At 40.5% G+C, this 144,179-nt stretch overlaps 6 protein-coding genes across 10 annotated transcripts; 1 reads left to right on the top strand and 5 right to left on the bottom strand.

Moving 5' to 3' along the window:
• Positions 1-72,117: 72,117 nt before the first annotated feature.
• Positions 72,118-73,816, bottom strand: gadd45ga (growth arrest and DNA-damage-inducible, gamma a). Its single transcript, XM_051422573.1, has 4 exons — positions 73,648-73,816; positions 73,435-73,536; positions 73,107-73,317; positions 72,118-72,945 (listed from the first exon to the last, which is right to left on the bottom strand). The coding sequence occupies exons 1-4, from the start codon at positions 73,698-73,700 to the stop codon at positions 72,832-72,834; spliced, it is 480 nt and encodes a 159-aa protein (XP_051278533.1). The 5' UTR covers positions 73,701-73,816; the 3' UTR covers positions 72,118-72,831.
• Positions 73,817-76,413: 2,597 nt separating this feature from the next.
• On the bottom strand, positions 76,414-82,258 carry creb3l3l (cAMP responsive element binding protein 3-like 3 like). The gene is made up of 10 exons (XM_051422557.1): positions 82,118-82,258; positions 80,682-80,822; positions 80,038-80,431; positions 79,722-79,834; positions 79,430-79,522; positions 78,940-79,046; positions 78,621-78,689; positions 78,425-78,509; positions 78,214-78,307; positions 76,414-78,039 (listed from the first exon to the last, which is right to left on the bottom strand). The coding sequence occupies exons 2-10, from the start codon at positions 80,820-80,822 to the stop codon at positions 77,645-77,647; spliced, it is 1,491 nt and encodes a 496-aa protein (XP_051278517.1). The 5' UTR covers positions 82,118-82,258; the 3' UTR covers positions 76,414-77,644.
• Positions 82,259-83,011: 753 nt separating this feature from the next.
• Positions 83,012-95,817, bottom strand: nim1ka (NIM1 serine/threonine protein kinase a). Of its 2 annotated transcripts, none has more exons than XM_051422558.1 (7): positions 95,669-95,817; positions 88,381-88,940; positions 87,534-87,895; positions 87,260-87,372; positions 85,663-85,784; positions 85,417-85,563; positions 83,012-84,661 (listed from the first exon to the last, which is right to left on the bottom strand). In XM_051422558.1, the coding sequence occupies exons 3-7, from the start codon at positions 87,842-87,844 to the stop codon at positions 83,903-83,905; spliced, it is 1,452 nt and encodes a 483-aa protein (XP_051278518.1). In that variant the 5' UTR covers positions 87,845-87,895; positions 88,381-88,940; positions 95,669-95,817; the 3' UTR covers positions 83,012-83,902. The 2 variants fall into 2 exon arrangements, with proteins under 2 accessions (XP_051278518.1, XP_051278519.1); XM_051422559.1 differs by having other exon boundaries at positions 95,681-95,817.
• Positions 95,818-97,027: 1,210 nt separating this feature from the next.
• znf131 (zinc finger protein 131) lies at positions 97,028-102,567 on the bottom strand. Of its 2 annotated transcripts, none has more exons than XM_051422554.1 (9): positions 102,428-102,567; positions 100,925-101,066; positions 100,731-100,832; positions 100,438-100,582; positions 100,145-100,253; positions 99,859-100,050; positions 99,340-99,715; positions 99,107-99,237; positions 97,028-98,335 (listed from the first exon to the last, which is right to left on the bottom strand). In XM_051422554.1, the coding sequence occupies exons 2-9, from the start codon at positions 101,046-101,048 to the stop codon at positions 97,814-97,816; spliced, it is 1,701 nt and encodes a 566-aa protein (XP_051278514.1). In that variant the 5' UTR covers positions 101,049-101,066; positions 102,428-102,567; the 3' UTR covers positions 97,028-97,813. The 2 variants fall into 2 exon arrangements, with proteins under 2 accessions (XP_051278514.1, XP_051278515.1); XM_051422555.1 differs by lacking the exon at positions 102,428-102,567 and adding an exon at positions 102,195-102,354.
• A 2,618-nt stretch (positions 102,568-105,185) lies between these two features.
• selenop (selenoprotein P) lies at positions 105,186-108,827 on the top strand. Of its 3 annotated transcripts, none has more exons than XM_051422564.1 (5): positions 105,186-105,341; positions 105,980-106,210; positions 106,550-106,762; positions 106,856-106,973; positions 107,056-108,827. In XM_051422564.1, the coding sequence occupies exons 2-5, from the start codon at positions 106,008-106,010 to the stop codon at positions 107,734-107,736; spliced, it is 1,215 nt and encodes a 404-aa protein (XP_051278524.1). In that variant the 5' UTR covers positions 105,186-105,341; positions 105,980-106,007; the 3' UTR covers positions 107,737-108,827. The 3 variants fall into 3 exon arrangements, with proteins under 3 accessions (XP_051278524.1, XP_051278526.1, XP_051278525.1); XM_051422566.1 differs by having other exon boundaries at positions 107,056-107,803; XM_051422565.1 differs by having other exon boundaries at positions 105,188-105,341; positions 105,977-106,210.
• A 2,307-nt stretch (positions 108,828-111,134) lies between these two features.
• Positions 111,135-142,293, bottom strand: ghra (growth hormone receptor a). The gene is made up of 10 exons (XM_051422553.1): positions 141,952-142,293; positions 133,090-133,211; positions 121,371-121,500; positions 121,079-121,248; positions 119,637-119,815; positions 118,747-118,900; positions 118,490-118,580; positions 118,198-118,267; positions 116,583-116,818; positions 111,135-116,496 (listed from the first exon to the last, which is right to left on the bottom strand). Exons 2-10 carry the CDS (start codon positions 133,205-133,207, stop codon positions 115,737-115,739), a joined length of 1,908 nt encoding a protein of 635 aa, XP_051278513.1. The 5' UTR covers positions 133,208-133,211; positions 141,952-142,293; the 3' UTR covers positions 111,135-115,736.
• Between the last annotated feature and the right edge of the window lie 1,886 nt (positions 142,294-144,179).

The raw sequence follows: 144,179 nt of genomic DNA, 5'->3' as shown, positions 1-144,179 counted from the left end.
CTCCCACATGAATGTAATTACAGTTTCTTAATTACAGTGCTTCAGCTTATATATTGCTTTTTTCTGATGTGACTATCCAAACCTTGTGAAGAAATTATCACGCAGGGTTTCTGGAAAGTGACATCTTCATTTTCACATTTACACAACCACCTTCATGTCTGGCAAATCAGTCTACCAAAATAGTCCCGCTCATTTGGTTTGATTATTCTGCAGCTCTCATAAAAAATAACCATCTGTCCTTGGTTTCCAGAGGAAGCGCTTTTTAAAATCCCTACGCTTTCATTCATCACCATGATGTCACATCTATCACCGTGGCGATGGGAATACAAATGAGGTGGATGCGCACTCAGTGGCCCGCTGTAAATAATTTACTGTTTTGTTTTATTGGAAACAGAGACACAACATTATTTTCTGCTAGGATTCCCCTTGGCCAAGGTCTGCAGACACATTCATTCAGGATACACCATATAGAGAAAGTTAAATCTCATTTTTATGTGTCTTTATTATGCATTATCACTCTAACCATTAAGGAGGGCTCTCTCATGGCCTGGACACACACTGGAGCGTTGTTAGTGAGATGGCTTGATGCATCACGGCAAAGCCATATGGTGCAAACCTGGATATATTATGATGTATGAGTTGTGTTTTTAGAAGCCACATTTGGACATGTTCTGTTCTCTCTTTTGTTGTAATGATGAATTACATGTTATCTTGAAGGCACAGGAACACTGGCACAAGGATATACTCAAAAACACATATATACATATATGGTTATGCACCGACACATCTAGGCAAACGCCCAGCTTCCACCCTCTCCATCGCCCTTCATCACCCTCCCCAGTCCCCTATACTATAAGTCACTCCAGATTCAAGCTGAATTTAAAAACATTCCTTGGCAGAGCATGCATCCAGCAATTTAAAGTGCAACTCTGAACGTTAATCCTAGTGCACCAGTTCACTGACAGTGCTGATTATAAAAGCTTTAATTGCTAGCTTTAATTACCCAAGCATCGCCACTGGAGTGACAGTTTTAGAACTCTCCACTTTCTGCACCTTTAAACTTGCCAGCCAGTCGTAATCCTGTTGGGAGGGTGACATAGTGGAATTGGCTGTAGCCATGCTCCACAGTTACTTTTCAATAGTGCACAAACCATCTAATCAAACCTTATGAACTAAAGCACACCCCAATCTATCTGACTGCCATTCTACTCCCTGTAGGTACAATATTTTCTCATTTTCACAGTCTTTAAAGCTGCACTAATCAATATCAATTTTATATAAAGAATTACTCAAACAACTAAATGTAATGTGAAAGGTGTAACTCCTAGGGATAAAGACACAAAGAATTATCACCCAAACCTGAATTTCCTCAATGGTAAGCAACATTTTAGCAAATTTCTCCTCATTGTTTTTCTTTACAGTAACATGAATTCAAATGATTTATAATGTTGCTTCATGTCTGCTGAGACAAGTGTTTGCTAACAATTTTGACACAACTAATTTATTCTAAGGTGATAAAATGGTAGTTTATTGTTTCAGTATGTTGTCCTGTCCCCAAGTGGCCAATAAAATCCATTACTGCAGGTTTCAGAAAACGGTCTGTCTGCATTGTGTAGAATTTGCAAACTAGCAATTTAAGCAAATGCAAAATCTAAAAGCTTTTGGTGTTAACTCAGGATTCTACAGCCAAGGCCTCACACAGAGAGGCTTCAGTTCTTCAGTGTTGTTCCTCCATTTCCTCTTGTTTCTTGGCCACATTTGGCCAAGTGCTTCTGACATATCGCTCGTTCCTTCTCTTGCCCAAAGCAGCCACTATACCAGAACTATCCACCCGAAGAAAATCAATTTGTCTACCTCTGACGCGTGTTGCACATCCGTCACTTCAAGCCCTGGCTCACTTGTTCATTTACACAGAAGACTTCAGCTGGCCTCAAGTGTGTGGAGGAAGTGGACCGTTGTCAGCAAGCTAAAGAGCAATTTAAGAAAAAATGACCAGTGCAAACCTCAGCTGACAGGCAACACAAGTGCCACAACAATCATAGATTTTAAGTGTTTCTGTGCGTTCCGAAAATATAACATATGGGTAAAGTTCTATGCAAGTGGTATACCTGTCTGACACCTTGTAATATAAAAACTTAACTCCAGGCTTTTCAAAGTAGACTTTATTTTCTTCCATCATGTTGATCTGTAGAAATACACCCATCAAAAAGTGCTACTGTGCAGTTTAATTGAAAAGGGTCAGAACATTCAACAAGTAGAAACCATAAAGCAATTAAAAAATGTGTTTTTTGGGCAATCACACTTACGCTGCAGTTACACGTCTTTTAAAAGCTGTGACTGAACAACTGGTATGTCACCTAATACATTGATCGCGTTTGTCATTACTCACACCCTTCTGTTTACTCTGCTTGAAGTGGAATAAAGTGCCACTTTCAAAATTGACTTCATATTTAATTTCTTACTAAAATGTGTTTCTCTAATCACTCAGTTTAGAAACAGTGTCGTGATGAATGTTTTCTATCTCAAAGATTCTTAGTGTGTTTACATACACATTAGCATCCTGGTTTTTAGAAGTATGCTGGTTTTGATTTTATTTGGGATATGTTTTCATTGACCATGAGAATCCTGGTTATTAATTTCCCTGCATACACGATTCTAACAGTATCCAGTTTTCTGATCATCTGTGTGTAGTTGTCTTGATGTCTTACCATCTCAGTCACTATCATTGTGTTAGTATCCTCGTTTTGAGTGTTATCCTGCTTTTGATCATATTTGGGATCCATTCAGATTCATATCACTTTAAATGCGTGATCATAACAGTATCTAGGTGCCTAATTGTCTGCCTGCAGGTGTGTTTTGAGGTCTCACCATCTGTACCACAAAAGAATGTTCAGAAACAAGGATAAGGTGTTTACACGCCACAGTACCCTATTTTCTATTTTAGTTCTCCAGGTAGCATTTTCTCAAAACCAGGATTTGATACTCTGATAATGTGTTGCTCATGTAAAAAAAAAAACGAGGTTTGACAGGTGAGCTGGTGCAAAGTTATGATACTTGTGCGATACATTTTAAAATTAGCTCCAACTGTCTACAGTATTCTTTAAGAATTTAGTTCCAACTCTAAGGTCGTACAGCTGGCACTTTTTCTAAATGTTGTCAATACTTGTCAAACACGCTACAACATAAAAGAAAAGTCTTCATTATTGTGACTACCAGCATTGGTGTGACAGTGCAACACAGATACTTCCAGTAATCAGTCATGGCAAGCCCTTTAATAACCTTGTGATATTAAGTCTAATGGCTTAATACCTTGGATTTGTAGCCATTAATTGAGACACATAATTAAAGTTAATTGCAAATGGGTAGACACATTTGAAATGACACTCAACACTTCAGACTGAAGTGACAAATGAATGTCCCTCTGGCTCATTATTATCACAAGTTTGTAATTTGAGATGGAGCATTATTAATTAATTTAGAGTGTCATTAAAATGTTTCTTTATTGTACAACTGTGCATTCAGTCACTGTTGACATTTTGTGTACGTATTGTTTAAAATTACCATAGTGGTAAACACACTGTCACTTCAAGTAAGCTTTTTATGAATGACAGTTGTTTTGTGCAAAGTAGTCTGTGCATTTTTCAAGTCCTATTAGTGCAACAAAACAGTGTTTATGTTTACTCAGTGACATTTTTAAAATGACACAATAAAGCAGACTTGTTGTGTAATGTTAAAGTAGACAGCAGGGATAACAATGAATCATTCAAATCAATTATTTGTTCAGGTCCAATCAATGGTGTCAAATATATTATGTATTAAAGACTGGAAAGGACCAGGACAACTGAACTGACTGACTGCACCTGGACTTCTACCTGAATTACAGGCACCCTGTCTCTCTGTTTTTACAACAGATCTCATGCAGCCCTATATTAAGAGCATTATGTACTGTTTAATAGTGTTCATAATCCTGAGCCACAGAAGCAACATTCATGGGGTGGATGATGATGATTATAATGTGGCTGTTTATAGGCAGCATTATTACTAACTGACATGTGGAGAATGATGAAAGCTTTGCTTGATACCTCTTTCTCTCTCAAACCTCTTTATGACAATCTACAGCTATTGTTGTTAACGATGATGAGAAGTGTAATGGGAGAAAAGTGACTCGGAGTCATGCAAGGATGTGATATGTGCTTGACTTAATTTGAATGTGCTCAGGCCTTTTTACAGTGATACAAAATTATATCTTCTTGTCGGTGGGAACAGTGCACTCTTCAATTGCCTCTGTCACTCACCAATATTAATGACAATTCTAGATGTTTTAAGGAGGGATTCTTGATATAAGTTGCACCAGCTGCATGTAGAAGTGGGGATCATCAAATCAGTGTTGTAGTTGCAAGTGGTCTTGGGTAATTCGACGAAGGCATGCAGCATTACAGCTATGAAAAAGCAGATAAAATCCTATTTGACAAATGGAGCATAGCAGGCACAATGTGACATTGGCATCACCACAGTTAAGACATCGTCTCACAGCTAAGCCATGCTCTAAATATGAAGTCTTAACTAAATCTCTCAGCTTATCTGATAGCACACACTTCAGGGAAAGTGCTGTGGCTATGAGTTTTCATCCCCACTGTCACTGATTTGTTAGGGCCACCTTCGCTGCTGACACTGATACTCTCCTCTCCTTTTCTCTCCTCTCCTCTACTCCTTAGAGTTGTCTGTCTCTTCCCCTCCCTCCTCCCACAGCTTCTCCTTCTTTCCTTCTCTCCATCCATATTACCATGGTCTGCTGCTCCCCATCTCCTGCGGGGATTAGCAGGCTAAACACAGGGAGAGGCTCAGTAGCATATGGGAGACGGTTCCTCCTCGGATCGTAAATTCGTCCATGATTGAGGGGAGTAACGCCAGGCCCCTACTGGGCAAGCAGGAGTTCCAAGGCACCATACCAGGCAAAATGACCTCAAACTGACATTAAAGCGACCTTGAGTGGGACTTAGTGTGTCAGTGCTCTTGCTGGAACATGATGATAAGGCTCCAGATTAACAGTTGAGACTGGGGGGGGGGGATGAAGCCAACTTTCGGTGATACAGGAGATTAAGAAAGAGGAGATGCAAGATGCACACGTGCTCATGGACACATTCACATGCATGGTAAAGATGAAGACGTTTGGTCAGCAGCAGTCACAGCACCTGTGTTCTTGTGATTAAGTTGGGGTTATAGTATATTCTATTTATCATTGGCAGGCCATTTAAGCCCGGTGAAGAATGAGGATAGAATTGAAAGAAAGATGGTTTAATCGGCCTAATGCAAAAACACCATTAAAGCCTTCCCTCAACATGTCACTTGAGGCCAGAAGTTTAACTTTATATTTCTCTCATTAACAGGATGTGGGAGATCATCAAAGTCGTGCTCTGCTGCTGTTATATAAAAAAAAGACATATAAGAGGAAATTTATATTATAATTAAATAAATCTTTTTAAATTAGTTGTTCCCAGCCTTTTATGTCTGTGACCTCTTGCTATAAAGCGATATCTACTTAGGACCCCTTGTCATTGAGTTGTGTGTAGCTCAATTGACCAATTTTCTACTGTCAGATTGACTGACTTTTAATAAAGCCACGAGGGGGCAAAACATTACTTATTTCCCAAGGAAAAAAGCAAAGATTAGAAAAACATCTCCCACTTGTTTCCTGTGCTGGTTATGCTGTGAACCACTGCCTTTGGATGCCATGATATCTACAGGCTTTTAGGCTCCGAACCTACCAGCTTACAGTGTGAAGTGATGCCAGACACTGTACAAACAAAAAGTTTTAAAATTCTGACATGAATCGTGTTCTCTGCTCTCTTCCCGTCTCTCTCATGCTAAATTGACCCCATTTCATTGTCCTCCTGCTTTCTTTGTTTTTCTCAACCCAGTGGCGGTGAACCAGCTCCCTATCAGTCCTGCAGCTCTGATGGAGATGTCAACAGAAACACATAGATGTTTCATGTTCTGCATGAGAATAATACCAGCTGACTGTTAAAGGAAGCTCTGTGGCTTAATCAATAGTATAATTGCGCTTACGGAAAATATTATGTCATGCGTGGCAATGATTGGACTCTGGTGTATTGCAATCAGTGAAAATGGAGCTCAGTGACTCCTCTGGCTAAGGCGGTGGATAGGGCTACAGTGAAAGAAAAAGACATAGATGATCTCATAAAGCAGACATGATGTTTATATTTAGGCTATGGATTAAATTAATACAGGCATAGTTTACCAATTCTATATTAAACTTTCCTAGTTTCAGCCCCCACACAAAGTGTATTTCTTGGTGTTTCATTTATCTCATATTCAGAATATTGAATACCCAATATCACATATCTGTCTATTCTCCTTTTATCCAATTCTGGACTCAGCAGTGTCTCTCGTGTTTCCCCAATCAATGAAACCCTCTGAGTTACAGCCTTTGTCTAAATGAAGCTATTGTCTCAAAACTGACCTGCTGACCAGATGCTTGTTGTTTTTATTTGCTTTTATTGAAGATTAAACCCGTCCATGATAGAAGTGATGCAATAGGTATGAGGCTCAGCTGAGGGCTGTCAGCAGCATCCCTCTACGTGCTTTCGGGTGTGAGGACATTCTTTACAGCAGTGGTTAGCAAACACGGGGTGAACTACAGCATTTTATTTACTATCTCTGTAGATCTAATTTCATTTGAGGCAATGACAGTGTTTCAGTATGTAGTAACTTAGGGGGATAAGAATGAAAACGGAAAGGTTTAAACTCCCCAGTACTGGCATCTGTGTCGGAGTCAATTATCAATAAAGTGGTGCACTGTAAGGGAGCAAAAATACAAAGAGAGCATTCCTTGGGCAAAGTTGAAGGAAAACATTATGTATTCAATGGACACATTTATTTTTGAAAGGTGGAGAAAAAATCTACACGCAGATCTCCTCTCAAGCTGTGCGCTCAATTTTATTTTATTTCAACTCTGCTTACAAGCAAGGCTACTGGGCAACAGTTACTGGTTCTCATTAAAGATTGTTCCTTTTCACGTTACATTTGTCTTGTGTTGCTGTAGCCAAGCTGAAAACATGCCCACTGGAGTTCTCATCACTCACATACTAGCTGTGGCAGGACTGGCAAGCGGCAGCTCCTTCAAGGGTACTCAACAACAAAACATTTTTATACCATGTTTTCCTCTGTAAATACAAAGGAGTTCCTCTTCACCTGTCAACATGATTATTCAGTCCCAATGTTTCTCGCTGAATGTAGACTGGTGGTCTTACTTTCCCACATGGAGCTGTGGGAAGTCTTGAGATGTGGGACAAAGGAGGCCTACAATCCTGCCTGGATTACCTCATGCCTTTGGTCCCTGAAGTGGCCAGTCAGTCTCTCTCTACCCCCTCTCAAAAAGCAAGCAAGGAGTTTGAGTAAGTAAGGAAGGAAAGGCGAAAGCATCCGAAAGAGAGGAAGAGCTGAGTGTTGAGTGGGTAAGAGCATAAAAGGTGCTGGTAAGGAAACAGATTGAATGTGTAAGCTAAATAGAGAAAGAGCAAGAAGGGGGGAAAAATAGAAAGGGAGGGGTCTAAATGTTTAGTATTCATCCATGTTTGTATGATTAGGCCAAGTAGGGCAATTAGTCCAGATGGAGAATAGAGATTTGAGTCTAAGCACAGGACTACTGATTCACTGATTCACACAAGAGTTTCCTCTGGGACACAGTTCACCTGGTGTGAACCTCCAATGCAATGCTTTAGGGCATCTGACCTTGCACAGTACTCAGCATGGTAACTCAGTCATATTTATGACGAAGTTCCCACCTACTACCAATACATATAAGCCTCCGGCCATTGACCCTGTCTGTTTACCAGAGTGTGTCACCAAAGGACGTTCTGCCGTCTGATTTGTTTCATCATTTTGTGGTGCACACTACATTAAATTCTGGTTATATCATGTCCTCACAGGATATTTCCACTTTGAAATCACTTTGCTGAATTAAACTGGCCTGTAATGGTAAATATCCTGGACTGCTGCTGGTAGACATCTGTACTGTATGTTAAAGCAGCACTTATCAGTTGGTTTTGTTGGGTTTTTTCATTTTTTAGCTTTACATAATGGTAATAATTGTGTTTCTGGTGACCTGGTGTCCCTCTAGATTAGGTTTGGTCTTCACCGGCTCTTGAGAAAAATATCTGGCTCTTCCTCTGCTAAATAACCCACAATTTTCACCAGCTGGCATACAATGGATTTATCAGCGCTGTCTGCTGCTGCTGAAATGAGAGCAGTGAGAATGAATCAAAGCATTAAGCTGCTACACCTGTACTTTCCTATAGTAAGGTGCAAGGTGAACAGTTATACCACCGGAGGTCAGCAAAAACAAGCTGTTCAGGGTGTTACTATTTAAAGATGCTAAAAGTCTATGTCTATGAGCAAAGTGGAACTGGCAATGTGGGTGATAATTCTCTGTGGGTTGACTTCTTCCATATTACACATAGGCTAGTCGTGTTAAAAAATATTCATTAAAATGCAGCAGTTGACAAGGGATATTTTTCAAATATTATGAAATAAAAAAAAAAACTATTCTCTTTGCAGTAACCACTTTTATCATTGCAGGAACTCTGAATAAGATTTAGATCTTTATTGTCCCCGTGGCCCAATTTGTCTGCAGCGGAGTTTAAAGGTGGAAGATGGAAACAAGTTGGGGCAAAAATGTAAATTATATGATGATAAGTTTAAATAAACCCCACTGAGTTCACAGAATTAAACACACTGTGCAGTTACTGTTTCATTCACTATGTAGTACACACAACAAGATGATAAGTAAAAGACATGTTTCAACTACACTGATTATTTCTATGAAGCAATGCTGTGGTTGGTGCCTATTGCATCAACATTTTTGCCCTATTCACTGTATTGTTACTGTAAATGTTATTTGATTATTAAGAGCCATAAGCAACTACTTATTTACTATTTGACTACAGATACAGCTGGTTAAACAGCACATCTCATTTTACTCCTAGAAAAACTCCCCAGATTTGATTTACAATTTTTGGAACAAGTTGATTTATATCACAGCTGGTGCCTTTGTATAAACATTTTGCCTGGATTTACTTAGTGTTAACACAGTTGTTGTACTCAAGTTGAATACATATCAGTTTAAAAAAGCCCCGATTAAATTAACATCTCAGTTGAACAAAAAGCCAAACTTCAGAGATTCCAAGTAAAGAATATGTGATGAAATCTATGAGGTAAAAATGCAAGCTGTGGCAACTATCACCTCAATATCTTTGAGTATCAAGCTGTCTCGGGGCATCAAGTGTTTCAAATCATAAATGAATTGGAAAAACAGCTAATATCTCACCGGACTGAGCCCCATTGATTTTACCCTCAGACCATGGAAAAAAGAGAAAATCACTTTCCAAGCAGCATGAAGTCAGAGTCTGTGGGCTTAGTAACTTAACCTTGAGGTGCTGAATAATTTTTCTGTCATTTGATGTGATCCGTAATGCCTTAGCTAAGGACTGAAGACCACATATAAACCTATCTGGTAGTATCAAGCAGGTGATTAAGGGGAAATAGTAAAGTCAGAATGACCTATAATGAAAACAGTATAGAATAAAATGTAATTGTTGAATTAACTGAAATGAAAATGAAGCGGTGGTCACTTTTTTACTGTCAAGCTCAATGTCCATTTGGTTTAGAATATGGACTGAAATCTTCACTATTATTAGGTTTTTTGTGAAAGAAACCCCTCTGTGGGAAAATATATTCTTTTTACAAGGCTAATGGAACAGAGGCAATCTTGAAAAAGGAGTGAAATTTTAGAGATACTTAGAAATACTAATGTCCATTGTAGTTGTATAAACCTTTAATAGTAATAATTTGAAAATACATCCCATCATTTCTACAGTATCTAATGCAAACAAGAAAGGGCAGATCATTCATTTTGAGAGCTATACATGGGTCTTTCAAAATATACATGAGGCTACCTCTCAGGCTAGCCTACACACTTTACTAGTCTGTTTTGGCCAGTACAGCTCTGTATTTCAGTGCAGTTCTATTATATTTTCTGCTACTTTCTACTTGGGCAGTATTTCACCACATTTGAAAGGGAATATATTTTATTACACTAAATTTGTCAGACCATTCTAGTTACTTTTCAGATTAAATATTTACATACAAAACTGTATACAAGACTACCTATATACCTATACACTATATATAGTTCAAATTGGCTCCACCTAATAGTACAAAGTAATAGTTATCGAACAACAATATCATATAATAATACAATACTGGGCCAATTCTGCATTATGACTACTTTTTTTTTTACTTAAAGTACATTTCTTTGTTCTTATTTACTTTTAATTAGTAAGGTTTTGAATGTAAGACTTTTATTTGTTAAAAAAAAAGTATTTTCACATTTTAATATTACTGCTTTTGTATAAGAAAATGATCAAGTACTTCCACCACAGGTGTCAATTCACTGATCTGAGACACTCTGATTGTAAAGATAAATGAAGATGTGCATAACAACTCCATCAGGCAATACTTGCCATGGCTCTTATGATGAGCTCATACTGTTCCAGTGCACCTTCAACCTCAACTCATCCTTCTATGATGTTGTCAGAGGGCTGTACAATATCACATGACACAACTGACTGAGCTACAGGCATTTAGGGTGTTGCCTCAAAACTATCCAGGATAAGCTTTTTGCAAGCTTGTACTTTGTAATATTATGTCAGCTTCTGTTCTGCACATATTTCTTTATATTTCTATGCATTCACCATGTGTCACCATATGAATATCTGAACACATTTCTACAAATATGGCATATGCATTAATAAATATTTTCTTCTTAATGAAAAAAACAGAACAATTTGCCCTTGGAAATTTGACATTTTTTCAAATGTTACAGTTATCACTGCTGCTGAATGTATTTAATGAGATTAATACATTAATTTAATGTTGTTTATTCATATGTTTATGCATGCATTAATGCATTCATTTATGGCACATCTCCATTTTAACACCATAGCACATTTTAGATTCTATTTCTATTTGTATTTGTATTATACGTGACATAAAATGTAAGTTCTGTTTATACTTTTATGTTGTACATACAGTATTTTTGTGCTGCATAGCTTCATAAGTCCATCTCATCTTCATTCCCACATTTTGTTTTGTTATATCCATATTTATTTCTACTGACACAGGCATACTATTCCCTGTCAGCATGTGTCTCCACTTTACTCAGAAGCTCACTGAAGCTGGGTCCATCTTCGGTGACATCTGCCATCAGCAGTGCATGACTGTGGAGAAATCTGTTTAAATCTACAGGGCACTGTACTGAATGGTTCCCATTGATCTACATTTGCCTGACACTGTGACTGACAGAGCCAATCAGCCTATCATGGCCCTGGAGACGGACAGACACTCATTTACAGGTGAGATGGGGTGGGATGAGTTTGATTGATTGACAGACTGTCACTGAGCCACTGGGGCATTACAAAACCATCTCTGCACAGCAGAAGAGCAATATTATGAGTGTGTGTGTGTATTGATGCTTTTGCTTGAGTGTGTATGTATGCATGTGTTTGTGAGTGTGGGTGGTCAGCCTTATACAGATTACCCATTGCACCTTGAGTGTGGTGACAGGTAAAGAATCAGGCTGTCAAGTTGGTCCTGCCCACATCTTCAAAGACTGGCAGAATTAAATAACGTATCAGACAGAGACTCTGCTAGGACAGAATCATATACACGGTACGCATAGCCATGGACCCATGCATTATGATATCCACACCCCCAAGGTGTTTCTCTCCTCTGCCCATGTATTCATACAGTCTCTCACTAACACCAGTGCTCCTTCTGTTAAGGTCCCTCAATCTCCCATTTCCCCCTGCCTTCGCTTTCTCTCTTTCTCTGTCTTTTTTTCCCTCCCTCTCTCTATTCTGTGGTTCAGTGTGGGATTCAGCAGTGCCATTACTCAAACACAGCCTGTCAGTACAGATAACAGTTGTTTGTTGTTTAACACTGTACAGAGAGCTGCATGGCAAGCCAAATCTGGAAGCCTTTTTTTATTCCCACTATTTCTTTGCATGATTTTACATTCAGCATTTTCAAAGCTGGTTCAAACTGGTTTGAAGCTGCAGAAGTGAGGATTGGGGATTATTCTTCAATGTACAGTCATATCATATCTCAAAAATCATAATTAATCGAGAGGAAATTTCTTTTATGTAAAAAATGTCTGGTCAGCATATTTAGATATCCATCAAAGAAGAGAAGAAAACTTTTCTAAATAGCTCCATTTTTTTCAGCTATTAACTACCTGTTACACAGCTTCAGTCTATATTTGTTATACAGTATTTTGTCAGTTTGGCACAATGGATTTTTTGTTCTGGTGGGATTTCAGTGTGACAAGGTTTTAAATGACCTTGTTATCCCTAGAACATCTACTGCCCTCATGTGGCCAATATATGCATGTTTGAACAGAAACAACCATACTTCTAAAGCGATATAGACAAGTCACTCTGTATGTAGTGTACAGTACTGTAAGCCTATGTGTTGCTGGCCACCACAGTGCAGTATATGCCACTTAAAGCTGCTATAATATATTTTTTTTTTTTAACAAATAATTTTATGTGAGAGGTTTTGCTCATAGTGAGAAACTTGAGAACATTTTCACCCAACTCCCCCCCCAATTGTTCCTCTCAGCCTCTATGAAGCTTTATAGTGTCTTTCAGCAAACTTTACAACTGTTTTGATTAACTTTCAGTTCTCTCTTGACATCAGTTTGGCCACAGTAGACAGCTATTGTGAGTTGAAATTCTCTTAAGTGCTCTACAAACTAAAGAACCAGATACATTCCCCAGGAATCAGTGGAGGAAAAACAGACCTAGAAAAAACTGCTAACAAGTTCACCATATCAGCTTGTATGTCAACTTGTTTCCACTGGCGAGTTATTTTTAGTTGGAAAAAAAATTGGATTTGATGCTATCACATAATTGTTTCTTCGGTTATATATAAGAGGGAAAAAAAGCAAAAAATAAACAAACACTACGCCAATATACAGAAGACTAAAATGTCTGACTTCACACCACCTGATGAATGTAACAAATGCTACTTGGGTGGTTAAGGTACAGCATGTGTCTTACAGCATCTCCAACATAAATAATGCACAGCTCAAATTTACACTGTTATCACTAACTGTGTGATAAGGACACTGGAACGTGCATCATGGGATCACAGACCAGATTCCACTGAAGAATAGTCTCTGTGCAGTAACACACTTTATAAACTAGCGTCTGTTTGCAGCGTCTCTCACTGGGTGGTCTGGTTCAGCGACATGGTTTCGTGGGAGAGGAAGCATGTGGTATTACAGTTTCCTGTCTGTGGACCTGACGGTGTGGTTTGGTGTGTGAGGGTGTGTGTTATTGATGTGCTGTTGATATGTTTCTGTGAGGGCAGTCACGCTCCAGTGGAACCTGTTCCTGCAACACACCTGTTGCTGACACTGGCAAAAGATAGTGTCTTCTCCATCCAGAAAACAGCAGGGATTACAGTGGAATAAAAGACGACAGTTTTAGTGAGTCTATTTATTTACATACCTTCAACCCCTCCTCTTCCCTTTTCTCTTCCTCTTCTATCATCTCCTTGCATTTTCTGCTTCTGTGTGTCTTTTTAACGCTGAGAAACGCTGAGCAAGTCAACCTGGGACACGACTGAATAGTTGTGAAAAGAAGAGAACACGCCAACAATTCAAATAATATTAGGACCATTAGCCAACATGTCTACTGACACATTCTGCCAGCACATATATTCTCACTCTCATGTTATTCCTCATGTCCAGGCATCTGCAGGCCAGTCCTTGTGCGTTTAGATGATTTTGGAGCCCAAGATGTTTTACCAAGTGCACTAGTCCCCGAATGAGCTTCCCACCTTGGGTTTGGCAAACAACATTTCACGTGAACTCCCCGTGATAATAACCTCAGCACCAGGAGATTTTTAACATAATAAATGGACAGTTAGACAGAGGGAGAAAAAAAAAAAAACAGGCGGAGAGAGAGAGGAAAGTATGTAAGGAAACTGCTTAGCCGCCCCAAATTTTCAAATTGGGTCTTTTGTCACACGTGCACAGATCTATATTTAATTTCTGTCAACAAGACAAATCCATTGTATAAACAAGCTGATGTATAAAAACAGTGTCAACTTAAAACCAGTAGATGGCAGTAATATACCACTGAGACAATATTACTTGAGCGACGTGCTACCATTTATATGCAAATGTTAACACTTGCAACAGAGATGACAAGGCGAGTTAAGTTTGAGTCTACATTCTACATTGTTATAACATTTAAAAGATGTATGCATTGTGATTTGAGTGTTTGAATGGAGACAATGGCTTCAATCTGTCGGCAATTTTATCTTATGAAGTTAATTAACATAGCAAAAAGCTTTGCGTAGGCCTACCCTCTTTGCATACTGTATCATTATCAATTAGCACACATGAATCCAAGTGCCCACCAGACATTTTTACTACCACTGACAGACCGACAATAATTCCTCCTATTGCTTTTGGCCAAACATTCTCTTCCAATTACTTATCTTTGCTTCATTTGCAGAGTGGTAAATTGGAGGATTAAAGGGAAAAAAATATATTTTGAACAGATGATATGACCCTTTCACAGTTTGTTGCTTCAAGATGACTAGTGCTATTACCTTTCAAGAAAACACAGTACATCACTTTTAAAAGAAAGCTACAGTAAGAGAGGTTGTAGGTTAAAGCAACATGTGATGTTTTCAGCCATGCTAGCGCCAATGCTCCAGGGAAGGCAAAGTCAGTCTGACTGCAATATCTCAACTATAGGATAGAGTGACAGTGAATGTCTGAAATTTTGTTCAGACATTATTGGTTCCCACAGGATGAAGCCTACTGACTTATCATCTAGTGCCACATGTCATATCCACATGTCTGGTTTTGAGTGAAATGTCTCAACAACCACTGGAGAGATAACTATTTAATTTGGTACAGATGACGTCCCCCTCGGGATGAATTATAAACACTTTGGTAAACTCTTTACTTTTCCTCTAGCAAAATGATCAGGTCAAAATTACAATCTGTCCAATGTTTTGGCATAATTGCAAACATATCAGTATCCCCATCAGCCTCAGCTATACTTTGTATTTTGCGCTAATTAGAAAATGTTAGCATAGGAACAAACTAAACTAAGATGGTGAACATGGTAAACATTATACTCTCTTAGCATCAGAATGTTAGCGTTGCTATTGTGAGTATTAGCAAAGTCATGTTTGCATTTTGCTCTGAGCACCACTGTGCCTACAGGCCTTATAGAGCTGCTGGCATGGCTGTAGACTCTTGTTTTAGTCAGAGAAAGAGGTGGGAGATTTGGCTGAAAAGTATTTAGAATTAGAATTACTGATATGTTGAGTCATGAATAGCACTTTAGTTGTTCCCTTTGAGCTTACAGACTAAACTAAATAAACAGATAATGATTACAAATACACTTTACAACCCACTGGAACATACGAATTATTGATTAATAACACATAAGAGGTGGGCACATTGTCATCCAAGCATCTTCCCTCAATGTTGTACCATAAGCGATCTCACAGGAATTAGAGTACAAGAAAAACTGTCTGAAATGAAGGAAGATTCTTAGGCTCCTCAGCATTGTTTGTGGTTGTGTGTAGACAGCAAAGTCTTACTAATGTATTTCAGGGGAAATTATCACAAAGCTTTCATTTTACTAGAAAGTGTTCTGTACTCAATCACTTTCAAAACGAAACGATGACAAGAAGTGGAGCTATTAAATCTATTAAATTATAGCCTACAGACATTGACAAATAAATTCCGTATATGATGTTGAAATATAACCTAAGAATTTCTGTCTGACTGAGTAAGAGCTTATCAGCAAAGCGTCCGTTTCCAGATTAAATCTACACTCCTTTCCAATAATGCAGAGGGGAGGAGGGAGTGCAGGAAATATCCGCCGATGGAGAGGAAGATGCTTTGCTGTTCTGCAATTGGCTGCTTGGAAATCGACAGCCTGCCATAACTCAACACTTAACATTCAGGAAGCTGGAGGATTCTGGGAAAGTGTGTGACAACAAGAGCCAGCATAACAGCTTAAATAATCACTCCTAGTTTTGCTGTGGATATCATTACTAGAACTGCTGGCCGGACCCCATCACAACAAGATGCATAATCATGCTTCCAGGAAGAGAGCTTAGCAAGACGACTTCTGACAGTGGTTGGTTGGATGTCATAAGACCAATTTCCACCTAAATGATAGTTGCATTATTACCTTATATGGTTCTTGAGAACACTGTAATTCTCCTAGATTGTTATTTAACTCTAACAGTATAAAAGTCCTTGATGAAAATTACTAGAATGAAGTGGTGAACTTATAACCACAAGTTTAAACATACATTTGAAATGTATTCAGCTAATCAACTTGCAAATGTACAACTCAAAATATGTTGCTTCCAAATGTTTTGGGTGTGTGTCTTTATGACCACTGGAGAATTACTCTACTTTGACCAGCAGAGGTCAGCAGATACTTGGTAATCAGATGAATTGCATGAAATCTAAAGCCAAATCAGTGCCTTCTGGAACAATGACTGCGCTTTCACCATTTTCTGGGATCTGGGAAAACTGATATCATTTATATACCTTACATCATGCTATTCCTGCTAATATCACTGCTGCTGATAGCACTGAACTGCAGAGGGCTATGTTTCTGTCTTCAAGAAGTTTGCAATGGTTTTTAAGTCTGGTTTAATGGGCTAATTATGGATCAGCCCCTAATGGGTTTCCCATCTCTGCTTCTCCCATCAAGTGATATACAATACTTTCCTGGCTAACAACAACTCCATGTTTTTCTATAGATGTTTATCTGAAACTGATACAGATGAATCATGCAAAGTATCAAAACATGATCTATTACAGCATGGTCAAGGTACTGCACTCATGTTACAAGACTGATTGCACATTTTGACATGTCTTGCATTTAAAATTGTGCAGCCCATCACAACAGCCCTCATTCCAGATTTAGTTTGATCAAGTTCTCTGCAGCACATGACATATAAGAGAATGGAAAACTGTCTTGTCACATGTTGTCGCCTGACTATGAAGGACAAGTGGGAGAACACAGGATGCTATGGGTGTGTGATCTTTAGTTGTGTTCTTTAGAGCTGAATCTCCTGTGCCTTATTGGTCCAGGGCTCATGCGGTGTTGGTATGCAGTGGAACACCAGCCCTGTCCAGCTCTGGAGCTATGGCATGCCTTGCAGTGACATCACTGGCCTGCTGACTGCTTGGCTGCCGAAGAGGCTCGCCTATGTTTGGAACTGTTGGCATTAGCTGCCTCTGAAACCTAGTAAGGATGCAAGAAATTGCACAACAGTTTGCCCTAATTAAAAGTGAACAATAAGGACAAACTGTAGGTTTCTAACCAGCATGAATTATAACTTGTCTGGGTACAACATTCAAATCCCAACAGGGTGGGGGGGGGGGGGATCTTATTATATAATAGTTCATGTAACCTGACGTTCAGCACAGTATCACTTCTCCTGTCTGAAGGGTAACTTCTTGTACAGGGCATTCTGAAAAGACCCCCTTCCCTTTACTAGCATCGTCCCCTTCTTCACCTGTTTTACTACTTCACCTTTCTTGCCTTAGTGTTATGCCAACAGACCAAAGTTAATTCTCATGCATATCCTACCACTGACACTATGGTGCTCTTCTTTCTTTCTGACCAAGGGCTGTCCGTAGCCTGCAGGTACAAATGATATGATACTTATTTTTCCCCTTTTCATAACACGTCAGTTAACCAAAGTTCTGTAATTTATTGTTGACTTTGCACGTTCAGGAACAGCTCTCACCAGGAGGTTAACTCTAACCTTTAAAAGGTCATTGTGAAACATTGCTTACAACCGGAGCTCAGTTCTCCTCAGGGCACAATTCAAATATGGCTTGGCTTTTATCTATCAAACACTTATGGTTAGTATTTAGTTGACTGGCAGTAACTGAGCAGATATAGGTCATGAAACCCCATAGATGCCTTTCTATATATCTGAGTAGCACTGAGGGGCAGAGGGGGAGAACTGGCGTGAGAGCTTATAGATTCTTCCCATTTCATCTGCTCTGTGTAACGCAGTCAGATGCAAACCACCTGTTTACAGTATGTGCATGCAAACCAGAAATCTGGGGAGACATGCTGTACACTGCAGAGAATTCAGCCTTACAGAAACAACAAATAACGGCGTCCAACTTCAGTCCATCAAGGTAGTCAGTGTATTGTCTGACTGTGCTTTATTGTGTGTCAGAAATAATACTCAGAGCATTTACCTTCACTGCTTTTCAAAGCTCTCATTTTTCTGGCAGACCACTGAAAAACAAGTGTCACATGCACCCTCAAAATGCACAAAGCAGTTATGGATTGCAGACGTTAAACATCTGCAATAAGGGGTGCTTTTCTGAGGGTACCTTTACTTGGAATAGAGACTAAAGTAATGAATATTCTGATCTTGACTTTCAATCTTTACTCAGTCCCCAGTGACTTTTTCATGCTATATGGCTCCTCTTTACAGTAAAGCAGCACTTTTTTAGCTTGCATGCCCTTTGATATTTTATTGATACAAATGTCCCTTTAGGTCCCATGAGGATAGGAGCTGTGCACCCTTTTACTGTGATACTGTGTTCAAAAACCCCCATGTCATGTACCAATTACTTTCACCTCCCCCATACAAAGAGTGGGAAGTGTTTACTGACTCAGAGTCAACATAAGTGGGCTTTCATTTCTGTTTGCAGCGTGCATAGATGCTTTTTAATCAGTAGTGAGAGACAAGAACCCCCATACACAGATACACATGCACCACATTTAAAAACATGCTAAGCCCACAAACAGTACATCCAGGCTCAGTTTGGTTTACATGTGCAAAGATTTCTCAATTAGAGAGAGTGAGAGAAGTAGAGGAAGGTGAACAGAGGTGGAGGGAGGAGAGGAGGTAAATAAATGGAACAAAAAAAAATGGTGCAGGACATTCTGACCCAGAGTGAAGAGAGTGGAACACAAGGCTAGAGTAACACTGTATGTCTGCTTTGGCTCTTATAATGGTGCCCCATGCCAAGACTGTCAAAAGATCACAGGGACACACACATACACACATACACATTTTCCCATGCACACACACACACACACACACACACACACACACACACACACACACACACACACATACAGGGCAATTACACCCATGCAAACACACTAGAATAATCATGCACATGCGCGCGAGTGCGCACACACACACACACACACAGCTAATGATGTTCTCCAAAGACAGCAGGAAAGGAGATCAATAGCTATTAGAAAGCACTGTGAGCTTGTATTTCTCTCTCTTCCCTTTAATGTGTGGCATGATTTGTTACAGTAAAAGCGCACAGCCATTTCTTTTCATCTGGTCACTTGCTATTACGGTAACAACTAAATATTACCAGCAGCACATTGCCTATTCGTCTGTGCCAAAGAAGCTATATTTGTTTCATATCCCTAAGTGATGACAAGAAAGACTGAAGACTATATTTAGACATTTTAACAGCAAAACCCATAAACATGGTTACTATTTTCCCATGGCAATAGTTTGAGTGGTGTTTGCAGTGATATAAGATTACACACAGTTGGAAAGTTTTTTCAAGTTGGATAAACTAGAGAAGATACTACTTGTCCCTTTGAGTCCACATGACTTTTTTATAACTGATTTACAGAGAGGGACTCTCAAAATAGCCACCTAGTGGAACAGGCTGTCTTGGTGAGACATGTGCCTAACACATGTTCAAAACAGGACGTAATTAAGAAGCCATGTTGCTTCAACAAAAGGCACAGCGAATTGGATTTGGGGTCAGAGTACATTGTGACTTTTTCTCACTCTCAAGATGGGCAATTCTTTTATAATACTACCTGCAGCTGACTTCCTCTATTTTGCCAGTCTGTCATTTAGGATGTAGAAGAGAAGCATATTTAAAGGGTCACTGTAAGCCATGCTCGAACTTTATGCGTGTGTGCCTTTGGAATAGTAATGTACCTTTCTGATTGCCTAAGATGTTATTTGGATTCTTTGAAGTCATGATTTCCGGCGCAGTCACCATATATGTCCCAGTATTTGCTGCATGATGACTAACTGCTGAAAGGAATTGCTATAAAAAATGTAGGACTTTCAGGTTTGTTTGCAAGTCCAGTCAGGAGAAAGTGACCAGTGCTACAAAACTGAAAAAATATGTGTAGTGGAAGTGCATAAAGTACATAAAATGCACGCTGTGTTAGGTGTACTCACTTCCATGTACCATAATGCATTAGTACATTTTACAACATCATAGTAAATAATGAACGTGGTCATAATGCAGCGTAATTAGGCAATAGGTTCTAAATACTGCAATCCCTGCACTGTTTGCTTTGAGTCAGTGCTCCTACCCACGATGCCATGTGTACTGTTCTCTCCCCGTATGGACATGCCAACCCTGTTTCCATAAATCTGGGGATAAACTTCACACATTCTTTCCAGCTCATCCCACATACACTGCAGAATCTCCCATCACATAGTCAGAATCTGTTCACTATATTAGAAATCAGCAAACCAGATAGCTAGAGGGGAAAGGTGGCTCAGTGGTTTGTGCTTTTTAACGTCACAGAGTGTGATACTCTCCACATGGTGGTGTGGGTTTGTCTGTAGTGTGCTGGTTTCCCCCCACATTCGGAAGAAAGTCTTATCAGTTGAAGTAGAAAATGCGAGAAACTAGTTTCAATAGTTGTCAACAACTCCTAGAGATGTTGCTGTGACTTTAAACAAAGAAAAATGCTTCCCAGTTGCATAACATCTACTTATTAGTCCCGTGTCTGGAGTATGGAGTATTCCCCACTCTGATAAATTGACACAAATGAAGTATCATATACTAAAATAAATACATATTCGATCACTACTACATTCAGTTTTTGCAGATGAGATTTTGTGATGTGATTATTTAAAAGTGAAATGCATATCAGATATAGAGGAGCTAATCCAAAAAAAAGGTGAAAAATAGCAGAAACAGCTCTAGCAACAACACAAATAAATTAATAAATCCCTGAAAATACAGTTTTACCAGTTATTTATCACTATGTTGAAATCTACTGACAGTCATTGCTGCCTTACCTGTTGGAACGAAACTTTTGTATCGGTGTATTATCAGTATTAGTGCAGACAGAAAGTCTCCCCCACCTCATTCTTCCCCTATTAAAAAGCCACACGCTGGACTGTCAATAGGAGGTGGAAGGTCAATCAGTAGCAGGCTGAGGGGTCATCGGGTCAGAGGTAGGTCTATGTGTCGTAATTGTGCTGTCCCCTGGGCTGTGTAAGAGGGACTAGACAGCTGTCCTGCCCCATAAAGATACATTAACCCTGCCCTGGCTAAGTGCAAACTGGATGTATTCTCTGCGAATGGCTCGGTAATGGCTGGAGCAGGAGTGGCCTGGTGGTCAGATAAAACATAAATAGTGATCAGACAGCTGTAGCAATGGGGTAACATTTGGTTTACAGAAACATATACATATCAAGTTGTTCTGCGGCATGCATATACCACCTATCCCTTTACTCCCTTATGAGGCATCATAAACAAGAGTTTTGGGCATTGTGTGTCCGTTAAGGGGTGGTGCTCTGTATCTGGTGCAGCTGTTGTATATCCCCAAGGGCAAGAGGAGGACAAAAGGGACAGAGAAGAGGGTCTCTGCCCTGTACTGTTTGCATCGTGCTGCTGCTGCTGCTACTGCTCCTCTTTCTCTGCCCACTTCTCAGGTTTCACAGCCCACACGCCTGAATCACACAGCCACCCATGAAATACACATGTGCGTGAACTTGCACGCACGCACACTATTTCATACCCCCAGGAATGATTCATAGTTACCCCCCCTCCCCCCCATTTCCCTGGGGAGCAGTGACTCAGGGTGAGAGGAGCAAAAGAAGAAAAGGACAGAACATAATACAGTGAAGTGATAAGTGAAGACAACAGAGAGCACAGTCAAGTGGTGTAACGATGAGCAGTCTGGCCTTCAGTGCTTTGAGGAGGCAGCAGGCGCTCTGTGCAACAGAACTTTTGCTGAACATGAGCTTCATGATGCACAGTGCTGGTCTTAGTCACCACGGCAACTGTTCTATGGAGCTCAATAGAGGGACATTTTTTGAGAGTGACAGTCAATTATGTTTCAGCAAGTATATGTTTCACCTCCCTTTATGTGCCTTATATTGTTACCTAGATGTAATATTGAACAGCTACCGATGGAGAAAGTGTTTAACTCAACCTCCCAGGAATTAATATCATGATTAAAGTATTGCCAAACTTTGAAATGTTGGAAATCTTCATGCTGATAGTTTTTTTTTACTATTATTATATTACAAATGCTCTTCAATTTAGTCAATCTGTGAAATGTACAAAGTAACATTTTCTCTGGAGGAGTCTAATCTAACATACACATATAATATATAAAATATCTTAAAAGATACCTTCCTCAAACATGCAAGAAACTGCTTCATGCATGTAGATGTGTTGATGCTGTTAATAATATATACAAATCAAAAGCAGCAATTGAATGTGTAGTCTGAAATAAACAGTACCCACAGAAGTACCCTTGCATCAAGTGACTGTAACTGGAAGAAAATCTGATCTTCTTCTGCATCATGTCAGTGTCATATTCTTGTGTCATCTGTGTCCTATGCAATCATTTTGAAAGGTCAAATGAATGTTAGTATTTAGGAGTAGATCATGATACAAACATTATAATCTTGCAATGAAAAGTTATCATTGATCAATTAGGAGCATAGGATAAGAGAACATTGTTAAAAAATGCCCTCTTTTTGGTATGTTAACCAGACTTTTGATTTAGATTTTCAGGAATACAGCAAATAATGATCATAATCATTATCATAAGATTATGCTTGCATTGTCTTTTGGAGATCAAGTGTAGGTACACATGCGAAATCTTTTGTGGCACATTGTGGTGAGTAACAGAAGAGCAAAAGCAGCTGCATAAAGCTCAAAAGCCCTGCCATAGTTGCAGAGTTCAAATCACAACATCTACTTGTGCAACTATGTGCTAACGTGCAGGTCACACAAACAAAAAAAGTAGGCCATGAATGATAATATGTTTCTGTATTGCTGCTGAAAGATAAGTGAAGGGCATCAGAATTACTGTAAGGAAAATACCCAGCTTTCCTGGTCAAACCCAAACTGAGCGAGGAGTATTTCTCTGACCAAACACCAAAGCACTGTGTCAGAAAAAGGGGTGACCTTTTGATTTCTTCGTATCTAAGGTGGGGAAAGGATCTTCATATCTCTTTTTCTCTCTTTCCTACATGTTACAGTAATTACTACAGGTCTGTGCATTTATGAGAGAAACTACTACAGTTTCTGGCCAAGGGGTCCTAATTGGTGCAGTTATGAGTTGTCAGTGTGACCTTTTCAGACAGAGAAGCAGGGTGAGTCAGAGTGTGTAAAGTGCAGCATCTTAAAAGACCACATGGCTTAGAGTGGTGAGAGAGGGACAGAACCTTGCAGCAGTTAGGCATATGACTCACGGCTCTTTCTCTCTGGGATGCTTTCAGCCCTAAGTGGGTGTGCGTATGTGGGATTGTCAGCATGCGTGGTAGCATGTGGTGAGCCATTTGGTGTGAGGAACTGCACCATCTAATTTCACTTATTTTCATGCAAAAACAATTTTTATAAAACAATTTTGCTCTCAATGGATTTTAATAATTGGCTGTGGAAGTTTACAATTTTCCAATTTTAAATGACATGTAGGATAGAAATCTTATTTACTGAAATGAAAACAACCTCGGTTTTTGAACCCATGATGTTGTTGTGAAGAGAATGCCAAGCAAAGTGGAGTTTCCTTCAGCGGAGGAATCCCCCCATGCAGCGACCTGGTTTCTGTTTTTCTCACACATCTCACTCAAACACACACACCCACGCATACAGTACTGCTTACAGTGCAGCTGTTCAGACTCACTGATGCATGTAGTAATATTTAATTTATTTAGCTTGTTTTATGCAGCTTATGATGTCATTGTATTAAACTGCATCTTTTTACCCTCTTTCTTCTCTGCTGTTCACTTCTCTGCAGTCTTATATTACTGATTGCAGTTGTAAAGGCACTATATCTATGACTCACTTTCTGATCCTGACTCATAATAGCTAAATGTTTTGCAAAGTAAATGCCAAACCTAGTCTCAAACTACCTAGATCTCACTTACATATTGGTGCCTATGTAGCGGCAGAGGGCTAAAGAGACAAGAGGTCATCATTGGCTTGACCCCTCTAATGGAGTATGATGATCTCTGACCTGTCTGCTCACACCAGTCATGGCCCTTAGTGACTCAGATTAAGAGTCAGCTCACACATCAACCCTGAAGAAAAAGTGAAAACTGCCCCTGGGTCAGCATCTGTGAAAGTGTTAGCCTCTGCAGTCAGTGTGGCTACCAGGGTGGAGGAAGTGAGTGCGATGTCTGATGATTATCTGACTGACAGGAAACCCTTTTGTCTGCGGGGTTATCTGGTTGCCTGCAGAGGAGGTGACGTAAGCACTGGAGGACAGAAAGGCCATTCCACTGGCACTGTGTACAACTGTTGCTTGTTTCCAATAGATGCACCCACAAGCAAATAAAGATCACTTCAAAGTTACTTTTAATCCTGCAGCTCAAACTGAAACATAATTTACCCAAAACAGCATGCATCATGAGTCTGGGTGCTGGGTCTGTGTGCCAGACAGTCCCTCATCTCTCTGGCTTTCTGCCTCTTCCATCTCCCCTCCAGTATACTTTCTGTTTTTTACCTCCCACTCCTTTGTCTCCCTCCAGTCCCTCTTTGTCCTCATTGTCCCGCTGGTCTTGTTGTTTTATGCAGCACTTGGTTCCAGACATAAAATTTCACAGGAATTATGAGTAATGGGACCCCACAGTGTATACAGAAGCCACCACGGTGGTCTAGCACATGCCCCAGTTTGCTGTATTCTCTGTTTACCTTTTACATGTCCATGTGAGCTGAGTTTAGTAAGCAAAAGATAGTGTAGGAGCTAAGATAAATATTCTGCATAAATACAGAAGTCTCACAGTAGTACTCTGTATCTCTCTGTCTTACATAAGACAGCATGGCATTATTAGTAGAAACCTATACATTATGTAAGTTTGTATTTCTGTACACTGCATATATGCCAAGCATGGGCTTACAAGACACTGTAAAAAGATCCAGAATGCAGCGCATACATAAATACTTCACATGCACATGTACTGTAAATGCCAACTACAAGTGCAATTTAATATTCCATCTTGCCTTCTTTTCAATGCTTTTGAGACAAAATTAGCAAACTTTGATACAAAACTGGCTCACCCTTGCCAGGCAAACGTGCATAATATGCTTCTATCTGATATTTAAGTACTATTCATTTAAACTAAAAAGTCACCCCAAGATTTGAAGCAGCCCCATCTAACCACCCCTATGAAACATTTCTGGGGGTTATCACTGCTTATCATCATGTCCAATACAATACGGAGGAAAAGCTGACTCATTTTCCACTTCTACCAGATGACACTGCTTACACAACCTGTTTTCCTCATGAAAATGTTTGAATCTGCCAACCTTTGTAGCTAGAATGCTACTTCTTCACTGTGCAACTATGGATCTTTGGCTTCTGAATAAGCATGATGTGACATATGATTCAGCTCCATCTGTACAGTGTATTCTGCCATTCAACCATGACTGCTAAGAGACTTCAAATGCACATTCATTATCTTTTAAGATCAAACACATCTTGATATTTGAGGAAAATCTTCAAAATCAATGAAGCTGTTGACAAAAGATGACCTGCTTTTTCTACTATAGTAAAAGGGACTTCTCATTGTTTACACATAATGTGATTTGACCAACACATGGGAAACTTGCTTTTGTGGTGTGTCTGTGCGCAGGTGTTTCTGTAGGGGGGGTTGCCCCTGTTTGTGATTTACAAAGCCAGAGGGGCACCTATTGTGTGCATGTGTGTGTTTCTGAGAGGGAGAAGAGAGGTTTGTCTGGGTCTGTGTGGCTGGTGGTTTATCTACCATAATATGTCTACAGGCAGGTTGGGAGGTAGTAGCTGCGTGTTTGGGGTCTGTCACTCCCCACACAAGATTGCAGGTGGCCCTGATGTCGACCACAGACATCCAGCACCCACACAGAATCGGTGCTAGACAACACAACCGCTTTTGAGCAGGAGGGTGGGCTCATGTTCAGAGAGAACATCCTTAGACTGAAGGACTGGTTCAACCTCTCATGCCAGTAAGCATCTGTCAGGCTGAAATACACTTGGAATAACATCGAACTGTTCTGTTGCTGACCGTCACCTACGACTTTGATGATATGTGCAAAGAGAGTTTCACTAGAAAAGATCAATAAAGTATTACATTATATTTAATCCTTGTCTTTCACTTTCACCCTCTTGTAACCTCTTTGTCACACATAAGCGAGTAAGGACTCCCCTCTTCCTCTCACGACAGCAGCCTCAGTATCAGCTGCTTCTCTAAGCTAATGAAATTGAGTTTTAAGACTGCAAGAGGGGATCTGCTGACTTTGAAGGGAGGCTTTTTTTTTATCCACGATGCTGTAGCAGGTGGGAAGGCTCCCTAATCCCATTAACAAAAGTTCTTCATCTAATCACCCAAGACAGAAGGTGATAGTGGGGTAGAGGACCAGAAAAACTGGGGCCTTTGTATGGAGATGCATGCTGTGCCTCCTTTCAATCAAAGCCATACCATACCTAGATCTAGATTATAGCACCAATCTAAATGCCATTCAATCTGTCTTCCTTTTGCACCCATCTTGTATCCTCAGAATTAATGTTTTGCAGCTCCGCTCCCTGCAAGAAAAAGCGGTGGAGATCTAATGCTAAGAGCCTGAATTATATAACATTCAAAACTGTATGTAAGGTAAGTACTTGCTTGAACACATGATCTTGCACAATGCATGTAGCATTCTGGAGTCTTCCAGAGGGCACAGGCGTGAGCCGTAAACAAGACTGGGTTGTGTAAGGTCTCAGTCAGTCAGTTAAAAAGGTTGCAGTAGGACATCACCCAGAGTACACTAGCCCTTAAAATAAAGCTTCAACTGTGTGGACAGCTGAGGGCACTTCATCACTGCAGCTTAGACCTGCTTTCTTCAGTCAGTCCGTCTCAAGAGCAGCAAACTGCATTTTCCCTGCCACTGTTTTTTTCCATGTTGTTTGTGTGTGGGCATTGGAATTCAACATGAAACAACCCTTCTTGGGCTTTGGATTTTGCAATGTTTAATCTGCAGCTGAGCTCCGTATGTCTGTCATGTGGTCACATGTCTGCATGCATGTCCGTGTTTTTTCCCAACATTCAATTTGGAACAAAGAAGACTAATTCTATGCTTTTCAGCAGGTCTCTCTTTACTCAAAAAATCTTTGTTTATTGGTGCACTGGCAGTTAAGTGTTTACATCTGTGTGTATCCAATGCTGTCCTGTGTCTGTGTTGGGTTTTTGCTTTGTCTGGTTAAATTTTAGGGACTGGGAGACGTTCAGGTGTCTAGCGCATAGAGACCCACTGCTGTAACTGACAATTCATTCTTCACACACACCCGCAAACAGACTGTTCACAAGTATACACACACATACACATACAGGGACACAGATACACACACCCTCAGACAGATGGTTCACACACACACCCACTGCTGAATTTCCATTCACATGCACACGTATCCCTGCTCTGCCCAGACACTATGTTGAACAGACAGAGTGAAGTTATGTTCATATTGTCACTGCAGACTCAAAGGATTTCATTGTGACAGGCAGGGGTGGATGAAATCAAAAATTGAAGGGTTTTAATCCAAAATTATAATGTTTTTATGTCAGTCAATGTTTCAGAAATGACTGTGTTTCTTGTTCCCACCAACTTCAAGTCTCTTTATTCTTTTGCCGTCTTTCTGTCTGAATCAAACTGATCTCCACCCTGTACTGTGAGTCAAAGACAGACAAACACTCATAGGAGTATCTGTAAATGACACAGCCATCATATCTGAAGATTTTGGAATCACAAAACCAAACCTTTAAATGGGAAGAGAGGCAGACAGACAGTCATACAGTTAAATAGGTGTTAACTGTCCCATCCAAAACCTGTTATTTGGCAGTAACTGCAACTGCTCAAGCTGACAATTACAGCTCTGAGTTACAGCTCTTGCAGTCATAACTTGCAGTTTCTATTAGCATCTACAAATGACACAATTTTCTGTGCAGGTACATAGTTTAAGTAGTTAGAAGATCAGACTGACAATGGAAATGTGAGGATTGGATTCTAGCTGACCGATGTTTGAACTCTGTCTCATTCATGTCTTGCAGCATGACTTCTGCTGCATAACCATAATCACATGAGATTATTCCAAGACCAGCATGGAGTCGATAACCTCCAGCAGGTTTAGACGGTGCTTGATTTAGTAACACTGATAACCAGCGATGGAAACCACGAGATGTTGTTTGCTAGGAATAGAAAGAATAGTCACTTTAAAAAGGAACGGAGGCTCCAAAAATAAACCCTTCCATGCCCAGTCAGTCTAAAGCTCCCAGGGAAAGTACATAAGGAACAACAGAGAGACATCTTAGGGGATATTTACTGCACTGTCATCCACTTAAAGTAGCACATATTCCGTCTCTGGCCGCCCTACATTCGTGCTCTCCTGGCTGACCTCTGCAGTACAGACAGATAATCCACAGTATTCAGGTGAGAGGTAGCTCACATAGGATCTGGTTCTCTCTGGTTAGTTCTGAGCAAGAGAAGGATCTAACTTTAACCTGTTGCTGCAAATAATGGTGTCACTATGTGCATGTAGCTGAGTGACTGCACATACCTGAGGGATGTGTCTGAGTGGGTGAGGGATTGTGCTTAGATACTTTAAATAGTAAATCACAGTAATCAGACATTTAAGTTACATAGCAGCAGAAAAGAGCCTCTCTTTTTAATAAACATATATATATATATATATATATATATATATATATCATGTCCACATAATTGCATGTAAATATATATATATATATATATATATATATATATATTTACATGCAATTGTGGGCATTCTGCATGGAAGTGCAAATCATACACTTAGAGTACATGCATAAATGTACTGGCTCAGCCTTTAATGAATTAGTACTCAGACCTTATGGCCTCTGCACCTCCATTTTGATTTGCTCAGTCCACAAATGAAATTAAGAAATTTTGAATATAATCCCCAACAGAGACCATATTTTTAAAGTTCCAAGTTTTTTTGTATTGAAGAAATAATCCTGTCACTGAGATGAAACAACCCCATGCAGCACAGATTTAAGGACTTAAAAGACATATGACAGAGAGCAGTTGCTTGTGTTCAGAAGGCCTAAATGTTGTTATGGCAAACTGAGTTCAGCATGATGCTCATTTGCAGTAATAGCTTTATGTTTTACCAACAAAAATGAAAAATAATGGCAAAGACTGCAGTTTATGGTGCTCATTTAAATAGTTTTGCCCTAAATACCACATTTAACCTTGGGGGGATGACACTTTTTCATATAGACAACCAATTTATAAATCCATTTCACTTCTGTTTTTATGTCCTGTGCTGTGTGCTGTGCTTAGTGTGAACCTTTTGTCTCCATGGTTAAGAGAAGACCTTCTGCTCATATTGTGCAGCATTCTTGATGAAACTGATATAAAACATTGATCTTTAAACTTCCTCTCCCTGTTTCTATCTCCCTGTTTCTTTTTCTTCTTTCTGTCAGCCTCCATTATGTGCTCTGCTCTCTCTCTCTCTCTCTCTCTCTCTCTCTCTCTCTCTCTCTCTCTCTCTCATATATACATGTGTATTGTTCACCTCCAGTCAGGCATATGAGGCGGCTGTTTAGAGTGTCTCTGTTGTATCCTGCTGCTAATCCACTGCCCTCTGAAACACTTCCTTTTCCCTTCCCAGATATATTCACTGACATGCACACACAAACTCCTGCTAACGCACAAAACATGGGCAACTATCATAGACACGCACACACACACCCACACACACACCCTGCGGACCTGAGCCACTTATTCAAACCTCCTACACATCCAAGCGTGATTGTGTTTGTGTGTAGGTATATGTGTGTATGCGTTGGTGCTTTCTTGTTACATCTAGTGTATGTGATATTTTCTTTCTCTCCTCCATCTTGGCCCCAACTTTTTTAGCCGACTCTCATCAGATACTGTATGACTAATAGCTTTAGTTGTATTTCAAGTATCAATTTAAAATCTGCTCTCCCAGTAGTTTCGATCCACATGTAGGTATAAAAAAAATACAGCATGACTCACACGCCTCTCGCTCTCGTCTTTCACCTTCCGGATGTGTACAAATGCAAGGCATTGCTCTATTTTCTTATTCGAATCCAATCCGCCTCTACTGCTGCTCCCATCTATTTTGGGTGACACACATCACATGTACACCTTTGTATCCACGGATGTAGGTCAAATCGAGTGCATGTATTGAATCTAGACCCGCTTGAAGATGAAAGCAGGTCAGATGAACAGTTATGTATTGGCCCAGATATCTTAACCTAAATCTCTCTTTTGTGTTAATGGTGGGAAAATAGACAAAGGTTGATTAACCCACCCAGTGAAGTCTGGGAGCTTCAGTGTTACTCTTTAGAGAGCCAGAAGTATCGCACACAAAGCAAAGACATGGATGGATATTGGATGTCGGCATGGATGGACAACCGTATTGTTCCACTTTCCACTCTTGCTTTTCATTCTGCAGGATTTTCCAAATATTCAAACATCTAGCATGTTCTTGCACGGAGTAACTTCTCACCTCGATATATTGATGTGCTAGTAAAGTAACGTCAAAGTAAACTTTAAAAACTTGTGCGATGTGCAGTATCTCTTGTATCGTGAATTACATCTTAAAGAAAGTGATAAAATCACTAATTGGTGCTGAAACTTTTGAAGAAACTTGCGCTGTTATTTTACATGCACAACCGTCCCTTCTCCTGCAATTACTCCCCCAGACTTTACTCTACATAATAAAATGTTCTTGGTCAATTAGTGTGCTCAAAAGAGGGTTTAAGGCAGCAGCTTCTGTAGCATGGTAATCAAGACCAGAGAGAACAGCTTCTGTTTCAAGCCAGCTCTGAATCTACCATGTACAAAGCACCGGCAAAGTAGAATACTAAGATTTCTGTGCCTGCCCTATAATACAGAGACACTGTAATTAGAGAGAAGAGGGGCTTTTAGATGCTGAATTGTCTTTTGAGGTAGTTCAAAGGCAAGCTACAGCAGCAGCTGCACTGAGCATTGGAAGCACTGGGACGTGAGCCTTAATGCGCAGTTGTTGTTTGTTTATGTGATGGATTGTATTTGACTCTTTTCTTGATTCTTGCAATTGTGCATGATGGGCTGTGCCATTTTTGGGACAATATGTCTAAACAGAAAAGAAAGACTAAAAATTTTATTTTACTGCATTGCTTTATTTACTGTATGAGAAATTGATGTGACTAAAGAAATATGCAATTCACAGTATAATTTGACATTCATCTATAAACACTGACATTGGGCAGTTAAGTAAATTTACCAGTAATGTGACTTAACTCAGCAAATAAAGTTTAGGTTTCCTATTAACACGAAAATTGTTCAAAAATGTTTCTTAGTTGGAGCAAATGCAATTTTTAACCTTTCACAAGCCTTAATTCTTGAAGGAAGCCACACGGTTCAAGCAGTACAATGCCGCATGCAATAAATGTTTGAAAGGATGTGCATTTATAGACCAGAACAGCATTGCTAACGAGGTCATGCACAGATATGTTCATGTCTTTTTTGATGATCATGTTTATTGTCTGTACACGTGCAAAAGCAACATGTCTGCAACATTTACTTGCTGCATACTTCAAATCTACAAGCTCCGTTTCTCCTTTCTTCTCTCCTGAAAGAAAAAGAAAAAAAGCCTGAGAGATGTATCATTGTGAAAGTTCTGCTCTTCAGAGGGGAAAATCATGTTGCTACATGAGCAGTTCTGAAAATACTCTCCTCTCATAACAGTAGTGTTTTCAAATCCTGGCTGATCAGCTGTTTCTTTATATAGATCTGCCTGCAATGAATCTGAGATTCAGTGTGCTGGATAACCACAGAGAGCTGAGAATGAAATAGCAATTATAGACAAACAGTGTGGCAACATGACATTTGTGTAGAGCAGTGGGGCTTAACGTTGTAGAAAGTGAGGGTTATACAAGGCCCTTCTATTTCACGATATTAGTCGTACAAAATGAAACATCGACAGATATGAGTCTTTATCATAGCTATTTGCCTGTGAGTATTGCATTAAGCCCTAGAGTGTTATGACTTTCTTTCATGTGTAATTGACATTTGTAGCTTTTGCTTCGAAGTTGTTGGTTTCAGTTCCTTGACAGAAGTGCAGGTGGAGAAAGTGTATTGATGTAGAGTAGAAGTAGATTTACTGAAGTACTGTACTTAGTGCAATGCTGTGGTACTTGCACTATACTTCAGTATTTCCATTTAATGTCACTTGATACATCTACTCCTACAATTAAATTACAGAGAAATGCTGTGCTTTTGTTACATTTATCTGACAATTGTAGTTACTTTTCAGATTAAGATTTTGCATTAAGGAAATAAGATAAAATTATCCTTTACTGATCCCCCAGAGGGGGAATTTGGGTATTACAGCAATACAAAAAGTTGATCAAATGCAATGCATTGTTAACTATAGTGCTTCCCAATGTTTAAGGTTTGTGACCTGTAGTTGGGGCCCTTTGTCAAGTCAAGTTAATTTAATTTATATGGCCCAATATCAACTATCACACATTTTCCACTAGGGGCTTTACAATCTGTACAGCATGCAAAATCCTGTTAGACCCTTGATAAGGATAAGGAAAAGCCCTTTAACATAAAAAAATAGAAGAAACCTTTGGAAGAATAGGTGTCATCTGTACAGAACTAGTAAATGTATTTGTAATAATTATGGCTGAAGGCATAAAGAGATAAAACTAGGGATGCTCCATATTGCCTTTTCTGCCGATTTGATTATTGTCCGACTCTCAATTTCCGATACCGATATCACCTGATACCGATATATGCAGGCTTTTTACACCAAAACTGTTAGGTAACAACATATCTCCTATTGTGGAATTAACACATTATGCCTAATTTTATTGTGATGCCCCACTGGTAGGGTGGCCATTTCCTTCACATCAAAAAGGAGGACACTTTGCATACACAGGGACACGCAAGCAGATATTTGTTTGGTATGATCCGGTTTTTCCACCAGATTACATAAAGGTGCATACACATACCACATAGCTAATAATAAATATACAAGATACAGCTTATGACAACATGCCCTTCCAATTCAGATTACATAGGTCTAATAAACATCATACAGAAACTGTTCTTAATGTTTTTATCTGGATAGATAAAGGGTAAAAAAAAAATGCAGCACCTTCTGTTGCCTTTACATATGAGTATGAGCATTTTCAGAATTTTAGTCCAACAACCGACGTTAGCTCACGTTACGTTCTCTGTCGCTGAGAGCTTGATTGACAGCCTGGTGGTAACCTAGCAGCTGCAGTGATCGAGTGGCGAATCAACACATGGCTCATTTTGAATATTAAAATGAGCCATGAGTTGATAGGTCACAACACGAAAATGTAACCAATGAAATTACTTATTTTGACACACATTTTTAGCCAATAAGTATTAAACTAACGAGGTAATGTGTCAGAAGGCGGACAATGAGTGTCAGCCTGCAGCCGCACAGGGCATTTAAAGGCCGGACGAATGGCCACCCTACCCACTGGATGCATACATAAATGCACCATGGCTTTCCAAATGTAAACACTGTCTGTGCAAAATAAGAGAACAACTTCAACTTTCATTGTAGTAATACTGAAAAGAGCGCTAGCTTTGGTTAATGTGTTTAATTGTATTATGCACCTGACGGAGTGCTAATGTAAATTCTAAGCCAATAGTTAGTTTGGTTAAGGAACAGCTCATAGTGTTAATAATAAAATCATTCAGCTTTAAATTGTTTGCTTGTTAGCCACAGTTGGCAACCAACAGTCTAGCGTAGCTGTTGTTGTTATACGTCATCTAGCGCGCCGGTAAACGTCCCATGCTGCGTTCATGCAGGCTCGGAAATGCTGAAGCCTACAGAACAAACATCGGATATAAAAACCCGATACCGATAATTCCCGATATTAAATTTTTTTGTGAATATCGGATATTATCGGACATCCCTAGATAAAACCTCTAATATTTCACACAAAAAGACAAAGATTGTGTATCAGAACCTAAATGTAACAGTACAAAGGTGAAGTCATGCCCCTTGCTTGTTAAAAGCAAAGGATGAAGAGAAAATAAAGTAAATTTAACCTGAAACCAAATACATAAGTATACCTAATCCTTATTATCATGTTATTGTGTCATCTCCTGTCCCTGGTTCATAGTTTATAGATTACAGATGTTGTCACTGAAGTTTATTTTTCATTAGGGCTGCACAATTAATCAAAATATTATCGAAATCCAAATAGCAGAAGCTGCAATTCTTTTGATAAAGCTAAAATGTGTAGCACAAAAACATTATAATGAATTCATAGTATAACAAGGCTATGTTGTGTCTACTATTACAACACTTTTTGTTTTGTCTTTCTCAAAAATGGAATAACAAAAGACCTTAAGTGGTGTCGGGTAAAAAACATCAACTCACTGGAATCCCTGATTCCAAAAATACCCCTCTCTAAGCTGCAAGCAGGTCTGTTTACTCACTCCCAACCACTCTACCTCACTCATGACATCACTAGCCTTTTGCTAAAAAACACAATGAGGACTTTGTGATTTACTGGATCTATTTGTGTCACTGTGGCTAAAAAAAGAGCTGCTGCTCTAAAAATAGTCAGCCTGAACCATAAACAATAGGGGTAAGACTGCTGTTATTACAGAGCTCAGTCTCCCTCAGCATTGCTAAGATTACAGGAGTTAGGAGCAAGGGGAGACTGAGAGGCATTATTGTTGCTGACGTGGTGCCTGCTGTCATAATGACTGTGCAGAAAGAGAAAAAGGGCTCGGAAACAATCTACACCTGACCTTTAGTTCAGCGGGAAATCCAGCTGCAGCTGAGGGTTTAAATTTGCTTTTGGAAGGGATTCAACTAGGTGGGGGAAATCTTTCTAAATATAGTCAAACAGGCAACAATACATAAAGACAGGTCTAGTTATCCCACACTTGTGCATTTATAACCTGATCTGGGTAAAAAGTGAATTCCAGGGACCTTGCTATTTATACATTGTGGGGATTTCAAATGGTGGAAACTCTACTTGTGTCAATGTGTGGTGTTATTAAAGGCCTCTGTGTGTGTGACTTTCTCTGTAGTATCTGGTAAAAGTAAATTACTGCTCTGTGACGCCTTTCCCCATTCTGCCTCACAACCAAACACCCCTTCCTATTGGTCTTTCTTTTAACTCTAGTCCCTGATACCATCTATCTCTGTCTCTCAGCAGTGATATGCACACTCAGCTCACAAACCCCACCTCTTTGTCTCCAGCTTAGGGCTATACCGCTTGTGATCTTTCTGACCAAATATGATCTTTTGAAGAGGCACTAAATTAATACTTTTTAACAACCGCTCTGTGATAATCTTGTTCAATCCTGCATGTTTTTTTTTTTTCTCCCCCCATTCCAATCCTTGATTAATGAGTTCAAAGGAGCCAGCATATGGGTACTCAGATCAGGGTGTATTGCACACACACACACACACACACACACACACACACACACACACACACACACACACACAAATACTAGCCAACAAACACACAAGCCAGGATTAAAATACAGAAGGTGGCACTGCCATTGTGGTAGCATTATTGCTCATTAAAGCATATTTCTGGAGGGATTTCAGTGTTAGTGTGTGTCCAGGAGGATTTTGGGGGTGACGCCCACAGAGTGATTAGTGGCCTCCAGATGTTCCAAACATTGTCTCTGACCACTGACAAAACAACCGTACGGCCTCTTTCTACCGAGAGTGTGTGTATATGTGTGTGAAGAGAGAGGACAGACCTGGGACAGTGTAAGCGAGAGTGAGCTCCCTATGATCCAGTTTGTGTGTGTGTGTGTGTGTGTGTGTGTGTGTGTGTGTGTGGTGTTCTAGACATAAACAATCAAACTTAACCAGCTCGCTCTTCCAAAATAAGCTGTGTTCTGAGCTTTATCATTGCTGAAACAAAGAAAAAGTTGGAGTAAAAATGCAGACAATATCTTGCAAGAAAAAATTGACAGAAATCCTTGACATCTAAGGGAAAACTGTAAATACAAGGTAAAGATCAAAAGAACAGTTCTCTTTAATGTTTTCAGACAGGTAGGTGACGGAGGAGTAGGAAAGGCAAGGAGAGCTCTGGAAGAAGAAAGGGGATATGAAGGGTGGCCTCTTCTCTTGTAGAGAGTCATTCTGAGTAACTTTAAGAAGTCCCTGTGACAGTCTTGCAGCCACAAGGCATTGATCTCAGGTTGTTTTAACCATTCTACCCCTCTAAGTAATCTTGACCTGTAATTTTGCTGTAGTGCACTTAGAGAGAGAAAAACATTCACATAATGACAATGATGCCAATAATGAAAAGCATATAATAATAAGCAGTGGTGGGATGTAACTACATTTACTTAAAGTACAATAAATAAGAAGTATATGTACTTAACTTGAGTATTTCTATGTCTGGACACTAACTCACTAACATTTCAGAGGAAATATTGTACTTTTACTCCACTCCATTATTTGGTATATTAGATATACTGAATACACAGAGGCCATTTCTCTGCATTGATACTTTAAGTATTTTCCTTTCAATTGTTTTGTACTTTTTGGAAAATGTACCACAAGGAGTTTTCAACTATATGAAATGGTCTTTGTTTAATACCAATGCCAGGTCAGATTCCCCTTGAAATCAATTAAACAAGGCAGGGGAAACACTAACACTTTTGTCCACAGGGGCCGCCAGAATTAACACAAAATGAAAGTTTCTTGTAGGGACTTTAAGTAAAATTAGAAACACAGGACTTTTACTTATAATGGATAATTTTTTAGCATGTGATACTGCTACTTTTACTCAAGCAAAAACTCTTAATACTTCCTCCAGCGGTGCTAATAAGCCATTTTGTCAAACATGAAGAGGCGTTTGTACAATATATTAACTGTAGGGTCTGTGTATTCAACCAGATCTAATATTTCACTGGTTGCAATCCTCATGATAGCACTGTATGACTGACTTTTAAACAGCAAATTATTGCAGTAGTGTGAGTTCACTGGGTGCATTGCCATCAGTACTAAGCCGTCTAAACCACATCAAACACTGGTCCTCGTTTCACTCTTTTCATCTCTCACCATCTCTACTTGTTTCTTCCCTCTTCTTTTTTTGCTTTCTTTTTTTCCTCTTGGTTCATACCGTCCAGTATACCTGCACCGTATTTGTTTCTTTCATCCCATTCTTTCCATATCTCCTTTACAGTTTTCCTACTTGTGCCTCCCATATGCCACAGTTGTGTAGCCTGGGGGTGTGAACCTGTGTGCACTCCAAACACAGGGTAGAAGAAAAGAAAGGAAGAAAGGAGGAAAGAATGAAAAGAGAGCAAGGCTATACCGGGTGAGTTATTTTGAAGAACAAAGGTTGTCATTAGCTGCTTTTGTAACATGCAGAGAAACTCAGCAGCTGTGTGGCATAGACTGTTTGCAGCAACGCTATATCAAAGTAAATCTCATCCAAGCATGAAAAGTGATAAAAAATAAGTTGTTAAACAGAATGAGTAAGCTTTGCAGATTCTCTCTAGGAATTAACATACATGCTAACATTACATTAATTGTTGCCAGTGTTTTACATGTAGTCACTCTACAAAAGGGTTGTGCATATAGTGAGAATCTTCTGAGTTTATCCTTTAATCATAAAATGTTGCAGGGGTCAAAGGATTACATATTCCTCAAAATGAATAAATTGTATATAGGCAGTAAAACCAGGTCAGTGTGACAAGCAGCATACCAGCCATGTATTGCCTCCTTTGGGAGCCAGAGCCACCCAGCTTATTGTGGCTGCGCTCTAAAAGGCCCCCCTTTTTTTGCAGGTCGGCTGGTGGCATCTCACGTCTCATTAACTCTTAGCCAACAGGTGAGAGCACAGCTGCAAAAATCTGCATACATCTGTCACAGCAGAGTGGCCAGTCAGAGGCAAAGAGCGAGAAAAACAGAGAAGGAGGGACTCATAAGTGACACAGCTGTCCTCATAAACACGTACTGTTGATACATACGGTGGATAGATGAACGTTTAACAAATAGTGCCATGTGCAAAACGCACGCAGTACTCCTGGTGTCCATGTTTATGGCCACAACTTTGGTCAAGGGTGTAGATTTAACGATAAATGATTTATGTGTGCGATATTTGTCTGGTCTGTTCTTTATTTCTCCCCCAAAACTTCAGTAAACAGTAAACTATATAGTTATAATTTATCAGTTCTTTTCTTACTTTTTTTCATTGTTTTCCCAACATGTCTGACATATATATTGTAACACTGGGTTTAAGTTCTTGTTTATGTGTGTTGTTTTGCTGTGGTTTTATAGAAGGAGGTGTACCCCATAGTTGGTAATTGGCTGGGAAGTTGTTTTTTGGGAGCTAAAAAGTGGTGAAGTGTGTAAGTTGCTACATTACGCACCAGAGAAAATGTGCATGCCTGGAGTGAGGAGATACAGGACATGTTAATGAAACAATCCAAATGAATCCATTCGCCTGGCTCCCCGTAATGCTAAAATATGATAAATGTATTTAAACTTTTACTGTAAAGGCAGTTAAATTCCCTCCACTTAATACAAATTCAGCTCATTTTCATTATGTATTGCTTTTAAAAAGCACACACAGTTGCACACACAAAGAAAACATAGTGAATGTGTGCACGCACAAATGCACATATTGTAAAGTCCCCTGTGGTTGCTGCTTTTACTCCCACCCAACCACCACTGTTTGTGGAGTCTACACAGCGTTTAGGCTGATAAGTGAGGCCCGATCGTACCACTTCCTCCTTCACCTTGATTGATGGTTCCCTATCAGGCCCTGTGACCGACCACAGCTGAGCATGCAGGTCATGGGTCAGAACGAGAGAGATAACCACCTGCTGGAGCAGTTTGGTGCCCCTGCATATATTACATGCTCTGTGTGGTGTGGGTGTGGTCGAGTGAGCTCGTTGACGTGCGTGTTAGTCGTCAGGAAATTCTGTGAAGGTTGTCTTTGTTCTAGTGGTCGAAAACAAGCTAACAGATGTTTGAGTTTACTACGATGACCAGTAACTGGTTTTAAACATGAAAACAAAGGCCAGCTTTGACATGAGCTGAGCAAAGTTGCGTTACGACAAAGTCAACAAGTGCTTTACCCCACTGTGGATCATCAAGATGGGGCAAACAACACACAGCCACTCCTTTAACAAGTTTGCAGAGTAATTAGCAGCCATTGTGTTATCCAGATATAATTTTCAGTATGTTTTTACACAAGCCTGTTGCATGCTTTCATGAGGGATCACTACATCTGTGTTAATCACTACCTTTACCTTCGTCAACCCCACCCATTCAGTCAGTATTACAGCACAAGTGACACCTCTCCAACAATGATCTTGGAACACCCGCCCAGATAAACACAGGAAGTGGGTGTGACTAAGAGGATACTGAACAGCAGGCCTTTTCCTAGGAACTCCTGGGGTGAGCTGACAAAGAAGAGGACAGCTACCACATTGTTAATACAAATGACCAAATGCAAACCACCCTGCTTAAATTCAAACAAATAACCTAATTGTTAATCTGCTTCGCATAATTCAATTGTCAAGTCTAGTGCGCCTGTTAGCACAGGATGAAACCCATCCAGGACTGCCTTGTTCTACCTATTGTGTTCTTCTGAAGAAATGATTCGTTTGAAAAGGCTGCACCACTGCACACCTGTGTTCTTTGCAGATGCATTATGTACTGACAGCAAATCATTTACTGTATAATGGCGTGAGGGGAGCAGGTAATTTAATTTAATTTAAGTGATTTAAAGGTGGTGACAGACTTATGAACTGTTGTCTTGTGATAAAGTAGTTCTGTTCTGTTTTAGAACTGAGAAAAACTCAACTTAAGGCCACTTACCTTTTTAACTGTTCAACAATAGGAGTTCACCCACAACAACATTAAATAAAATGTGTGAACGTTTGTTCCTGCAACTTGTTGTTGTTTTAGGAGATTTAATTTGTTTGGACAGATCTGAGAGAGATTATTATCTGTATCTTCCACATTTTCAAAGTTTGAACAAACCATGTGACCAGGTGACAGACTGACTCTCATTAGGAGTGTTAACAATAATGGGTGGTGAGGATGAGTCAGCTGCCCACTCTCATTCTTGAAGAATCTGCTATGAGATTGATCTACACACTTTTTTTGGGACTATCTTCTCTGTAAAGAGATCAGTTCATTGCATTGAAAAATGTTTACCTGCATGCTCAAAGTCCTTATAATGATAACATTTTCATTTTCCCTTCGTAAGAGATATCCTTAATGTTAAATAAAAATACACTGTCTCTACAACTGCTCAAAATTAAGTAAGCTCGAGTGACCTTCTTTCACTGTCTGCCATATAGTCTGTTCATACAACCACACTCACTCACGTTAATCCTCCAGGGTGTGTGTTAACAAAGATAATGAGCTACTTATCAGATGGTTAGTTCTGGGATTAATTGCCTGGTCAGTGTTATTCAAACACGACACCCTGAAGACACCCCGAGGGCTGGCTGCACAACTAACTCATCTGTAATGCAGAGCAAGCTGTTATGAAGCTCATTACTGTGGGAGCACAGGGATGGCGCACACATACACGCACACACACACACACACACACAATCTGACAAAGAACACACTGATCCCATAATACACAGAAATATTTCAGTCTTCACAGTTAAGGAGATTTAGCGTAAAAGGGATTTTTTGCTGCTATGACCAAAAAAACGTATCAGAATGAGAGAAGTGTAGCTGGAATTACTGTAAACTGTGACCCTGTGTGAGTGGTAAGTGCTGAAATTGCAGTCCAAGCCTCTTCTCTCCTGCATTATTAATAACTACACACACACACTCACACTCGCACACACACATACACACACAGATTGACTCACAACACTTTCTGTCCTGCCACTTTATGCAGTCTGTTACACAGCTGTCACTGTAGTTTGCAGGCAAGCTTCTTTTTATGAAAATCTTTGTCTAAATGTGAAACTGAAAATCTGACATTAATCTGATTTGCTTCAAAGCCCTCCAATGTTCATTATGCTCAGTTCAGCGTACAAGTTGTTTCTCTCTCTCTCTCTCTCTCTCTCTCTCTCTCTCTCTCTCTCTCTCTCTCTCTCTCTCCCCCAACGAGCCCTTTGAATATGGAATCTCCACAGGAATGTTATGCTAAACTCCTCACTGCAGACGTCAGGCTTTTGGGTTGAGGATGCATACCACTGATTCCATTCATTTTACACTGCACACATGCCCAGAGAGAGAGAGAGAGAGAGAGAGAGAGAGAGAGAGAGAGAGAGAGAGAGAGAGAGAGAGAGAAAGAGCGAGCACTGAGGGAATCCCCATGGGGCCTTCTCTTTTGGTGCACACTAAATGCTTACAGCAACAGCTGCAGACACAAGTGTGTGATGTTGGAAAAACCTGCTGCTGAACATCAAACCACCCAAAAAGCCCATTAGCTCTGCATTTCACCAAGGTGGAGTGGAGTCCCCCTGTACTTCAATAGAACTTGTGTTGGCTTTTTGTCATTTGCACGTTTGAAGTTTTTTGACTGTCATGATCAGACTCGCATCAGATGCTGAAGTTTCATAAAACAGACATTAAGCAGTACAGACAATGGATGAAAACACTTTTTACTATAAACAGACAGCTCTTGTCACTAGTTACCTTTTAGATTACATAGTTACATAGGGTTGCAACGGTATACCTTGGTATGAACATTGACAGTTCCATATGCATTTGCTTATCTATTGAATTCTACTGCATTAGTGTTATTAAAAAATATAGGACATAATATTTTGTAAAATTATAATACCAACAAAACCCTTCTGTTTTTATTCCTTTAATGGTCATTGTAACTGATGATAATAATAATAATTGTGTGATACCGTATACCGTGAAACCATGATATTTTCAGGTTATTGTGCTGTGAAAAATTCATACCACTGCAACCCTAACTTACTTAATACAAAACATGTGACTGATTAACATACAAAATACTTGTTATACAGTAAAAAAGTAGTTAAAATTAGCATTAGATCAACCAAATACAACACTAAATTACTACTTAAACATCAATGTATCAGTAATAATAAACATAATATATGATGAAATTCACTCATGATGGGCGTTGTTCTACATAATAAGAAATTATTTTTATATTTCACCAAGAAACACAGGACTTTTATGTACAATGGAGTATCTTCACAATGGGGTATTGCGTCTTTTCCTTACAGGACCAGTGTGTAGTATATAGTGGCATCTTGCAGTGTAGTTGCCCTCGCCTCACCCTCCCATCACAAGCACTGATGGAAAAAGATGGTGGCTGCAAAACCCATGAAAAACATGAAAGGCCTTATATAGAGGCAGTGGTTGGTTTGTCAGCTCTGGACTAAAAATGGCGGTTCAACATGGCAGCCTCCATAGAAGAGGACCCGCTCCCTCCGTAGATAAAATAAAAAAAGGCAATGGAAGTGCAACATTTTTGAATTTGTTTGTTTCACTTCACACAACAAATAAAAACCAAACTGAGACAACCTCTGGTTCACTTGTCTGCAGGTTTGTGGTTGGTAGGCATCGTTGACTTTAAGTTCCTGGATGTGTTAATCTCCATACATTCATTATCTTGTCCTCTTTGGCTCAGCAAAAGATTACAACTTAAAAACAATGGGGGAGTTCAGCTGGTATTACACCCCAACCTTGTTTAAAACCTGGAAGATTTAGGAATACAAAAGAAAATCAGGAGGGTAAAACAACATCTGTCTGATGCAGAGACATTGGTTCCACTGATGTGATTCCTCACTTTGCTGATTTTCCTAAATGTTAAGGTTGTGTGTGGGGGAAAAAAACGGTCTGCAAAGACAGAAAGAAACAATCCTATTGTTCTGTGTTTGGATGTTTACCATGGCATGATCTGTTGCTGTCATATGGTTATCTTTAAATGGTTGCTGTCCCACAAAGAGGGATTGTAATCCCTCAATGTCAGATTAGTAAATGCTTTAATTCCTTCTGTTATATATTACTACCATATTCCGGGTGAAAATATGCAGAGCGAGTAGAGAAGATGTGGAAGAGAAGAGGAAAAATAGCAGCTGTGGCACAGAAGTGGAATAAATTGGGGAGATAATACAAAGAAAAGGTACGAGACTGAACAGAACAGAGTAAGGGGTTTAAAAGTGTTTGAGGAGGCCTTTATAGAAGCTTGAATGATGCATGAGTGGGCAGCAGAGGTATTGTAAATGCAGAGGAAGCTGAATTTACCTGTGCTTTTTGGGGAAAAGACAGAACAAGGAAGAGAGGGCAGACAGAAAGAAAGACAAACTTCCTCCTACAGGACGAACAGAAAGTCAGCCATCATCTGCACCTAGAATTGAACATTTTGATCTCCTCGCCCATATTTATGCATCCTGAAACTCACCCCTCCAAACACACACTCCTCTGTCTTTTCAGAACTCTCTCATATGCATAAACACACTAACACACACACACACACACACACACACACACACACACACACACACACACACACACATATAAATCCTCAGGGGGCCGTTCAGCCGCTGGATCTTGCTGTGAAAAACATCCCAGGGGGATTTTAGAGAGCACTGATCCTTTGAGATTGCGTATGTGTCAATATGTAAACATGTGTATCTGGATGTATTGCTCTGTTTTTGTTTTTAGGGACATACTGTATTCTAACATGTGGCCTTTGATGTGGCGGTCGTGTTGTTGACAGCCACATGGTTACACTGTGCCCTTTTGAGGGCTGAATTTATTAAAGGATTGTTTGACTATGCAGAGCAGTGCAGGAGGATTATGACAAAGTCCTGTGTGTTTAAAAAAGAACTACAATAATAAGCATGTGTGATGTTTACACAGTGTTTACTCTGACGAGTGCGCTGTACTTGGCATCAGGCTCTCAAAATATACTTTAGCTATTGTTGTTGTATTACGTGTAACCATTAATAGATTCAATCATTTGATGACAATGCTGAAAAAAACACAATCTTGGTGGTAATTAGAAACCAGTCACAATGTGCCAACAAATAATAATCGTATTAACAAGGTGATTTTATGTTTAGCAGAAATGTTTAACCATTTTTTTAAATCACTAAAGTTCATTGTTTAGACTTAGGACAAAAACAATGAGAGTTTTTTAAAAAAAAGCAAGCTAGGATTACTAGAATAAAGTTACAATATTTGGGGGGGAAAGAGTAATGTTATGACCATGATTTTATAATGTTGAGGAAAAAGTTGTACATAATATCTCACAATATAATGACTTTTTGTTGGTAAGCACTCTTTATACTTGCACTTTTTCCTACTTTGTAGTGCAACTGATGCACAACAGTTTCCCTCGGGATGAAGTTCGATCTTATCTTAAGTTTACAACTTTATTTTCATAACATCTGATGTTTTTCTCAAAATATCAGAATTTCTCTTTTAAAAGTTTTAGGTTTTTTTCACTTGCAGTGAAACAAATACTGTTACAGTTTAAGGTCTATGCCTATTTTAAGAAAAAATATGTATTCAATACATATCCATACATTAAATACATCTAAAATATAACTTTTCAACTTTTGCGCGATACTCCATGCATGTGTTGAGTACACACGCCTTTTAGGTTGTACAGAATATTCTGAAGTAAACACCTACATGCTCATTAGCAGGTGTGATCACAGACAGCCGGCATGCTCTGCAGAAAGCAGTAAGTGACAGAATCAGAGGCTGCGTCCTGAAATTACCTACAGTAATCTCATCATGTGACCCAGATTGCATTGCCCAACATAGGCCCGTGGTCAGAGACACTGCTGATCCTACAGTCAAGAAATTACTGGTACTGTGCAGCACTGTGCACCAGTCATACAAAGGCAGCCTTGTGCTGATGCAACAAAAGGCAATAGAGAACATCAAACACATCTGTAGAAGGAACACCCCCGCTGTAGGCCAGAGGCAAATCCCCCTCTGTGTGTGTGTGCTTGTGTATGTATGTTGTGTGTTTGCTAATGATGCATCAGTTTGTGTGTGACTTTATCGCACACATTCTCGCAGCAGTCCTGGGCCCAGTGTCCCTGTGTGGGCCCCACAGAGTAGTTGGCTGTGTCTTCTGGATAATCAGCTGGTGAAGGTCTTGATTAGCAGCGGAACAGCGTAAACTTTGCCCAGCTTTAACTTCCCAGTACGTCAGAGAACAGATACTCTGGACCCAGAACTGGTCCGATTACAAGGCTGTTTGTAGGGAGTCCAGAGTAAGGAGTGGGCCTTGTTCACAGTTTAATGTTTGTAGGGGGTAAGAGTGACCCCGAAGAATGAGTAATAATATCCCCCACACATACAGAGTTTGTTTGCTTTCAAGGTTTTCACAATCCTGCCAGCTCTCTCCTCCTTTTCTTCCACCTCCTCCTCCTCTTTCTCTTCTTCTTCTTACGCCCCCACCTCCTTTATACTCTTCTAAATCTCCATAATAAACAAAAGGCCTGTTGGAGATTTTATAAGAAAGGCAGATCCCATTAATACCATATAAACTGTATCAGTTTGTGGGCTTCAGTGGACCTCCAGAATGTTACCCAGCATTGCTGTCATGTGGGACCACAAGACAAATGACAGCATATGAGAGTCATGTTATTCAGGTGCCTCTGGGTTTTGATAGTCACAGTGTTGAGAGGCTGAGCTGTTCTGTGGTATTTACTGAGTGGTTCAGTAGGATGACAACAAGATGAGGCAGCATGAAGTGGGCAGTGGTCGCAACAAAGGAAAAGAGGAGGGCAGTGGGAGGTTTATGTGGGGATGAAGTAGGAGCACAGGTAGACAAGGTTTGCTGCTTTTTGAATGTGTATTTCAGGATATCTGTGTTATATATTATAAATGTATAACAGACGATAATGTATGCATTTTAGTTGAACAGTCCATTGCTTATCTTAGTTGAAGATTAACAAGTTTTGGGATATTTCCTACATTTCCTGCCAACTGATTTATGCCATGTTTATGTTACAGTCTCAATGTATGTCAGATGGTGACATTAGTATTCATTTGATTATCCACTTCCTGTTTACATAGGACAGCAGATATGCAAAGACAGGTCACATTGGTCAGAAAAGCAAACTTCTATTCTATCTGTTTCAGAAAAAAGACAATGCAAGTGTTTGGATCTTGCAGGTGACCGTGATAATAAGTAATAAAAATGATTAATGCTAGCTGGTTAAATCTGCTATGTGTAGAATTATTATATGAATAAATCTAATTATTTTGGTGGCATACATTTTATTTTTAGAAAAATGAAAGGTGGCAAGTTGACAACATGCATTGCTGTCTGTTTTGATACTGCCAGCTAAGATCACCATCCGATAAACCTTTAAACTCCACAAAGAGACATAAATGGATCTATGACCCTATGTCACAAGTAGGAAAAATAACAAGCTCTTCTTTTATTAAACACACTTGTTTTCCCTCTGAGGCAGAATCACAGGAGATATCGAGAAGCAACACACAGCCTTTATATTCATAGCCAAAGCGTTCAAAAATAGACACAGTATTTCGGGTGCTGATGAGTCACTGGAATTTCACATGTACCTGTTACATGTTCCTGTTTGTTCCCTCTGTTCCATATTCGCAAACCCCATTTCATTCACAAATCTGTTGTTTGAAACAGTATTGCTTCTGCCAGCCACTTTATTAGATTTACTCAAATTTTCTTTTGGGCAATTGAGATTTATAAATGACAAGACCAAAATAGTGTACAGATTTGTTTGAACAGTGACACGCTTTAAGATTTTCTCAGCCACCAAATAACTCCATAACATCATGCAAATCTGCAGCATGCATGTTTTAGTAGTCTCATAAATATTCATGTTAAACGTTTTGAACAGGAATTTAAATTATTTTCTATGATCCACATCTTTTGTTCAACCCACTGTTGCAGTTATGAAAAAAAAAAAAAAAACTTTGGAAAACTGTGAACAAAACTAAATTACAGCCTGAATGCGGTCAGGTCATGTGGGTGCTGCTCATTTTTCTGTGGTTTCTCTCTGCTTATGACAGGACGAGGACAATTGTTGGCCTGGATCTGCAGAACTATTTGCTTGAAGACAGATTGTTTTGCCCCACATTTTGTTTCCAGACCAAATGACAAAAACTTTACACTCAAACAAACAAATCAACCAGCCTATAAATAAACATAGCATTTGTTTAAAATGTGAGGCATACCTAACATGGAAAACATAGATCTTTTAGAAAAGCTCTATGTTGAAAATCATGCTTAGTGCTAACAGTGTGTGGCACCGTTTTTGCTTGCCCTGTGATAATGGAAACAAAAAGTATGCCATTTGTAATTATTTAAGAGGTTTCTTGCATTCTACAAAATGAGGCATCGAAAGGGAGGATTTAGTCAGGTAGAATAGCATCATGTTATATTCTATAGTGTCCATTTATAAAGACATAGCCGGTTATCTCTTTGTCCAGTGTCTCTAATAGCCCTTGCAAGCTTGATCAATACACATTATTGTCTGTCTCGTGAGGTTATATCATTAAGAGACATTTGAAAACAGAATAGTCAGATGGACTTGATGATGCATAAATCTGAATTATGACTGTACAAGGAAAATTTGTGTAAACAATACAGCTTTTGGGGGGAAAAGAGCATTGCTTCTATGACACACAAATCCAAGAAAACTGGATTTATTGTGAATATATATATATATATATATATATATAGTATGAAAGGTTTGGCCATCCTTGAGATACAAATAACAGCTCAGTCTGTGAACAGCTGATGCAGATATTCATCAGCAGGGGATTTTTCTGCACATGTTGCAGGCAGGAGAGTCACCAGCAGCACAGGGACTTTTGCATCATTTACTCTGTTTAATTTCATGACTTTCTGAACCTGTTTCTAGAATGCCCCTGATGTAGTAGTACAATTCCAAATCAATCAATCAAAATTCATGCTGAGCTTGTTTTTGTTTCAGGTGATGATATCAGAAAGACACAAAGACCTTGACAAACAAACAACAAACATTTGCATGTAAACTCTGCTTAAGCCCACTCTGTATTTCTCTGTCTTTCATTCCTCCTGTTCGTGTGAAAATGTGCACATCAGGGGAAGTTGTTACATGCAATAATGGAGCAGTGTTGTCCAGTGCAGATGCCATGTGACAGTTCAGTTTTCCTCTCTGTGCCTCTACATGCGAGCATGCACAAACAGAGACTGCAGCACTGCCTGCCTAACAAACAGCATGATGTGTCCCCGTGCTCCCATAAAATTACACAACCCAGGATCACACAGGCAAATGGTACACTGTGAACAGGCAACAAGAAAACATGTGCTCTGCGTCAATGTTGTGGTCATCAGAGCTGCAGGACTGCTGCTTCTTATCCAAGCAGTTGCATTCACCTGCCATTCCAGGTGTAAATTAGTACAGTGCAGCTGGAATACAAGATAACCCATCTCTAATGCACACACAAAGAAGGGTTTATGGTGTTTCAATGTGAGAAACTAAGGGACGCTGCTCGTAATGTTATGTAAGGGTTAACATGCTCTCACATGTTACGGAAGCACTTGGTCCACTGCTCTTTAGATACAATGTCCTAAAAGGTGCACACATGTATCCATATATGAGTGCACATTTATCCTTTTTTCTCTCTCTCACATAAAAAGCCATCCCAAACCACAAGTGCCTCACTGGTGTCAGAGCATATCGTCTGACTGTCACATGTGCAACCTCTCCATCAAAGGAGTTCTGGGTTCCTAAATGCCAACATTAAACCTTGTAGTGAGACTAAGTGACTTTGGAAAAAATTTAAATAAAACAATTTTCCATATTACACACACACTTTGGCTCAGCCTGTACACTTCAGGGGTTTTGCTGCTATAGCCTGTTGACATGACGAATGACCTGTTGCCTATAGTGGCTAATGTTAGCTAACATTAGCAAACTTTATATATTTTTTGCTGTGTAATTTACATTACTCAGTCATTTCACCACGTTTATGACTTGCATTTACTTGTGCTATTGTTACACAACAGATGTCTTATGTCACAGATAAGAACTGGATAATGGAGAGGGTGCCTACTCAGCCTGCAGCTGGCAAGCTAACTGCTAACACACTAGCTAGATGGGGATGCTGGCACTAGCCAGACACAATAGCTCTCCAACCTAACTGACTTGCTAATGGGACAATTCATTTTAAACAGTTAAAATTAACTGTGTAAAATTACCATCTACCATCTCATAATTGGCTGCAAATATATAACTCTTTGATGAAGCTGTTGAGGGTTAAATAAAGGTTGATTATGTAATACAGGTAATTATGATCGCCTCCTGTATTTAGGAGCTCTCTGGCTCTCCTTTCCTTTAAAGCTAAGCACTGAGAGATTGTTTGCTGTTGATCAATAGTGCAAAAGAATGTGCCACCAAAGTTAAGCTTGACGTAAGAGACGTGGATTTACTTCACCCCCGCAAGCAATTGAAAATAATTGATTTTGCTGTCAATTTCTGCCATTCAAAATACTGGTGTGACTGGGCCTTGCAACCTGCGGGGGGATTCTTTTGTTGTAGCACCATGTATGGCCACAGGAACAAACCAGCAGCAATGCTGACTCGCCACAGTGGCTGCTATTTTGCTGTTTTTATTTCAGGGGCATTTGACAAATAGTCAGTCTAATTGGAATAAGAAATCTTAAGGTAGTGGCAGTCTATAATTTTTGTGTCTATTATGTACAATACTTCAATGCTATCAATTATTATTGAGTGCTTACTACTGTGCCTTTTTTATACCTTATGTCATGAGCAGGCAGGCTGATAGAGAATGATTCACACCCTGAAAACACATTCCTGTGTGATAAACATGCAACACATTTAGAGGATAGTCAACTTGTAGCTTTCCCTCTGATGCAGAAAATAAAAATAATGTATCTTGCATATATCATGAGGATCTTCAGGTGTTTATTTTCCTTTGATACACAACCTACGTGTGTGATACATGGTTCAACAATATAAATGCTGTTGCATATCACTCTTTATCTAAGAGACTATCCCAGAAGCATTCCTTTGACAATATTCACTCTCAGATATATCTCATAGAATAATATCCAATTCATAAGTGGAGAGCAGAAAACAGATAAACATGACATCACCTTCCTTGGGAAGTATCTGTAATCTCCCTAAACAGTAAACAGGAGATATGAAACATACAGATAGGTCTTTCCTCAGAGATAGGTAGACGCAAGAGACAGCGTTACACGTCGCTGTTCTCCTTACATAAACCCTCACAGCTCGTCATCTCCCCATATGAATCAGCCATTATCTCACAACCAGCACAGTATTCTTAGACAAGAGCCTTCTCTCCATGCGTCTTAGTGCTTCATTATTGTTAAAGAAAACGGCAGGCACTCACAGTCTGTACAGACAGTATGTCTGTGGAGGAGAGGAGATTAAGCTGTGTGTCTGTGTGTGTGTGTGTAATGTGTTCATATCAGATTAGAATGACCATGACAGTGAAGAGCTCATGGACTTGGTATGCTGTCGACATCATCAGGAACACTCACCTTCCCCATAGCGTTTAAAACATATCCTGTCCAACAGCAATTCCTTTTATTTCCTTTATCTAACATCGTCTGAGTCTCATGTAAAAGACAGACAACAATATTAAGTGCAAAATATAATCATACATATAACATGTATAAAACAGTGCAAATATGTGGCACTCTTTTTGTACTTTATCACCTAACCATGATACCATGACGTGCAAACATTACAGCATCATTATCCTTTTATAGTGTCATATGTTTTTCTCTCTAAAGACCATGTTATTGAGTTCATAGAGGTCAGATAATGTTCCTCCTGTCTCTGACAGTCAAACTGTCTTTTACTCACTAGGAGGGCTGTGGAGTGGGTTAACAATTCCTGCTTTTTGCTGCACATCTATCACCAACTGTATAAAAACCACCAGAAACCAGATCTTTTTTCAGGCAGCTGTCGCGTGCAGCTGGTAACCCGAGACTGGGCTCTCCGAGAGCCTTTTAATTCCACACATGTGGCACTACCTGTCCAGTGTGGATTTGAAGATTTTATGCGCATGGGGCAGCTGCTGTGGCTTGTAAGAAGGGAGTAAAAAGGGAGGGAGAGACTGTAAAAGTGCCCCTCTTAGATCCTAAACTTATATCTCCATTCATATACTGCAGCTATTCAACCACCCCTCTATCCATTTCTGGTGATTAGCCACATGTGTCTGGACGTGTCAGGAAAAGAGGGAATGAGTAGAGTGGAAATCTGTCATCTCAAGTGTGCCCGTGTTTATGAAACTTTACCACTGACTGCTGCCACACAGTAGGTCCTCTAGAGACACTGCACAGAGGGCTTAGTGAGCTGATGGTTGTGGGGGAGGAGGGATAGCATGACACTGGAGATAACTAATAAAGTACTGGTAAGAGAATACATTGTTCAGTGTGACTACTTGATTATTTAGATCGGCAATTATACTGTATGCACAACCTGTGTTTGCATTATGCATGTGCATATAAATCAGTGAAAGAAAGACTGGACTCTGAGATCTCATCCTCTTGCATCTCTCTGAGGTGTCTGACTCACTGCAGAGACGTTCTTGCAAATAAGAAGATTCTGTTCTGAATGCTTTAGATTCTTTATCTAGGTTTATTTTATGAAGCTACAAGTAAATGTCTCAAAATATTAATTTTCTTCATAAGAGTGTAGAAAGTGAGAGAGGTTATTCCCACTGCAGAGTGGATTAGTTGGACCTTTGTCAGCAGGAAATAGTTGCGTAAACAGTCAAATAAAAAAGAACTGAACAATGACTGAACTTACAAGGTTTTTTTTATTTTACTGGAACATGTTGTTTCTTTTGTTCTTATACCACTGGAGGAGACATGGAGTACTACTTTGAAAGCAAGAGACACTGAGTACTCCTAAGAAAGTAACCGTATCCTCTTGAGTTCGCCTCTGTTTACAGGAATGAGAACAACTCTGCTGCACTGGAGAGTTTTTCTCAGTAACATTAAGATTGAATTCACCTCCTCTTAACTCTTACCACCTACTTCCTCAATGTAATTATCCTGTGTGGGAGGGCATGCACAATGGGCTAGTTATCCTGCATTTGGTAGGGAGCATATAAAGTTTATATTAGGAGGCAGGTTAAGATGCAGAGAGACTGTGCAAATTTATTGAATTACTGTGCAGTTTTTACTTCCGACCTCTTTTTCCCCAGCAGATTACTCACTCTGCAGCTGGTTGAAGGCTTCACTGTACTGTATGTACTCAGCTGGACTCCCCTGTCCTCCTTTTTCCTCAACCCAGTTTACAGTCAGGCCTGGCAGCCACTTCAAACAAACATGCCTGTCCACGTGCCAGTGAGGAGGTAAATGCAGGTGACAGAAGAAAAGGTGTTTGATGCAGTTCTATCTCACACAGGCTTCGCTCCCTGTCTGCTGGTGGTCATAGAACTCTAGTTACACTGTGTAACCTTTTTCAAAGAGATTCCCTGCACTTTCTGACCTCCTTTTACTTCAACAAACTACCCATGTTGAACTTCTCTTGCCCAACCGGATTATCCCTTGTTGTTCCATTCACCCCTGACAGTCCCACCTTTTATATACAATATTCAATATTTTAATATTTATTTTCCAAAATGAGATCCCTAAAGTATGTGATGTTATATGGATGGGAATGGCCTAAATCTTTCTTCCGCTGACCACGTCTTCTGGTCAGTCTGACTTTGAGTTAATGTTGTCTCTTGCAGCATCACTACAGCAGTTGAAACAGTCTGTGTTGATGGCAGTATAGCTTCTAACAATCAGGGGCAGGCCCCCAGTCAGTGATCAGGAAACAAACTGTGTGCCATTTTGGATTTTATATTGATTTTATATTTTTGTGTAGACTTTTAATGAAAATTATCTGCACTCCATTACAGTAAACAACATGTTACTTTAAAAAATGTTTTGTCCTGATAGGTTGCTGAGAACATATTTATGGAAGTATGTATGATTGTTGAAAATGATTAAAAAATACATTATACAGACAAATAATTGTATATAAAGTCCCCCAAACAAAATTAATCTAAATCGCTTGTTGTATGTAAGCTTCTTGCCATTACTAAGTTAATTATTTGGGGTCATTTAACAAGGGGTCCCTTAAAGAAACATGTTGGATCCCACTGATCTAGTTCTTAAGCTAAATAAAGCACATAAAACCCATTGAGTTATCAACACTGCTACAAAGCTCTAAATAAGGCTGTTTTTCTTCTTATTACAGGAGAGCAACAACATGTTGGTTTGACCAAGCCCTGAGGACTTATCCCAACTAACATAAACCCAACATATACATGTTAATCGCTCATCTTTAGCCTTGCATTGTCATTTTAGAGAGCCATACAATCATTTTGTGCTTAAGTGCAGCAAACCATTCCGTCTTTCTTTACAGAGCTGGCCAGTGGAGAACAGGATGTTGGTAAGTTATGCTCTGCTGAGAAAGGGGATGTCTGGCCCACATTAGGTGGTGTTTGAGTTCAACGTGTACAGTGCTGACGATCACATCAAAGTGATTCTGCATTAGCCAGAGCAATAAAAATCCCACTTCAGTGAGTTGTCTGGTTTTAATGTGTTTATATTAGGACATTGGGCTTTTCAGGTTAAAGCTGAGGCAACACAGAAAAAATATCATGAAATAACATGCGACGTCTTAAACTCCATGCCACTCAAAGAGGGCTCTTAATGTGTGATGGTGTTCCAGCAACAGTGCCTCAAGATTATTTTGCTTTGTGTTGTGGAGGGGTATTTAGGGAGGTTAAGCTTATCTGCCCTTCTAATGTGATTAATCCTCCAGTAAATGTATCATTTGATAAAGGATTACTCTCTATCTCTTTGTTGTCTTTTCATTCTGAGGAGATCTTCCAAAGCTCAAATGCATCAACTAATCTATATCCAAAAGTGATTTGATGACAGGGTTGAGTTCAGACAAAAGCACTGTATGCTACCGGTGTGGACTTAGATGACACTAGATCACCAAAGTTATTTTAACCCACTCATCTCTTTAACAAAGACCAAAACTCCCTGACACATGATCAAAGGATTTGTTCATCTTAAGATCCTTTTCTCCCTCTGTTTTCTGTTTTTTCAGACTTCAAAGTCCTCAAACATCTTACACTCTTCTGCTTAACAAAAAGAGGGGGGAAATAGCTGTTGCTGTTTGGCTGCTTCAAGTGGCAGACAGAATGGTGAAAGCTGGCAGCAAACATGAGTACAACTAATAATACCTCAGCTGGATTTCAGACTGCGCGCTTACAGCCTGTCTGCTTCTTTCTGTCTGTCGGTCTGCCTTCCTGTCTCTCTTTCTTTCTTTCTGTTTCCCTTTCCCTCTCTTTCTCTCCCTGCATTTTGTGAAGGTGATGGTATGGTGAGTCAGCTTGGACTTTCCAGCCTCTCCTCTGATCTCTCTCTGGAACTCACCTCACAAAGCCTTTCTTGGTATCTGCTGCAAACATAAACACACACACACACACACACACACACACACACACACACACACACACACACACACACACACACACACACACACACACACACACACATTCTGCAACACTCAACTCTTCTCTCTTTTCTGTGAAAGACCAAATTCCACACAAGTATTTAACACCTCACCTTCTCTCTTCTCTTCAATACTCAAGTTCTTCCCTGAAGCAGGGGCTGCTAACCTATCTCAAGGCTAAAGACACCACTGGAATCCCCCCTTGCTGGGTTGAAAATTAGACAGCCTCATGTCACAGGAGCGTGAGGCTGATCTTTCACCTTTTCTATCCTCTGTCTCAGTTTCCACCATGGGGCTCAGGGTCTAGCATGGACAGGTTGAGTGTACTGTTACTTAGGTGTGAGAGTGTGCCAATGTAGAGTCCTGTTTCGCACCCTAACCTGAACCCTATCTGAGAAATACTGAGTGTTTCTCAGATAAGGCAGAGTAAACAAAACACCCCATACCTGAGAAGCAATACGCCTGCTCTTGGGGTTGAGGAGATGGTGTTGAATCCTTTGATGCAGTAAGCTGCCTGTCACATGTGCATGTGTACTGTGGTGCACACATGCTAGAAGCAAGTGCACAAGCACATTAAAGAAGACACGTGGTTGCGCAGAAGAATTAAAGTTCACATCTTGTGCAAACAAGAAAACAAAAAGCAAAATAGTTCTGACAAAGGTTATGACACCTGCTCTTCCATTCCATGCAGAAATTATATTTACCTTTTACTTTCTTTTACATGTGTGCATCTTCCAAAATCTTCTATATGAAGGCATAGTATTTTGAATTTCACCCAGTCGTCACATGTGTTTGTTGCGACAAGTTATTGCTCAAGTATGCTTCATAATTAGGTTCCTTTATATGCTCATTTAAGCATACACATATTGTATGCACACTCATGTCTTGGAGTGTTCATGCTGCTGCAATTAAACTTGCACTTAGAATGTAGGTAAAGCAGTTCTTTTGATCAATATTTGTTTTTGAAAACATCTTAACCTATAAATTAGTTTCAGCAGGAAATAATTGAGCCACTGCCCACCTTACTACCTGTTTACACAGTTTATATAAAATGTAGCACTGTATTGATTTTAGACTAGGGTTAAGTATATGCACAGCTGGGTATGCTGTTCAGTGTTTGCACCAAACATTCATACACCCATGATTCACACATGCACACACGCACCTGTCTTTGTAAAAAGCAATCTTACGGTAAAGAGTTTTATTACAGGACTCAATTGCTGCCTCAGGCCACTTATAAACTTGCCAGCATTTCAACTTTGTGTTTGTGCATCTTTGCGTGCATCTTTGCTGTCCACTCCTCCTTTTGTGATGCCTGCAAGCCAAAACAGCTGAACACATTAAGAATATTTTCCAATGTTTAAAGGTGCCAAAAACAACTTGATACTAGCTAGTGAAATGAAGGCAAAAAACAAATAAAAAATGTAAGGTTGTGTTGCAGATTTTTCAGGATTAGTGGGATTTTGTTGGGTATAAAGACACCCAACCACAAGCAGACATATTTCTTCAGTCAAAATGCCATAACAATGTCGTCTGTAAGTGTTCAGAATTTAAAAATAAAATGTATGATGCTAGGAAAATGCCTATTGTGTTTTCAAGGGCACTTTATAGCTCATACACACCTTTGTAAACACTCAGCATTTTTGAAAGTGCTTCTCCACCCATGAAGTCATGCCTTACGTCAGAAGTTAGACAGTTGGATCGTGCTGATTAGATCAGCCAGTCAGCATATAACAATATACGCAAAGAGTTGATGGTGGATTGGTGGTATACAGGAAAGACAGGCTCTCCCTCCAACAACAATTACCCAGTGTGTTGCTGTAAACATAAGGATGCGGTCTTAATAAACTTGTCTGGTTAAATCAGGGCTTTAGGAGTTGCAGGTCGGCAGTAAACAAGTGGGTTCGACAGGTAGATGCAGGTACGAAGTTAGACAGCGAAGTAGACAGATTGTTATCAGCCATGCAGCAGCGTGTGTTGTTGTGAATGCAAACAGTCAAGGTAGAGTGACAATTACACTTCTGAAAGTATATTCTCTTTGTGTTTACACATGTGCAAGACTCTGCATCCATATGCGTGTGTTTGCATACACAACAGCCGAAGCATGGCTTTTATTTTATGTGAACAGGTGTGTATCTGTATCTGTGTGTGTGTGTGTGTGTGTGTGTGTGTGTGTGTGTGTGTGTGTGTGTGTGTGTGTGTGTGTGTGTGTGTTGTGTGTATTTTGCTTTTGCAGTATTTTTCCAATCTGTCATCTGAGTCCGATACCAATCTGACAAAGTGTAGTAGAAACAGACAGAGGAGTGTGTCAGGAAGACCAGACCAGGTGCCCAAGTTCCTCTGTGTCAAAGGTCATCACAATCAGCTGACATGGTTTCTTTCTGCTTGCTAATAATCATTCTGTGGTAAATGGGGGCATCACTGGTGGCTGCAGTGGGATGCTTTTCATCAGATGATGGAAATGTATTGACAGTGTGAGCTAGCAAAGGTTTACACTGTATTTTGGAGAATCCACATGTAGCTACCAACTAAGGTGTGCATTAAGCAGATTATTAAACAGCAGAATTATTTCTATTTTCCGATTGCTTTATTACAATATAGGAGGATGACTGAGGATTAAAGAGAACAAAGTAAAAAGACAGAATTTAACAGAATTTGCATTGTACGCATATACCATGGTTTAATGTCTGTAAAAGTAGACATAATACATAAGAGTGCATAACAAGTTCCTAAATGTTTAAATCGTTACATTGCAAGTATACTGTTATATGGATAAAAACTACAATTTCTAATAACACTACTACTAATACATATTGTAACTCTTCATTCAGGTGCAGGTGCTTTAAAGTCGAGCTAAGTGCATGAAAATACAAATCAACACATTAATACATGCCGTGTCCTGTTTACTTTGTAATTACCTGCTGAACAGTTTCCGATTATATCTGCCAAATACGCAGAAGGCCCTGCAAAGCTTCCCTGACAGCTGAAGGTGGAGTTAACGTCTATGTACTAATGTGTTTTCTGAGATTAACAGCAGTCGATGCAGCTGTTAACAAAATAATAGGAGCCATGAATTCCAAATCTTGCTCTGTTCATGATCGAAACTGTTTAAAACATAAGCCCATGGTAAACTATTATGTGAAGACTCGACACAGTCATTCTTGTGACCTGGATATCATCCAGAAAATGTGATCACTGTATATTTTGTATTTTTTAATATAATGTTCACGTCCATATCATGTCTTTATTTAGGGGTGATCCCTATCAAGATCAGATGATGGATAAGTCAAAATTAGATTTAGATGTTTGGATTCCACTTTCTGTAAATACAGATCATCTAATTTCTCCTCTGCTGGAAGTTTCCCTTCAGCTGATTGGCTCACTGCTTGCAGGGAGACTCCAGAGCTGTTCAGACACCCCACAGTTGCTGCTGTTAATATAACTTTGAACACATTCTCTGGCCTCCTCTGAATGAGCCATTCACAGCCGGTCATTATCCTGATCTCACTACCCATGTGGGATCAAATACCCTCGTGTAACACATTTTCAAAATTTTAAAAAAAGAAGCATTGTTCTCTATTTGCTTTTCCTGGCTAAGTTATGTTTTGAGACAAACGACTTTTTCGTTACGGCTAATAAGTGTATAATAAACAAAGAGCAGACAAAGACTCTGTAATTGAATCAACCGTTGTTCTAATTTCTGGGGCAACTCTCACCCCAATTAAGCATTGCTCGTTGGTTTTCATGGGAGACAATGACAGCCTGAATAGAGCTGTCACTCTGGATCAGACTGACGTGTTGCCTTGGCAACAAGGGTCAGTGGGTTTGCAGTGCATGTGGAGGATGTAAGATGGGAGGAGGAGGAGGAGGAGGTGGAGGAGGACAGAAGTGTGGAGGGTGTAATGAGAATCCAAATCCAAGAATCAGCTGGGAGTCAGTCTTGCATTAGCATTTGATGAAAGCAGTTAAACAAAGCATGGAGACTTTGCACAATTCTCTCTGAAGGTCAGCGTTGCATTAGATGTGTCATATACTATCCTTTCAGGTTAGCCTTCACCTCATTTATCCTTTTTCCATAATTAATCTTCATTACCTGGATTTTGCAAACATATGACTCAATGCTCTTTAAGGCTTTTAACCTTCAGTTCTGTGTACTTTTCATGATGTTTCAAGGTAAAGGCTGGATCACACCAGAACGGGGCTTTTGATTAAGAGATTTGCATGAGTTTTATAAGCCCTCGTTGCTGTGTAAATATCATGTTGTTGTGGTGGAGCTCTGAATGACTCCTCTGTGTCAACAAACTGTGGCTCTGTCCTGGGGATGCCATAGTGTCTTAATAAATCAACATAGATGAAAACAAGGCTATAAACAGCTCTTCAGGTGGTGAAAGTCTGTCTGCCTCCCTCCCTCCTATCAGTCCACCCAGAATGCTCTTTTTATTTGCAGAGACATTCTGGCGAAGTGTGCCGCTCTTTATGTCTTGGCAAAAATCCACACCCATCTATTTCAAAAGCTCTTTATTTTTCCTGCACACACACACACACACACACACACACACACACACACACACACACACACACACACACACACACACACACACGCACACACACACACACTGCAGAAAAGTGGCCCCTCCATTCTTCATCACAGCCTTGTATTTTTTGAAAGGGCCTGGCTCAGATATCCTATAGGCAGGAGTAACAGCTGTCGCTAAGCCACCATAGCTGGCCCCCACTCAGCACCCAGTGGGGACCCAAAACTCTTCATGTCTGTCGCTGTCTCCATCCCGCTGTCTAGCCTTTGGACTGGCTGTCGCTGGCTACTTTCACTGTCTCTGCCACTGTCTCCCCTTCTCTCTCTCTCTCTCTCTCTGCTCCTTCTTTTCTGCTACTTACATTGCATCCTAATTTTGTATTGTACCACCTTTTGTTTTTGGGATTTCAAGAAACTGAAAAAGAAATGGGGATGCTATGAAAAAGAAAATCACACTGTAGGTGGGACAAAGAAGGCGAGAGGTCCTCTCCTCCATTCATTGAGTTTAAGGCCACAGACTGGACCACACATCCCCTTGCCACACACACACACACACACACACACACACACACACACACACACACTCCACCCCACCCCAGCCACCCTCTAATCTGCACTGTTCCACCCCGAGGGCCTGAGGCTGGGGCAGCTGCTACTGATGGAGCCAGAGAGCCAGCTGTCCTCACACACACATACACCCCCCCACACACACACACACAGAAACACACACACACACCCCTGCATTCATTCATTTGGGACAATGGAGCCAGGATAGGGGTTTGCGTGGCTCATGATTTTGGAGTGTGCCGTGGTCATGGGGAGGGGGGCCTTCACAGTCAGTAAAGTGGTTTTTATGTTCGCTTTGTGTCTCAGCAACAGTTGGCAGCACGTGTGTCAATGACACGGCTCTCTGCTTTATTGTCCATGAAGTCAGACGGTTTAGGGTGACCTGGGACAAACACACTGACACACTTATAGAAACATAAAGAGATGCATGCACACCAACAAAGGAACATGTGTGGATAGACAGTTATGAAGTACAGTAACTTCTTTATAACACAAGCTGTCAAAAGCAGAAAAAACAGAGACATACTGTTTACTCTGCCTATTTCTGTGATTTCATCATCTTGCAACATCTGCCACAGACTTATGTCTGTTTTCAGTTTTTCAGTATCTTTGAAAAAACATGGAAGAATTTGTTCTGCAACCCACCAATCTTGTGTAAATTTGGATTTCTTGTGTATTACTAGCTATAAGTTAGGATTAAGGGCACTACAATCTTGCATGATTGACTATAAAGGAAAAGTTTTTTTACCAGAGCTTCAAAAACAACACATCAATGGATTCGGTCTTCAGGTTCTGATTGGTTTATCTCTATCTCTAACTGCTTCAGTTTCTGGCTCCTGCTGCTATTGGTTATCCTTCTCTCTTTCCTCGATTGGCTCAGCTGCTGCCGCCATCCGATTGGTGGAGTATCAGCCTAGGAATTGCTGTGATTTGCCCTTGGTTGTGTGTACACCAGTCCAAGGGTTTTCTAAATACTGCAGCTGCTTTGGAGACAGGGTGAAAGTGAGCGTGTGTTTGTATGGAGGCTGATTTTCTTGAGTGGTTGCAAGAGGTGGGTTAGGTGTGTAGTTAGCTTCTAAAAGGCCATATGGCTGATGACACATACACACACACCTGACGGCTGCCTCACACCTGCTGCACTGTCTATGGTTGAGTAAGATCCAGATCAAAGGAAACACGCCCTCTGGGACTTGTATGTGCGTGCATTTATGCATGTGTGCGAGTGTGTTTGAAGAGACATTCACTGCTTCTGAATCTATGCCAACAAAGAGGATTTGTATTTGAATGAGAGACAAATCATGTCTGGCTTTGCTAAGATAGAGAGCTGGAAGAGCTGAAAGAGTATGGCATGAATGCTCTGTGCTGCAGACTGCACACACTCACGCACACTAGATATAGACCTATATAGCGCTCTTACCTTGATGGGGATAGGATGAGGATGGCAATATGGGAGGGAGGTGGCAGGAAGAGAAAACTGCACTGTACATTGTGTGGGGGTATTGTTCATTTGTGTGTGGGAGATAGTGTGAAAAAGAGCCATGTGCTGCACTGATGAAAAAGAAAAGAATTAAAGAGATAGGGCCTATCACCATCTGACATCAGGCAGTGGATTTCAGTGTTATGACATCAGTAATAAGGCTGGAGATACCCTTTAATTTGCTGTAGGAATTAAAGTTCCCTTACGCTTATACATACACCCACCTATCAGCCTACACACAAACACATACATGCGTAATCAAAGGGGGACGCTCAAAGGCTGGGTTCTTTCGGTTCGCCCACAATGGCAACAAAGTCCGTCTTTGTCACTTTCCAAGTCAGACGTCAGCGAGAGTTTGCCTTGCTCTGGGGCTGTGGATAAAGCTTGCCCACACGGAGCCCCCATGTCTATCTGCATATTATTATGACCACCCACACACACACTGCACACAGAACAACATACTGTACAAGATATTATTATTTAATAAAAACAGCAGATGCATAACTTCCTTATTCCCCCTCCTTGCACACATACAGCACATGCAGGCATGTGTGCAAAGGGCAGACACACACACTCTGATACACAAGATCTACACAAACAGCCGCACACATTCATGCAAACTGACAAACCTACGGATCCTCTTTGACTCACAAAGCAAGTGAGTGCTTTTGTCTGTGGTCTGCGTCCATGTCTGTGAGCACACATGCATGCCTGTGTTTGTTTGCAACATAAACACATTGGTTCAGTGTCGGTGTACAGTAGTTGCTGGGTAGAGTTGAGGAGTCTGCGGAGGATGTTGTGGTTGGCTAGTCTCTTTCTTTGTTTCATAAACTGTCTGTCTGGGACTCTGCTGTTAGACTGGGACAAAGGAGCCACATTAGATATTGGACTCAAGAAAGAGGACCTTGGTTCAGTCTCTCTGTGAGCCACCAGTATTACTCCAGTATTACATTTGCCTGTCCATATTGCTGCTATGGATGAACTGTCACTCAATTACCAGAACATCCCTGTTTTTCCAGTGATTAGGAAAACATGATTGTACACCCATGCTTTGTGGGTTGTCCGGGGACAAAAAAAAAAAAAACATGGATTACTGATTAGATTACCTCTCTCCTGCCCTAAGGGCACATTCAGCTAAAGAGCTGGCCCTGGATTTAAGACAGAAGGAACAAAGGATAGACAGCAATGACAAAGAAGCCCCTGTTTTAAGGAAATAATAATAATAACAGTAAAACACATGCTCACATGTGCTCACTCACACACTATTATGAAACTACTGTTTACTTGCTGCAGCTGCATCCTGTGTGGCAGGTAACACACATTCACACACTCACTCACACACACACAAAAACACAGACCACACTTACACTCTTTTCAATCTTTACACCTCTGCAAATATATGAAAATGATTGCAGATCACTGATACTGCTAAACAATCACAAAGAAGACATCTGCTCATAAATTTAGCTGTGTTTTATTATTAAAAAGAAAGTTAAATAAGAATGACTAAAATGCATTCACGTCTAATTATCACAAACCATTAGAGAAAATTGTTGGATCTATGTGCTATTTCCATCTTGGCTTATCAATCCACACATGGCTTGACTTTTGTTTGTGTTCTAGCGTGTGTGAGTTTACCATATTTTATAATTGGGTAGATAGCAGAGCTTCTGTGTTTTGTGTGTCCACAGTGATAAAAGTGACTGTTAACTGGCAGACAACGAGACCCTGACGGTAAAGGAACCTCAAACAGGTGACAGAACCAGCAATCAACCTCTGTCATAACAATAACAGCTGTATAAGGAAAACAAACACATTTGCACATGTAGGCCGGTGCATGTGCGCAAACACAAAAACAAACACTCAAGACACTACTTTTAGAGTGACAGTTGCTCATGCACACACGCAACACCCCTGGCCGCTACAAGACATGAAGATGGCAAAAATAACAAAATAACAAATATAAGAGCAATTTTGAAGAATGTGATCAACATTTATTAGACACACACACACACACACACAGACACCCTCACAGACAGATGCACACTCATAGCCCTTCATTGGCGGATTAGACTGTTGATTTTTAATTGGCTTAGCGGCGTGTGTTTGTTTGATCCTGGTATTATTGCGCAGTGTGTTTTCTTCCTTGAGTGAGCTGATTAAAAAATCTGCCCCTGTCAACATGCAGCTAGATAGATACCACTGTTTGATTAATTCACATACACACAAACACAGTTGTCATAATCCCTGCCCTCCCATTGGCTACCGTGTGAGCCCTGTTTCCAAAGCAACATTGGAATGCTGGGTGTGTGACCCCGCCCCTTTCAGGAAGGAACCGCATGTAAACAAACCCGGCATGTGCAGCACTGTGCCTGACTCTGTGGTAAACAGAGTGTGACTGGGTGCATGCAGATGGAGGCTAACCTCTAGGATTACATGTTATTCTGTTGCCTTTAAGGACTCTGCATATTTGTAGGCCTGACATGTTGTTTCTGTGTGACACCATCACATGGAATCATCAGCTCTGAGTTAAAATTTAGAGAAGGGACAGTGGGAAAACAGGCTGTGAAAATGAGTTTTAAACTGTGTGTTTATATATATATGTTAGGTAACCAAAAACAACATTGGCTGCAAGTCAACAGCAGTTCTACACCAGAGTGGGAAAGCAAGTGCATCATGCAAAACAGTAGTGTCAGTGACCTGTCCTCCAACGTCACATCTTTACTCTCCCCATGTCATATTTACGAGATGTCCAGCCTTTTGTGCTGCTGTGCCTGTTTACTTCTGCAGCCTAGATAGCACAATGTGGCCTTTCCTCTGCAGGCCAGCAGCTAAAGGTAACCAAAGTTCAGGAGATCTAGCACTGAGTGGTACATAGCAGCTCAGACATTTTACTATGGTATGGGCTCAGTGGCTGAACCATAAAGTCCTCCCCTGTAAGTGGAAACAGAAGGGGGAAGAATAACAAGGTTATTAAAGAACATAACAGCAGATAAACACATTCATAACAGTGATCAAAATACCCACACACTGAGACACCTATCCCATTGAGCAAGAATTCCCAACAACCAATCAAATTTCTGTTACCAACAGCAACAACTCCTGTTTATGCCTGCCTCTAGCTAATACTGCCTCCCGATTGGCTGGTTCCCGGACCTTGGAGCACAGCCCCTTCCCCCCTCACCCGTTCTCCCTCTGCATGTCCCTCCATCCCCACAGATTAAGTAACACCGGCAAAACAAAAAGAGCTTATTTTTGTTTTTCATCAATGACAGTGCACCCACACAAACACGGGGTTTGTTTAGATGCAAAGGTATCTGCTTTATGATTTCACAGAGAAATGTAGATGTACACAGACAGGATAGTGAGAGAGAAGGCGGGATAGAGCGAACCACTGTTGCCATGCACCCTCAGTGTGTTACTAGGTTAAGTATGGTATGTTGCTATGAAAAAAACCCAAGTGCAAGGAAGAGGGGCAGTTGCATCATTCCCTTGAAAAGTCCTTGAAAAACATGTCTCTCTCCTTTTGTACCCTGTTCAAAATTCTAATTGCACTTGCAAATCCTCCTCTGGGAGGAATTTCAAATTGAAATGCAGCTCATGGTTCTACAGTGTGCAAACTTATAAAGGTTCACTCGTGCATTAAAGAGACTAACTTTTCTCAGTATTTTTGCTCATCCTCCTTTGGCTCTTGTTATTGTAAAAGAAAAATCATGCCTGATATATGTGTATCAGCTGTACTAAGTCTCATTGTTCCTTTTTGCTGCTGGCAGTTAAGGCAAAGAGTATGAACATGCAGCCAGCTGTTGGTTGTTTTGATCTGTCAGTGAATGTTCAGAGGCTGTTGTTAGAGTAGAAACACTATTAGATAAGATATGTTGCCAAGAACATGGTCAGTCAGTCCAGAGCTGATGTTATCATGCAATACCTCAGTGGTTCAAGGAGCATGTCTTTAACTCCTAAGAAAACATGTAGGACCCACATGCATATAGGAAAACTGAAAACATGTTGTGGTCACTTTAATATTTAACCCCATCACCAAGGTTACACATGCCTTTGTTATCATGTGTACGATAAAATATGTGTGTGTGTGTGTGTGTGTGTGTGTGTGTGTGCGCAGCTTGAGAGTAGTAGTAGAGTATTCATAATCTACCACTAACACACACACACACACACACACACACACTTTCGAAGAAAGTCAACTTGTTTGTGCATGAGCAGGAGGCTGTCACAATGAGCTGCTGCATCATCATTCCCCTAATAACCCTGACCTGCAATCGAGTGACGACACAGCACAAGCAAACAAGGCCTTCGACAGGGATCCTCCTCTGCCCCTTTCCTATCTTCTCTCTTTATTCTTCTATTTCTTTCATCTCCTGACATCTTTCCTCTCTCCCACTCTCTTTTTCTCCCTGTGTCAAGGCAGGCCAGGTCCTCTCGAGGTTTCTAATTAGCATGTGCACTGAAAGCAGAGAGGCAGTCTGGCAGTCAGTGTTTACTCTGTGCTGTTCCTCTCTCTCTCTCCTCCTTTCTCTCTATATATCTCTCACGCCCTCTGTAAAAAAATGTCATGCTGTCTTGACACCTCTCAACTGGCTGTACCAAAACACTATGAACTTCCTTAAAGTAAGAACATAGACCTTGTTACTGGTATTTCCTTTTTTTTCCCTTTACTTTTTTTTTTCACCAGTCTGTGTCATGCTTGCATAGACTCATGATGTGAAAAACAATGACAATGTTGAGCAGTGGACAGTGTCTTCCTGTTTTCACATGTGAGCATGCTCCAACATTGCTCTCGACTTAAACAATTCCCATGAGCACGTAGGAGCGCTGCTATTTCAGACACTACTTTGTTTAGCCTGGAAAAGTCGTACACATCACCACAATGGAATTTGGAATTTACACCATGCATGCAATGTGTCTATCTCTTTCTTTTTACACTCTTTCTATCTATCCTTGAATCAGCCCAGCCATCCAATCTGCCCTCCCTGTCTGCATGCCAGGACAGAGCAGAGACTCTATCATCAGATGAGCAAATAGCTCGCAACTTGCTCACATTTTATTTGTATGTCTGTGTGTCTGTCTGTCTGTCTGTCTGTCTGTCTGTCTGTCTGTGTGTAGTGTTCCTCTACCCTTTTTTCTCCAGGCTGCACTTCTATGGCCATGCCTTCCGGCCTGCTGCTCTACATAGAGGATTGCAGGCTATGAGCGGGGGATTCCTGGCACAGCTTTGAGTACATGTGCTTCTGGAAGGATAAGCTCAGCTATGTCAGTAATGTGTCAGCCCCGGCGAGGTTACAGGCTGCTCCCCATATTTGGCAAATCACTTAGCATTGCCACACCTCAGCCGGACTGGCAGCCACAGTAAACCAGAAAATATGAATAGAATCCAGAGGCAGACAGGGGATAAGGGCAAAAGCACGAGTGAGAAATACGATGCATTCATTAAATGCCGTAGTCTTTGTTGAATGATAACACACTTAAAGGCATTATTTTAAGGTATTTGATACTATATTTGGCTTGTTTTCTACTTATGTTCTGTGCAAGAACAAACCAAGTGAGACTAGAAGACTCTGATACTCTTTGAGCCGCCGTTTCAGTCCTGAAATAGCCTTTGCCTTTTACAGTTATCTCATTGCAGCTTAAGTAAAGAAGCAAGCTCACAGAACGAGTCTCATCTGATCAATGCATCTGGTATCATTTCACTCCTTGTGGACTTCTTGATTGGGTCACATTCTTGATTTGTTCACAAGGCTTACTTGTTTACTTGTCTCAGAGAGGTTTTAAGTATTTTACGTTTGTTGTGATGGTGTTCACTTTGTGTGACATACCATGAGGGGGGATCGAATTAGAAATCTGGCACTTGGACACTGTGATCTAAGTTTAGCTGTTGAGGTTTATGTAAGGGCACTGCTATGATATCATATTTTTTTTATAAATCCCCAATGACCAGTCACACATAATCTTGTATGTGCATATAATATAGATATTGCACTCAGAAATCATGCATTTCATCCAGTCATTTCATTCAGTTGCTTCTGAACAAACACCCTGATGCAATCCCATGGCAATTTTTGCAGACATATTAATTTGAAAACAAACATTCAAATGATTCTATCCTGCACAAATAGTGGAGGGAATATTTTTCCAATTTAAAACCGTTCTCTCTGCTCAGCTGTTATCATTATCATATTCAAGACAATTGTCTCATTGTTTTTTTTTTTACTAAAGAATCAAGAGTAATGTTTCACATTAACAGCAGTTAAGTGTGTGTCATGACCTCATCTGCAATGACCTGCTGTGTGTGTGTGTCACTCTACCCCCCCAAGGGGACACGGTGGATCTCTAAGTGTAGGTCAGGTGTTTGTGTGTGCGAGTGTGTTTGTAACCTGGCCACCCTCCCCTTGGCTCACACACAGCTGTTTTACTCACTCTGATTATAGGCTACGTAGAAAGACAACCGCGATCATTACTTCTGAACTGAGAGGCTTGCATCATGTGATCTCATCCCCTCTCAGTTTGATGCGGTCATCCCAGGTGTCCAGGTGTGTGTGCGTGTTTCTGTGCGCGAACAGGTAGCAGTATTCTACTGCTGAAGCATTTACTGCTACCTCAGCCCTAACCGCAACCACAGAGCTCAAAAACCACCTGCATCAGGTCGTACTGACAGAATGACTTCTCACAAACAGCAGCTTCAGTGTGTATGTTGTTGTACTGGAATCACCTTGGCCACCCCAGCGACAAGAAATTCCCTGCACTGTGAATCTAAGAACTTCTAAAAGGTGTATATTGTGCTAGCTCACCACACTGACTCACTGTAAGATGAGCAACAGCAGGAGCAGAAGCAGCTAGGGTGCAGCTCATTTCTCCAGTGAGTGACACATACTTAGATTAGAGACACCCGACACCAGCCATCTATCTATCTATCTATCTATCTCTACTGCCTGCCAGAGCCAGCTGGGCCTTGAGCTCATGGTACCAATCTGGCCAAGAGAGAGAGAGTGAGAGCTGGGTGGGGTGAGAGGGGATGCTGCCAGCTCATGGTGTAATCTCATCCTGCTGTGGTTACTGTAAGTGAGATGGAGAAGGGGAATGGAAGGACGGGACCACAGTTCCCCATGAAAGTAAAGTCTCTGGGAAGGGCGGGGTATCACTCTACCAATGTTCCTCTGAAACATTTAGCATTTACAGTTGAACCACAAGTCTAGGAATCATATCCCAATATGGAAACACATACTCTAAAAATGTCACCAGGATCAAAATAGTCAAACACCAGGCATTGTGTGGTATTATAACACCACAGGAGAAATATCTTAGCTTAAACAAATATCTAAAATATCAACATTGTGTATTTCCTTTTCTCTTTCTCTGCAAGGCATACAATATTAGCATTACCATAGCCACATACCTCAGAGCTTCTGAAGCTGAACCATACTGACTTTTATTTAGCAGGCTTATTCAAGTGTTCTGTGTGCATGGCTAGTAGAAGGACGTTTAAGTGTTTGGGAATTTTTATGAACTTTTTGAAAACACACCTTTAATACTGAGTTTTCCAATTTAGTCGGCATCGTGCAAAAGGGCTGGAGCATCTGCATTGCTCAGTCGAAAACAGTAGTCCTTAATGAGTGTGACATTCATTTGGCGACTTTCTCTAACTAATTCTGCTCTTGAATACAGCTTACAAATTGTTAAAGGAATAGTTCAATTTATTCACTTTCTTGCTGAGAGTTAGATAAGAAGAATGATGCCACTGTCATAGCTGTACATTCAATATGTAGTTGGAGCTGGCGGTTGGCGTCTTGTTGTCACTATGTGGTCGCCTGGCAACCATGACAGTCACTGTCACTGCGGCCAGCCAATACAACACATCACAAAGTTTGTTTACAGTAACATCTGGCTAGAAAACCCTTGCCTAGCCTACATACACTTTATGTCAGAAAATAACATTTTATTTCTCTGAATCATCTTTCTTGTCTGCTATCTCTCTCACTCCCCCCTCTCCCTCTCTTTCTCTCTCTCTCAAACAAACGGATGCAAACCAAAGAAAATTTCTTGGTATCGCTATTTTGCAGCATAGACTGCAAGACAGACACAGATGTCAAAGCTGGTTGCACGAAATAAACCAAGCAAGGGCACAGCTGGGAGAGTGGCATAGTCTGGCTGGCCGTCCAACTGGCAGTGTGGTGACTGTGTCGGTTTATCAAAGATGCTAACAAAGCATTTTTTTTTTTCAATCTAAAAGTCTTACTCTTGGACACGCCCCTCTCTAGTGCCAGTGTTTGTCTCTTCTGGGCTACTGTAGAAACAAGGGCGGACTCCATGGAAGCCGACCCGCAGACCTAAAATGCTCATTCTAAGGCTCCGATATTCAGGTGATTATACAATAATGAAAACATAGTTCTGCATACTATATTTCTGCCATTTCTGCCAGTTGATCATCCTAAATGTTACACACTGGACCTTTAATAAATACATTAAGAATAAACTGAATATTTTGTATTCATATTGAGGAAAACATATTATTGCTTCATGTAGTAGGAAAAAGAAAATAATCTGCATTGGAGTAAGCTAATGCTTGACGTTTACCGTTTTTCTGTGCCACAGTTGAAAACACTAGTGTTTCTAAGTCAGAGCACACATCTGTCTGGTCTTGCTCCCTCCCTTTCAGTCTATCGTAGCTCTAGATCTCTGGCTCAGACCTCAGGCAGACAGTCGGGCTGCCTCAACAGTCTGGACTGTTGCTCCAGGCTTTGGCACAACAGCCAGCACAGGGAGATGTTTGTTAACGCCATACAAATAGCAGTAGCGGCAGAAGCGAGGGACGCTTTCCAGTGGTCTTTTGTGTTCTCTGCTGGCCCACGTACACCTGTATCCAAAAGGAACATAGCATAAAAAACAGGCATGTTGATGTCTTGCATGAGTTGCTGCTACAGCAATCTAGGTTGAGATATTAGATACTTGGAGCACATAATAAAACATTCAACATTTATATTCTTGGGGAAATGGCTCTTATCTGGGGCATTAAATAATGCTTTTTTCCCCCCAAAACAGGTCAAGATTAGACACGATTGCCTCTGTCATTGTTGCTAGTAGTCAGAAAACAGAAAAGGCTGCCTGAATAACACTGACCTGCATAGACAAAAATCCCTGAATATTTTGAGTGCTTTTGGAAACGTGTTGAAGAGAAATTACTTTCTACTTTCTTCAATCCCTTGCTGTTTACTCTGTGAAAACATTTCAAATGTGTCCCAGACTACCCTATGAGTGGGCTGGGGCTTTTATAGGTAACTTTCAAAAGATATTGTATTTCAAATTTTACTCAGACACAGCTTCATGTGACTAAACAACTAGTCATCACAAGCCACATCGGTCCTCATATCAGTATCAAGCAACACTGATCTAGCCAATCTAGCTACAGCGTAGATACAGTTTTGACAGCACATGTAAAAAAATGACTATAGTATTGTCAGCAAAACTAATTAAATCAAGTCTCCCATATGCCTGCCAGCTCAGATTTGAATGCCTATGGAAAGTCCCTTTATTGCTTCTCTATAACTTGTTTTTTGTAATTCTGTCTGAGTAAAGCTTCCTCTGTTCTTAGAAGACTGAGCAGTTACCTGTGATCAGGCTTAACAGAGAAGGACTGCCTCATGCTCCTGCTTGTGTGTGTGTGTGTGCTCTGTGTGGTTGTGAGCATGTATGTGTATGTCTGTTCATGCGTGCGTGTACCTGTGTGTTCAGGCGTGCACACATGCAGGGTATGACCAGTGGTTGGCTGCAGACCGAGGTGCTGCCAAGAAAGGCGAGGTGAGTTCCTCTGAAGTCTGCTAACTCTTTGATGTGGGCCACCTTTTACTGTCAGCCTCAGCTCCGGGCCGACCACAACACTCACACACTTCCCCTTACCTGCCACTGATGATCTGGCTGACCCTCATTCTGCTTTAATTCCACTCCATTTTCTATGGTGTGATTGCACGTGTCTGAGTGTGCACGTGTCTACAGGAATACAAAATGTATAACTTTTCATCACTTTCCCCATGTGTGTTGCCTAATGGTTCGCATGCATTTTGTAAGCCATTGCAGGATTTATTAACCTGAACTTTCACGCATGAAAAACCAGGTCTATGCAATACTGTAGATTTCCCATTATTGAGACCATGCAGCCTACCATTTCCACTTGGATGCAAAAAAGTACAACTAAACTCACATTGACACACAGACCTCTCTTGCCTCAGCTGTCTGTGCACAGGAAAACAAAAGAAAGCTCTTTCCTGCAAGACCCCCAGCCGCAACTTCGATTCTGGCTGCAGCAATTGTGCAAGCTGTCACACAAGGCAGCTGGTCTACGAGCAGTGAAAGATCATTGCCTGGAAAGAGCACATGTCACAAGCATTATTATGTTGCAACTACTCTACTCTCTCTTCTCTCTATTTAGTCTCACACAACTACCAAATTAACTTTCCATCTTCCACCCACTTTACTCTTTACTTCTTCTCTTTTACTTGGTAGCTAATGTCATGCAATACTTCCTGGTACTATATCTGTACAATCTGCTGTAACTTCCCACGCTATGCTGCAACTTCTAGTAAGGCGAGTGCCAGTGGTCTGGTGACGCTTAATGCAAAGGAAAAAATAACATTTCTGACAAGAGATGGATGAGTTTGATTTCAAATGTTTATTCTCAAAGCATTAAAAATGAGTACAGTTCAAATATTGCATTGTTTTGTCTGCATATTTCAAAGTAAAACAATAGTCCATGAAAGTGTCACAGGTACAGACACAGCTCAAATCAGGATTTGCAAGCAAAGTCTCTGCTCATTCCAAGAACTTCCTGATAGCTGCACTGGAAAAGAAAAGTTAAGTCCATTTAGACATTTTCAGATACCCTCTTCCAGACCAACATCTTCCTTGTTCCCCTCTGACCAGACTTAGTCCAGTCTCCGCACTTTCATATGTCCATTTCTTGCACAGTGTCCATCTCTTTGACCTTCTCTGCTCAGTTCCCCATTGCTTTCTATCTAGGGCAGTAACTGGGTCAAAACTTGTCATCATTTCATGCATTATGCAGAACAGTCAAAAATCCTTCTCAGTGTCCATCAGGCTTTCCGTCCACTCCACAGTACACCTGATCCAGTCCACACTTGACCTCTGAACTTGAACCCTTCCTCAGAGTAATCCAGAACCAACGTGCTGACCCAGAATGCACCAGAAGATCGTGCTCTTGCATGAGGTTACAGCCACAGCCTCTTAATCCAGACATATGAGGCTGGCAGAAAGGCTCAACACCCACAGCTGAGGCTCAGCTCTCTGACTTTCTTTTCATCATCTTCATCATCATCATGTGAAGCATTGTTGCAGGGGAATGTCACTTCAGCGCTCTGGGAGCGTGATGCTGGGCACCCAGTCGTACACACTGCGGCTCTCCTCACAGAACAGACTCAGCTTGTCTAGTGCGGGGTCTTTCCATGGGTTTGCACTGGGGCTCTGGAATAAAAAAAGAATAAGACATTTAGAGTCAGAACACCTACCACAGATATAGGCTATGCACACATGCAGAAACTAGGCTGCGTGTGCAGAAAAATTCAGACAGGGCAGTGATGCATGCATGATTCACTGGCTGAGTGGGTGCTCTCTCGGGAACGTACCGTGACAAGAATGCAGTGCGCGTCCTTGGGCTCGCCGGTCTCGTCTGAGCCCACGAGGTCTGCCAGGCGCTCGATGTCGTTGACGCGCACCACGTTGATGTCGTTATCGAAGCAGAAAGCCTGGATGAGGGTGAAGTGGATCTGCAGAGCGATGTCACATTCGTACTCTTCATCAGTGGAGAGGACGCAGAATGCCACGCTGTCTGGGTCACTGTGGAACAGACAAGGAAGGTGGTCAGAACATATTCTCTCATGCTTATGCTTAAATGTTGTTTTTTTTTTACAAAGAGGACAGTTAGTCAAACATTTCACGAATTGCAATACTTACACATTCATGACTTTAGCAGATTCATAAACTCCAACTGTCAGGTAGTCCTGCTTCTTAGCGGCGAGCAGCAGCTCTTCCAGGGCTGCGCCTGCACTTTGCACCCTTGACAAAGAAAAACACACATCATCAGACACTACAGCACTAATGACAAACCGGTATAAAGCATTAACCCAACGGCTTGAATAATGTTGAATCCGTGTGTTAAATATTCACCTGTCTGCGTTTTCCATTGCGTTCTCTTGTCCGCGGATCTCTTCCAGAGTCATAGTTATAATCCAAGCGCGATCGGGATTTTGAAGTGAAGAGTAAAGGCTGTGTGGGTCTCTGTTTAGTCTCTTGCGTTATTCTGAGCTCGGAACAGACTGTGGGTGCTTTTATAGCAGCTCTGCGTAGTTTCTCGGCAAGGGGCGGTCTTTTCCGCTCCTGCCTCCTACCATTGGCTTAGAGCAGCCTTTGCTGAGGAAAAAAAAAGTCCCCAGGGCACGGAGCATGATGATAACCCCACGTGGGGCAAGATTACAACCTTTCAAGAAATCCCCCCCACCCACCACCAATTCCCCCTTACCTTGTCAACATCCAACATCACCACAGTGAGCAAAAACTAGAAGTCCTGTTTGCGATGGACCCTCAGAGTGACTGTAAACAGCACAACTGACACAACAAAGCCTGCACCCACTGTGGCTTCAACCTGAATATCACACAGTCAATTGATATTCTGGCACGTAGGCTGACATGTTTATGACCTAATAATGCATACATATGAATCATGTGATATTACACGCTCGTGGAGAATAAACAGAAAGAGCGATTAAAAAATTTTTTTTGCATCCTAATGTATTTATTTATTTTAAATAAAATGATTGTTTTGCAGGTGGAGAGCCACGGTTTATACATCGTGTTATTAACCACGCCATTACTGAACACCGTGCCTTGTGTTTTTGTTATGCGCCAACTGATGTTTTCCCATGACAGTTACAAAACCAGTGGGCACAGGCAGACCAACACACCTCGGACAGGTGATGTTATCGAATCGGTTAAAGGAAAACTGCACAACATTTTGCTGCAGTGGAATCAGTAATGATGATTCCATTATAAACTCCGGAACAATCCTCTAAGAACTGGACTTCCCCAAAGCGTGGGGAATCACTGGCGCGTTATATTTAGCCCATCCAAACTTTCCCTGCCGGTCTAGTCTCGCCTTGCCCTTAATAAGCAGCTCGTTGGCGGTACACCTGCGCGCGCGTGCATCCTATCAACCTGTTACTCAACGCGCTGCTGTGTTCACGGTCTGCCCGGTAGTTACAGAACTGTGCCTCAAGCGAGCTCTGCAAGCCTGTCCTGACCCAGATAGGGGGAGATTTCTTGATGGCGACGTGTTTTGGAGAGGAATGGGGGCCCCATCCCTCCCCCATCATCAAAACAGCTTGTGGCCGGCACACGCCAGTTTTTTTGTTCGCCCTTTGAAAAGGAAGCTTAATTACCGGTCTGAGTCGACGCGTGTCGTTTCTCCGCGCGGAGAGGAAAAAAGGCCACTTTGTGTCACAATAATACTCACGTCCTCCACCTGCCCCCCGGGTCCTTTCATGGGGGACTGGGGAGGGATGTGACTGTGTGTATGTGCGGCCCTCGCCTCTTTAATTACCCCACTCCATTCAGTGGCCCCTGCGGCAGATGCCCGACAGATGCGCGTGCTCCCCCCCCGCAAGCGCCACGCGCCGGCCGTGGTGTTTTCAGGCCTGTTTATCTTATCACCTGGACTGCGTGTGTTTACATTCAACATCATTCGCCTTTCAGACAGATGCCGAATGCAGTGCATGTTTGCACACCAGTTGGATGGTCTTGTCCTAACTTGAAAATGGCATCTACTATAATCTAGCAAGCAATAATATGATTAATTGATTAATTAGTTCGTTAATTTAACTCATTCATTCCAATTCAGACAATTATAGGAAATGTGCACCACACAATAGTGTTAGAAGTACCACAAAGTAATTACAAGATTATTGCCTACACTCTGTTGAAGGTTGTTTTCTTCTGAAATGATGAGTCAAATTAAAAAATCACTTTGACATTTATTTTAATGCGAATTAAGATGCCGGCATGATAAGTGGGTGACCTTTAACCTAATCTACACCATCTACGGAGCTGCTGAACTCCAGCTCGGCCCGCACAGAGCAGCGCTCAGTGTCAGAAATCTGAACTGACAGCGCCATCTGCTGGTCATTCAGCAAGCGTGACCTTTCCTCTGCTACACATGTTGAATAAGCTCATGACTCATGACTCCCAACAACATTACACTCTGTGAGTCACCGATCACTTCTGAAGTCAGAAAAATATTTTTTTGCAGTCATGGAGCAGGAATGTGGACAAGGGAATACAAAGACATTGAATTGAAATGCTTGTCCTCCCCAGAACATCCTCAAAATGTCCTTGTATTATCCATACAGGTGAATTTACATGTTATTTATATATATAAATCTAAATACTGGTCAGATAAACATTACTAGATCTTTTAGTATCTGGAAGTTTGTATCTTGGAAGTCTTGGCTTTGACAGCTCTGAATGCAGTAAGCAGCTTGGCTAAGAGAATGGGGGAAATCCCAGGCTGGCTGAGAAAATCCCACTGGAGGATGAATTAGAGCATTAACTTGAGCAAAACACCTAACTCTCTAAAACACTCGTGGTCAAGCTGTGGAAAAGTCCCAGACTGTGGTTGAACAGACTTTGTCTGTGAAAATATCCCCAAAATGTTTTGTAGGACCATTAAAGACCACAAATATTATGAAAACTGAGAGCATTTTAAACAAACTTATATAGCTGTTCAGAGTGAACTTCTGTTGTGTAGCCCAGTGCATCTCTTTTGTAATGTTTCATTTCATAGTAGGCCATGTGTGGTCAAAAGCCTCCTCAAGTTGAAAGACTGAGCGTACGGCTATTCTATTCCTTCATCAATAACACTGATCAAGAACAACTGACTCATTCTGATTTATAAAAAGTTTATTATTATAGAGGTCCAGACATGTCTTATACATACAGAGTTCAAATGTACATAAGAGCCACAATCATTTAAGCGTATTTACATTCCCTTCTTGGACTACGTCAAATGTCAGTGCATTTGTTCAACATGATCAACATTTAAAATCTCATTGACTGTCGATTATAACAAAAAGCAGTTCCAATACCATTTAGATTCCATTTATTACTAACAGTAACATAATAAAATACACAAAAAATATGCCTCACTGACAAAACAGGTCATTACATTTTTGAGTATATTTTTACTGCAACACGGTTTACTGAGCAAATATATCAAACCCCGTATTCTGTGCACATATGTGCTGAAGTATTTCAGACTGTCCCGAGGAAATGAAAAAGAGGAATTTGCAGGGGTAGACTTGGGTTGGCTAACAATGACAAAGTCAAGGGTGTCTTGTTCTATATTTAGCAGACATTTTTTCTTGCTTTACTGTACAACGTAAAAACAAAGCATTCCAAAATTAAAAAGGAGCATGAATACCCTTGTTACAAGGGAAATACTAACAAACTTTACAAGTCTTCTAAATGGCCAAATGTCCTGCAATGGCTTAAGCATTTGTGTCAACCACTTTAATCAAGCTTTATGAGAAACAAGCAGCCATCTTTTACAATGCAATGGATGCTCCTGGCTAGTCTGCTGAAGACTACTTCTTTTCACAATAATTTACTATGGGAGAGTCAAGACAAAGCTCTCCCTAGAATCTGGCGATAAATAATAATTGCATCATGTAATACTTATCTTGACGTAATCAACTGCTGGTTCATAATTTTTACTGCGTCAGTGCCCACAAACGTACAAATTTTGGTCGTTAACACCACTTTGAACAATAAGATGAGAGCCCTCAGTGCTACCGAAGTAGTGTGTTGCCTCCAGCAACACAGGCGTGTATATTATCACTGCAACGTCCCAATCTTTTGGCAGTTAACACTGCTGAAATATGGGAATCTCTTTCCAGTTCTTTTTTGCCCACTGGAACAAGGAAATCAGAACAGAAAGTGCAATAAAGTAACAGTAGTACATCAGATGGCCGTTAGAGGTGAAAGAAGGTACAGACAGATTGATCATATATCTTAATAATTACTGATATTTTCCCTCCTCCCTTGTTTAAGTTACCTACCTAAAACATTGGGAATATGGCTCCCTCTGCTGATCATATTGATCAACACCTCCCTACTACATTTCATCTGAGCGGTGCTGTTGTAATATGACAGACGGGGGGTTCTGGTCTATCCAGTTATCCTTGGATCCTGTGACCTCATACGCCACTGCAGCATCAATGGATCCTTCCTGTAAGGCCGCTACTCCGCCAGCCGGCCCCGGCGTCATCTCTGTAGCCTGAGTGGGACTGGCGAAGTCTGCAGAGGAGTTGCTATTCACTCCTGTTTCTGAATCAGGCTGCTCCACCCTCTGGTAGTCAGGGGTGTGATTCTTCTGACCGCCGGCAAAGATGGCTTTAACGTTCTCCACCTCCGCTTGGTGCACTAAGAGAATCTCTGTATCTTTAGGCTCAAGGTAGGGGATGGCGTCAGAGCTTCCTGGTGGCACTGAGCGCAAGGCCCGGGAGATGCCTGCAATAATGAACAAGAAATGGTCTATTGAAGTGATGTGGTGCAGTATGCAAGTACAAACTTAACAGACATGCTATCTTGATGAGGAATCCAACATATGTGTATCAAAAAGAATTTGCAAGAAAGGCTGAAATATAACAAAGGACAGACTTTTTTCATTTTGAGGTAACTTACTCGAAGAGGGTGTGTAGAGCTCTTTCTCTTCTGCGTTTCGGCCAAATGGATTGACTGACGGGAAGATGATGAGACAGAAAGAGAGCAGGAACACCTAGAGGGCAAAGCCAAGGAGAGAGTGAGGAAAACAATACTGCAGCATGACAAAGAACACTTTATGAGAAATATAATAAGGATATAAAAAAAGATGTCAATATACAAACAATTTTACCATAACACATGTGCTGGTTGTGCTGGCCTTCATGGTCGACATCTTCACCATTGTCTGAAGCTTCCTCAGTTGCTCTATCAAGGAACTAAGAACCAAGAGTAGATATTTACTAGGACAGGTGTCATCAGATTGAGAAGCATTTTTTAGATACGTGCTATTACATATGAATGCAGAAGCAATAGCTCAGAGTTCTTACATGTTCTGTTTCTGAAGCATTTGGACTTTCTTCTGTAGTTCCAGGTTGTGTGCGGTACAGATGGCAACCCTGTGGTAGACATTAAATCAGTAATTAGTATATTTATCCAAATTAACCAACCATAAAAACTCATAATATAGACATACAATAAATCACTGCTGGTGTAACTAGTGACAGGAAAATTGTTGCTCAATTCTTCTAAAAGTTTTTCCAGCAGTGAATGTTCTTGACAGAGTGGCTACAACTCCTCATATATAACTGTCTATTGACTGAGAGAATTTCTATCTCAATTGTAAACATTTTGGCCTCTTCATCTCACCTGTTTTCCAGTCCATCAACATACACCTTCTTCTTCTTGCGGCTCTCCTGAGCAGATTGCTTGTTGCGGATCTTCCTCCTGACCCTCTTCAAGGTCCTCTCTTCTGCCTGTTACACAGAGGAGGCTTTCACCAGAATGTTGACATGACAGACAACGATGTGTATATAACAGCCCTCAGCAGCTGTGCCGCAGAAAGACCAAACACAAAATCAATTTGAAGGCTAATCAACTAAAAATTATAATATTAAATAATGAAAATGAAAAACTATTATACAGAGATACGAAAATAAAAAACAACGAATACATTTGCTACAAAATGAACAGCAATAAATCTGATTCATCTGCAGCATGTTGGCTGATTGTGCTCATTATTATACAAACATTTACAACATCTGGCAGATGTTCTTATCCAGGGCAGCTTACAATGCTGCACAGCATCATCACAAGACAATCGACTCAAGTAAATAAACATATTTTCAGCATCAATTACCTTTGTGAGAGGCATGTGTGTGGGAATAGTTGCTCCCTCTTTCGTCAAAAGCCGCTTCTCCTCCTCAGTGAGCACAATCTCTTTAAACTGAAACTGAAGGGAGAAAAGACCCATTACATTTCTGGTTATTCAGTAAAGCATAAGATGGTACCACAGTTGTAGCATGCAACATGCAAAGAAACAGCTTGCAATTAATGTTACAAAATTGAAATGAGATATACCAAACTGAAACTTTCAGTTTTCTTCAAACAAACTTGTTGGTTTGACCAAAACAAAAGTGGGAAAAACTGACCTGGTCTGTTTTGTTGGGTTCCTGTGTTGAGTCCTCTATGGACAAAGTGCAGGGCAGCTCACATGTGTTGTCCTCCTCCTCCTCCTCCTCCATGTCCTCACTCAACAAGTCGTCTGACACAAGATAAACACATTTGAAATTAACTTAATCTGCTAAGTGCCTCCATTTGATTATGTATGCAGCATCCCTCCCACAAAATGTCCAGTACTTCCCAGTGTTTTGAAGGGATTTAAGTGGATGTCAAGGGGTTGAGTGGATAACATAAGTACATAAGGCTATAGACTCACAAATGACAGAGTTCTTGAACTACACATACCCAAATCAATGAAGACATCTGTATCTGGCTTCTCTGCCCTCACACTCTGCAGGATATCCATGTCCCTGCCTCCGCTTTGCAGCAGGGAGTAGCTGTGATCCGCATGGACTGTTAAGGCCTCCAGGCTCTCTGCCTGCAACTCTCCAGGGGCCAGGGCAGGGTCCGTGTGCTCCGGGCTGGGCTGGGAGTAGCTGGGACTGGGCACAACGTCACTATCACTGCACTGGGGACTCGGGCATCCCAGATGGTTGTTGTTTCCAACTCCAGTGCTGCTGTCATCAGAAATGCCGCTGTCGCTGCCCAAGGGAGAATGAGAGGGACAGATAGCCTCCATCTTGTCCTCTCCCTCTAACAAGCTGGAGAGAAATTCTTCAGTATCCATACCTGTCAGCATCTAGGGGAAAAACGCACTGTGTTACTTCCAAAATGCACACACAGTGGTGAGTATTTAGGCTTGTGCTTTTAGCTACTATATGGTGTCCAAACTTTCCAAAATGTACCGTTAGTCATATAACCATGTGAACAAATGAGGGGAAACCCCAGTTCAAGCTCTCAAGCTTTAACACCAAGATTACATAAAGTTTGAAAATACACAGTAGTAGTCATCCAAAAATCCAGAGGAACAATATGGTTAAAAATATTACATCTTGTTCAGATAGCCAGGATTCAATGAGCCCGTTCCCATCAGGAAAGAGAGGCTCAGCAGACCAGTCCTCTCCACTGTTGAACAGCAGCCCCAACAGGTCTGTTCCATCCATGTCTGGAAGGTCCTCAGTGACTGACATCTGTAGCAAGACAGCAGCACACAGACCTCAGCATTTACATCGAGTTTATTTGTAAACAATGGTATCTATGTTCATATAATATGAGTACGATGATAGAATCAGGTGTATTGCCAGGAGGGTTTCACATAAAAGTAATTTTCCTGAGGGTTTTAATGCATAACAATAAACATAGTAGATGAAAAAAGAAAGTAGTGCAAGTCAAGAGGCCTAATAAATACGAAAACTGACAATAAAATATTAAACGATATTATAGAAAACATGACTGATATTTAAATAAAACAGCTGTATAGTTTTGTGGAGGAATGTGTAGGATTTTTAGCTGGCAATGTGCAAATGTTTACAGTAAAATAGTAATCCAAAAGAAGAGCATTAATGTAACACACAGCCATTGAGTCCGGTGGCGTAGACTTTACGTTAATGTATGCACAACTAGCCATTTTGTGATTTAGATTTAAATTAATGTGATGCTCTTATAGACTGCATTACAGATGAATAAATTAAAAGTATTCAGTCAAATGTTGTCATAGTTGAATTTTCTTTTTTCAATATCACCCTGCTATACATGTTTGTGATGGTACAGTGAAAATTGTGTCACAGTACAAAAGAAGGTTATGCAGTTTGCCCCACACTTTAACCTCCATGTGGAGGCTGTTATGACTGTAAAGAGTTTATTGACCTCAGCAGCCACAGACAGATCACACTTCCCCGTTGATGTTAACACGTATACTAAATTGCCATGTAAACAGCCTGATATTGCATCACTGCCACGCTCCCACCATGACCTCATCTTATGTTGAGCCCCGCCCCCCCATATGGGCTTTGTCACGAGATCTGAATACAGTATCAAGTGTCAAAACAAATAACTCGTTCAGCCTTTAGTTAATTCCGGAAAAAGGCAATTTATATGATGCAATACGTGCTCAAGTACAAAGAAAAAATATGAATGCAGTCCGGATACAAGGTTCCTTTGTTGTCTTGCAAAATAAGAGTATTCTTTTGCAGCATAGCCATTTAACTCACAAACGACCCAGTTAACGCAGCATTGAACACATACAAGTAATATGAATCAAAAAACTTTAGATTTTAAAGCCAGAAAAAACGTACTGCATCAATTCCTATGGCAGAAGAAAGACACGTCTTAGGCCAAGCTCGAGGAGCCAGCCAGCTCGTTAATGTTAGCTGTTAAATCCTGTCATGATCTTTAATGCCAAGAGGGCGTAGTTTCTCGTGGCATTACAATTTACACGTACTTAAAAACATTAAACACAGTTAAAATTAATGTTTGTTTTTCTTACCGCTCGACGACAGGAGACAAAATACCATTCGAGTGAGAGCGTCCGGGTGTCTTGTGGGTTTTTTTCTACTCAGCGTTTCTTCGCTGCTACAGTCTCAGCGCTTCCTACTGAAACCACCTTCCAACAAGGCAAAAAATGCGTCATCACGTGAAGGCGGATATGAGTACGTGGTCTTCTTGAGTGCTTCTGGGAAGTGTAGTGCAGTACTCCACCATGTACTGTACTCATGGTTGTTCTGCTTTCTGTATTCTGCAAGTGGCCGTATATATTTTTTTCTTCCATTTTTGCAAATATATAAAAAAGAATAGAGAAAATAAATATTAATAAAGTAGGTTTATACTGAAGTGTATTCTATAAGACAAAAGAATAATGTAACCTTAGAAAAGAAAATGGAAACCAAGAGTCAATATATTCAACAAATTTGTGTCCTTTGCTCAGAAAACTTTTAACTTTCACAGCTGGAAGGCAGCACTTGCACTGTATTGCTCCATTTTCTGCTTTAAAGACAAAATAATGGTGAAATTTCCACCCAGTGAAAGCATTTCCTTTCACTAGAGTCCATGATAATGAATTTGTTAGATTAGCTATGGTTTCACTGGAGACCGAGAGTGGTGCTATGAGACTTGTTAAGTGTACACACTGCACATGTGCATTGTATGTTCTTTATTTCAAAATGTTTAAATTTGTAATCTTGCTAATAATCCCCATTTTTACTAAATTAAACTGTAATCTCATTACATTCTTTCTTCTCTAACAGAAACCTTTTATTTGTATCCTGATTATGTACTCAGTTACATGTAATCTGTTACTCCCCAATGTACACACATTATTTACACACGCAAACACAAAAGCATCACAAGCTCCAAAAATATTTCATAAAAAAAGACAGATGCATTTCAATTTTAAATGTATTTTAATCAACACATGAGTATTAACATGGCATCAGATAATTTAAAAAACCTAATTACTGAAATTCATACAGAAATTGCCTGAGTAGTAACCGAAAATTGATTTTGCCACATGAACAACTAATAACTTTGGTGGTTGGTATGTTGGTATTTGTAGCTTAATGACATGTATTGGCTTTTTCAGGCCACAAGGAAAAGAGAGTGAGGTCATTCATGTCAACCAGTCAAACATCTCATGGAGATACATCACATAAGAAGGTAAGATGTGAAATCTCTATTCATATCATCATAAACTTTATAGGAGTGTAATAAAAACCAGTCTGTCTGATTTCATAACATGATAGAAAACTAAGGCATCGAAGAAAAGTGCAATTAAACATTAAATACACCACATTTCATGTTTCACCACGTTATCACCTCAGCATAATGTTGTGGATTTCTAACTTGTTTCCTTAATATTTATGCTACATTGATTTCTCTAAGGTTTTATTGGGTTTATCCAGCAAAACTGAGCATAGGATGGGGCTATAAATGATCTGGCCTGCATGATCCAAATGAAAAGCTGTGTTTGCCATCTAACCATCATAATGTTAGTTAAATAAATTATTTTTACCAACATTTCCCTAATCTCATGAGGATTACAGGTACCTGTCCCTGTCAAAAAAGGAGACAACAGTGATTGACTGGCAGCATTCTCACAGAGACTAATTTTACTTACTAGAAGAAAGTTACTAAAGTAAGAAATCCCAGATTTCAGGAGCTGAGTGGGGTTATATGCCATGATTTCAATTTAAACTGCTGGACTGTAAAGCACTTTTTTATTTATAATGAAATCCATGCAATCTCATCGCAGACTACAAGTCTTTCCAGCATTTTGTCACAGAATCACACAGAGTTTAGATGTATGCCTCAAACTACGGTACACTTTTAGTCGTTCCTTTTTACTCGTTGGTGTTGGTCCGACTACCTTTGTGACTGCGGGCACGCTCTCGACAGCCCGTTTCTTGTGAGCACGGTGTAGCAGGATCCGATAGACCCCTGTGATTGAGCTCCTGCAGTCTTTCCCCTGGTTGTTGAGGATGTGTTCTGAGGTGATCCCTAGTGTCTCCAGTGCTGCCTTTACCTCCATCTCTTCCTCCCCGAGTTCAGATGGTTCACTCTCTGCTAGGTAGGATGGGTCTAGTTTAAAGGGCTCCATGGCACGAGGGAAGTCCACAGGGAGTAGCCACTCACATCCGATCATCTGCTCCACTGTGCAGCGGTCAGATGGTATAGGTTGGAGGATTCCCCTGATCAGCCTCTGGCATGCCTCTGGCACCCACGAGGGCAGGATGTAGGCTCCCTCCAAGATGCATCGCTTCAGTTTGGCCACAGTGTCTGCCCTGAACGGCATCGTGCCTGTCACCATAAAGAACAGCATCACCCCCAGGGCCCAGATGTCTACAAAGATGCCAACATAATGCTCATCCCGAAAGAGCTCAGGAGCGGCGTAGGGCGGAGAGCCGCAGAATGTGTTGAGAGTCTCACTACGGCGACTCAGCGTGCTAAAGCCAAAGTCCCCGACCTTGACGCAAGAGCTGCTGGTGTAGAACACATTTTCTGCCTTCAGATCACGGTGGATAATGTTGTTTTCATGCTGTAGGAGAAAAAGGGGAAACCTGCATTATGTAATGTAATGTTATGCCACCTACTTTCACATTAATTCACTGTTTAAAGTGGAAAACTTCAAGCATCCAGTGCACACACACTGAGAATTGACTTTTCAGTGAAGTAGCATCTGAAGTAGTATCTTGTGACCAGCAATTGAACTTGCATTTTTATAGATTCAGAATTTTCCAATGAGGGAGAAGATAGATAGATTTAAGCATTCTTAACCCAGTAATCAATCTTTTTGTGGATAAAAACATATCTGACAATAAATCATTATTACAAGCAAAGTATTTTTATGTGTCTTAAACCACACTACAATTTTACTTTTCCAGTAAAGCTGCTTTCCCTATCTTTTTTGATAAAAAAGTGAATGCCTAAAAAACACGTGTGGGGAGTAATCAGCTTCATATGTGATCCAGTAGTAGTAGTAGTAGAAGTAGTCTGCACTAACAGAAATTGTCATATGAGATTAATTAGATTAGAAGATCAGATGAAATTTTAATGACCCCCGAGGTTATACCAGGTCATTGAAGCAGACAGAGAACAGGCAATACTATAGATGAAAATACATTTCTTTACTAACATACAGTATAGCAGACAGTATAGGTTGTCATCTTAATGGTCAATATCACTGTTATTTGACAATTAAGACTGTAATTAAATCTTTTATAGGTTACACTCAGATTGAGATTTTGTTTTCGATTAATTAAACAACTTGAATATAAACGTATATGTACTGACCATGTGTCTAACAGCAGAGAGGATCTGAGCAAAGACAATTTTGCTTTCAGTGTCAGAAAGCTTCCCTTCTGTAGTAATCTTGGTGTAGAGCTCCCCTCCCCCTGCGTACTCCATCACCAGGTGTAACCGTGACAATGTCTCCACCACCTAAAGAAGAAAGTACACAGTGGCTGAACATTGAGAAAGCCCCTTGAGATCAGATGTAGCTCATATATAAGTCAATATGAGAGTGTGTAGGAGTCAAACCTCATAGAGGCGTATGATGTTGGGATGGTGTAGCTTCTCCATGCTGGACATCTCTCTGGACAGCAGCCTCTGGGTCTTCTGATCCAGCTTGGTTTTGTCTAGGATCTTTATGGCCACTTTGTCTGGTGATGCCAAGGAACAAGATTAAGATCAATGATCACTAACAAATGATACATTTATACAGAAGAGTACAGATCATTTAGAGAAATACTTCAAAGCCGCATTTCATTTCAATAGAAACTTGATAGGGAAAATAAAAGTGCTCCTATCATCATTAAAATAACTTAGCTTTTCTGATAACTGAAGCTTTTGATGTATTACATAAATTGAAGATCAAAATGTGAGCCTCGTTTCGTCTAGCACACAGAATTGCCCCTGAAGTGACCAAGCCGGATTCTCAGCTCTAGATAATTTGATGGAGGATAAGCTGCCATCAGAAACCAATTTTCTTGATTATGTTCTCCCAGGGGGTCAATTCTCACTTTTAGCCTTATCTTAGAAGGAAATTTGCTTTTGTAAATGAAGGAAAAATTGCTCTTTTTCTGTCATACTGCAGTGACTTCAAGCGTGAGCAGATATGGAGGGTCAAGTAAGGGTGAAGATTAAGGGACGGATAGAGCTGAGTTAGCTATATTATCCTGGAATCAAATTTAACTTACCACCTTTGAAAATGTGTTGAGAGGAGATACAGTGCGCATTTCACAAGGTCCACAATTTTACAGCCAGTAAAGATCAAAATACTTCACATATATCAAATTCAACAACTGATATCTTTACTGTATTCTGTTAAATGATTCATAAAGAGAAGTAAAATAGACCTCAGGTAACTGAATACAGAAAAGTTCTTAAGTGGCAAAATGGTGTTGAGATATCTAATTGTGCGTCAGTATACATTATTCAGGCATGGTATTAGGCTCCCTTTCAGCTGTGACATATCTTTCAATAGGAGCATTGAAAATGCATCGCAGCTCGTATTGTTTTTGGAGGACTAAATGATACCACTTACATGCACGCACGCACACACACACACAGACACACACACACATAGCATGGCATAGATCGGAATACAGTAAAGTACATACACCCCTACAAACATAGAGCAGGCACACACAGAGCTACACACTCTTTCCCCTCCCTCTCTTTAGCCTTTGATGAGGCATGCAGCAATTTTAGCCGTCGCTAAGGAAACTGGAGATCTCTAATCAATCCATCTGTTCAAGGGCAGCAGACAGTCTGTCTCTTTGTGGCTGAATCAGCCCCCTGGCCAGGCACACATCGCCTTGTTAGTGAATTGCGACATAAGAACACACTTGTTAGTGTTGCAGCCCATTGATGGAAACAGCTCATCAGCCAAATTATCACTTAAATGTAATTAAAAAAAAGCCAGAGCTGAAAGCAAAGGGGAGCTTACCTAAGATTTTTATCTTTAAAGATGGATGTGTTTAGACTTTTATTGATTGGCTATCCAGTCAAACTGTCAACCGTCTATCACTTCATAATAGTCAATATGATTGCTGCTCCTCAATGGATGTTTTTCTTTGCTTGAGTGCAGGTGTTTTTAACAGTTGCATTATACTGATGTCTTGTAGTTTCTTACCTTTGGTGAGGGCATGAATTCCCAGCTTGACATGGGAGAAATTCCCACAGCCAATCTCTCCTCGAATTTTGTAGAAGCCGATTCTTCTGCCCACAGTTAGCTCACGGACCACCCTGTGACCAATACACATAACAGAAGACTTAACGCTAAATATTCTTTAAAATATACTACAGTGGAGCCACATAATAAGTAGTTTACCTCCTGGTGTGTCAAAATGTAAACAGAAATCTTGATTAAAAAAAAGGTAATTACTGCTTTATCTCTTGACCCCTACCTTTCATCCTGGCACATATCTAGGTTCAGTCTTTCCAGTGGAGTGAGGCGGCGAATGGTGGCTCCCTCATCGTCTGTGTTGATGTCTGAGCTGTCCTGGCGGCTCCAGCGGTTGTACCTCTGGCCACCAGCGACCACAGCTGTGCCTCCAATTGAGCCTTTGACAGAGTCTCCATTAGAGTCCCCGGTCTCAGCCCCAGACACTGAGATGCTCCCAGCGGTGCCTGCTGCCCCCGACCCCCTGGAGCCTGCTGTCCCGGCCCCAGCTTCAGCCCCTTCTGGGCTGCTCTCGGATGGGCAGACAGCAGTCATCCTGCACCCGGGGTGACGTGAGCTTAGCTCATGGCTGGAAGAGGTGGGGGGCTGGATGCACAATAAGAAAAAAATAAGAAAAATAAGAAAAACAAAAATGAATCCTTGCTACACTCTTTGGATGGGTTATGTCTTTAAGGCATTATGTAAAAAGTTTTCCTCAGATGCACAATGACTGGTGCCCCTACATTATGTCAGTGTCAGCGTCTTTTAGAATCAACCCTTTCAAAATAAAAATAAAAAGGTATGAGAAGAAGGAATAAAACTGCTTAAGTAATATATATAATATAATATATAATTGATTAACAATACTTGGATTTGCAACACATGCTCTCCATTGTGAGACTGTTATAAGCTAAAGAATTAGCCCCCATTTTTACAATGTGCACACAGTATCTCTAGCAAACCTCACATACAGAGCACACATAATTCACGTGTCAAATAAAAATGCAGTTAAATAGCTAGTAACACTTTAATTACACATTGTTATACTATCTTACAGAGGAAATTCATATGGGACATAAACCTTGACTTACCTTCAGATATGTGAATCATTTAGAAGGTAAATTCTTTCAGCGTCCTTGCCCAAATCACATAGCTATTTAGCTATTTAGAGTCAATAAACAAATGTTATGACTGTGTGTTTTCCTGTATTTCAACAAAATAGGACAGAACCTCCAGTCCGTGGACCCAAGCGCATGCTGCATCCAAAATTGCAAGAAATCTGCTGCAGCTGCAAACTGTCCTTGCCACAATGGTTTATCAGAGACAGTTTGTCATCTGACGCTTGGTGTAGTTGTAGTCTTGCATCTGAAGAATTTCCAGTGGTTTAAACCTTAGTTTTCCTTATTTGTATCTGTCGAAGAAAAGGTGAAGAAGATCAGATCGCCCATGTGTCATCGGATTCATGCTCACTGTTGTCTCTTGCTGAAGAGGTCTGCGGAGCTTTAATGGGCTCTTTTGAGTCTCCAGGGTATAAATAGGCCACAGGTTGAGGAGGAGGGGGAAGAGGAGCTGGTCGGGGTGGTTGGAGGAAAGAGGTTGAACAGATGATAGTGTCAGGGTACAGCCAACCTAGTGAGCCTAGTGAGAAAACCTAGAATGAAAGCACAAGAGAGATACAAAAATAAATGTTATTTATGTTTCATTTTTATACCTCCCTCTCTTTTTTATTGTCTAATTCATGTGTTTTCTTTCCATGTTTTTTATCTACTTGTAGCTATGTCACTATATTAAACATTTTGGCAATTTTGTAGTCAAGCATCTGTGCAAAACCATTATATACATGAGATTCCACCCTCCATGGGAAAGAGTTTGTGTGCACATGTCAGCACAAGTGTGCCTGTGCAGTATCTGCTTGAGTGTCTGTTGATCTGTATTGTAATCCTTACTTAATTTAGTGCGTGAGTCCTGCTCTAAGGGCGAACGCAGGCTGGTTGCCATGAGAGCGAAAATAAACAAATCAAAAATCCTCATCACTTTCTACCACTAAGAAGATACTTACAAATAGAGCTGCAGCAATTTGTTGATGAATTGATTACTTGTCAACCATTAAATTAATTGCAAACATTTTTGATAATTGATTAATCAGAATTGTTTTTAAGAATAAAAGGCCAAATTCTCTGATTTCAGCTTCTCAAATGTAAAAATATTTCCTTTAGTCCTCTATGACAGTAAACTTAATATCTTTGGCCTGTGGACAAAACAAGACATTTGAAGACGCCATCTTGGGATTTGGGAAACTGTGATCAACACTTTGTATCATTTTCTACCAAACAACTGATCAATTAATCAAAAAAATTATCAACAGATTAAATGATAATAAAAATAATCATTAGTTGCAGTCCTGCTTACAACCTGACTAACCTATTTCATTTTTGATAGAGTGATGACTTGTGATGTGTGTGTGTGTGTGTGTGTGTGTGTGTGTGTGTGTGTGTGGGTAGATTAGGTTGTAATTAGGTGATAATTGCATGCTGCTCAGAAAACAAAGCTCTAACAATGTCCCATGAGTGGTGAAAGGTGAATCTGAGGTTAAGGTGAAGTTGATATTGCATAATAACATACCACTATATGACAAATCAGCCAAATAAAATAAACAAATAATGGTGTTTAATTTACTTAAAACATCTTTGCTGAGGATGTTTTAAAATTGCATTGTAAATTTAAAATAAAATAAAAGTCAATTGTTCAACAGTCATTCATTCAGACACCTGAACTGAATTATTATTATTATCTATTAAAAACATGTAAATCAACTGCATCATTGCACAGGATGTTCATATTCCTCCATCATGATGAACATGGCTGCCACAGTTTTTCGATTCAGTCGCACATTCCTGGGGACGTAAACTAACTACAACACTAGTCTCCAGCATATACACTAAAAACTCCTGTTTCCTTTAGTAGTTGTTGTTGCTTTTTCATAAAAACACTAAACTGTATTATATATATACATATGTTATAATAAAAGAATGGGCCTGGTTCTGTGTTTGACTGACATGGCTGATTTGAGTTTTTTCATGGGATCTGTTGACAATAAAAAAAATATAACATAATGCCATTTCTTTAAAGTCGCAAACAGAAACCATTTCCATATTTACCATAAATTGTAATGATTAAGTTTGTGATTAACTTAAATCTCAATGGTGATATTCTGAAGTTATTTATAAAAAAACAGTTATAGCTGCTGTGAGAAACAGTATCACACAAAATTATGCAGCAAAGAGCTACAAAATTTAATTAAACAATCTACTCCAATGGGGTGTCCAGTGCCGTACAGACCAGAAATTGAGTTAGGGTGTTCAGACGAAGACGCTGTCATGATGACATAACATTGTGTGTGTAAGGCAGGAGTAGAAATGGTTAACTTAGCGTAACATGGTGCTTTGGAAGGTGTTCTCTCATCCGTCTCTATATTAAGATGAATGAATCTATGTTAAACCCTCGCTAGCAAATCAAAGCAATTCTCTTTTGTGAGGCCTGCAGTCTCCCGGCCTTCAAACACCTTCCTGCCATCGGCCATGAATATCTAAGCATTGATCTCAGGCAGCCTAAAAGGACTTGCTAAGAGAGGACAGGCATCCACTTTACAGCACAAAGCAACAAGCTCTGAATACCAGTCTTTTATGTATGTAAATAAAAAGACTAGACAGCAACCATGCATGAGATAAACACATCAATGGTGAGAGGGGAGTAATAAAAGTTTTGGCCCAAAATCACCATAAGGAAATTGTATTTTTCAATTGTAGATACATATTTATTCAAAGTTCCAGTGTGTAATATTTAGGAGATTCTATTGGGATAAATTTAATATAATACTCTTAGGTATGTTTTCATTAGTGCATGATAAGATGTGTGTATAATAAGTGTAAAAATAAGAATTGTGGTGCTTTCGTAACCTTAGAATAATACGTTTTTATCTACAGAGGGAGCAGGACATGTTTCTACAGTAACCCAGAACGGACAAACCAAACACTGGCTCTAGTTAGGGCCTTGCCCTGTTTTTGTGGCAACCGTAGTTTCTCTGGCATCTAGATGCCATTAACTCCCACACACTGTGCTTTAATATGAATTGGAAAACAATATCAAACAGCTCATCAGACACCTGTTTCACATCCTGCTATTATTGTCTGTTTTTCATTCAAAATATCATACTCCTGATCCTCAAAAATATATTCTTAAAATCTCTTTAACAGAGTGAGACACAACTGGATTGTTGAGTATAGCAATTTTAAATAACTAACTGAATCTACCGATAATTACTTCAAGTGAGGAGAATCTCTATAGAGGGTCTACAGATGAGTAATAGTTACCTAGATTGCTTTGTGCTTTGCTTCGACTGGATAACAGATCTACCTGGTTGCTTGGTGATGGACACTGAACGAGCAGCAACAAGTTTGTTTGTCTTTTTTCATGCTGAGGATTAGGCATTAACTGGCACTGAGTGTCAAGAAAGAGAGCACACAGTGCCCTGTTTACAGTTAAACCATTCTGCATTGAGCCTCAGAGTATCCATGTTAATTATGTGTGTGACTGATGGATTTATACACAAACACAAAGACAGAGCACAAACAACAGAGTAGTGGTTTATGGAAGCTGAGAACGGCCATGCTTGCAATTATTTTTTTAATACTTTTATTTCGAGATCATGAGTTAATTTATGTCATTCTCTCGATAAAGCAAAAAGTTGGTTTTTTCGAGATAAGGGGAAATGTATCATGAGAAAATGAGGGGGATAATTATGGAGAACTCAAAAATGAGTGTCTGGATCATTTAATCACATTAAATTTCAGCAGGAGATCACTGTCAGGACCGTCAGGATTCCTAAATGAATTGAAGAGAGTTGTCACCAGAATATACATCTGAGAGTTAATTTAAGCTACAAATTTTTGGGCAATGTGACGCCAAACTGACAAAATATATAAGAAGAAGACTGATATTAAAATAATGTGTTGACTTTTCATGCACTTTTTCCTGGCTGCTGGCTCATTTTGATCAGTATGACAATGAATATTAACTTGTACATTGCATGCCATTCCTCCATGCATTGTTCATTGTGTTAAACACATGTTACATCTATGATACACCATCTATGAATGCTGGTGTGGCACTCTGATCTCTGAAAAACATTATAAGTAATGAGGATTGATTATATTGTTGCATTTAGTCAGACCAATCTTAATTGGTTTTAAAACTACAAAATTTAAGTTTAGTAAAAGCAGGTCTGTATTAAAGGAGTGCTGTAGTACAATTTTGAAGTTTAAAAAGGCATCAATGGTCTTTGGGTAGTGACCGAAAGAGTGAGATCGTGGACGAAATGGGTTTCTGGCCTCACCCTTAGAGACAGGGTAAGGGAGCTCAGACATCCGGAGGGAGCGAAGGAGCCAGTTCAGGTTGTTCGGGCATCTGATCAGGATGCCTCCTGTGGCCTTTCTCTGTAGCTTTTCCGGCAAAGTCTGACTGGTAGAAAACTCTGGGTTAGACCCAGAACTCACTGGAGAGATTATATATCTCACCTTGCTTGGGAACACCACAAGCTCCCCCAGGAGGACCTGGAACACGTTGCCGGGGAGGGGGATGTCTGGACTACCTTGCGTAGCTGGCTGCCACCTCACCAAGCCCCAGATAAGCGTCAGAAAATGGATGGATGGATAGTTGCATCCAGTCTGCCTAACTTTGCAGTTTCAAGTTCGAATTACAGACAGATGTAGCATTCAAAAACTCACTCAGTTAATACAGTACCACTGCTTACCACAAACAGGTTTATGAGTCTGCAAACAGCCAGCCCTTCATCAGCAAACACTATCAGCTTTGCCAAATACAAGTCCTTACTCACCAGTCAATCATTTGTCTGAGGATCCCTAAAGAAAAGGAGGAGGGTTTGCCTGGCGCACTCTGCTGCTGATCACACTGCTAGCATCAGCAGCCTCTTCACACACTTCAAACACGAGAGCCTATCCACAGCAGCTGTGGATCAAGAATTAGACACTCTTTCCTAGACGCCTGTCTGTGCCTGTAGTGAGTCAAGCTAAAAGAAAAGAGGAGCTGTTTCTCGCATCACAAGCTATGAAACGTCTATTGATGAAAGAGTTCTACCGCTCTCTTCTGTCCCTAAAAAGCTCCTTACTCTACCTCCTATTCACTTTACCTCCATTCCCTCATTCCGCCTGTGCTTGTATCCCATTCTCTCTTTTTCACTGCCGCTATGCATTCAGGCACAAAGACAACAAACGCACCAACACGTACACACATTCACTCACCCTCTCCTCAGGCAGACACATGCACAAGCACACTCATCTAAATACATACACACAAGTGTGTGCGCACACACACAGACAGTGAGCTCTGTCCACACAAAGCTCCCCAGTGTGTTAATTGAGACGCACGGCTGACAAGAATAAAGAGCTCAGCAGTGAAAGAGCTGTGACAATAAAGACTATGGGCCCTAGGAACAGAGAGGCAGGCCTCTCTGGAATCTATGGGGCAAATATTTCACATTTCCAAAAAAACACTACTGACCTCTGAATCCCTTCCCCCTGACACACACACAGAGTCCAAACTAAAGCTGCACAGGCCTCTATGGATGCACCCCAACTAAAGCACTTAGATATAATTCAGAGCTTGCTTTGCAACTGAAAGTGATCATAAATACATACTCTTTCTACCACTGATTTTATATATATATTTTTTGTTTTACTTCATTTGTATATTTTATGTGGCATGACCTAATACTACCTATTAATACTATAGTTGTGAAAAAATGTACAGTACAAAGTTATTCCCTAAGCCTGACAACACATGACATGCAATGCTCCCAGTACTGTAAGCTCCCAGTACATCTTGGAGAGAGAGAGCGAGAGTCTCTGAGGCCACAAAGTTACCATGACACTGTGCGCAGGGAGCACACTAACATAATGCACACGACTGTAAATCTTGCATCTGGTGCAAGGTTCGATTCAAAATCTATCTGGTCAATTGTTTCTTCCTGCTTTAAAGAGCAATCTGAGTTTGCATGTTATTCACTGTCAGAGCTTCAAAGAGTTGTGCATCAAAGAAAGAACACACAAAGCACAATGTTTCATGTGATCTGACTGATTGACCATCAAAAGAATAAAAATCAAGAACACGTTTCATTCAGGCGGTATGTAAACAGACCCCAGAAAGGGCTATTTTTGCTTCGGAAATATGGAAATATATTCAGCTTCTAATCCAGGTCTAAGACAGGTGCAAAAAGATAACTTTTTGAAATTGGCCAAAAGACACAAAGATCATGTAGTTATAGACACAATATGGGGCATTCTGATGGCTCAGTTCAATAAGAATAATAATAAAGGGTATCCAAATTTGGCTGCTGAGTCATTCAAATCTCTAATTTCTCTTTGCAATAAACAAACACAGAAACCATGAAGCGCAAATACATCAGTCAGGGTGTATAACCACAATAAAAAGTTATAGTGTCATGCGTTTTCCTTTTATTTTTTGAATTTCCCTCGTGATAAATAAAGTATCTATCTATCTATCTATTTCCCAACAGCCACAGACATGTCAGGATAGCTCTTCTCTGACAAACACATTAGTATTCTGTGTCTAAGTTGTGTTTTGTACCTTCACTACAGAGGAAGATGATGGCAATCAAACTATCAGTAAATTATCCTTACAGGGACCAAAACAGTCATGATGGTTACTCCATAAAGACAGATAAACCCCCATTAGAGTGCAACAGGTGTTGCGGCTAAACTCCCCCCATTCTTTGCCTGATTGCATTCACACTGCGTGCTCTAAAACAGTACAGGAGGATAGTCAGATCCCCAAAGTTGATATCCTAATTTGCGCGTGTGCGTGCGTCAAGTGCGTGCGTAACTGCCGATGCATTGTGATCATTTTTCAGAGGTGACACATCAAATTTAACGACTACAAGCGTTGCAAAAAAAAGGGCTAAAATCTCATTTAAAAAATTAGATTGAGGTTATTATTTAAAAGGAATGATGAGCCTCATTCTCGGCCCATGTGATACGAGCTCTACCACCTTCACAGATTATTTGTCAAGGTACTGCTGAGTCGCCATGCGGGGTTGTGACTGAATTTAAATAGCCAACATCTTTTGCAAAAAAAAAAAAAAAAAAAAACTTACAAGCTTTGCAAACACAAACCTTCTTAGGAGTGAAAAAATCTTGCAGCAATTAAGTGACTTGTCTATTGGTTTTCAATGACAGTCAACAGTTAACACCCCCTCGCACCAGGCCATTCCCTATGAGCCAGCGCATTTCTCCTTATAATCCCACCACCGCAGTAACAGCAGAGATGTTATATTAGTGAACTTACTTGGGTAAATACCTTCATGAGGCTCGCAGAGACAGGCTTTACCGACCTCGCTGTAAAATCATCTTCTCCGGTGCCCGGTGACATTGAGCGCACTGGCTCTGCTGCAGCTGCTCCCCGGTTCGGTCTGTTGTGAAGGAAATCCGCCTGACTGGCAGGTGAAAGCGACCAATCAGCGGCGGACTGAGGAGTCCAACGTGCGTCTCTTGTCCAATGAGAAGCGAGGATTTAAAAGCTCTCGCTTTAGTTCAGTATCACAGGAGCTGTCCAGAGTGCGAGGCGGCGGGACTCACCAGGTAACCCGACCTGTCTATGTGTGTCTGTGTCTGTGTGTGTGTGTCTGTGTGTGTGTGTGTCACGCACCATGGTCACTGGCCACGCTGTTAGCGCTGCGGAGGTTCAAGATGGGGTCAGGGGACCAGTAATAGGCCTTAACAGGATTCCAATAAGTGTCCATGTCTCTATTTCGCTACTAAAGACTTCCCTGCGTCATAACCTCATCAAATGGACTAAAACAAATTGAGATCCACTTACTAGCTCTTCCCGGATCTTTCAAATGTATCTCACGGTGTTCCTCAGCGGTTGGAGTTTCCTCAGTTGTCATGAACATAGCTTTAATGTCCTCACCCTTTTTCTTTTTTTTTTTTGTCAGAATACAGTTTCCTTCAAGTATGAACGTTCACTTTGAACATATCAAATTTATATCACAATGTAAATATCTGAAGTGCAGATTATTGACAATCAATCCAAGGTGATTGTACACAGATATCAGGCCTTTAATGTTGTATTGAATTGAATTGTAGTTTGACTGTTTTAGTATAGCTATTCAGTGTATTGCAGCCTCTTAATAATAACATATCTAAAATAAATTCTGCTTGTTAAATGGTTTATGAGCACTGGTCTGCATTACACCAACTAACTCAAACCTACATTGTTTTTTTTCTGCCATATGGGGTCAGAGGAAACAAGCTGTAAACACAACACTGCCATATAATCCACCACCTTATACATTTAAAAAGGCAAACTTGTTAGCATAGAGTCTATTAAGCATTTATTTGGAGTTGTGTTTCTGGTCATCTGGCAAATGTAAATCCAAAATTCACCTTTCCTTGCCCACTTTCCATCTCTTGCCCCCCAACTCCTGAGGGTAATGTCTCTTTTGCTGATAAATGCTCCACTATGTCTAACAGCTAGTAGCCAACTCTGTGTGTGTCGTTTGGTGGGTTTATCTGAGCTTTTTTTGCTGATTATAGCTGCCTGCTGCATCCAGAAACAAAGAGAGCGGTGACACAAAAAGACTAAAACAATGAGCAATAATAAGCAACAATGAGCAAAATCGGTAGAGCCAAAGAGAAATGTAGATGCAGGTGATAGATCTGTGGATTTATCAATATCAACTTATTTTACAATACAGCCATTTAATCCGCTGCCAATATAAAAAATATTGATTACAACAGCTTTGAGACAAGAAAAAACAATATTATGAATGTATAATAAACTGAACAGCATTTCTCAAATCTAAATATACCCTCTGTAACTTTATTTTAAGATCATCTCAGCAGATGGATGGAAGACTTGTACGCCCATTCTGGAAACCAATTTTATTCCATGAATTTTTTTCCTACAAAAACACCAAAAGTCAATATGAAAATTCGCTTGAACAAAACTGTAGCATTAGCACTGATCAGCGCCGTACTTTAACTGCCCAATGAGCTGCAACGAGAATATTTCATTCATTGTCAAATTGTCTTGGCAAGTGACCCAAACTAAAAGAACATAATGTACATTTTAGGTAAAATAAGGACAGAGAAACAAAAAAACCAATAAAAACTGATTGATGAAGCACTGAAGAGTCACCAAGAATATGTGATATGATGGCAAACAGCTTCAAAAATAAATACAGGATCATAAGCAGGAAATGATAGATCTCCATAACTGTGTCCGTAACTCTGAGTTCGAGGAGCGAGGCTGGTTGGAACTGAGTCATTCAATCTGATGGCAGACAGCAGGACATATTGAGGTGACATGCTTTATCCCACATGCATTGTTCTTTATGGAAAATAAGTTATCAGCTACAGGATAATGCAGCCGCTCAGGACTGACGAGAGTGTCCTGCAGGTCATTTAAGACACCGTCCTTTTCGCATTCTCATACAACCACCGCTTGCTCCGCCTCCTCAATGTTCACCATTTCACCCTCCATCTCCACTTCCACCTGAGAGTTCACCACCTGCTGCCCGTCTACTTCGGTCGTGGTCACGTGCACCACCTGGATCTGCACCCCAGCCTGCTTTAATCTCTCCACATCCTCCTCGCACATTTCTGCCACCCCGCCGTCCTCCACCACAACTGTCGCTGTCTCCTCCATCTCCATTACATCCACGGGCTCCACCGTGACGTGTTCCACATGGATTCCGTCCTCCAGCAGGACAGTTTCGGCGCCTTCTATGCTCTGTGTTGCGATGGCGAGGGCAGTGGCGGAGTCGGTGATGACCACTTCTTCAGTTGACTTGCTGTCCTCAATGGAATGGATGTGTTGGAGGTGGGCCTTTAGGTCTTTAGGGTGGGTGAACCACATGTCACACATGGTGCAGTGGTTGGGTTTGACTCCTGTGTGGCTCACAAGATGGTCTTTGAACTGGTCCCAGCTGTTGAATACACTGCTGCAGACCTGATGGAGGAGAAAATAGTCAGTCGTGGTCATGGAAGAAAAAAAGAGGACTCTCATCATTCTTCCTTTTGAGTAACATAGGAAATGAACTGATAAAACATATGAGATTCACTAGAAGATAGGGTTGTCCCCATGGAAGATCAGAAGATGAATTAATCATGAGGGTGATAAAACTTCAGAAAACAGTGACAAATGCCCATCACATTATCCTGGAGCTTTAGGTGAGGGGTCATTAATGGTCTTGTTTTGTCAGACCGGCAGTTTAAGAGCAAAAAATATTACATGTACTAATGTAACCAAAAAAAACCAAAAAAAAAATCTAACAAATTCCCACATTTGTGACACTGGAACCATCAATTATTGAATATTAAATTACGTAGAGTAGTATCAAACACTTAGACATCCCTACTGTGGGACAATGAAGAAAAAAAGTTGGCATTAACAAATACATATTGAAAACAGTATCTGTTGTCACCACATGTGGCAATAACTGTTCATTTTCTAACTACATTTACCAAGGTAAACTACCACAATCTAAGAAACTCTATGACGGTACACAAGAAAATACAATATTAGTACATTATTCAGTACATCAGTCTGCACATCTAAAGGAGCCATGTACCATAATGTCTGTGCATTATGTCTTTCTGCATTAAGTAAATAAATACACTTATTACATATTTATAATCTGAAATTAAATTTATTTTTTTCACCAAATACACTAGACTGGTAGGGGAGCCCTTGATGGCTTTGATTTTGGACAAACAGTACCTGGCATTCATAGAGTTTCTTGCGTCCTTTCTTGGCTCCGGCCCCATTCTGACAGGCTGCCATATGGCACTTCAGTGTGCTGTTCCTTGCAAATCGCTCATGGCAATCTGGACACTCATAAGGTTTTTCACCTACAAAGAGACATACAATGCCAAGCATGTATTTCAGTGCAAGATGTGTAACAAGTCAATGATACAAACTGAACATAACCATCTTTAATTTTTTATTCTCACCAGTGTGCTTCCGCAAGTGTTCCTTAAAGTGGCCGAAGTGGTCAAAGTGCTTTTTACAGTATTCACAAACGTGCACTTTCTTCTGTGGTTTCTGGTTTCGAGACAGCTCTTCTGCATCAAAATGAAATGTGCTGATGTGCTGCTTCAAGGCGCCTTCCCGCGTGTAGGCTTTACCGCAGTGGTTGCACAAATGGGGTTTTTCAAGCGAGCCCAGGTGCGTTTTCAAGTGCTGTTTGAGGTGGTAGTACAACTTGAAGCTACGATCACACTTGTTGCAGCGGAACATGTTGTCCACTTGGGATATCTGGACCTCTACCACCTCGACATTATCCAGCACCTTGGAGGCAGACACCGTTTCCTCCTGATACACCACCTCCTGCCAAGCACAAACACAGGAAAGGCAGGGTTCATTCTTTCACATCTAGAACTCTTAATTTATATCCAGTTTATCAATTAATAAGACTAAAGAACATGAAACTCAGCTTAAATTAAAGTTTGTACACATACAACTCAATATACCTCTTCTATTCCTTCCTTCTTAATGACCTGTAGTGTAGATTCCCCTTGCTGATACTTGCTGGTTATGTCAGCAAGAAGAGCCAAAGCAGAGTCATCGGAAGCCGCCTGAGCATTTTTTGCTGCATCAACCACCTCCTCCAGTCCAGTCTCCTCCACTTCAATGGCTCCCTCCCCTATCACCTCAATCTCCACCTGGAGAACATCGGAAACATTCAGTCCTGACAATTAAATGTGTGTAAAGAATGAATTCTTTGCAAGAAAGTGTGACCACCATGAACATACTGACCTGCTCCCCTTCCACTGAAGGTAGGGTTTCTGTAATCACATTAGATGTCTCAGCGATCTTCCTCTTTTTACCTTTGCTCTTCGCTGTCAGCGAGGGATTCTCGGTTATCCTACAAGAGGAGTTGAGGTCTTGTTGAGAGGTAATAATGTTGTGATGAGCAGTCCTCAGACTAATTCCTTTCTAGCTCATAAAGTCCTTCACCACTACTACACAAATAAATAAATGACATGATTTAAATTCTGACATTGACACAAGCAGTGATAGGTGACACGTCAACTGTCTGCAATCCTCACTTATTGTTGAGCGCTTTGATGGCTTCCTGCATCTGGAGGTATTCAGCAGCCTTCCAGACATCATAGGCCTCTTCTTCTCCAGTTACAACTAGTGTTGCTGTGTAAGTGAACTCCATCAGCTGGCGAAACGCTGTGTTACTCACTCCTGTCAAGAGTATAAGAGAGCAGCAGTGGTGAGTAAAAGCTGTAACATAACATAGTAACACACAGAGGAAAATATATCTATAGCTGCAATAAAAGTAAAGAGATGTTTGACTACTTTTTTTTCTAAATATAATTGAAACACAGAATACCTTCTATCTCCACCAGTGGCTCCTGGGTAAAATCCTGGAAGAACCTATGGAAAAACTGACTGCATGCTGCCAACACTGCTTTATGGGCTCTGAACTGGTGTCCTGCAAGAGGCAAGAGACATGCAAATAAGAAGCATTGATTAAGAATTTCACTAAGACGTCATAAAGATGACCTACGACGTGTGCCTACTTACCATCTACAATCAAGGTAATGTCTGTGAACTGGTCCAGCTGCCGTTGTTCATTAAGTTTGTCCATCATGACTTTATAATGTGCTGGGTACTCGTTGCCTTCGTCCACCTCCACCTCAGCCGCCATTATTGACAGTATCCCTCTCTGCATGGAAAAGAGGAAGATGGACACATGATTCTTAATAAGGTTTGAGACAAAGACAAATTACCAATTTCCTTGTTGTTTTGGTGCATCATTACAACAAGAGATACAGTTTTGAGAATAGTTTACACTAAAAACTAAAGACCGTAACAGGACCACCAACACATAAGTTCACACCAGTCCAACAACACTATTATTTAGGCTACAGATTTTCATGTACATCACACCTACAGTGATATTCTGTCTGATCAGACCCCTTGGGAAATAGTTTGTGTGACAGATGCCACATATCAAGAGATTTGTCTTTGCAAACTTTCCATTTGTCACACTTAATGTCTTACTGTAGTGATGAGGAGAGACCATTTATATTCTTGACTTGGCCTCACTACAGGTCTGATTGAGCCTCACCCTGTCCAATACGACACAGTGAAACAACAACTCCCACTTCACACATATTCTCACACTGCATTTACACAACCCGGCGTCACATCTCCCACTCGCTCTGGTTCCACTGCATTGGCAAGCAACAGGTAACCAATCTAACATGTCCCTGTACAGGTGACTACAAAGATCTTATAGAGTTTTATACCTCTGCACCTCTCACACAGCGAATAAGCAAAAAAGAAAGATATTGGTGTGAAGAGAACCAGATAAAGCTAATTTAACCTAAAGTGAATGCATTTAAAATTCTGACCAGTGACTTTCTAGGGCACAGCAAGCCGACCTGTATGTAAACAATGAAGGGAGGCTGTAGGAGCAGAGAGGGCTTTACATGGCAGCAACACTGCACAGAATGAGGAAGTCAAGAGGAGGGCCCAGGACAACCACATCACTACTAACGATTACACCCGGGTAAACCGTAAAGCCATAAACTCCGAAATAAAATGAACAAACAGTGAAAACACACCCTGGTACATTTGAACGAGTGGCTCCTGGCGTCCCACATGAGGAGACGGGCGTGTAATTCAAACACTGATCCGACACATGCTTGTTCAACGTCAACAGCTCTGCTAGTCCGGCTAGTTAGATGTTAGCTTCACTAGCACAACACACAATCCTTCCCCACGCACAATTACAAAATAAGAACTTCAACACACCCGAGTGACATAATGTAACCGAAGCCCAACTTACCAGGACATGATACACCTACGTACTGGTTTCTATACTGCAACATGAAGGAATTGAACACGGTACGACGCCACAGTGTCGCGGGTAACGGGCCTCCTAGCACGCTCGCCATTTCGCGTTTGACAATCAACATTACGTCATCAAACCGCGCATTAAAATACACTTTTCCCAGACAGATTTCCTCATTTTAACCGCCGTGGGTCGAAATACATGTTAGAAACCATCGGTATACACACCTCCAGGTCGGCTACGCTGCTTCAGTAAGTTGTTTTGCGATAATATTTCCCTCGACGCATGTACCGCTGTTCTACTCTCGTTGCTCCGAAAAGGGCGGTCGTTCAACCCTCGGGCCTCAGTTTCCCAGAAACCTTTGCAAAGTCAAGGACGCCGAGGTACGTTGCTTAGTGACAGCAGACAGCAGTGACATGTGTTTACATGTTCTCCTTATCAACTGCTGTGAATCAGGTAAACAAAAAATTACCAAAAAAGGGATAAAAGTGTATTTAGATTCAATTACATCACAGTATCATATGCAGTAGTAGTTGTATGCAATAGTAAAATGATAACCAATGCCCTTTCCCTATTATAAAACCAAGTATTTTGATATGTGCAGAAAGTTACATTCACTTCAGGTAATAATATAAAGTATGAAGTTTATCTATCACTGTTAGTGGTAAGCAGTGGTGGATGTATTGAGATCTGTACCTAAGTAAAGGGACCAATAGTCTACCAGACCATTAGAAAAGATTGGCCTATTGCAAGAAAAAGTTCTTCAATTTTATTTGTATATTATAATTTTTTTAATTTATATTATATATATATGAATATATGTATTTGACACTTTTCATACCAGGTCTAGAATAAAATGATTTACTGAGAGTCATCAACTTGTAAATAAAATAAGTATATGCCAGGGTCAGCATTCAGACATAATAAATTTGAATATTTTGAAAAAAAAAAAATGCATCTGTGTCTTAGCATGCATCACTCATCATAAGGTTGAAGTCTGAAAGAGGTAACTTCCTGTGCCTGCGATACTCGGCATGCATATACATTCTATACCGTATGCACATACAGGGTCAAATTTTTATAAAATAAATTAAAAGTTACAAACATATACATGTAGAATAAAGCGAGGTGCAAAGTACAAATCATGACGCAATAATCAATCAAAGTGCAGGGCAGCAATCACAATGTTCTCACTAACAAAGGAGTGAAAAAAAAAAAACATTTGAAAAACAGGCATAATGGTGTTTGTTACAGTAAGAAATAATGAGAAAAGGAGTAAAGAACTGCCAACTGAGTGTGAGGCATACATTTTGGTGCATGATTATATTTTGTGACAGTGTCAGTTGCACCAAACTGAGAAGACTGGGGCGTCTCTGAGAATGTTTTATGCTTATTAAGGTTTCCACAGTATAGTGCTAACCTTTTAGTGTTAGTTATCTGGTATAATTTAGTGTGGATGAATATTATCAATTCAGATCTCCTGATATACATTCTTATGCAGGTCAGTGTGCCCTGAAAAAGAGCATAGTGCCATACGCTGTGAATGAGTAACACTGGGTAATAGGTGCTGCTAGGACACTCTTGCTCTGATACAGATCATGTTCTGTATCAGCTGACCTCTACACAGTCACATCTCACTGCGCTGATCAGGTGCTGTTTATACATTCTGTACACTGTGTACACTGATATATATAACATATTTTCAGCCTCTATGTCTTTTTGTAAACATTTTGTTTTGCTCTGTTTGTATGTGTCTTCCCATTCTGGCAGCAAGGTGCATTCCCGAGTGGGAAACATAACGTAGCACCAAGTCAACCTAATTTGCTCTGTGTGTGGATCAAGTGTTCCTGGTAGAACTCCTGAAATCAGGACAAGTAGCCGTAAATTAACTGTTCCATTTGCCTTCACTACTATCTCAGATATTTAATTGTGAGACAATTACCATAGTTTCAGATAATACCTTATATTCATATTTTTAACTGTGTGTTTCAAAGTATTTTATTCTTTGTTAAACTACAATGTCACTAACATTTGCTGGCCTAGTTAAAACCGGTCTTTGACCTTATAAAAGTTACAACAGTGCTCACACCACCCCACACTGCATGGTCTATATCTACAGATGGACAAACATACCTACCCGACTGGACTTTGAGGCTGTTTACAGCTTTTTATATGCTTTACATAAACTAAACTGTTGGTGTGACACCAATTACCGACTGTTCAAAGCAGGATAATGTAATGACAAGTCTTAACAAGAATTAAGATGTGTCTACATTGGTTAAGCGCCTGAAGCTTATCTTCAGGAGTTGATGGATTAGAAAAGGTTTTTTTTTTCCTGAAGCTTCTGTCTTTTCTTGTTCTTTGCCCCAGTATATCATCAATCATTCCCCCCTGCTGTTTCTATGGTGGGCAGGGCTAAGTTCCTCTCTTCTAATTAATGACATATTTCCAATGAACTATAAGAATATCACTTATGATCTTCCATGTTCAGTATTATACAGTTTTCCTACTTTTACTGTCTTTGTGTATTAAACTGGAGGATACTTTCTCTGGAATCCTTTAATTATGCTACTTGTGAATATTGTATTAGAGTCCTAGCTGCGTTTGGCTTTGCAGAAACATACTGGACACTAGCCAAAGAGTCCCGCCCTCTGTCCTTTTTCACTTCCCCTCTTTGCACTGACAGTAAAAAACAGAATTGCACAATCTTCTTCCATGTTCTTGGAGACTCATTACACCCCTGTTATATACTTTACACAATCTAAAAAGCATTCCTTATGATTTACAAGGCAAATGCATGCATTATTTCCAGGGCTGGCATAATAGAGAGACAACTTTTTCTCCTTACACGGTTCATTGGAAGGAATTAATCAAACTGACAGTTGCTATGAAAAATTTTCCATAAAAAAACCCATCTTTGTATCCCGTCAACAAGGGGAATTCATGCACTGTGACTTTTTGAACTTGAGAAAAGTGTAGGCATCAGCATAGAGCTAGGACTGAACTTTGTCCTCCACCCAGATAGAAAAACAACAGGCAGAGTATAAAAGGGGGGAGCAGGGGAGGAACAGACTTGTTTTTGTTCAAGGAGTTGCAGCAAGGCAGAGCTAAGCACAGAGAAGGAAACTTTTTAACCAAAGGGTAAGTGACAGAATTCATTACATTTTACAGTAAATACCCAGAAAGCAAATTGTAATCATCAGCGTGTCCTTTTACATCCACGATAAATAAATGCATAAATGCCAAGAGACACGACCTAAGGGTATTTCGCAATACAGTGTATTTGAGCCTTTCTTAAATGCTTAAGTTTTCACCGTGTATGCAATGTTCTACATTATTTATCCTTTCTGCCTGTCATGCATATGGTAATACGTTTGCTTTCAACATTCAAGCATGCTTTCTGTTGGACGACATGCTGTTTTTTTTGTATCTGTAGACTTAAATTGGCATAGAAACAACATGAGCACAGATTTGGGAACTTCAGATAAACTGCTTTGTTCATTCCACTAGTTTCACAGTCTCCCTTTTATAGCTATATCCAGTTCAGCAAGCACTTCAGTGAAAAGAGGTCACAGTTTTGGAGGATACCTTGGAGAACGATTTGGAGAAATAACTGATAACCCTTCTCTGACCTTTTGTGCAATTCTGTCACTTTCGTATGCTGAATTCGACCAATGTCTAATGTTCTCTCCTCCCTCTTTCTGCTCTTTCACCTCATGCTGCCCCTTTCCCCATTCCTTCCCCCTATAACTATTCCCCTTCCTCTCTGTGCTCAGCAGATTAGGGCAGTGAGGAGGCACCGCAGGGATGTGGGCGTGCCTCAGCCTGCTCGTCACTCTCTGCCTGCTCCACGGGGGCGGTGCAGAGAGTGATGGGGGTGGGCCTCGTTGTCAGCTGCCGCCAGCCTGGAAGATAGGTGAGGTGGATCCAATGAAGGAGGCGATGGGCAAGGTGACAGTGGTGGCCCTTTTCCAGGCCAGCTGATTATTCTGCTTGGTGCAGGCTACCAGGTACGTGTCCATCACATGTTAGCCAATGTCCACCTTGACCTTTTGTCACTTCTGTCCATGACATTACATTGCATCACCCCAGGAGTCCTAAATCAGTGACAAAGCATGACATTCACACTTACTTTAAGTATTATTTGATATTGAACAGCTTCTGATTATTTTTAAGGCCCATTCTGAAAGGATTGCGTAGATGCCAACAGCCACTATTCACTGTCAAAAAAGTGCATCCTGTTGATGCTTGTTTGTTAAGCAGACTATTCATAAAAGCTTTATTAACAATTGTGTTATTTGAAAACAGATTTTTAAACTCATAGTCTCTGATTTCCCACTTCTGTGCAGAGTGGACGGCCTGCGCCAGAAGCTGGAGAGTCAGGGTCTGAAGGAAGTGGTCTACATGGTCATCAACCACCAGGGGGAGCAAGCACAGCGCCTGCACACCATGCTCGCACAGAGACTATCAGAGAACATCACACTGTACAAACAGGACACGCAGGAGCCGGATGTCTGGCAGACACTGGGTGGAGAGAAAGATGACTTTTTCATTTATGACAGGTTTGTTGTCTGTAGTTTTTAGTCACATTTTGCAATAACAAATATTGTTATTTTTTATTTTCCTCACCATGCTTTTCTATCCCTTTGCGTCAGGTGTGGCCGTCTCACCCGCCACATTTCTCTTCCATACTCCATCATTGGACAAGGCCATGTGGAGAGTGCGATCAAAGACACCTACTGCAAGCGCATCTGTGGGGAATGCACACATGAGGTACAGACCACACATTTGGCAACACATTTTTATCAAAGATAGGCTCATATACTGAAATCTCTTTTATGTTTCTATTTTTCAGAGCGCTGAGATACCAGAGGAGTGCAAAGCGAAAGCAGATGCACAGCCTGACGCAGACGGAAGCCCACCTGTAGAGGAAGCCACTGGACATGGTCACCATCATGGGCATCACCATGGTCATGGCCACCAAGGGGATAATCATGGTTTTAACCCTCGTGGCTTTGGCCATGGCCATGATCACAACCATGGTCATCACCATGGAAATCATAATGGCCATGGCGGTGACCATGGACAAGGTCAAAGTCAGCAAGGTGTTAGACATCAGGGCCATGAGCAAGATGGGCAAAGACAAGATCATTTAGATTTAGGCCAGATGCAGCAAGTGATGCACATGCACCAGATGCCACAGGAGGCTCATGGAGCCCCTGTGAGGCCTTGAGTACCAGAGAAGGCTAGGTGAAAGTCAAAGCACAGCTGACAGTGGACAGCAGGCTCTGACAATGAAGCCTCTCCTAAGGCCAGCTGATGCTGACACTGACGCAGGCTGTTTGGCGAGGCAGGCAGTGAGCAGCCGGTCGGTCTCTGACACTGTGATGAGGCGCTGCCCGCCTCCTGACAGTGACACGGACTGATAGGCGATGCAGCCAATAACGTTAGGGAGACCTGACAGTGACGCTTGCCTCCGGCTGACTGACAGCAGCCTCAGCCAGCCCAATGAGCCTGACCCCAAGGTGTGAGCTGAGGATGAGAGCAGTTGTAAGCTGACTCTGATATCAGTCTCATATTAATACCAGCCAGAAACACCGGGGGCTAAGCGCTCTTTTTACCAACAAGTATTACCCTGGGAGAGGGCAGGGCAATTCCTGACAGCATGTGGGATAGATGAACAGGTCTAACATCACACTGGTAAAGACAAAATAAGGTAGATAAACACCACCAGCTTGTTAAATCATGACATTTAGCAACAGATATGCAAATAATTGGATTGTGCCTTAAAGAATGTATGTCGTGTTTCACCTGTCTCAGCATGTCTGTCAGTGGGTTGCGCTCATCCTTTCTCAGGAGTGTATGTGGTTGTCATGTTCATTAATTGCCTCCTCCATTTTGCTCTCTCCATCCTTTATGAAACCAGGCGCAGAAACTACGCTCTAGTGGCGTCTGTTGGAAGTCAGGCAGGAGAGGGAGGAGAGGGTAGTTCAGGAACATGACAAACACTATAAAACATTTTAAACTTCAGTATCAAAGGATATTTGAGGGAACAGAAAAAAATTTGAATGTGCAAATACTGAAAAAAGCAACGATTAATTACAGATTCAGTAATCTTTTATTCGGGGAAACCTGAAAGCACTGGCCCGTTGAAAAGTCCTACATAACAATTTAAAAGCAAACCTAAAAAAGTTTTATACTAGTGATATGTCTATATGCCATGCTATTGATTGTTCTTGAGCACATAAAAGAGCAGTGACTACCACAAATTACTTTCTTTTTGTTTTGAGTCCACAAGTTTAAACATATATCAGGTTCATCTTTCACCACACACGCACGTTTTAAATGTTGGTATTCCTGTATATGTTTTTCTTTGCATTTCCTTTGCAATTTGCACACATTTATACAAGGCTTGCTTAAAAAAAAGAATACAAACCTCTATTGTGTAGAAAAGGTCAGAGGGAAAAAAAGAATGCAGCAATAAATGACGGTTGGAATACACTCTGCACTTAATGATGGCTTCTGTGGGAAGATAAGTCACCTGGAAAACCTGATGTTTGTACAGAGAACTGTATTGTGGTAAGGTTGTCAAACATGGAAACAGTTGAATAAAGATGGTTGAGTTACTTTTTTTAGTGTGTGTGTGTTCTTGCCAAAAGTTAAGCAGTTTAAAGTATACACAAATGTATAAATTCAAGCTCTGTCAAATGTGCTGTATAAGAGGGATTGTGGGGGAGTGACTCTTGTTATTTGGCAGCTATCCTGCACGTGCCTCAGGGGTCGGACGCATGTGACTTCAACAAAGCAGAGGGATCATATTACCCATACTTTTACATTTATGATCTTTGTAAGAGTCATGCCATTAAAGTCCAACACACAGATCTCACATCTTTATGTCCCTTATGCTGTTAAGTAGATAAAACTGTTGTCACTAATGTATTTTGGAGTAGATTTATATAAAGGGTGCTTTTAGACTGTTTTGCCTAATATTTGTCAGCAGATGGCGATGAAGGTCAACACAATAAACCACCATCACATTCTCAATAACTGGTGAGTTTACTGGTGGAGCCTGTCCTCCTTATTGACCTCATATAGACATACCACATTCTTTGAAATCTCCACCCAAATGAGCTTTCAACAGAGTGCCTCTTCACATCAAATCATTAACTCACGTCACTTTTTTATTCTGATAAATTACTGTAGCATTTTCAAGGATTGCGCATATGTATTTCTACATGTTCACACATGCAATTTTAATTCTAGTGATTTAAGCAATTCTGTTTTTTCAGCAGGGGCAGATCTAGACAAATAATCATGGCATGGCAGAAATACAAGCTGATTTAATAGCAAACAATCTGTATTTATCTAGGAACCAAAAAAAACCCACCAAAAAAAGATATTTTAACTCATAAACATTACATTATTATGGCACATTAGTAAAGCATTGAATAGAAATATCTAAAGGTGGCATTATAAATCAATTGTTAGATAGAGTTGTGTTTAATTTACAATTCTTCAGGCAAATACATTTTTTCATCACTTAGTCTAAAATTTGTCCATAACAGATCATTAAATCATTTCCGTTATTTAACACATACTTTTTAAATTCATCTAAATGAATGTGTTAAATCTGGCAGCATTTGACAATAAACTGGGCAGCAGCTGCACCTATCCCTCTAGATCCGCCCCCTGATGTCCAGTGCCAGCTTGAATAATTTGCAGGAGCAGTTGTTAATTAACCAAATCCATCCTGTTTGATCAGTTGTGGTTTTACATATTTTGGTTCCTCAACTATATAGCTAGTTTGTCACATATATACGTATGCACATATTGTAGATTGATACACTTGTTACATCCCTCTTTTAGTATTTGTGATACTGATGCCGAACACGATACACATTTGGTTTGTCGGTGTGGTATCGTTTGTTTGTGTTTGTGTACTTGCCTTGGATGCATGTAATATTAAAAAATGTGCCATCACCAAGAGAGGCATCTTAAGCTCAATTTTTAATGGCAATGCACAGCTCAAAACCTGTGAAACTGTCTTCAAGACTTTAAGTGCAACACCCTCTGCTCGGTATAATGTATCTGAATTGCCTGTTGGACTGTGTGTCTGAAAAGGTCAACAAGCAACTGAAGGTAATAAATGAGGCCGAGGTGGACTGCTTGTGTGGGCGTAATTGGGCTGAAGATCCAATACAGGGGAACAGTGACTTATGGGTAATTACCTGCAATGTCCTGAGACGAAGAGCTGTGAGTGGCTGTCTCTCTGATTCAATCAGCCCCACACAGAGCAGTGCAATACACAGCCTCTGTCTTAATTGTCCGATATGCTTTCCCCACGATGCGCAACTGTTTCTGCAGCCGTTTCCTCTCCACTTACTCCAGGACACAGAGAGAAAGACTCATTCACACACACAAAGTGCCTCTGTGTTGCTTACAAACGAGTACACAAGTTTTCCACCCTACAACCACCGCACAATTCTTATTTTCCCCTCTCACCCATACACAAACCCATTTGCATTTGAACTCTCCCACACTGGGCTGTACATTTTGTTCATTAACGGCCTTTTCTGTCACTGAGAGCTGATGTTGAGCTGACCTTTACTGTGCAGTGTGCTGCTTGTGTACTTAATGAAACAATTGGCAGCGAGCTAAGGAGGTCTTGTGAACAGAGTTACATTTAAAATTTAATTGAAATTATAATCAGTAACATGATCTTGATAACCCAGTGAAATCTAATTATATTATTTAGTTTACTTTTGCATTTCCAACACTAACATTAGATCATTTGTTGAATATACTGTTACAGTCCAATTTAAGGTCTGGTAAGAACGAGGCTTTAGAAACACAGAAAGTCTTCAGAAAGCACCTGTTAAATGTTTTTTTTTTTTTTTTTTATCGACAACTGATGACAAAACGTAGACAAGATGATTGAGATGCCACATACATACATTTATTGTGTAACTTGTTGAAAAGCTTATTGATCACACATACAACACCAGAAAGGCTCAACTGAACAATATCAAATCATCAAAGATCAACACAGTTCTTGGCCTTGAGTAAAACAGCAGCCAACAGACAAGAACAGTGGCTCCAAGGTCAAGATGGTGTGAAAATATGATTGAGGCACAATAATGGAGCAAAGTCGCTCATCCGTTAATGAAGCCAATGAAAACGGATCAATTATGGTGCTAGGGTTTTCCACACAAGCAACCGCAATGCAGCTGTTTCCAATTCTAAATTGTACATTTTTTGTTTTATAAGTCTGAATGACACGTCAGACAATAACAGTGCACACACTACTCATGCTGCCCCATCCACTGTTGTCAGCTAAGGTGGTGGGGTGATCTGAGAGCTCTAAACAGACAAATAAATAACATGTGAATAGAAATTACAGAGCGGAGCCACTGAACTTAGTGATAAAAAACCAGGTATATGCTGTACTCAAGTCAATAATTAAACAATTTCCCCAACAAGCTGAAAAATGTCTGGCTGAACTCTCTTTGTTTGATAAAGAGTCGCATACAACCAGCACAAATTTCAGCACTCAAGATTACTTCCAGGCTTAACAGAGCGACAAAAGCCACCCTTGAACCTACGCAAAACCAAGAAGCTGGAGGCCAAAATACATTATTATAAAACACTGTAGCCCCTTCAAATGCACTTTTCAATAATGAAATGCAGTAATCACATAGTGGGAGAAATTTAAGAGTGTAGAGTTACAGTATAACTATTTCACTCTGCCTATATTTTGATATGACTTCATAAAATACTATATCTATCTGCTCTATTTATCCATAAATCTTATAGCAAACATTAAATACTCCATTACAGTACATAATTCTATCAATCTGGTAGTGTAAAATATGTCCTATAAACATAAACTCTGTAGAACCAAACTTAAGCTTATTGATATTGAAGGATCCTCATTGTCTGATTATTTTGCTGAATAAAAAACATAATGCTGTTTTATAATAACAGGTAATTCATAGACTTGATCTAGTCCAAAATACAAAATCTGAACACTATCTTAAACATCAGATATATATGTGTGTACAAAGTGCTTGCTCTAAAGTGTCTGAAATATTTATAAGCTTGAAATAACAGTTGCAAACTTTTACACATTAAGAATGAGCTCATTGTGAACTGGCAAAAAAAAAAAAAAAAAAATGCAGACACAATGTAGTAAACACCTGTGCAGTAAGCTTGAACAAAAAAGCACCTACCAATTTATCTTCCTTTGCTGTAACCTCTGAAAAAAAAAAACACTTTCACTGATTTAACCTTTTTTTTTCCCTCTACAACTTTTCCTCAATGGTAAATCATAATTGCATTGCCTATACCAGTTTGCACACATACACAATCACCGCGGTACCAATGAAATGGAACCTTAACAGTGCTTTGTCCATAATCACACAGAGCCTTCTGGGGATCGTTGGATGGTCGTAAACACTGTGAATGTTGGATGAGCATCACAAGGTCGCTGTATTGCAGCTTGACTTTGGGGCAAAACTGTCCTATTGTCGCTACTGATAACGGATAGCTGAACCAAATCATACCCTCCCATTTCTTCCAGGCAACAGAACATTTTCAGTATCATCCAATTTGCAGGTTTTATCACAAACATTTACACGTACACAATAGTGATTGTTGCACTCTCTTGAATGACCCCTTCCCACCCTAGTAAGGCTGAATGTAAGAAAAAGACATGTACCGAGCAGCAATACATACTAGTAACATTAATGACATAAAAAATATATAATATGAAATCTTACAGCACTAGTAAATATATTAAGACATTTCTGCAACAGCATTGACTTGCTGGTATCATCAGCACTAGGCAACAACAAAACACTGAGCTTTTTTTTTTTCAAAAAAGAGAGACAGAAAGAGAGAAATGGCACACATCTATCATATTCACATTTCTAAACATTGTCATTGTATGGCTCTTGCTTTGTCTCTCTTCATTATGAGATTGTCTGATACAAAAAAAACTATTAAAGGCAAGGTGTGTTTGTGAATTATGTTTTGTTTATTGTGTGATGTGACTATCTGAGGCTGCCTTGATGCAATAACAATGCTTCTGACTCATTCGTTGACTTGTTGAAATGAAAATTCATTGTGTTGTATCACAAAACCTTGCACAACCTCTATTGACCTAAGCTTCTTTTATGCAGTATGCTATGCTGCTGTGTGTGTCACATGCATATTGTCAAAGCCTTTATAACAGAATTAATTGGATGAAAACATATGAAGAGCTTAAAACCTTTACAAAAGGTCTCCTCTGCTATCCTCTCACCCACACAGCCATGACTGATTATTACAAGATTATACTGTCAATGAATCAAGGACAAGATTACACTACTAGATAATCTGACTAAATAATTGATTAAGCAACAGATTCTGACTGATAATGTCCTAAATTTAGTCCTAAATTTAGTTTTATTCTAATAAAAGTATGGGGCAAAGTAATTAGTAATCCATTACACACACATATTGGCCACTTAAGGCTTATCTACAGTCTATTTATTTGTTACTCTATCAAACCAGAACTTGGAACTGAACTTTCAGTACTTGCTCAGCTTAATTGCGTACTTGATCATCATTTTCGGTTTGGACATTGTGGTCACTTTTACGAGCATGGTGGAAATGTGTGAATTACAGCTTAGAGGGCTCAGGAAAGAATTTCACCCCTACAATTATTCAGAGACAATTTTCAGCTCATTCATTTTATGACTGTGTCAGGAATTCAAAATGAAATGTCAATTAAGGCAAATGTTTTTCATGTAATGTGTGCCAGCATGTATGTTACTGTGTTCATGCATGTTGTAGTGAATCTCTGCACAGAGAGGCTTTACACCAATTCAGCGATACGTAGCGCTACTTGCCTGTACATAGCAAGGCATAAATGCACAAATCCTGTTTACGAGAGCATACTTCAGCACAGAAATGACGAGCCAATGACACTATCATATAGGCACAGGCTGATAATAAGAATACAATGTTAGCTAATTACAGCTATCACATACTTTCACAGTCTTTCAACTTGTTCCAGTTGCTTTCCCTGCAATAACAATGTAACATGAGAAGAATACTCTCAAGTAGAAAGCTTACTCATTAAGGGTTCAGTTTGAGTGACAGGTTATGAGTGAGTGCTAGTTCGCTGCAATATCTGGTTTCTCTGAACTGCTGTGTGTGTGTGTGTGTGTGTGTGTGTGTGTGTGTGTGTGTGTGTGTGTGTCTGTGTCCTTTCTCATGTGCTAAATAACTATATTAATGTGCCCTTGAGCAAGGCACTTTGTGGTTCTCAGTGTACTACACTACACTGTTTGTACTGAGCGGCTCCCAGCAGTCAATGAGTCTGAATAAATCCTTCCTCTTATTACAAGAGCTTCTGTTAAGCTGTGAAAGTGATGCAGTATGTATGTCAGTATGCATGTCAGAATAAAATGAATATGTAATATTCAATGCATGCCAGGAATTCCTTTATGATGAAATGAGGAATTTCCCTTTTATTTGTCACTTTTACTTCTACTTCAGTTAATGATTTCCTTCATTTCCCAGAATGCCTTTCAATATCCCCCAAGGAAGGAAGGAGATATAATACTATTAGTATGTGTTATTTGTCTGTATATTTTTGTCCCAACTACTTATCATCTGTGTGTGTACATTTATAATGTATGCTTTGTTGAAAGTATGTCTTCTATTAAACTCTGTTGTGGCTGTAGAGAAAATATATCTTGACATCATATAATCTACACTGGGCCACTTATTCATGAAAATATGTAAAGCATACTGTTAAACAAAATGAAGCCAGGAATGCACGGTAAAACTGCATAGCTGTGTTTCAACTGTATCTTAGGTTGGGTTTTTTCCTTTAGCTAATGCCTTTTTGTATAAAAATATATCTCTAGTGAAGTACTAATAAGATGACATGATGCGATAAGAAATGTAAGAATACAAAATAAGCCACAATTGAGCGGCAAAACACCTCTGCCAGCAAGAGGTATCGACAACAGCAATTACTTCTTCTCAGTGTGGTGTGAAATACATGACTAGAATGTGTCTTCTCCCAAGCAAGCATACGCTGACATCTCTCTGTAAGATTAAGACTTCATCAATGCCATTACTCTAAACACAAGTTAGCCAGAGGTGTAATGCGATCCAAGGCAGTTTAGCAGTGAGCTAATGCTTCTTGACTCACTACGATCACAGTCTCAGCCTATTAATGTGTGTGTGTCTTCTGCATGAATTGCAACAAATAGAGCAAACTGTGCATTTGGTTTGTGACGTTTACATTTGGCCGCCTCTGCATCAAATCATTTGATGGAGCGGCCGTAAAAGAGTCAAGAATACAGCGTGTGGCGCTTCACGTCTCCCTTTTAACGCCCTCTGAAAACAAACACCTGTACTCTCTCATCCATGCAAATTATTTGGTTTCCAGCAGGAATCAGGTAGAAACAGGCATTTGTGACCACAGGGGACTTCCCGGTCATTCAACCTCACACCTAAAGGCCTAATGGCATTGTGATTTCATGGTGAGAGGTTCCCCAGCAGGTCTGGGGTGATGTACCCTACGGGCATAGCCGGTAAGGCCTTAAGGGGTTGCTGTGGCAGGCAGGGAGGTGGAGACTGGCGGGGAGGCGGGTTGAGGAGCAGACTGTGTTGACTGCCCACCTCCTGTACTACTGTGTAGTCTGCAACAGGGGCAAAGAACTGGGACTGGGGAGAGTCAGGAAGAATGTAAGGTGATTGATTATCCTCTGCTGTGGCTGCAGGTTTGGTCTCCACTGGCGGAGAGTGTATGGTTTGATACCCCTCACCAGGCATAGGGGAGCTAGGGGGAGTGCTGATCTGCCGGGCGTTGATCTCCGTGGTGTAGCCGCTTCCTTCAGGATCCACGACCAGCAGCTGAAACTGCAGCTCCTTCTGTGTCTTTTCCTCCGTGTCCTTGCGTTCGTTCCCCTTCTTTTGTGTTTCCCCGTCTGTGGCTGAGGTGCTCTCCTGAATTCTGAGTTGCTGGCCAGGCGACAGCACCACTCCTCCAGAGGGCATCACATTGCTGACCTGAGCATAGAAGTCTGTGTTAACCCAGGTCTGGGCCCCTCCAGTTTGGGTTTGGACGAGGGGCCGCTCCCCACTGACCGGCGCCGGGACTCTTTCTACAACATCGAAAGAGGCATCTCTGTCTTCGGGTTGGCCTGGCAGCAGAGTGGCCATCATCATTAGGGTGTCTTGCTCAGGCAGATCTGGGTCATAACAGCTGGCACGGCCTGAATCATCATCAGGGAAGCTGGGTGGAAAAAAACAGAGATTCATATTTGTAGAGCTATCTGACAGCATGAAAACACCCCTTTTGCATGAGAATCTTCGCAGTACCTGATGACATTGGCACATCCTATGTTCATGTGGTGGCTGACGGGTTGTAGCAGACCCAGGAGCTTCTGGGTGTCTGAGCCCTGGTTGTCCTCCTTCTCTCCGGCATCTGCATCCTCAGCATCCACCTCGATGAATTCCACCCAGGGCTCGTCTTGGTAGAAATCTGGTGCATATGTTGGTAGGCCACCCATACCACCACCGCTCAGGATAAAATTCAGCTCGTTCAACTTTCCTTTCTGCATGTGCACAAATTTGTATGTTTTAAACATATGCGGCAGGATCAGAATACATTTTTCCTATTCTCTACACAGCCTTGTGACTAATGTGTAAATATCAGCTACAAACACAACAGGCTTTGCGTTTCACCTTTGTCTGGGCAACAACAGAATTATTGTTCTATTCTTTCCTCTCAGGAATTTTTTTTTCCGAGGTCCGGGGGGTAAGGATGTTTTGTAAAGAGCAAACAGGCTGCCTGTTAAATGCATCCCACATAATCTGGCAAAAACAGACCCACAACACAACACAACCAAGGCCCCCTTCACATTTATTCACCCCTCGGTGGTCCTCCTGTCCTTGTTTACTTACACAAAACAAAAGTGCTTGTTTGCTTTTAAATTATTTATGGACATTTTTGCTTTTATTTGAGGGTTGACTCAAATGATAAACAGGCTGTGCTTCTGAGAGGGACAGTGGGTGATGATGATGATTACGTGGCCTGCAATGCCTCCGCCAACTGAGCCACATGGACGCCCAGCAGCCAGAAGGGTCTGTTTTTAATCAAAATTACAATGGCAATGTAATGAAAAAACTGGTTACACAACACTTATATAATCACTTTACTGAATAAACAATGCGCAATAACATATGTTGGCGGCTGTTAATCATTGATCACAATTTTGCTCTTTGTGTATACAGAGTAGAATATAGTATATGAGTCCGACCTATTGGAGAGTTAAATAATCCCTCTCAATCATCTTTCATGACCCACTAGAAGTATGTGGCAGTGTCTGTATCTGCAGAAACCCTGCCCTCTGTCTATATGTTCTTATTTTGCTGTGTTTGGGACATTTTTGGGTGCCAAACTTTGGGCAGTGGGTGTGTAGCCCTCCGCTAATAACAGTGCGTAAACACTGATTGGAGAGGGAGCTACGCTGTGTGCTTCTGGTCTCGTTCAGCCATGGAGGAGGGGTCAACTTTGAATGCTGTGTTTACAAACTGCAACCTACAAATCCTACTCAATTCTGCCATTAAAAATTACAATACATGAATAAATATTTGTTTTGCTAAATAAATGCATAACATGAATCCAGTAAACATGGCTTATTAATATATGTATGAACTGAGTCATTTTACAGATGAAAAATAAACATTTCATTGCTCTCTGGTGGATAAATGATATAATGGTGACACTATTTTGAATTACCACAAACACACATCATCTTTGGCATGGTCTAGTACTGCAATTTATTGGTATCGGCCAAAATATATGCCGATAACAACACATCTGCAACAAGCAAAGACCAAGTATGTTAATGTTTCGGTCAGGGTCTTGTATGTATGTTCACATTAGACAAATCACAGCAAAGGCAGAATAACAACACAGACACAAATGTACCTTTAACAGCTCCGGATCGATGCCTTTAATTTTGGGCACAGGAACCGGTGGCAACAGAATCATCATTAATCTGCAACGGCAGGGGAGACATGATGAAGGTAATCTGTTCACACTTGTCAGTATTTGTGTGTGCGCGTGGCCTGGCAAATGAGGCCACCCTGAGAGCTGCGTGGCACTATCTGCTGTGAATTTTGGAAACGTATCGTCCCGCTGTAACTGCGGTCATTAATTCAGTAGCGATTGAATATGTTTTGGGGTAGATGCATGAAAGAGTGAGAAAGTCCGTTCCTACCTGTGCTGCTGAGAGACGACAACTAGCATGATGAGTATGAGGATCCCCACAACCCCAAAAACAAGAACAAGCATGAGTGGGAAAGTAGACTCTGAAAAACAACATGAAACAGAACCCATGGTCGTCATCACAACTACAATGTTTCCGGTTGTTCAAGGTGGTGCACGCTGTATGTCTGACCTAAATGAAGCAATGAGCCAGATATAATATTTTTTTTCATTTATCTAAAATATTGTGTCGACCCATCATGATGTTACCTTTGCCGGGAACCTCAGTCACTTGAATGAAGATGGAGTCGCTGAACTCTCCAAACTTTGTGAAGGCCTGCATCCTGCAGCGGATGTGCACTTCATACTCTTTTCCTATGTGCAGACCATAGATAGTCTGCTGGGTGTGCGGCTGAATCTCCAACTGAAATGCAGAAACACATAGAGAGAGGAAGAGAGAGAGAGAGAGAGAGAGAGAGAGAGAGAGAGAGAGAGAGAGAGAGAGAGAGAGAGAGAGAGAAAAGAACAAAAATACAGAGTGAATTTAAAATGTTTTTATTCATCAGAAAATGATTCAGCTTTTGTTTATCCTGACAACTACAAATGAAGCTTACTGAAGCTTAACAATCAAGGGGACTATGTTTATTTTTGGTACCTGTAACAGTGACCTTTCCAAAGGTCCAGTTGTTTTTTTTTTTTCAGATACATTAGACAGAGGACATACTGTTATAATGGTGGGCTCTAAAACTGTTTCCAAGGCTGCATTTGTCTGGCCAGGCAGCAATGAATATGAGTCTGTTCAAGGTCCCATGGCCTCTGACCTACAGATCCCTCCCTTCACTTCCTTCAGAGAGGCTGTGTTTTCCCAGAGGGCCTTGCTCTGGCTTCCACGGCCTTGCCAACAACTGCATTTTAGCCACAAGAGTCCACGGGGGAGGGGAAAGGAAACACGACACTGTGCCTCTATGACCTACCTACAATTTACTTTAAGAGGTTGCATGAGTGTTTGTATTTGTGTGAGGTTGTGCATGCGCACATAGACATTTTGTGAAGTTTAAAGGTGTGTGTTTAAATGTGTCAGGACATATAACCATGCATGTGCCCAAAAGCAAATGAGGAAGACAGAGAATTTAAGAGCAAGTAAAAGAGAGAAAACTTACTGCTTCCCAGTTTGTGGTATTTCTCTCTCTGTACTGGATCTCATACTCAATGCGCATCCAGCCTGCACTGACGTCTGCAGAGGGTGGGGGCTCCCAGTTGACCATAACATCAAAACTTAGTCCAGAGGGACTTATATTCAGCAGGGTCCAGTTTAAAGACACTGGTGGGTCAGGACGCACTGTTAGGAAAAGGGTAAAAGTTCAGTTTGAACAAAATGAATATCATTGAACATGGTAAGTTAAGACATGTCTTTGAATGCACTTGATCAACATTTACAGTTAATCAAAGAAACTACTGTATACGACCTATAAGTCAATGAATTTTAAAAACGTATCCTGTAAAAAAAAAATACCGCTTTCACACCCCGAAAACGCAGTATCCGTCTGGACGTGAGGCCAATACGATAAAGTATTTATCTGGATTCGAGAAAAACGTATTTGTGAGGACAGGCCCTGAGCTGCTGCAGCCCAAATCATGTGCCCTATATCAACATACAGACCTACAGCAAGTTTTGCTAGTGTCATAACAATCAAATTGATACTCGCTGGTACTCCACCATACTTAACCGTTCAATGAAGTCAACAAAATGTTTACTACTACGCTAGTCTTAACCCTACCAACTGTGGGGCTAAACATGTAAATATTGTTTTGACTATGATCAAATTTAAAGGGTGTCTCCTCAAACTTCATTACAATTTGTCCAATTAGATTAAAAGTTATTCTGTGTAAATATTAGCACTTTGACCTGAGGGTTGCGCAAGGAAGGAAGAAGGAAAACTCATGGAGTGGAAAGAGAAATGCAAAAATTCTCAGTAAATGTAATGGAAAGTTGCCCATTACAAGTTTATACTTTGTGGGTGCAGGTAGAACTTTTGGGCATGGGTCACCAAAAACATCAAGATTGAGCATCTGGGGACTATTAATATTTACAGCAAACTTCCTGGAAATCCTACTGTGAGTTCAGCGGTAAATAACATCCAAATGTTATTGATAAAGACATGCTGATAATTAGATTGCACATAAAAGGGGAGAGCAAATAAACAAAGGTTCCTTCATGGAAGAGATATCAATGAACATATGACATTGCCATGTGATAATACAGTATATCAGCATCTTCTACAGTCCTGGTCAGATAAAGAAGACTGTCAGACATCAAAACATTTACCAAGTAAACACTGTGTATCTGACACACTATCAGGCTGTGATATTGGCAAGCATGTGACATTTGCTGCTTCAGCTGATATGCAGCAGAAAATACCATTTCTTGGAAGCCCTTTGTACAGGTGATCTATCGTTTTAGCAGCACCCATTTTATTACATGTCAGGGTAAGAACTCTGCTAGAACATGTTTCACAATGACGACTGGAAATGTAAGATAGAATTCCCTTATTCATTGTATATATTGCAAAAATTCGGATATATGCACACATTTCTCACTAACCGATATTCTCCACAGTGAAACAGTCATCCTCATTGAAGTAAGTGATGTTGTTTAGGCTGCGGAGCTGCATGCAGTAGGGGATCCAAACAGATGTGTGGTTTACGTCAAAGAAGCACTCCCTGTTTGAATGGATATACTCTGGACACTCTTTCCATTCACTGCTGGGTGAGCTGAAGGAGGAAAACAATAAAGGAAAAAAGAGAAGAAGAGGCAAAAGAGGATATAACTGTCAACTGAAGGCTGGATTGTTTTTATTTGAACTTCTCCTGGTAAAGAATGCTATGACACTCACTCTTTCTTAATGTAGAAGACTCTGAGTGCTCCAGGGGAGGACAGGTTGTTGAAGCTGCCTGGACTCCACCAACATCGGAATGTCTCCTGGTCCCTCGATATGCATTCAGTGAAATGAGGTTCAAGGGGAGCTGAAAGACAGAAAGGCAACAATCAGAGACAGAACAAACAAATGAACTCAGATAGCATTAGGCGGATCAATCACCTGTATTGACATCTATGAACTCTAAAGAGGGGGTTTAGATTTATCAATGCAACAACACTGATAAAATCCAACCCTCATTATCCCCACTCCATCCTCAAACCATGACTTCTGCGAATCGGCACAAACAACTCTTACTTTTTCGCAGTAGATACAAGTGAGGTAGCTACAATTCTATCTAAACCTCAAGGTAAGAGTGATGCAAACCTGCCACAATGCAAAATAAATATCACAACAATACCTCAAGTTTACCACCCATCCTTGAAATACTGAAAGATTGTCAATAAAATGTTGTAGTTGAGACCTTTAGACATTGTACGTAATCCTGTTATTTAGGCACAAAGAGCTGTTATACAAATCCAGAATACTTCTTCTGTAGCTTGTGTAACATGACGTTTGACGAAGTATTTCACCAACACAAGCTGGCAAATGTGTCAGTGTACATTGCATTAGCATCACATATTTTCCGTAATAGAAGTTATGACCTACCTGTAGCTGCCAGCTGCCATGAGAAAAACACATAACCTGGATAAAGGCTATGTAACGTACAGCGAGGGTAACACTTTCTGCTGGCGGGAGATAAGGCTCATTATCACTCTGCAGCTGATGTTAATCTAAAATTGACTCCTGCTATTTGTGAACCTGTGCCACACAAGTGAGTAGGAAAACAGCTTGTTGATAAATGCTGTTACTTTGCATCAAATTTTACTCACCAGGCCTTCCTAACCTTTCGATCTATCCACACACATTTCATACCATTTCTCCTCTACCCCCAACCTAAGGGCCCTGACTCAGCCCTTTCCACCTCTCCCTCGGCACCCTGTCACTCCTCATCACCAATTCCCCGCCAACTCCCTCCCCTGTCGGAGGCCAGTTTCTCATCCAGCTGAGAGTCCCAGGGCTTGGTGCAACCATAAATAAGCAACTGAAGGTATCATTGATTTCTGCTCTATCCGCTCTCCTCCAGCACTGGCTGCAGCATAAATCTCACACACAGACCCAGAACATAAACTTGCTTCACAACACAAGGCAAGGAATTAAAGACAGACTGGAGCAATACTCTGCAAATGCAGCAGAGCACTGTCAGAGGAAAAGTTTTTTGAGTTTATAGACATTAAACAAGAATTATTTCAAGATAAGAATCACTAAATGAAGCTAAGTCTTACTCAAGAACTATGAAATATTACAGCAGCGTATACAGTATGTGCATGTGTACAACACTTGCACACAAGACACACACCCGGCCAGCATGCATCCCTTGTTAACATAAACATACTTCTAACCACCACAACTAAACATCCTTACAAAGAAGCCCAAGCCCAGGCAGACCAGACTGCATCATTTATTCACACAGAATGTACACCATTATTTTGATTGCTTTGCTTACTTTCTATTTGATGCTGGTGTAACCTCATAATTCATTGCATTCCTACACCATTGTGCCTCTAGCTCTCAACCCTTCCTCCCCCTTTCCCACCTTCCCTCCCTTCATCTTCTGCACACTGTCGTGGTTCCCAGAGCTTTGCTATTTCAACCCGGCCTCCCTCCCCCTTCCAACAAATTCCAGCTGCCACCATCAAAGAGCTTTCTGCAGACACTGGATGCAAAGGAGAGCATAGAACTACAGCAGGACAGATTGCATAAAAAGTAAAATAACACCTTGAAAATTCAAGTTTTTGGGTTAAAATATATCCTTGGCAATCCTGACAGCTCAATCAGTCTTTTGTTTATACAATGTTTTTTGATTTGCTACTTTAAACTCTTGCTCATATGCAATTATTTACATAATAACACATGTCTGAATGTCGTCTCACAGCTGTTGCTCTATTCTTGGTGGAAAAGACTCAAAAGCATACAGGCAGCATTTTGACAGTTAACCTCTCCATAAAGAATGAGGCTCTGCTGGTAAAGGTCAGAAGATACAGCCATTTTTGGAAAAGCTGTTTGCATTTATGAACACGGCCCTGAATCTTAGTCCAATCTAAAGCGTGTCAGAGGTGAAAGGTTGTGCAGCAACACCTGGAGAGACTCAAATTCTCAATATCTCTCTTTCTCACTCATTTGCTGACTGTCATACTTCTCAATTTCAATTCATGTCAATTCAGTTTGCTGTATTGGCATGAGTGTAACAAGCACAATGTTGCCAAAGCATTAAGAAATTATAGAGTAAAAAGAAAAAAAAAAACTTTAGAATTCAGGAAAAACCTGAAAACACGCACTTTGCCGTGTGTATGTTTGACAGAGATTGTGGAGTGCGTTGAAGTATGTGTGAGTGAGTGTGTGAGTCTTACTTTTCTTCTGTGATATTATAAGACATAATCCTATACATTGCTTTCTCGCCATAATGTCTTTTTCAGTGGATAAAAAAGCAAATGGAACTGTTCAAATTCTAACTGGTTCACAAGCCAGGGGAAAACGTCTTGACAGCTAGACGTTGATTACCTGCCAGTGGTAATTTCGCTGGAGGGCCTTACTGCCCATTTTCTACACGTACTAATATATAACCAGTTTAACTGATGTGAAGCTAAATCCTGTCTGTACCTGCCAGCTGCCATTAAATGATTAGCACTTGAGAGCCTTCGGCTGGAAGAAGAAACCTAATTTTGTGTGTGTGTGCCTTCAAACCGGCTGTCCATATGTATCTGTCGGTCCTTGTGGGCTGTGTGTACAGCTGAGACTGATAAACAGCTCTTAGCTTCACGTCCTGTCTTCATCAGTCCATACAGAGGAGCTAGGAAACCACTTATCTACCTCGATGTCAGCTTTAGCCATTAAGGTTTAAAATCCACTAAAAAGCCTAAATAAAGCACTCTTCTCTGGGCCCCTGCGCAAGCTGGCAAACAGCACTAAAAAGGCGGTGAGAAAGGTGCGAACAGGCTTTATCAGTTACCATATTGCGAAAGGCTTGACTGTCATGAGGAGCAAGGGCGAAATGAGGCTATGACGCTATGAATTACCACCTTTTCCAGCTCATTTGCAGATTTAAGTTAGTATTGAGGTTAATAACGCTTCAAAAGGCTGCTAAAAGGAGAGAGGAGATGTGAGGCAAGAAGGAGGAGGAAGTGAGAGAGACAGATAGATGGCAGTCACAGTCACAGAGAGTCAATGTGTGATTTTTTTGGCTGCAAAACAAACGCCGTAGAGAATAAAATTTATGTCATTATATATCAGACAAATAGTAGTATATATATTTTCCTTGATGAAACTGACATTTTAAATTCAGAGCATAAAGTCAAATTAAACAACTTTAGACATGACTACATGATAATCTAGTTTATTATTGTAGTGTACTGTTGATAGAAATTTTAGTATCTGGAGGCGATTCATTATTTGTCCCACATCATTTTGTGTGGCATCCTCCAGGGTTCAGTTTTAGGTCCGTTACTATTATCTTTGCTGTATGAAAGCACTAGGAACAATTACTGACACAAAATAAATTTTAACTCCTATGATTCACTAATATTTAGTAACTAAGCTGATCTCAGCACATTGACAGAAAAATTCCATCTTCCACAGCCAGAACTCTACATCAGACCACATATTAGGTATCTGTGTGTGATTATTTGAAAGTGCATTCAATTCTAAGAGACAAATTGGTTGTTAAATGTAGCTTTTTTTAAAAACACGGAACTGCATCTAAAATCAGGCATTTCCTTCCCTTATCCTACATGGAGAAAGTTCTTGGTGTACTAATATCCTTGCAGACTTGTCTACTGCAAATCGTTGCATTTGGTAATTTGCCTGATGGTATTTCCCGTCTGCAATTAATGCAGAACGCTGCTGCTGCTGAAGTGCTGCCTGGACGTACAGAAAAGATTTTACATTTCTGTTTGGTTTTCCTAAGTGTAAAGCACTTTGGCACAAATTTGGTTTATTTTTAAAGCATTAAATAAATTAACTTGATCATTTATTACTTTGGGACTGTATGTGCAGTTTGTGCACACGTTTAAGGGAGTGTTTTTATCTTTTTTTGTACTTATGCTACCACACTGTCAACAATAACACAAAACACACGCACAAATAGACACTCACATACACACTAGTAACATGGACTGCGTCTCTTCATCCTGGTATTAGCACATAATTGATTTGATTGCCCTATGCTTGAAAAGAACACACACATGCCTGCTGAACAGTACAACCTTTTGTCCCCGGTCACTTCATTCAAATAACTCGTATTCTGCTTTCCACTGACAGAGTAAACACAATAACAAGACACTCAAAGCCAAATTGCCACTGCAAGTCTCAATTTATCCCCAACAGGAAGGGTAAAATATAACTCTTTTTAAGGGTAAAGCTATCACATACAGTGATAACATTACACTATTTCACCACAAAGATTATGTATTGTCGATGCAAAAGGCTTCATTATGTTTATGTCTCCATACATACTTTAAGTTGTAAGTTATATGTTATATTTAGTTATATTTTATATTAACATTTTCTATATTTTTAATTTTTATATTCTTACTCTTCTACTTGTGTGTTGCCTCAGGGAGTCGGGCAAAGTACGATTTTCATTGTAAGTACAAACAACTGTGTTTCTTACTGTAAATATGATAATAAACCTCTTGAATCTTGAATCTTGAATCTTGAATCTAGGCAGACTACAGCTAACTCGGTACTACCGTTCAGCACCGACTTCTGACTGCCATTGCAGGACCTATGCCAGATGATCCACATCGCTTAATGCAGCACCATCAGTCTGTGTGTGTGTGTGTGTGTGTGTGTGTGTGTGTGTGTGTGTGTGTGTGTGTGTGTGTGTATGTGATTCTGTTAACCAGATGGAGAAATTGGCAGCACACACTGACACTGTGCTAAGAGTAAAAGTGCCTGTCAGTCTGCACATGCCAAGTCCTACATTATGTCCCTGCTCCACAGCCCATTCACACACACACACACACACACACACACACACACACACACACACACACACACACACACACAGACACACTGCATGAACACATGCAATTTTCTGTAACACACACCAGTAGATGTGTTAATGTGTGCAGCAGACAGCATCGTTTGTCTTCCGCAGGGAACGTGTGTGATGAGAAAAAGAAAGAAAGAGCAGATGAGTAGAAAGACAAGATGGGAGGAGGAGAGGGAGGGACAAAATCTGGGAAACTCAAACACAATTTTCTTTTATTTCACATTTTCTCCCACTTCTTCCATAATTTATATGTGTGCTTCATTGTTTGGAGGAAAGGAAAATTAAAACCTTCAAACTGAGCTTAATAGTGTTGGTGAAATGTTGAGTCATGAGGCCATGTGGCATTCGAGGGAGCCAGAGAGGGCGAGAAGTGGGCCAGAAGAGAGCGGGAGAAAGGTGAGATACTGCAACAAGATACAAACAAGGGAATGTAAACAGGTGATATAAATAACTGCCAACATGCACACTGAGTTTCACACACAAGTGCACGGACACACACAACTGCATACTCATTGAACTTACACCTTCAAAACAAAAACCGACAAAGAATATCAAAGTGCCATTGTCCAATTCCTTGAACATGTTCCTTCCACTTCCACAACAGGACCTATGGCTTTTCTTCTCTTAGTAAAGTTTGGGACCACAGAATGACAATTACTCGCTCCATCTGATCCTCATGACTCCCATCAGTGTTCTTAGCTTTGAAGTCTAACAGACACAATCTGGTGTGTGTTAACCATGCAGTGACCCAGTCAGCTTTTTCTGGTTGGAGCGATTTATTAGCCAGAACTAATGATGTTAATCTCCTCTAATGCCATTACAGCCCACAGTATTGGCTTAGCTATGTCATATTACGTCCAAGTGAGAGTAAATATAGATGGGCAGGGGTGTCTGGCTTACAGCTTGGACACCTGCACACATTTTCTCTCCTTTCTCTCTCTCTCTCTCTCTCTCTTTATTTTTTTTTGGTTTATTCCACCCTGCCAGCCACTCTACACTTCAGCTGGGTGTTAGACTTTTTTCGTAGCAGGACAAAGCAACATGTTAAATTCAGCTGGTGACTGTGTGGCCTCACACTGAAGTGTCACATCCCTGTTTGAGAAATGAGTCAAAATGGCCTCGTAGCCGTTTGTTATCAGTGACACACCGACCAAAACAATCCTCTACTTCTAACGAAAGACAAACTGAGTTCCTATAGATAGCTGAAATCCTGACATTGTTTCACTCATTGCGATCACCTGTTAATGGTTTCTTCACTGGTCTTTCTGAAACAATGAGACTTGTTCCCGGGATTTAGTTTTCCTTGTCTGGCACAGTCAAAGTCAAAGTTTTACAGCACTTTACAATTACAATTACAATTTGAACACTGTGATTTTAAGTTAAACAAAAAGTTTATATAGATATTTTTTTATGTTATCTGCCTTTTTTGGTAATTTGTGTTATTGCAAATATAAGCGGAATTCTGAATTAGGTCTCCTTACTTAAACATACTACAAGAAGTTTTTAACTAGTTATAAAACAGTCTCAATTTAATACTAATGCCTTTATATGACCTACATAAGCACACAAGACCATCAGTGAGCAGATTGGCTATTATAGTTATCCTTAATGCCTGCTACCGCTACCGCTTTTGTCCACAAGTTCTGCCAGAATCAGCAAAAAAATAATGCTGCTGATTTAAAAGAGTTCCAGTTTCACTTTGGTTCTTTTTTTCTATGCTACTCCTCAGTCTGCCGTACTGCTTAAAACCCTTTAAGCCTTAAAACTTGATTTAGTTCTAAGGATATATTTCTACTTCTTAGCTGCTATCCTTCTATTACAGAGAATTTCCCCAACCATGTGCTCTCCATCCCATTATCTACAATATGCATTTTTTTCCTGCTGCTTTTTTAGTTTCCAACTTTGTATTTAACTTCAGACACCATATCCCACATAAGGCCCCGACTTCGATGCTGAGAGCAAACACACCCACTGCTTGTCTTTGAAGCAGATGTGACTGCCAGATGGACCAAACCTCTGCCTCTTTACCACTGGTTACCACCTCTGTGGCCAAGAACAGAGCCTCACTCAACAGGATCAATCTATCAGGGCCTGAGGAGCAAGTCCTCCTGAGACACATAAACAGATGCTCAGGAAAGGTTGGGGAGAAAAAAAAAGAATGTGTGTGTGTCTTGAGACAGATCGAGACAAACGACTACGACTGGCTATAATCACTCTGGCAAGCCTTTAAATATATAGGAGCATCTCCAAACGTCTACTCTCGGCTTGTTATGTGGCTGTCTCTACAACAGACATAAAAATGCTGCAGAAACAGCATAACCCACAGAATTTCAGGAAGGCTCTATTAGGTCCCCAAGTGGAACAACAAAATGGTTTTAAAAGAACCCCAAAAGCACAATGTTTACCGATACTCTGTTCAACAAGAATGAACAATTTCTGCAACCTATTAGATGTGTCTGAGAGAAAGAGTATTGGGTAAAAGGTCAAATATCGACAGTTTTAGGTGTAAACCCAAGAGTAGAACGCAGGTGTCAGGATTGGAGTTTATACAGTGGTAGGCTTGAGAAAGGCACAGACTGTGTGTATTTGCTCATGCTATCAGTCGCGGCTTTGTGTTTACAGATGTTTTAGCGGTTGTTGAGGAAGACCAGGCCTAGACTACCACAGAGCTTGCCAGAGCAGATTTTAACCAGACAGAATGTTTGATGGTTTGACCTTACCTGGCAATCAGCGGTTTGTCTGGGAGCTTATCAGAAAAGTAGTGCAAACCCAAAAAGATAAAGACATTTGCTACAGTTTGTTAACAAATACAAAGTCAAAAAGCCTGAGGGCAAAGACATAAAGCTCGAAACTCTGTGTGGTTTACTAATTCAGTTACAGTACTGTGGAGACACCTGTATGTTTGTCTACATCTGTTTTACACTGCTTTAAATGTAACATGGCATTATCAAAATTAAGATTAGCTGTGTTGAACCTTTCTGTGTTAATATTATCTAAATATTTCTATAATATAACAATGATATAACTGGCCATTTTGTACACATCATGTAACTGATGGAGCTGCTCTCGTTTTCACATGTCATCACTTGTCTGTGGCAGTATCTTATCAGGATACTCTGATTCTATGCTGGGATTTTCACTCCACTACACCAAAATAAACAACAAAAACACCTACCTTACCCAGACTGTCCCCACTTTTCCCCAACACAAAACCATGACCAAAAGCCATAGCAATAATCAAGAATGTATGACACAAAGCCAAAAAACAATTATAATCATTCATTTCTAATCAGAATGCCAACATGGCAATTAACCACAATTGCTTAATCTAAATGGGAATGCTTAGAGTATGTTTACACAGATATACTTAAGGCCATGGTATGACAAGCGCTCTAAAAGAAAACACAAGGCGTTAATTCACAACCAAAATCTGTGGAACAAAACATGTTGGCTGCTTTGGAACCAGAACTGGCACTAGAATTATTTTCACTTGGAAAAGCCAAACTGGATTTCAACACAAAGAAATAGCAGAGCAGAACAATATGTTACAGCACATAATAATTGAACCAATGCTCTCAAACATTTGTGCCAAATCAGTCCACTGAGTGGTTTATTTTCCCCCAAATTGAACTTAACTAACTAATATGTTGCTGAGGAAGATTTGACTTAATTTTGCCCTGATCAGTGCACTTTAGAAAGCAGCAGACTGCACAATGATACACACTGACCAAAACCCAGGGAAAGCCCTCCAAAAAAACTGAAAAGAAGAAGGGTGTGGCTTTAACTTGGCATAAAAACACAAGATGAGTTGGCATTCTCCAGTGCATGCCAGTGGTAATATTTCCAGCTGTTTTTCACTAAACCCACTCAAATAACTTGAATTACCGCCTCAAGGTTGTCTTCTTCTGCCAACCCATCAAGCTGCAGATAACATCCATGTTCATTCCATATGTTTGGATCTCTGTTCTCCAGGAGACTCAGGCTCTCCTCCAGTGTGTCTCCCTCCTTTTGTGCATGTTGTCTTTGTCTCTCTCCTCCTCTGTGTTTGTTCTTTTATCCACCTGTGTGAACAATACGCTGTGAGTCTTTGTAATCTGGCTCAGGTCTGTTTGGTGATACTTGTGGTGGCCCATCGACCTCCCGGATCCATCATGATTATAATGTAATGTTGGTTTATTCTGTACATGCGACATCTTTTGCACATCTGCCCTCAGTTGGTCTTCTTGAGGTTTCTCCCATTGTTGTTCCTCATCTGAGTCGAGGCTCTAATCTGTATCTATGATATAGGATGTCATCTGCTGTACAGATGGTGACTTCCCTTAAGACAAATTTTTGATTTGTGATATAAGGATCTCTAAATATAATTGACTTTTAGTTGACTTTGTTAATCGTTGTTGTTCTTGTTCTGCTGTATATCTCTTAGTTTGCAAGTTCATTGAGAGAAACAAAAAAGTCCAGTTCCATTTCCTTGTGTTCACATGTTTGGTCAAGTTGTAGCCATGACAGAAGACAATGCATATAACATGGATGTTGCGGCAAAGTAGCTATAAATTCTACAACGTAGATATATGTACACACATATCTTCAACCCGTCAGCACAGAGGATGTATACAATCACCACAGTTGTGAGCACCCAAGATTAGTGTCAATTCAGTATCCGACAAAATGTGAAAAATGGTCACAATGTCCCCTTCTGCTCCTGAGTTAAGGCTTCGAAAAATCGCAAGAAAAGTGTATAGGACATTATGATGTCACAGTGAAGTTGACCTTTGGCCTTTTGGAAACTTGAGTCCAAGTAGAGGTTTGTGCCAAATTTTAATAAATTCCAGCGTTCATAAGAATGGGACGTGTGTACAGAAGGATGGACAATCTGAAAACAGAATGCCTCCAGCCACGGCTGTCGTCAGCGCAGAGGCATAAGAAAGAAGTGCCCAAGTGAGTGCCAAACTATTTGTCTGACATATAGTGGTTCATTGTCACAAATGCTTCCTCGCTCCAATTGGTAATTTCTAATCAGTAAAGATGAATGTGTTGATGAATATGTAAATCAAAATGTGTCTTCTTTCACATTAGTCTTTGACTTCAGTCATGTTGTGCAATCCTGTGTGCAAATTCACATATTCTTAAGGTCAAACTCCCAAACCAGACCCAACCAAACATACATTAAATACCAGCTAAATCAAGTTGCAAAAATAATAGAAATAAAATTTCCAATGCTGTTAGCCAGACTATTAATAACTGAAATGACATTTAAGTCATGTAAACTAACTATCAAATGCAAATGGAGGGTACCAAATTTAAATGTTATGAGTACATGTGCAGGTACCACTATATCTACATGGATAGGGCCTCAATCAAAGCGCATATCACACAGCCAAAATTCCCCCCAGTGTTTACCCAGGTAACGTGTGTGTTTTCAGTTCTGGCAACAGGTGTGTCAGCAGCCAGACAGGCAGAGATGGTTTGGAGATTTCTCAGGTCTCATGCTCTCTGACTCACTTCTTGATGGCAATAAACAGATGCACCTAAGAATATACTGGCAAGACAGTGGCTTGCCAAAATGTACATTTAAGGATGGCTTTTTACTGTTTTGCCAAATGTTTTTTAGTGCCATTATTTACTTTTTTATTATAACATCCACAGTGTAAGCATTTAGTCAAATTACTTAATTCCCTTATAACCATGCCCATTAACAATTAAGGGTTGTTTTAGAAAATGCCTGCGTATACAGCTTCCAGAAACTTCCCTCATAATATACATAAAACCAAGGAATGCAGATAAAGCAAAACCAAATGACAAACAGCAAAATTTCCTTTTTTTTTAAATAGATAAAATAAATAATGTTTTGACAAAGTCAACATCTGAATTGATCCATTTCTTGGGAGTTGCTGTATCTGCACATAATTTCTCTATATCATGTGCAAGTAGGTAGACTTTAAATAAACAAGAATCTTTTGGCTAAGGTTGCAGGGCTGTACACTTTCACCTAATTCCAGCTGTAGTGGCTTCAACCATTAGAGAAAGATGCCAAATCTTCTTTCTCAGTCAATTTTCTAATCGGGACTCTGACCAGTATAGCATAATTGATTTTAAAGTTCCTATCTTGGCCACCTATTGCTTTAAGGATTTAAAGTGGTAAATTATACCACTTTTCTTAGCCACAGCATTCTTTCACCTAATTATTTCAAATAGTTCAGTGACAGCTGGATTAGCTGGCTGAACATCCTGCATCGTCCTGTCCCTGGACTTTGACAGAGAAGCCCCAGCCATATATTTACCCTAGCTCTATTGATCACAAGCCTGTTTGACAAGCCAGACCAGGAAAGTGTGGCGTTTGCTCAACAGTGAACATTTCCACATGTATTTGAGCAAACACAGTATTCTGCAACTGATGTCGGGCATAAGATGTGATAACAAGTGTCAACAGCGTGCTGTACACAGAACCTCAATCACATTTGTTAATGTTTGATAAGCTCCATGTAGAGAGATTGATAAACTGTCTGAAGAATGATTTGTCTCACATTAATCTATTTCTTCTACTTATTTGTCCTGACACAAAGCAGTGCAAAGACACCTGTAACCTACCTGATGATGTCATGTGGTCCCAGCCCATCATAAATGCAGATCCTGGTGTGGACAGCCAATCCAGGGAGGAAATTAGGAGAAGGAGCAGGAGATTGGAGCAGGAGGACGAGACAGCCATGATGCTGGGAAAAGAGACGGAGGGGAGAATGACAGGGAGACAGACATACAGTGATTATAATTATCAGTTGGACTCCATGATGACATGCCCACCCTTCCCTCACTACTCTCTACCTCCCTCATTCTTTCTCTCACTTTATTTCTCTCTGCCCCATGAGCTCAAATTGTGGATGCCATTTATTTTCAGCTGGTGTATGTGACACCAAACACGGAACAGAGCATAATTAATTATCATGCCTGGTTACTCAGTAGCATTTGTAAGTTGAATGCACAAAACATGTTTTTCTGTTTGCTTTTTGAGTACTCAAAACTTACTACTTAAAACAATTTCTTTATTTGACAAACAAAAATTCTAATCAGACATTCCTTATCATAATATATCTTTTAAGTTATACCCATTTGAAATAATTTTGTCATTGCCCATGATTTTATTATTATTATTATTATTATTATTATTATTATAATTATTTTATACAGACATATATCTACTGCAGGTTTAGAAATGCCAACAGGTAGAGTAATTTGAAACATAAGCAGAAAGTCACTCTTATGTAACCTCTCATTGCACAAACTAATAGTGAATGAAATATCAGGGTAACTTAACCCTTTATCATTGTGCCTGTTACTCCCGGAAACCAGTCAGTGATGCCAGGTCTATTTTTTTTAAAACGTTATTTTAGTCCATGTTACATGACTCTTTTATAACAGTAATTATAAAACCACACATGTGGTAATATTAAACCTGTATGAACATTATTGGGCCATTTGGGGGCAACAGAAACAAGCTGTAAACACAATACTGACACATTATCCTCTTTTAAGTCGATATGGCAAAACAGTTGCTTATTTACAAATCCAGTAGACAGGGGGCAACACTAGAACTCATTTAGAGTCGTGTCTCTCAACACTTATTGAATCCAAATCCTATATTCATTCTCCTTTCAGCTCTGTTTTGGTCTTCATCAACTCCTGAGAGACATATGCGGCCGTTTAGCTGCTAAATGCTCCATTACGTTCACCAGCTAGTCGCTACCCTTGTCTGCCGATTGGTGCTAGGCAGGTGGTGTACACAGTGGGGGGAAAAGCTGCCATAAAAGCAACAACTGCCTGCTGTGGATGATAGGAGGTGGATGACAGTAGTGAACCAATAAAGCTGCGGGCAGTAAAAAAAAAAAAAAAAAGAAAGACACTAAAATGCTCCATAGAGCTGAGGAGAACTGCAGTCAGGTAAAACTATTGCTGTGTTCACGCCTACGAGCTACACCATTCACATTACACATAGCCTTTGATTCATTCATAGTAGCTTTAACCTTCTCAAATTCCAAACCAAATCAATTCCACATCAACGAGCCGCAGTGAGTGTGATTTTTGGGTTCCAATTATCACATGCTGTAGGAAAATACAAGAGAATCTAGAAAGACTTCTTTGCAAAATTTGTACCACACCAACACAGCAACATGTCCCATGAGCTTGACTCCCCTTCTCAAAACTAGACTTAAATTTCCCAACAAAACCTTTAACACAGAAATGTGTCATCCAGGCCTGTAGCTACAACTAAAATTGGATTAGATTTTTTTTTTATAAAAGCATATGGCCGGTGATATAGAGAAAACAACTTCCTGGTCTATAAGCTAGTGTTGGCAAACAAGTTCTACCAGTCAAGTCCAACCTCTAAATATAGGCCAAACTTTCTGTCCGCACCCTTGGCTATTTACAGCTGTGTCTCCACAACTTCACTGAGTTTCCAGGAACCCCAAACGTGGAGGCTATGTTTCTGAGGGCTACACTGCCAGTATTTCACCCAGTTCTGGTGTAGAACCCTTTGAGCCACATATAACTACAGTGAGATATAAAGCGTATCAAATTCTCCTGTATGTTTTTACAGGCATCATGCCTAAAAATAGTAAGCCAAAAGATTGTTTCCCAGAATTTTCTACTTTCATATACAGTGACTACTACTGAGCAGGTATAGTAAGGTCGCCTCAGGCACATTTCCAAGACTGACAAGCTTGTGAATGAAGCAGAAACACCCAACAAAAACAATGCACCAAGGACACAAAAAGAAGAGCCATCTTCTTTGCAAATTTTAAGTTTGTAAAAATGGACTAGTCACTGACTGACAAAATATTGAGTCAATACAAACGTTAAATCATAAGTGTGTGTGTGGATGAATTCAAAGTGTCTGTGTGTATGGCCAAGAGGCCATACAAGGCCAGGTTATACAATGCAAGAATTTATGGCAGAGAGCTGTCAAGCAGCAGACTCATCTGGCCTGACTAAAATGCTCCATTTACAATCAATTACTGCTCATTTTCTGCATTTGACATCTTGCCCAAGTTCGTCCACACACCCTCTCTGTCTCCCTCTCCCTTCAGGTTTGATAATCTGTCATTCTAAAATCATTAAAAAATGTAAAAAGATTTTCCCTCATCAAAAGCTAAATTTAACAATCCCACTGATGAGCACTTTAAAACCAGTTTTCTTTCTGACTACGGGAGGGTTTCCATATTGTCTTTTCTTTCAAAGTTTAACATTCTTTAATCAGCTGAGAAATCAAAGTACTATAGAAGAGGGCCAAACACTCCCTCCACTCCAACATGTGGCCTCATGTTAAGCCTAACATTGGTCTCCCCCTCTCTCATGTGAAAGTGTCTGTGAAAGCCATGGCAAGATTAGTGCTTCATCTCCATCTCGTGCACGTTTCTCCCCCATTCCTGTCCTGCTCTCGGCCAATTACAGACTCTAAGACTGGCAGGAAGGCTGGCTGAGCCAATCAGAAAAGAGGGAGGCTCAGCCCAGGCCTCCTGGGGTCCCTTGGTAAACATTTAAGGCCTCTGTGGTCAACCTTCCTCCCACTACCTCTGCCCTAAAACGCACACACACATGCATGCAACATCTTGACTTGGCACCCCACTGCCAGCACCATGCCTCTCCCATGTTTCCGCAAATCTCTATTAATCATCTGTGTTTGTTCAAAAGGAGCTGACAAGAGAGGGGGAGGAGGTTAGGAGTAGATGGGGTGATGGTGTGAGGGTGAAGCCAAAGAAAAAGAAAGGTTAGGGGGTGAGAGGTCACATAATCTCTCAGTTAGTCTCTTCTATAGCTGTAGAAGAAAAGCATGCGTACACACACACACACACACACACACACACACACACACACACACACACACACACACACACACACACACAGAGTGATGTTGCAAGCCCAAGTTTAGCTGGAGATTTCTCCAAATATTTGCGACCAGGGAGGTAAATGTTCCATTTTGTGAGGTGTGGTCACTCAGAAACACAAACTTTATTGTATGTGCTATTGCAGTGGTCTCAATCTGGATTGTGGAGTGCACACAGGACCCTGGGTAAAAATATCAAGACCTGATAAAGTAAAAAAAAAAAGAAATCTGATTTATGAAGAAACAAAGGCTCTGATGCATGCAAGGCAATAACGATTCAGGTTTGTGAGATTTATTCACACAGAATGATATGTACTTAATGGATGGGTTTTTATTAGGGAAGAAAAGAAACAGGTGATACTCATCGAGCAAACACATCAGTCATACCTGAAATATGACTAAGCTTATCTTGCTCCTGAATTCGCTATAAATATAGTGCTGAGATTTGGCCCTTGTGTGTCTAAAAGGGCAGTTTTGTTGTTGATTGATTAACAGTTTCAGTTTCAGTACTGAAGCACAGAATGCTTGGATACTCTTGTTTTGTAGTACTGTAACTTAAATACATAATAGATGCATTCGGAATATAGATCATATATATATATCACTGCTTTTGTCATCAAGTTTTTATAATGGATCCTGCGAGCTATTTCAGGCAGTCAACTCGATCTGCATTGCTATACACACGACATGCTAACTAACCATAACCAATTAGATTAACATATATAGTCATTTACAAATATACGACATCCTGAAAAAGCTAAGAAGCAAACTAGAAGTTATCATTTGGAATATGCAGATGTTTACTTTCAGGTGGAGAGTAGGCATGTAAACACTGATTTATTAACATAATTATCCAATTACACGCATGCACAAACATAAATGCACACAGAAAAATTAGGTCATCCTTAAATGGGATTATGACCCCATGTTGTGATGGACTTTCTCTGCATTCACCAACCTCAATGCGTTTTTCAACCTCAATCTGTGTGGTGTATAGGTAAACACACACACATGCTCTAATTAAGATATAAGACAGGGGCATGGATTAATTAACATCAGATATGAAGTGTAAGGCAGACAGTGTGAGAGAGGTGCTGGCAGAGGTGAGTAGTAACATGTCACTAGAGGGAAAATCAACATGGACAAAGCTCCTCAGAGTCAAACATTGCAGTTTTGGGCTACCCAAGATGCAAGTACACATCTACGAGAGAAACGTGGTCAAATATATGGTAATCCATTCAAAGCAATAGTCCTATGTTGCAACCAGAGATTTAGGATTCAAACTTGCTGCTGCTACAACCCATGTCTAAAAGAAAGTGACCAAGCACCAATGTGTTTTTGCATGGGCATGAGATATTATCTTTACGGATGTCCCAATCTGATCAATGTTCGGCGCTGATCAAGGTATTTTTTAACTGATCGTTATCCGCTAAATTAAGCTGTATTGATCCAATCTCTTGTTTCCTTCACAGGGTACCTTGCTTGGAGACAGGGCGACATCCAGTTGAGGTTGGTGACAGCCAGTTGAGGTGGTTTTTCTGCACATCCAACTGGGAAGAGACCCTGGTATAGACCCAAAACACATTGGATCCCTTACCTGGCCTGGGAACACCTCAGGATCCCCAAGGAGAAGTTGGAAAACATTGCTACAGAGAGGGACCTCTGTGCTTAGCCTGCTGCCACCATGAGAAAATGTATGAATGGATGGGACTCCTTGAGTCTTGGAATGCATTATGGTGAATGTAATGCCTCCCATTAGTGCATTCCTGATCTCTCACTCACTCACTATGCACTCTTCATTATGTATTTTATTCCTTTCTTCAGACACTCTCTCTCATTCATTGCAGTCTATCTATCAGTACAAATACATCTGATGTTCTAAGCTCCAAGTGCCTATCTCACTAGACTAATTGAGGGATAAACGAGAATTAAAGGAAGATGTGAATCAATTTAGTATGACCTTGGTAATTACAGCCACTGAATTATCATCCAGGCCTACTTAACAAAATCCCAAGCTATTCAGGGTTTCATTTCTCAAGTAAAGCCAGACAAAAATTCAACCAAAGGCAAGCAACTATAATCATGGAATAAAGCCCATATGAATAAAGCATGAGTGCGATGCCACAAGGAATCTTTAATGGCTATAAAACCACAGTGAGGAACAAGCGGTTCGGGTAAAATGTGCAAACGTTAACTAGCTAGTGGTGTATCCAGCATTATGCTCCCACCGCAAATACGTGAACATACAAGATATACACAAAAAAAAGACCAAGACTTGATATCCAGCCATTGTGCTTTCTTACGTCTTACTTTAAACTGCTGCCTCCTCTTCCCAGTTTGTGAATAGTAACTTTTTTTTAAGTTGTAATGTGAAATTTTAACCCAAAGCACTCAAATATGGACAAAGGCTGAGAGCCCTTAAAACGTCAGGTGCTTGGGGGCAGCCTGGAGAGCTCTAAAACATCTGGTAATAATTTAGAAAAGATGTTGGTGGTCTCATCTAGTCATTTTGGTTGAAACAGTTTAAACAACTTTAGAGCAATTTCACATAATAAAATGACAACTATAGGTGCTACAAGATGAGACAAACACAAAACAAAAACTTCATTGTATGTGTCCTTTAACGGTATGACGATTAAGACTTCAAGAAATTTAGACTTCATGACTGTACGGCAACCACCATACATAATTATACAAATATTGTGGGAGAAATAATTATACTGTAACATGATCATTTCAATGTGAGGTCTATGTCCACTGTTGAGTCTCTCAATAATTACACAAGAATCAGGATTTTCAGCCCTGGACCCTCCTTTTCACCACTAACCTCTTTCCTTAAAATAAACAAAATCTGAGTGAACATACCACAGACTTCAACATGAGCATGCATGTTACACCAGACACTGGTGAGGAAGAGTTCACATTAACAAAGCCCCTCAGACAAGAGGCGGTGCCCGAATATGTCAACTCAACCAGCTACTCCTGCAGTAATAAGCCTTCAACTGTTGGATGTATTTACATGAATTCATTAACCTGTGGCGAGAGGGTGTGTGTATGCATGTGTGTGCTCAGTAGGTACGTTTGTGGAGAAGGTATAAATACAGACAGGATGCATTTTTAACCTGCGTGTATGTGTGTCTGTTGGAGCTCTCAGGCATTCAGATCTGGCTTCAGGATGGCTCTAATGTCTCTCCTACTCTTATTTCATAAGAGAGAGTGGAAAACTCAGAGTCAGCAAGTTGGCATGAGGAGAGCCTGTGCTGGAAGCAGATCAGGACACACATCTGCAAACCCCGCTACGGTCTGTGTGTGTGGAGGTGAGAGAAAGAAAGAGTGGGTGGTGTGTATGCGCGTGCATGTGTGTATGTATAATATCAAGTGTGTGTATCAGAGCAGGAGCAAGAAAGGTGCAAGCAAGAGACGGAGTCAAGCAGGAACAGAGAAAGTGTTTGCTGTGCAGATCTGAAAATTGATCTATGTGGAAAAGCTCTGCTTTGCAGCATTCCACTGTGTGTGTGCATGCACGGGCATGCAGTGTTTTTTTTTTAAAGAAATTAAAACGAAAGCTGTCAAGTAAATTTTTTTTTTTTTAAATTGCTCCCCCACATCTAACTTTTTCATCTATTACAGCTGCTTGTCATTGGTAAAATAACTGGTTGGTCATTTCAGAGACAATTCATTCAAACTAATCAGACTTGACAGCCACATGTGAACTAATCAGGATTTTGGTTTTAACTTTTTAGAATTATTTTGAATGGAACACATTTAGTGCAATCCCATTTAAAAGAAAAAATAAAAGTCTCTATCAACCCACTTGTTGTTTTGGAGGACTAAGTATAGATGCAGCATGTACCTCTCTAATTTGCTCTAAATCCGGCTGTTTCTCCATCTATGTCAGACACACACACACACACACACACATCCTGACAACCATGCACAACACTAAAGACCGAGTGCACACGGATGTGTATAAAATCTAATGGTTTCCAGAGTGCTCCTGAGCTGTCAAAGGGTATAGAACATTACACAGTATGTAATATTGTATGTGGGAGTGCGGCGAACGCTGAGATGGAAACTGATGGAACTAACAACTCCTAAAAACTCCTCGCCTCATCTATTAAAAAATCTCTTGATTCAGCTACCTGGTGGATACCATAATAGCTGCCATTATGCATGTCTCTCGTCATGCTTTTTCTCTACACAAGTACTTACTGAGCAACTGTTATAATAATAAATCCTATTCAATATGATTCAGCTATATTCAGGTAAATATTATTTTATATTTGTAAAACGCATCAATGCATCTCACATATCAGTGTCAGGGATTGTTGATTATTCCTATTTTGGCTTTTCTAAATTATCACCATCCAGTGGATGTAATAAACATGCAGTACTCAATATATGTGATTCAACCGTACAATAAAACCTTTTTTCTAATGAGTTTATTACCTTATTGTAGTGTGTGCCTTCTATAGTGGCCAAATATGCACACTGCATCTCATCACAGTGTGGTGTGCTTTCTATTCAAAACAGCGGAGGAGCAAAGGTGCTCTCCTGTAGTCAGTAACAGTCAGACGCTCACTGATGAAGAGCATGCAAACTGAGAGGAGAAGCTGACAAGAGTAGCTGACATTTCTTGTCATGCATTTTTGAAGCGTTAAAGTCATTTATCCAGAAAGAATCCTAAATATTTGCTGATTTCAGTAAAAAAGAAATGGGGAAAAAAGAAACCTGCTGCTTTTCTCAGTTTCCTATTAATGTAAATTGAATTATTTTTTGTTGTGCATGGTTGATGAAACCCACCAAGCAGTTTAAAGGCATCATCTGGAACTTCTCTCATTGATACTTGTCATTATTTGTGGATTAAGCAAAATAGTTAAAGACAATACCATCACAATTGCACTCCTCCTGTCATCTACAGTAACATAAGCAGGTATATTATGGTCACCGAAGCAAACTAACTGATCTCCATTGATGCAGATCAATACACACGTCTGTGTCAACAATGAAGCAACACAGGATGTTCAGAGTATTTTGGCTTTAGCTGTAAAGTTATAGAATGTAAAGGCTTGATCCTGCATTTCTATCACATTTGAATCAGATGTAATCTATTTCTCCCCCAGGCTTTGATATGTATCAGCATGATGTCTGACACAGCACCAGATTAAACTCCCTAAGAGATAACAGTCCAGGTAGCGAGGCTACATCCGTCAAGAGCAACCATGGCAGTCACTTCATCCCATCCCCTGGGTGTCCAACTGCTTTTGCAACCGCAAGTTGCTGCGGAATTTCAGACAACCTTAAGTTTCTGTGATTTCACGCAGTGCGCATTATGTCAAACAGCAGGTTAAGCATACTCCATGTTCGACCGGATAAAAATTATTTTGCTACGAACAGCCAGCAATGTAAAAAAACAAAAGAAAGAAAAAAGAGAAAGAAAAAAATGTCATGCATTTTCAGTAAAGTTTTCCCGAGTGGTGTGTTCGCTGCCTAAAACGTGGACTTTTTGGAGACATGGATGAACACAGAAAAAAAGACGCACTGTACGTATTAGAAAACGTAAACGCACTTACTTAAATATGAAGTCCCGAGGCGAAAAAACTGCAAGGACAGCGCAGATCGACTTTTCACAACTTGGTCATCTGATGGCCAGCGTGAGCACCGACAGGCACGAAAAAGTCCTGCTCCTCCACTTCAAGCCCACTCGGCCCAGAAAGATCCCTCCGATCGGGATTTTTTCACATCACCCAATCATTGAAATCGGGTCCGTGACGCTTTCCTGTTAAATATGTTTGTCTTATCTGCTGCTCAGTTCATCATCCAGCTCACTTTCAGAGCTACACACACTACGTAGCTGAGACAGAGCCAGTGTGTGTGTGTGTGTGTGTGTGTGTGTGTGTGTGTGTGTGTGTTTTCAAATGGCGGTGAGGCGCCCTCATCCGCCAACAATCCAATCTACTCCATTATGGCCACAGAGAGGACAGCCAGAGAGAAGGACTGCCCGGCCAAACTTCCAAAATAAAACCCCCGTAGGCTCAAGTAGCAAAAATAATTTTAGGAGGTTATTTATTAAAGGAGAAATAGCCCTAAAACATAGAACAATCTCGTTAGAACATATTTGAATTTTAAACCGATGAGCCTGTTATTGGATTTTTGTTAAGCAAAGTCATACATTGACTTATTTTTATCTATAATTAAGGTTATACGTTCTTGCAGACTCAGTTGTTCAATTACATTTTGGACCAAATACATTTTCCATTATCATTATCTTCTTCAGTATAAAGGGCAGCTTTGCTTACATTAAAGGCTGGAGGAGACTGTTTCCCTAAAAGATGCGCAGTGCATGTAACCTCCATACAGTCCAAGTATGTTTCAAAGTACACCACGCTTGTTTGCTCGTCTCTTTCTATATGCAAATACCATTCATTGAGAACCAAGTGCGCGGGAACAGTAGGAGGGGCAGCCCTGAATGCGCGCGCGATAGCTTACGTGCACATGAGTAATAATATATGACCATGAACAAGTCTGCTTGGAAATAATATAACATCGGGATAAACAGTGGGGTCCATATGGTCGAGGTGGAGGGTAATTAAACGAACAAGCTCAGCTGCTGCTGACTCAAAACTGGAAAGAAAAATCTCAATCATGCAGTTTTCTTGTGTTTTATTCAATATGTTGTTATTAATGTTTCATGTTTCAGATACTGTAGATGTCCGTCCTGTTTGTCTTACCTGTCTGTCCTCAATCATCGTCTGTCTACTTTATCTCCTTACCTCGACAGGTTGATAGTGACGCGGCTCAGATCACAGTCAAGTGAGCCCTGCCCAGTGCGTCCGGAGCGATTTATGGCCAGACTCACCTGGCGCACCTGTGGACCCGAAAGAATACCATGTCATATATACATGTATGTTATAGCTGTGTGTGTTAGAGGCTGTGATAATCAGGGCCAATGGCATTCACTATACTTTCATCCCGTTAAAACACAGGGCTCATCACAGCCACACGACGACCTGTATGTATCCATAATACTGGGCTCCAGCAGGTACTTTGGTCGGACGTTAAAGGAAAGCAGCCTCTGCCCTCGTTATCCGGTGTTTTGGGTGGAGACACCGGATCAGATGGTTGTGAATGGATGGATATTAGTGGAAAAAGGCGTTTTAAGTGATCCACAAATTTTAATGGAACTGTGTGAACTGTTACAGTCTCCAATATGTTGATTTACATTGGAAAATAATTTGACCATAACCGACTTGTTTTACGTGCACACGAGCACAGAGGTTTCTGTGGTTACTTGTGCAACAATCTGGTGCTTGTTGCATCAAATTTAACCAGCGGATCTTCCGTGCGTAATTGTGGCTTGACAGTGCGCATCATCAGTCAAATTAGTGACTGCACATGGAAGATATAGGCCCTGCCTGCTGCCTTCAGATGGCTGTACAGAGAGACACTACAGGAAATATAGTGCCATGGATTATAGAGCTGGTAAGAATCACATTCATTTTTATTTCTGGCTGGCATTAATACCATAATTGCAATAAAATGTTTGTGAATGTGTGTGAATGTGTAGGCTGAGGATTGAAAAAGTGGAAGTCATTAACAAAACATGAATGAAGGGCTTTGCACGATTTTAGAAAAGCTAAAAATAGGTGTGAATACCAAATAAAGTGACCGAAATACTATGGAACACAAGTGCGCTGACCTACAAACAGCTTGCTGTTACGAATATCTGCGTCTGTCTAAAAAACTGCAGCCTGTGAGGGCTCACGTGGAGGGTCCACTGGAGAAGTGACGCTATGAGAGG

The sequence above is a fragment of the Dicentrarchus labrax genome, unplaced genomic scaffold (genome assembly GCF_905237075.1).
Source record: "Dicentrarchus labrax unplaced genomic scaffold, dlabrax2021, whole genome shotgun sequence".
In the NCBI taxonomy this organism is placed as follows: Eukaryota; Metazoa; Chordata; class Actinopteri; family Moronidae; genus Dicentrarchus; species Dicentrarchus labrax.
The sequence above is the reverse complement of the archived record's forward strand: the minus strand, read 5'-3'. Positions and strand labels throughout refer to the sequence as shown.

Coding starts and splice junctions, on each gene's coding strand:
- nim1ka (XM_051422558.1), bottom strand. CDS start 87,844: ATGACTGCTGTCTGCCCATCCGAGAGCAGCCCAGAAGGGGCTGAAGCT. Junction 87,373..87,533: donor GATATGTGCCAGGATGAAAG/GTAGGGGTCAAG, acceptor TATTGGTCACAG/GGTGGTCCGTGAGCTAACTG. Junction 85,785..87,259: donor AATTCATGCCCTCACCAAAG/GTAAGAAACTAC, acceptor TGGCATCACCAG/ACAAAGTGGCCATAAAGATC.
- ghra (XM_051422553.1), bottom strand. CDS start 133,207: ATGGCTGTCTCGTCCTCCTGCTCCAATCTCCTGCTCCTTCTCCTAATT. Junction 119,816..121,078: donor TTTCACTGTGGAGAATATCG/GTTAGTGAGAAA, acceptor TTTTCCTAACAG/TGCGTCCTGACCCACCAGTG. Junction 118,581..118,746: donor GACTGAGGTTCCCGGCAAAG/GTAACATCATGA, acceptor GTTGTTTTTCAG/AGTCTACTTTCCCACTCATG.
- znf131 (XM_051422554.1), bottom strand. CDS start 101,048: ATGGCGGCTGAGGTGGAGGTGGACGAAGGCAACGAGTACCCAGCACAT. Junction 100,583..100,730: donor GCCACTGGTGGAGATAGAAG/GTATTCTGTGTT, acceptor TACTCTTGACAG/GAGTGAGTAACACAGCGTTT. Junction 100,051..100,144: donor CTTCAGTGGAAGGGGAGCAG/GTCAGTATGTTC, acceptor GATGTTCTCCAG/GTGGAGATTGAGGTGATAGG.
- gadd45ga (XM_051422573.1), bottom strand. CDS start 73,700: ATGACTCTGGAAGAGATCCGCGGACAAGAGAACGCAATGGAAAACGCA. Junction 73,537..73,647: donor GCAATGGAAAACGCAGACAG/GTGAATATTTAA, acceptor TTCTTTGTCAAG/GGTGCAAAGTGCAGGCGCAG. Junction 73,318..73,434: donor TCTGCTAAAGTCATGAATGT/GTAAGTATTGCA, acceptor TCTGTTCCACAG/TGACCCAGACAGCGTGGCAT.
- creb3l3l (XM_051422557.1), bottom strand. CDS start 80,822: ATGTCAGTCACTGAGGACCTTCCAGACATGGATGGAACAGACCTGTTG. Junction 80,432..80,681: donor CCTGGCTATCTGAACAAGAT/GTAATATTTTTA, acceptor TTTTTCCCCTAG/ATGCTGACAGGTATGGATAC. Junction 78,510..78,620: donor ATGCTTCAGAAACAGAACAT/GTAAGAACTCTG, acceptor CTTGGTTCTTAG/TTCCTTGATAGAGCAACTGA.